The 144,179-nt window shown below is 40.3% G+C and overlaps 2 protein-coding genes and 1 long non-coding RNA gene across 8 annotated transcripts; 1 reads left to right on the top strand and 2 right to left on the bottom strand.

Annotated features, from left to right (window-relative positions):
* Positions 1-47,356: 47,356 nt before the first annotated feature.
* RAB28 (RAB28, member RAS oncogene family) lies at positions 47,357-109,612 on the bottom strand. Of its 6 annotated transcripts, none has more exons than XM_035547326.2 (8): positions 109,238-109,477; positions 102,343-102,439; positions 97,012-97,100; positions 90,224-90,353; positions 58,262-58,365; positions 55,288-55,365; positions 48,958-49,058; positions 47,357-48,039 (listed from the first exon to the last, which is right to left on the bottom strand). In XM_035547326.2, the coding sequence occupies exons 1-7, from the start codon at positions 109,313-109,315 to the stop codon at positions 48,963-48,965; spliced, it is 672 nt and encodes a 223-aa protein (XP_035403219.1). In that variant the 5' UTR covers positions 109,316-109,477; the 3' UTR covers positions 47,357-48,039; positions 48,958-48,962. The 6 variants fall into 6 exon arrangements, with proteins under 6 accessions (XP_035403219.1, XP_050566630.1, XP_035403220.1 ...); XM_050710673.1 differs by lacking the exon at positions 109,238-109,477 and adding an exon at positions 106,471-106,601; XM_035547327.2 differs by lacking the exon at positions 48,958-49,058 and having other exon boundaries at positions 109,238-109,612.
* A 25,663-nt stretch (positions 109,613-135,275) lies between these two features.
* On the bottom strand, positions 135,276-136,424 carry NKX3-2 (NK3 homeobox 2). Its single transcript, XM_035547425.1, is given in 4 exon segments — positions 135,276-135,754; positions 136,013-136,062; positions 136,064-136,110; positions 136,113-136,424. Coding segments are annotated over 4 exon segments (888 nt in total).
* A 397-nt stretch (positions 136,425-136,821) lies between these two features.
* Positions 136,822-140,319, top strand: LOC126913296 (uncharacterized). The gene is made up of 3 exons (XR_007708233.1): positions 136,822-137,260; positions 138,467-138,668; positions 138,820-140,319. It is a non-coding gene; the product is annotated as an uncharacterized LOC126913296 (long non-coding RNA).
* Positions 140,320-144,179: the final 3,860 nt, after the last annotated feature.

The following is a 144,179-nucleotide window of genomic DNA, read 5'->3' as shown; positions in this document are numbered from 1 at the left end:
TTAATAATATTTATATATATATATATATAAATCGTTATTATCCATTTAAAATATTTAATAGAATTGACAAATCTACATAAAGAAGTCTGACATGATAACACAGCCTGTTTGAAAATGAAACTTACTTTTTTATTCATTGGGTGATCTCAGAGTTTGGAACATTGTATTGAATATGTTTTGTTACTCCATAAAAGTTTTCCAACATTTTGAACTCCTTTGCATCCCTAACTGGAACAAAAATTCAGATCAACAAATTTTGTACCAAGCAGTGCACATTAAAATTTCATAATAAAAAGTTTTCTGAAAAAAAGGAATTTGTTATCTTTCAGAAAAGTCAGAAAGATATTTCAATAATCCCAAAACTCTTTTTTAAAAAAGTTTACATTAGGAAATTTAGCTAAACCATGATTTTCTCACAGATAGCTTCTGTTTCCACAAGCTAAATTTTTTTGATATACTGTGTTTCACCCCAAAATTCCTAAGTCTGTCTTGATTTAGTGTATTTAGTGTATGCATACAGTAACAGCATATCAAATTCCATAGGAAATTATTTTCATTTAAAAATTGTCTCCTGCAATTTTAATTCCTGGAGATAGACTCTCATTTGTGCCAAGGGCTGCACAAGCTAAAGATGTTACCTTAAAATGTACATTCAAAGCAGTGAAGAATAAAGGAATTCTTTTGTGTGTGTGCGTGCGCGTGCTTTACTACTATGATTGGCTTTGAGTAATTTGCCCAAAGTGACATATTTTCTCTGTTCTAGAGCCAGATGTTAAAAATAAATAAATAAATAAAAATAGACCTCCCAAATTAAACTTGGATATTTTACTAACCTGCTAAGCTTTCTCTTCCAGTGATAAACAAGAAAAAAAAAAAAAAAAGTGGGTTTCACCCCTGTGAAACCATTTAAAAGATCAAATTTTACATTTTCACTTTTCTTTTTTCTCTTTGCAAAATGCAGCTGAGAACAGTTCATACACCTGTGTTTTCTCATGGACTACTACCCCAGACAGTAATGACCACTCCAGTGAAAAACTACTGTCATCTGACTGTCATCACTATCCTCTAGTTTCTAGCTATTAGCAAGTGTCCCAGGAACTTGCCAAGAGATGCACCAGGTGCCAAAGGTAGAAACACTTGTGTGAAAGACTCACTGATTGCCTACTTGATATTACAGACCCCTTTAAAATGTACATTTCTGGAAAAAAACTCCTGAACTCTTGCTTTCAGGCTGGAAAAAAATGCAACCTGTAAGCCCTCTGAGAGAAAGAGAGAGGCAGCAACAGATAAACAGGGCTAGGGAATTTCAGGATATTTTAAATCTTTTCCTGACCTTTTTTTCCTCAAGAAAGAGCCTTATGTCTGACTACTTTCATGGATACAGATTTAAAAATAGCTGGGTGGCTTCCTGGCTGAGGGAAACAGAAAGATATAATTCAAGTTTATTGGCTGCCTAGCAGACATTACATTCTGTTTTCCTCTGCACATTCACACAAGTAATTGCCTGTACATACACAGCCCTAGATGTGAAAGTTACATTCAAATTCATAACATGCTTGTTCAGTTATTTGGGTGCCTGGTGCCTTCAGGAAGCTGCTGCATATTCCATCAATTAATATCCAGGTCTTCAGATAAAATACTACTGTAAATAATCAGATACTTTACCATTCAAGCAGAGACTGAATTCTCTGGTTTCCATTGCATCAGCATCCATTCATTTCCAAATCAACAAACATTTCCAAACAGCATTTGTAAAGAAAACAGTAGTTCCTCTTGGTTTTTTTATTTCATAATTCCATTACTAGAGGTCTTGGGAAACTGTTGAGTTATGTCTTGTTCAATACTATGCAAAGGAAACTAATGTATCTTCCAAGTGTACTGGAAGAACACAACTGTAGAAAACCCAGAAGAGCAGCCTATCTGAAACAGGCTAGGAAGCTCAAACCTGCACTGCATCACACCCTGTACAATGCTCACACTTGTCCATAAAGGTGATTCTCCTACTGCAACATGTGGCCATGCTGGTGATAGTTGAGGTGTCATGCATAATATATGCAAAATACCACTGAGAGCAGAGCCCAAAGAGTCTTATCCTGTCTCTTCTTGTGTTGTTTAGGTTTATTTACTTGGCTTGAAATTAAACAGATTCTTCATCTCTGCCTCTGTGTTAACTCTTCACTCCCAAGCTATGGCCAAAGACTATTATGCAGAACTGTGTAAGTATCCCTGTTTGTATAAAAACAATGTCACTGCATGTTGTTTATTTTTATAAACATTTAACTGCTAAGAATCACAAGAGAAATCACAAGAAAAAACATCTTCCTCAAACATCCTCAAGTACAAAAACCTCTCATACGAAGGCCTCAGCAAAAAGATGGTAAAGAGTAAAATCTAGATGAGTCACAACACTCACAAGGAAATAGGTTTGATTAAATGTGACCTACTCAATGCTTACAACCCTTACATTCTCAAAGAAGCACTGTAATTAGTAGGAAATAATTCTAAAAGGGAACATCCAGGAAAAAAAAAAAATAAGAATAAAAAATTCTGGGAACAGTGGAGCTTTTTTTGGTTACTAAACATCCTTCTTGAATTTCTGATTTCCCAATTTTAACTCAAACAAAAGCAAGTCTTCACTCAATTTTTGTCATGAATTATTCAAGAAAGATTTTCTGCAATAGACTCTGAGTGTTTTGAGAGACCTTTCACAATCCTTTTTTCCTCTTCTACCTCTGGAGGGAGGCACCTCAAGTAATATCCCAAAGGCAGTGGAAACAAGAAGCTAGGCTGAATGGATTTCACTTCTGACACTACATGCATTGCAGCAGGACTTACAGGGGAAGCATGTGTGAGGTCCCCCATAGCGAGGAAAGAAAATAGAAAATCTCAAACTGGAAGGCTCTATGTGGGCTCTCAGATCTCACATCCCAGTGAACGTGTCCAAGTGACCAAACAAACTCACAGCTAGAAATAGTAACTTAATCTCCTCTTCCAAACACATTTTAGCAACATGTGGAAGCCACTAAGTGGGTCGCAACAGATAAGTGACCGCACAGGACAAAATGAGACTCATCAAAATAGTTGTAACTGCTTGAGGGGAAAAAAAATAAAATAAAAGGAAAAAAAAAAAGGAATAAAGAAAACTGCACACTGAAAGCAAGCATACTAGTGCAGCTCTGGTAGATCTGAGTGTAGCTGAGTTTACCCTACTTATATAAAATGTGATTTGAGAAAGGGTGTGTGATTTCAGCAGGGCCTTCAGATTTACTGAGCATGAAAAGGGTTAATAAGAAACAAGTGGCAGCATTGCATGGAGCTGGTATCAGAGAGCACAGCATCAGCTTTCAGCTGGCAGGGTCAGAGGGGGAGTAAGCCCTTGAATGAGTGATCTACCTGCTTTGTATGAATATGAGTTAGCACGAGAAAGGAGAGAATCAGGTCCACACCTTTCTGAAACCAAATGGCTTTCAATAGAAACACACCACACAAAAATTTACAGAAGTGAAAGGGTGACTCACCACTTGCACATTGAGTTTATTTAAGAAATGCTTGTCTTACTTGCAGGGTTACATTTTAAGTAGGTGGTCTCCCCTTTTTGAATGAATATTTGCTTCCTTTTTTCAAGCAGCTACAGAGCTTATAAAACGTTAGGATTTGTTTCAAAGTCTTGCCATTCTGCACTGTTTAAATAGCACAGCTCAAGAAACCTACACATTTTGAACACATTACCCACCCACATTACTGGCCATTAAATGAGCAGCTGTGTCCCAGTGCTCCGTGCAGACCGGAGGAGCTTGGAGGATCCCAACCCCAGTGTGGGATCTACTGACCCACACCGCTCCTCATCTGGTGCTCTTGCACAGGAGATGAGGCCACTGTTTCGAGCACACCTCATCACCTTGATTTGCTTCATTCTTTGTGCTTTTCACCGGGTGACCTTTTCAGTCACCTGCACATTTTAGTTTAGAGGTCTTTGTTTGTTTTCTGAATAGCTCATATTTGTGGCTCTCAAGCATGTGCCCTTTGACTCTGTCTTCCCAAAGGACAGTCATTTTGGTCATACCTACTTGCTTTTCTAAACCACAAAACAACACTCTGAGTCTCTTGATAAGGCGGTTACTTCTGCTGCTAAGCTCCAGACACACAGCTCTTTACATCTGTTGCTATTGTGTTAATTCTCTTTGGAGATGTTTTACTTCCCAATGCTCATTTCAGTTTGAGCATAACTGAGATAGATTTCTTCCATATTTGGTCAAATCAAAAGGGGTTTTGCTTTTTCCTCTCTTCAGGAATGAGTTCCCTGGGAGAGTTTTACACTGCAGAATGCTACATAAATAATAGATGTCTACTTGTATGATTTGAGGTAAGCGAATAAGGGTCCTGACTGCCACAGGAGATGCCTCTGGGTATTCCAGATGTCCTCCAATAGCAAGGGCACCCCTTTCCAGGGGCACACAAGTCCTTCAAAGCTCCTGTATCATGTCTGCCTGTACCGCACAGCTGTCTCACATGCCCTACAGAATTCAAATAGCATGAGTGCCTGTGTGACAGAACAGATCTGTATTATTTATATCAGGCTTTCAATATGTTGTACAAACTACACAGCCTGAAAAAGATCCCAAAGATCCCTATCCCTATCTACAACGATCCAAAGATCCTTATACCAAAGAGTGGATAGGACAAGACTCTCTAGGTGCGAGACAAAGGAGTAACGTAATGTCATAATTTCTGGGCATACTTATACCTGGCAGACACTGAAGGTGCAAACTGGCCAGGAAATACACAACATTCAGTGATCTGAGACAGAAGACACTGGACTACTGAATGAGGCTGTTTCCTGACAGTGAGTGTTGACCTAAAGGGAAAGGAAACCTGCAAAGTGGCTGGATGGAGATATTTTTTAAGAATTGAGAGGAAAGATGATAGTAATCTGTGACTAAAAGGAGTCTGCAATAAGAGTTTTCAGTTAGAAACCTCTCTGCAACTTATGGATACGTAAGATTTGAAAGAGTCAGCTAGCAAAGGTGGGGGGCTCCATTGTTTTATGTGCTGTGTGTTACATATAAACATACACAAAGAGTGTTTTTTCTTCCTGTCCTTCAAGCTTTTATAAATCAAGAGAAAAGACAAAGAGGTACATATTATAACAATTACAAAACAGGAGGTGGTTACTAAATTTTACATCAAACAAATCTATAGTGAAGTAGGAAATTCAACACAAAAGCCTCAATACCACTACAACAGAGTTCCTAAACCCTAAACAATAATAGCCCACCTCTCTAATACTGTTTTGTACATACACACATAAACATAACATACATCTAAGACGTATGATTAGAAGATTGAGAGACTGTACTCAGTTATGACAGAGTTTCCAACTGAAGATAAGCATTATTTCCAGGTAGCTTGAATCATCACAATTACACTGAAATCAGTAACCCTTGTTAGCAATTATGTGTACAATCTTCAGACATCAAAGTTATGTTCAGGAGTACTAAACTGAATTATATACATTAAAATCTCTTGTACTGTGTCTCACTTTGACTAATTAAGATAAAATAATATTTTTCCATTGAATAATACTCTAGAGAAGCTTAAAATTATTGTTTAAAATTAGTAGGGTTAAGACTGTGACCCATCTCCCTTGATTTTTCAGACAGGCTGACCACCTTTAGCTTGCACTGATTTCAACCAGAGCTGCACTCCTGTAATTTGTATGAAAACTGCACACCCCTGTAAACATCATTGTAGCAAATAAATAAGTACTAAACCAGGGACCTAAAGGGACAGAAAAGAAACATCTGCATATTTCAGTAATCAAAATTTGACCTCCTTTGTATTCAAATTGATATTGCAAGGGAACTCTTGTCAAGCATTTGAAAATAGTTCTATTGGTAGCTGTAGAAAAGCTGTCAGAGGTACCTGGCCTTCTGCTGCTGGGTCACTCTCTTGTGAAAGATTTTTAGCCAGTTCAGCCTCCCACTAATAACAAACAGATGTACTTAATGCTACTGAATGTAAATATTATTCTAACACACTTTTGCCTAGTTTTCCATGAGGCCCTATTTTGAACCGTACATGCTTGTGAATCCCCCTGCCCAAGGGTTCTGCAGGTGGCCTATCTCACAGTGCCATTAGAAAGTTAATTACCTACAAGGGAAGTTTAAACAAGTTGTTCCAAAAGCAGTGGAACTAATAAAGCCCGGTTTCCTACAGATTTGTGGCTTGCATCATTCCCCCCTCCATAGTGCAACAACCCAAGCCCCTTTTCCATATTCCTTTGATAAATTCCCCTCCCTGCAATCCACGCTGCCCCCTATCCCTCCTACATCCATCAGCTTCAGGTCACGCAAGAGGCAGCACACACCCTGCCTGTTTCTGAGCACCGTGTGTGCCGTTTGGCTGGCCAGGATATGCAGGCTTACTGGCTTATGGTCTATATTGAAACTTTTCCTTCCATAGGGGTACTCACGACTTTCCAAGCTCTATTTTTTCACAATAAACAGCAACTGAATAATTCTAAGAAAATAATGGTGTTTTGTTAAAATTGGCCTGAAGGTTTAGAGTTTATTATTCTGAATTTTTTCTCTAATCAAAATCGGAGAACAATTTTACTAAGTTCATTCCCTTATAAATTTAGTCTAAAATATTCCCTGCTCTCAGATCACCTGTGTATATCTTCCCATTAGTTACAATGGTGTTTTCTGTCTTTCTAACTATCTGTAAATCTTTGAGACTTCCAATTACTGCCTCTTCCAGTCCTTCATCTCAAATATAGGTAAGGCTACAGACAAATGCATCCTTACCAAAATGTATAGATTATCATAGAGCACTAAAATGAAGATGAGAATGTTAATCTCTCACTGCCACAGAGAATGAGATCACAGTTGGAACCACTCTCAGATCCTTGAACTCTTAAAGAACCAAAGTGTTTTATTTCCTGTTGATAAGCTTGTCCCACAGCTCTCATGGCATCTTTTCTTCACTAAGCAATGGTCTGAAAGTGCAATTTTTTTATGACTTTCCACCCAGTCCTGCCTTAGGACTGTTTATGAACATCGTAGGTCTGTAAGCTATACAAGGCAGAATTCCTCGCCCCTCGCTCACAGAGAGATTAGACTTTTACAAGAAAGACTTTTCCTAACTGCAAAAAAATAATAATGTACGTCCTAAACTAGCATCTGTGAATGTGGCCCAGCCCATGCAGAGATATTTTTCTATCACCCAGTAACTATAATACACATGTATATTACTATCCCCGAGGTTTCTGGGCCAGTTCTGATTAATCTTTCCCCAGGACAGAGCAGCCTTCCAAGCCATGAATCATTTTGCTTGATTTTGTCTGCACTTTTCCATGTCAGCAGTTTTCCTGCCCCACCGCATGATGACAAGAGCAGCATGCGGCGTTTGTTGACTGCCAAGTGTTACGCTAACTGTCACACCAGTAGGAAAGGCAGTGGAAACAGATCTGCTTTGTTTAAGGATGTGCTGTGATTTCATAGGCATCTCCCTGCTCTCTAGCTCCATCTGCAGAAATACCAAACCACCCTTCCCAAAATAATCCCCATGTCAGATTCCCCGCAGAGTACAGGAACATTTGACACAAAATTGCTTTACCGCAGGTTAGTATGATATAGCCTACAAAAACGTAAGTGGTGACTCCACAGTTACAGCACCCTACTGTAATACCCGTTTTTGCAGGCTGATCCCATCTGAAGAGCATGACCCTGTAACACCAGAAATTCCCCGTGACATACTTGGCCTCCCCAGCACACTTGCATTGCCCTCATTAACGAACACACAGCTGCTAATGCTCGCTCCAATGCCCATCAGCCATATCAGCCTTGCCCTTTGAATCTCTCCCTTGGTTGCCCCCATCTTGATGTGTTGCTGACTCCACAGCAAAGCTACACCCTTTTTCTTTTTTTTTTCTTTTATTTCTGGTGGAGAACGTTAACTACTTTTTCATGACAATAGTCATTAAAGATCTATCATGACTCAAGCCTTCGGTCAGGACTTTGTTTATTCTGCATGAAGGCTTCAATGGAAGTTGTTCCAACTGTATGCATTCATCTTACAGCTGATGAGAGACATAGAGAGAATTTTGTTTTGACCACCCAAAATAAACACTTTCAAGAAAAGAGATACAAAGTAAATAGTAAAGATACCATAAAATATTAAGAGGAAACTTGGAATGTCTGAAGAGATTACATAGTGTCTTCCTATTTGATTAAATTAATTTATTTTCAAACTCTTCTTTAAACTGCAAATTATCAAGTAAACATCTATTTCAGTAATTACTTAAAACAGTTTAAAACAGGTTAATGAAATTGGTAGTGAGAACTATTAGAGGAACAGGAAGTTAAGGCTCAATTTTATCTTAAAACCTGTCCTAGCAGAAATCTCCAATAGGGTGCTGTATGGAAATGTACAGGCAGCAACAAGGGGCAGTAGAGCAGCAAAAAGGCTCTCACCATGCTGGGTGTGGGAGAAGAGGTTTGGGGCAGGCGGCATGCCCCTGACATGAAGATATTACTCCAAATCCCCCAGTGTCCTTGCTCTTCTTCATCTGCTTCTGCCTTCCCCTCCCTCCCCGCCAGGCTCGTGATTCAATGAGCAAAAGAAGCAAAAGTGTTTTTCCTTGCAGAATTTTCCCTTCCTGTGCTCCTCCCCACTTCCTCAAGGAACAAAGAGGGGCCTAGGAGAGGAGGAGGTGGGAAAAGAAATGAACGCCTAGTTGTTCTCTGCAAGGACAGGGATGAAGAAATAAACAACTCACATTACTCACAGGAGGGGGTGAAAGGAAAGCAGAGCCAGTCTGGACGAGCTGGATTTTCCTGGCTCCAGCAAACCCCTCCTGGAGTAATATATTGAGCCACCTCACCCCCTTCATTCCTTTATCTGAAACACACTGTCCACTCTCAAGCAGCCCTTTGCCTTTCCCTGCAGACCTGCTTCGTGTAGGCAGAGAAACAGAGGAACCAAGAAGCCCGGAGGCTTGCCAGAGGAGGAAAACACTACAGGAGTCATAAGGACCTGGGAACTCCAGTGCCATCCAGGAAAGAGAAGGGAATAGCCTAAATAGTTGGAAGAGAGGCGTCCTAGCTGCAAAGTTGCCAGCTTTCTTTTTGACCTGCCACTGAGTTCGTTTTGTGGCTAACACACAGCAGGCTTGTAAGCTGCACAGAGCCTAAGGAAAGTAAAAATAAAGTTTCTATTTACTGCATCAGACTCAAAACTTGAATGGCAGAGCAGCAAACTCACAACACACAGAGAGGGCTGTAATAGTTTCAGTTACTTTAACTGTTTGAATAGTTTTAATCCAAAGCACATTACCAGTATTGAGAGAAAGCTAGCAGGGGCAAACTATGTATTTTACATCCTTGAGTACTTACTGCAACTTAAATTACCTTTTTCAACACTTCCATATTATCAGAAAGACTGCATATAACCACCCATTTCTTTACGCTCTCCAGTAACTATACAAGATAACAAAATGAGATCACAACCAATCACAATTTTACATAACCTCCCAAAATCAAAGAACATACTGTGACTAGTAGAAACTGGAAGACATTGACATCCAACTACTGGATGACTTTGCAGTAGATCTGTAACTGTATTAGGAAGGTAACTTGAAATTTGAAGGTAACCTTTGTGATGAGTGATAGTATTTGAGTTATCTTGGAAGACAGCTTACTCTTCCACTGAAGATACATCATAGGAAAAGGAATTATGGAATTCAGTTTTCATTCAACCTCTTTTTTTTCTTTCTTTTTTTTTTTTTCCTCAAAACAATCCAGAATGAAGAGAAAGTGATCCACAATGTCAGACCTGAAAAGACAGCAGCCTAGCAGTGAAAGGGAACCCAAGCTGAACAGGGACAGCATACTGGCAAAAGTGCTGCATGGCCAGAACACAGCCTGACACAACTGCTCAGGTCACCTTGGCCTCGTAAAGTACCTACAGCACCATCCTCCTGCGTGTAACTTCATTACAGGCCTTCAAAATAGGTATCCCACATCCAGGTCTCAGCAGGGACCAAACAACAGCCAAATGGAACAACTCAACTCTCATTCACCTCTCATTCACTTTCTGCAAACCCAATCTTTGGTACCTGATCCTCCTTATTCAATGTCCGGGGTGACTCCTGGCACCTACCTTGAATTTGAAAATTTGTCTCCTAAAAGCAGAGGCCAGAGGTTAGGCACAGACAATGCACAGGAACACTGAAACTCCTCTCCACCTCTGCTTATCAGTAGATAAATGACTTTGGAGACCAGGTCCATTTTTTCAGACACAAATGATGTATCAAGGACTTCAAAATCCACTGGCCTGCAGTAGGGCTAGGCTAAACACCTGAGACTTCAAAAAACATTCCTTAAGTTCCTAAGTCTCTGGGTTGGCTTCTGTAAATTGTTTCCTACAAAGCATTTTGGAGATGTGCACCAAGTTGAATGAATTTGCATCGGCAGCATGTGTCTCTTTCTCTCCACAGAGGCAGTATAAAGAAAAACCCCACTCTGTTCAAGACCTGCAGATTTCAAACATCCTCCCCTGCACCATCTAATGTCACTGCTAGCTATGTTACGGCATTGACAGAGATCCCACAGGACCTGGCCAACATTCAGATCCCACGCGGAAGCTTTCCACTGGTTGGCCAACATTTACAAGACAGCTCTTTGACCCGGCACAGCCTAACACAACCCACAGCCTAGCAAACATTCAGCCTTTATTATAGGGTCCCTAGTCTTTCATCAAAATATTGGTATGCTCCAGCTAACAAGAGTCCATGCTAAGATCATCAACGATGTACTTTCCAGAAAGAAAATTTCTTGGGAGTCATTTTGCTGACTAGGGCCAGGATGAGGCAACTTGCAGTAGTAAAAAGGAAAAGCTTAAATGTAGCTTCATTGGAGCTGGCCAGTGACTAAAAACTAGAGAATTCACAAATAAAATCCTGGCCCTGCTGAAGGCAATGAGCAAAGTCTCACTGATTTCAGTGAGGTCTGGATTTATCCCAGATGGACTCAGAAAAAATGGTCAAAAAATCACCACAGAGACAGAGCCAGGCATTCACATTCCCGCTTCTGTAAAGAACCAATTTCTCTCAACCCTCAGTGCACAAAAACCACTCCCATATCTAATGTAATTGCTTTTATCTTCAAAAGCATAGTAACTGGTCCAGAAAACGGATCAAGAGGCTTGTTAAATGTTAAACAAGTTACACTTTTCTGTCTCTCCTCTATGTTTCCTCCTGTTTATTTTAAAAGGGAGCTTTTTAATCCAAGAACCTAATTCCCATCCTGCAATGTTTCAAGTGAATGAGTTATGGGCATTACTAGGCCGATAAAATACTTACAGGATTTCTGAATTAGCTTTACCTTTTCTAAAATCATCAATTCTTAAAATAAAGTAAGAGGAATATCCGGTGGAAATGTGTTTTATCAAAAGGAAAAAGAGTGCACCTATATTTAGTCCCATTGAATACAGACAGTTTCAAAGCAGGACTGTAAGTAAAACTCTTAGACAACACTATATAAACACATTATTTAAGCTACATTCTGGATCTGATTAATTATAACAGGAGATCAAATGTTAACAACTTAAGAATCTTCACTCCCATCTACACATATGGAGTACTTTAAAAAGTACTATAATTTCAGAGTAATAAATAAGAGCTCTCACCTAAATTATACAAGCATTATCTATTGGTTTCTTTAAAGGTGAACACACAATACATAGTTTTTATTTCAGGTTTGTTTGATAGAAGTTGCCCATATATAGACTATGAGAGAACCAAAAAGGAAAATTATGTCCTTTGTAAGAACATTTAATTCACATTCCTGTTCTGTTTTCTGTACAGCAGTTATGCTTATGACAGGTATGCATTCCTGCACTACTTACAATGTGTTTTTATATGAAAAAGACATTCATATTCTTTCGTAGCTGAGAACATGTCTTGCATTGCAGTGTTACAGTAATCCTTGGTTTCTTAACAGAATAAAGCAGGCCAACTGCTTCAGTGTGTAAAGTCCAAATTCAATTTGTATCCTTACCATTTTGCTTCCAGTTATTATTCTCAAACACTTGAAAACATCCACTAAGCTCTAAATCTTACAAAAATATATTGAATGTTTATTGCCTGATAACAATTACAGCAATTTTCAGTATAATCAGAATTGCCACATCCTGTAGTCACCAGTTTAACAGAAGGGGAAAAAACATCTCCAGTCCAAACCATAACACAGATAGTCCAAGTTCATTCCAGATGAGAGAGAGCAGAAACACAAGCATGTGATCCCAAGCTACCAATACAGGCTTTTATATGCCACATATCACCTTATATAATTCAAAAATGGAAATGAATATTCTATTTGAGGTTTCTTTTATTTTCCTTTTTCCTCCACTTTCCTAAAAGTAGACATAGTGGGCCAGAGCTTCATTTTGAATTAATAGTGAAAATGATAAACCTCAAGATGGGAGACTTACAAGGAAAGAAAGCCCAGTATTTGGGAGAAATTACAGCTACAGAACTAGAGCTGAATTCTACCTCCACAAGTTTTCATGGTGCAGGATACTCCTGTGAGAAACACATGTACATGAGTCTGGGAATAGACAGCAACCTACCCCTTTTGTGAGGTCTCAGCAGTACTGCGCCCTGAACTGGGTAAATTCAGACTATGAAAGGCAGGGGGAAAGCTTTTATTCTTGCATCAGTGCCATATTTGAATAAGAAGTAGGAAGAATTTGTATTAAGTGTCACCATAACATTATGTTAAATCAAATATAGGCTATCTTTATTATGTTGCTGTATCCACCCTCCATTTACAAATGGACACCAGAAACCAAGCTATGGTTTTACATATTCTAATCACTGGAACAGAAAAAAAAAAAAAAAAAGGAAAAAAAATAAAAAGTATTACTTCGGAATTCAAAATAACCATTCACTTATAACATCCATTGCATGTCTATCCCATTTCACAGCAGGTAAATCAAAGAAAAAAAAATCTCATTTACTTTACTTTAGAAAGCAGCAACTAGGTACAATGTCAAGAGTTATAAACACAAATAGAAGAAAATCTCTCTAAATATTCATTGATCTTCTAAAAGCACTCCACATAGACAACAAAATAGCTGGCCAGTCCAAAATAGGATGAAAAGTGAAGGCGATGAAAAAAGTTTAACAAATAAATAATAGTATACTGGTTAACTTAACTGTTCATTTTGAAATACGTGTTGTTTGACCTGCTAAATATATGGACTTTTCACCTCATAGCTCAACTGTTCAGAAAAAAAACAACTTTGCACTGGAATCAAAACGCACACAGACACACTTTCATTTGGAAAATAGTTAAACAAGGGGAAAAGTATTGTTTTGTTTTGTTTTAATTACAGTACTCAAAGTACCCTTATTCTTTAGATAAGATAATTTGTTTTCCATTCTATTCTGTTGTTCTCTAACAATAAATGGGTAATCAGAATATATCCAACCAGCTGAAATTTTCATTTCCAGAACCATTAAGAGAAGAATCTAGATAGCTGATTGATGTCGGAGCTCAACAGAGCAGTGTCTTGGCTTAACAAACTGCTATCTGTCCTGAAATGAGCCTGAAGGCCTCACCCCTGCACTATGCTCTCTTCCTCTTTTGTACCCTGCCCAAAACCTTTCTGTTGCACATTGACATCATAAGGTGATTACCTCATCTGAAATGTGACTTTTATTTCAGCACCTCCATTAACTTTTATGCTTGCAGAAATGTACTTTTCTCACCCCTTGTGTCCATGGGCATGGTCCATGTTTTCTTTAGATATTAACCCGATGCTTGCACTTGAACATGCAGTCCATAGAATCCTTCAGAAAGAAAGGCAGAAAACATGCTAAAACTCAGGACTTCAGGGGCTCTTGCATGCTTCGTCTTGCTGCTAGGGAAAACAATTTGCTGTAGGTCTGATGTGACACAGTATTATTCTTTAGCCTTAGCCAACTAAGAGCATATAAATATTTCTGCATAGTATCATTTCCTCCTAGATTATGCCTGATATCTAAAATGTAGATCACATGGTTATGATGATTTCTGTAGTAAACAAGTATGAAAGGTTACAATGATGGCAGTAGTATTAACCACTTGAAATAGTATCAGTAAATTTTTCAATATGAACTTTAATATTTTTCAACAGTGTATCATAATGGCATGGCTCTGAATTACCATTTCAAAATCGCAAATGGATACGCCTGTAACTGCTTTTCTGTAAAATTCCAACTGCTTGATTTCCCTAACAAAAAGAGCAAGTAATAAACCCTCCAAAATCTTAGGTAGTGTTTCTAAAAACATCTTTGTTTCTAAGGAGCTTAAGCATGTAACTTTTGAACATGCAATTAAGCAATAATGAAAAATGTTAATACATATATGAAGAGGTAAAGTGTTGGTGTCTAACATGCAAAAAAAAATAAAAATAAAAATAAAAAAACTGAAGAGGAGTCACATTTTTTCTTCTTCATTAAGTGAATTTACAAAGATATCAACTGCTAAAAGACTTGAACTAGCTGGTATTAACCTTATGTAACATGTTCACTCTTCTAATCTTAGTTTGGGATTAACCAGTAACATTAGTCAGAGCAAGGGTGAAACTTGGAGACTGGCTTCTTGGGAGATAAATGGATAGCACTGGCTTATGGAAACAGGTCTGGATTTTTTGCTTATATAAGGGGTCAACCAGACGAAAGCTGTAGCTCTAGGTTAAAGGTACATACATATGAAGCAGGTGCTGCCTTCCTCCTTCTCAGCTAGTACCAGAACATTTCTCACACAGTAGTTTTTTGTCTGGTCGTGGTTTTTGCTGCTGTGATGTTAAAATGACTTGAAGGAGAACCAAGCCCTATTTTTTTACCCTGATGCAGAAATCTCTGTAAGACACCCAGCCCTCCAGGTGCCTGTGTATGTAGTTCATGGAAAGCAAGTAGATATCACTCAGCAGCACTGAGTACAGGGAATGGTGAGATTAAGTGAAATGGCAATTCTCTTCATCATAAGGAACCTCTTGCAGGCCTTGTGAACAGAGATGTTCATGAGCAAGCTCCTGTATGTAAGCAGGGTCAGAAGGAAGGGTGAATTCAGTCACTGCAAACAAATACATGTAGCCCATCACCACTGGCACCTAGAAATGTACAGGTACTCTTGGTGTCATTCAAATGTAGGGCACCAAATGTAACATTAATAACTCTTTTTTTTTCACTTTATTAGGCCTTTGGGCTTTATGAATCACAATCGCCTAATCAGGCCTACTGACCATCAACAGGCCTGAGCTATGCCAGGAGATCAAAATGATTTCATCTTTTCTTTAAGTGGCTTAATCCAAGGAGATTGGGACTGAGTGACTTCCTAGTTATAGGAAGAGATCTTGTTCATTGCCTTCATCCAGTAAGTGATCCTTTTGGGACAGACATGATTGACACAAACTCTGTAAAGGGCTGCAATTGTTAAGGGCTGCTTTTGAGGGGAAGAAACTGCTGAGGAATAGTAGAATCTGCTGGGACATTTGTGTCTCAAATAAATATTTTGCTGTTATACATGGACTGTCATTAACTTCTATATGAATGGAAGTTTCACAAATTAATGGAGGTTCCCCCTCCTTCAAAAAATAAAAATAAACAACCATGGGTGAGCCAGTGTAAAAATTCACATCATAAGCAACAGAGTTCAATGTGTTAAAAACCATTAATCATGCTGAGGTCAACCAGTGCTTTACATATTTCCTCCCCAAACTCTGTCTTGTGGGTGATCTGTGTCCTAACAGGTTTTGTATTGCTGAGTTGTAAAGCGTTCCTGATGAATTGTTTTTGGCACTCAGTCCAAAGCCTTGAAAGCTTGAGTCCTTGAAAATAAAAAGCAGAGCCTTTCTTTAACATTAGTCTTGGACACAACAGTGGAACACAGTCTGCATTGTATGCATAACAGGAGAACAGCCTACGGACTGTTCATATTTTTGGCTGTGACTTTGGGGGGAGTCAGAAGGCTATCAGCAGTGTCATAAAGTAAAGCCATTAGAGAAACAAGCGCGCTGGAAGGGAAGGCTATTAATATTAACTTTATTCCTCCTTCACTCTGTCACAGCGACTGTGTGACTCGTTACGATCCCACCATCAGACAGTGACCCAGTCCATCCTCCCTGCTGTCCTGTTACTCTCCCTGTCTTTCCTTAACCTCTCACTCACATTACTTTCCTCACATTTTTGACTCAAACATGCCTTACTCTCCTACACTGTGTGAAGAAGAAAGACACAAAAAATCCTCTGGCTTCCACCTTTTTATCCTACCTTTTGTACAGTTGCCATGAAAACCTATGTTGAAGTCTTCCCTGCTGACTTCATCCTTCACTCAATCCAGCCTAGCTTCTCCTTTTAAATTACATCCTTCCAGGTACAGCGAAGCATACCTCCTACCTGAATCTAGATGGGCCTGCCCTACCTTCATGGTCTCTCAACTTTCGCATGCTTTTATAAACTCTTTGCTGTGCTTCTCTTCTTTACATCTAATCTTTTACTTTTTGCCTTTTGATTATGCATTCAATGTGTTAATCAGAATCTCTCCTTCCTTTTCATTCCCACTTTCAGCAAATGATCCAAATACTCTATCCTCTACCTGTCTTTTCTACTTGAGCTTCCATATCTATGTAAACTGGCTGTCGTTTCTATCTCCATTTCCTCTCCAGTCTACAGACCCATTACAGAGTTGTTTTCAAGTAAAAAACATGTATTGGATGGCCTTCTTCTCTGTAGGGAACTGTATGTTTAGCATAATCTATCATCTCTATGAAGATTCCACATCCTCCAATTGTTTTTATGAGGAATTTTCACCATGGCCAGGTTACACATCGAGTATATGTCTAAAGTTTTCTTCTTGCTTTCTTCTTACATCATCAAAAGAGTATCTGTTTGTTGATTAATGAACAAGACCTTTCTTCAAGTGCCCATCACTTCATGTCTTTGCTGCTCATATCTTTGTGGTCTGTGCCCTAATTTTCTGCCACTTGTTAAAGAGCCTTTAGTGAAGCCTTACCTCAAAAAACTCCTCTCCTAGAGCTGGTGAAGACTTCAGCATGAAAATTTCAATAAGTCATTTATATGTAAATTCTGTTTTCTGACAAACTGAACTTCAAGAATTATGTATAGCCAATAGGTTTAAGCAGGAAAATACTCTGTCTCCCACCTAGAAATAAGCAAGTTTCAGAGAGAGTGGACAGAAAAAGAACAATTCACTGTTACATTACAACTCCTTCAGGGAACAGAACACAACTACAGTTAAATTTGTGATCCAGAGAAAGTTCTTGAGCAGAATGATTTTATCAGTTTTGCATGATCAAGATGTATCATCAAATGCCCCCTGTCAGGGGAATTTTGATTCTCCAGTTTCTACCACTGCATGTTAGAAGTTACATGTGGCATAATCATTTATTTATGAAGATAAAGAAAACCAACTGTATCAACATTCAAAATCAACAATATTACATTCCATAAATAAGCAACACTATTGGACTGCATAGAAAGACATAGAAACATTGTTTTTGCTCTTGTTCTCTTATCATATAAATTTATTGACTAAGAACTGTTATAGTATTTTTAGGCAATAAATAAAAAGCAATATGTAATTCACTGTCATATAGCGCTGTTATATGGTATACCATACAGGTATACCTCATCTATACACGCATAGACACTATCTCCATCACAATTTATTTTGACCTTCATAAGACCACCCAGGTCTTCCTAAATTACCTATAATCAATAATGTAAAAGGACAACTCTTCTACTGTCAGACAAATAAACAGTTTTCCATTAATAACCCCTTTCTAAATGTCTAAAAATTATAGCACTACTACTCCCTTATGGCTGAGGGTCTATGTGGTTTAACTCTGTATACTAACTTATCATAAAGCTTGCAAGTTGAATTGACAGATCTTTTCTCCACTTATTTTCACCAATGTCAATAGGAATCTATTCATGGATTTCAGCAGAAGCTGGATAAGACACCTATTTTCTGCAATACTCAACTTCATTCATCATTGTTATCTACTATTTATTCTGCACCACTTGAGTAGGGTTGTGATTACAACACAACTAAACTAAACATCCCAAAGAAAGTTAAAAGGCTTATTAAAAAACATAGCTGTTTTAATGAAGTAATAGATGGCAAATAACCATTTATAAAAAGACAAATACCATCCACATAAGAATTAACAAAAACTGTAATGAATAATATTTAATAAAATTCTGCAGTGCCTTCATTGCAGTAGTTTGTTGTTTGCTTTTAAATAAAATGTGTACTTTTAAAAAACAACTATGGATTGTTCACAGTAAGTACAATTTTACCTATGATCATGAAAAAGAGTATTAACGTAGGGCTGTGAGGATCATTTCATTCATTCATATGGTCACTTAGTTATTTCACTTTTTGGTTGGTTATTTGCCCATGTCATGCCATGTCCTTTTTTTGCCAGTAACTTCTCAGAAAGAATTTTCTATTCCATGCTTATAAATAACCAGCACAACAGGACCCCAGTCCTGGATACGAGATTCAGGTGCTTCCAGAAATAATTTAACTTCTATTTATAGTGACTTCAGCATTATTTATGGCCGGCCACAAGAACAGTCACATTTAATTCTGTGTTAGCTAAAATTGTAAACAACATTACTGTCAGCCCCATGTTTTTGTGATAGAAATTCTGGATTGAATGAATGCTTCAAGCATCATAATTTTCTCTCTCATGTATGAGAGAAAATGTTTTTATATATCCTCTCTTGTCAATAAACTCAGTTTACCATTTAATTCTTCATGGAAACCAGTGATCGATGTTCCACCTCAAAATTGCTAAGAAGCACTATGTTAGCCTCTAACCTCAGCTGCCCCAGTATCTGCTGGGGGTAAGTGGATGCAGCAAAAAATTTCTTGGTCCTTCGAGCCTGCCAATGGTCTGATTTAGAGCAGCCCACGTCACATCTGGCTAGCTATGACCCCAGAGGGCTGCCTGCCAGCTGGGATTTGCCAGAACATAGTGTGCTTTGGACATTCCCCTGTTCCCACAGTAACGTTCTTGTCAGGGGCTGTGGGGAATGTGCTAAGCAATGAGAATACCCAGCTGAGGAGATGCGGCAGCTTTCCAAACATCTACACTGCAGAATAAAGGGGCTCAGGCAGACACCCTCTGAAGCTCTTTGCAAGAACAAAACTCCTTATTCCAGCACCAAAAGATCACACCAACATTACACCAGAAAGAAAGAAGGCAAAAATGTTGCCTTCAAAGGCATTTCTATTTTAATTAATAAGACAAGCAGTGTTAAGCTGTGACTGTATTTGGTAGGAGCACTTAAGTTAAATCCAAACAACTAAACTTTGTGCTTACAGGGCTTCTGTCCCGAAGCAGTCCTATCCATCTTTTGCAGGGTTTTACATGTGTGCTTATCACTGTCCATCAGCATCTTTATAAAATTAGTGTATATAAATACAGGAAATATTCTGAAGAAATGAAATATTTTTGTACTTTGTCTTGCTTTGCAGGGTTGAACATCTACTTGGGACAGGCCTGGACCAACACCCAGCAGCGTGTTAAATTATGGCTTTCTCAAAAAGAAACACCTCTGAATGAGAGTTGAAAGTGAGTCTCTAATGACTAAGAGCACTTAAAAATCCCAACGCATTTTAAACAAGGACCCTATCAAATACCTCAGCTCGTTATCTGCTGCTCTTTCACTTCCTGTCCCAAACCACTACCCAGGACTGCTCCATAGCACTTGGCAGTTACTGAATTCCTCCTCCATCGATCACGGTCCTCCAGCCCTGTGCTTCCGAAGCCGTGAATAGTTTTGCAAATCCCTGATGAAATGCGTAAAGCACTTTGGGGGAAGGTTGATAAATGAAAGCTCAGTAGAACTTTTTTGTTTAACGCAAGAGCTTAATGGAGCATGATCGTGGTGGGTGGTGTGCACCTTCGATGGGTGGCGGGGGAAACCAGAGAACAACCTCACTGAGAAAAAGGACGAGACAGAGGCAGTAAACATGAAGCTGTGGACTTCCTGAGAGATGATTTCTTAAATAAGTGTGTTCCAGTATGCAGCATGCATTTTCTATTTCTTTGAAATTGCATCTGCTTCTTATAAGAGTAGGGTGATTATTATATAAGAAAAGCCTATTTGCCTGAGTATGTGGTTACACATTTTCTACTGACTTCACAAATTGTTCAAATTTCAGTATTTGTTGGCTTCATTATAAACCAGTGTTATTACTGGCAGCTACTATAACGTATTAAAAAGATTTTTTTATTGTTACTGTAGTGTGGCATTAAGGATCAGAAACTCATCTAAAAAAAAGTGAAAGTTGAAAGGGCTCAATACTCAATACTATAAAGTACTACTCAAAGCATTGTACATCATTTTTAAATCTTAATAAACTAATTATATTTTGCTCACTGAGACAAGGTGCCAGCAGACCCCCCTGGATGTGTGACTTGTAAGGTCTCATCAGCTGGAATTCTCTGGCTCAAACCAAACACTGCTAATCACTGTTCTGCTTGAGGATATTCACTTCGACCTTTGAGCTTTTGTACGCCTCATATAGGAGTTGCTTTCTGGACTCTTTTAAAAAGAGTTGATTTTTTCCTCCATACATTAATATTTTCTACTGATTTTGATCTCGTATGAACTGAAGAAAAAAAAAAATCACCCATGAACTTAAGGCAGTAAGGAGGAACATGCACAGCACAAGCTGTGAACACACAAGCCAACGAATTAGCATAGGTCAAAACAATAATAAACATGCTTATTTTTGCTAAGTTGCCCACCATTGTGCAAGATGTTTCAGGGTTGCATTCCTGCCACAGTGTCAGAGAGAGAAACCAACAGACTTCCACCGATCACTCATCAAAGCCAGCATGGCACCTGGTACTTAGCACCAGGCAATCCTGTGACATGAACACAGGCTCTTCTGTAGCACGAGAGAGGCAACACAGAGATTCAAGTATTGTTTTCCAAAGAAGCAGGCTTGGAAGTACCCTTCAGATCATCAGATCCAGCTCTGGCTCTCACAAGTATCAACTCAGGTAATTGTTTTTATTCATCTCAAATAATCTGTGGTTTGTTTTGTTTTCATGGGTTTTGTTTCTCCCATTCATTGTGTTAGAAGACTGTTTCAGACGTTCACTGCTCTGAAGGGTGGGAACATTCTCATTTCCAGTCTTGCTGCATTTATGACCAATTTATATCCATCTGTTCTTTATGTTAAGGTTGTTCTTGGTTTTTATTTTCCCTTTCAGTGAAAACTCCAAATAAAACCAGATTTTTTCTCAGTGAAGCCTCTGCTAAGTTATTAGTTCTCTTCCCTACTGTAGCTAATTCAGTCCATCATCATCGTAAGCAGAGACAGGGGGGTGATTTTTAAGAGAGAGATCTCCCAGCCAGACCTATGCCTGGAATCCTCATTGAAACCAAAAGGCTGCCTCTTTTGCCACATGTGGGTGACCAAACTTGAAATAAACTGGAATTAATAGTAGCAGCACCCTTCACAAAGGTCAGGCGATCCATATACAGACACATAAGACTTCTTGAGGAAACTAGAAAATCAGATAAAAATCCATCCCAAAGGAGACATGTTAAACCTCTGCTCACTGCTTGTGTATTTCACTCTGTTCCTTAAACTGAAACACAAAAAAAATGGTTTATGACATCTACAATTATAGATGCAGATAAACATTCCCCTTCACAATACTAAAGTAGAATTGCACAAGCAGATGAAGTTTTAGAGCAGCAGCAGACCCATGCTCACCTTCATACAGGTACACTGAGACCACAAAATATACTCATATGCATTATTAAATAGGAAAACTTCTGGCTGAAAAGAATAAACTTACACCTGAAAGTTATGTGAGCTGTTGATTTTGAAGGAAAAAAAAAAAGTCAATTATTTTTCTGTTTTCTAAGCCAAAGTGCTCAAAGACCATGAGAGTTGTTCCTAACCCAAACGCACCAAGAATGTAAATAGGCTCCCTAGTGTTTCAGTGAGACACCAAATCCGAATAAACTATTTCACTTCTTAGGGTCACCAAGAGCCACCTTGCACCCTGAGGGCTCATCTCCTGTGGTCTGCTCTCAGGCACAAGAAGCTCAAGAAATCAGGTTAAGGTCAGATGTGGTGGGACAAAAGGGCTGAAAGCAAAGTCAACAAGACCAGCAAAGATAAGTGTTCATCTAAATTTACGGGAGCACAGCATGCAGACTATTAAAAAACATACATCCAGCGTGCTAAGTAAATATTCAATACCTATTGAACCAAATTTGAGACAGTGTCTGTAATATTACTTTTTACAGCAGGACCAAACTCTTCATAAATTGCCTCAGCATCAGCTCTGTTCTTGGGTAAGGATGCAAGATACTCACTGACCCCAATTCTTCATAAAACATAGCCAAGACAAAAGATTATCAGTTTCCTATCAGTAACTTACCGCAGTTGTTCAAATGACAGGTTATTTTGACACCTACTGGCCAACCCCGAGTACAGCATTGTTAAATTTCCAGATTGAGACGGTGCCAATAGTAGGCAGATGTTTAAACCAGCTTCAAAAAAATAAAGATCCTTTTCCTGACCCCCTGAACCCCATTCCCTCCTCAGTTGAAGGCAACATACAGTTGGAAACTGGAAAGGCAGGACCGGCTGCCAAAGGTGCTAGGCTAGTCTGACTTTTGGGGTTACCTTAAAATTATTTGAGGGAATAGGGAGAGGAAGGAAGAGAAGTATGGAGACTGGGGAGCAGGATGTTGCTTCAAGAGAGCAGCATCTACATTTGTAAGCACCGGTGTGGCTAATGGCTCAAAAATAGCTCTTAGGCATTGATGCATGAAATCCATTGCCAGGTCCAGGTGTTGAAAAAGGACTTGACTGATAAGAAAAGGCTGGTCAGAACTAAGAGCGCTACCAATGATATAAACAACTGCCAATAGGGAAAAAAAAATAGAGAGAGAGAGAGAGGGAGAGAGAAAAGATTAATCACCACTGGAAGCTAATCAGAACACCATTGCCCCTAACATTGCCCCTAAATACCGTTAGTGGATTATAGTATCAGGGTCCATAGAGAGAGAGGGGTGCTGGTATATTACAAGTCAGTTAAAATACAGCATGAAAGTAAGGTCTAGGAGTATGGGATGAAAAGATTATTGAGCCTTGCTAGGGTTTGACACTGGAAATCAAAAAACGTGGTCATTGTCAACTCTCCTGTCAGGCTGACACAAGTACAGAATCAGTGGTTATGGACACAAAATAATAATCCTGCCCAATTAGTTTTGTCTACAAAATAGAGAAATTGTGAACATCCAGATATGGGAATTATTTGGAGAGAAGAACAGGGTGCATGTATCTTCTTTCCAAGGGCTTCCACACTCCATATTTCCCTGGCCATGCACCCACATGAAGCAGGGATCCCCAAACACAAGGCAAAAGAAAGTTCAGATAAAAAGCCCAGTTGAAAGCAAAATAAATTTTCCAGCCTTCAGCTGTTCCCAGCCAGTCCTTTGGACTTAGCTGAACTGTAGACAACAGTCATCACATACTTTTTGCAAGTAAGGAATATAAGCAACATGTTGCAAGCAAGCAAGAAAGCAAAACATACTTGCAAATTATTTTTACCAAGTAGAATAAGTAGCACCACAATTGCCATATATCGTATTAGGTAGTAAAAAAGGGTTAAGGAAAAAGAGATATAGGGAAAGAGAAATATAGGGGAAAAGACTGTAATGTAAGTGTTGAAAGCTAGTCCTATCGCACCTTAGCAAGCCAGACTTAGACATGCAGCACCTGTTCAGCTGGAAAACTGAAGAAAAAGAAACATTGATCTAAAGAGATGAACAACTTTTCCCAAGCTAAAAAGTTTGTGAAAGTTCTCCAGCTGAACACTGGTATTAAGTGTGCTCAAAGTTTTCAAAAATTTTCTTTATTTCCTCTTTAAAGCTTTTTTTGTTATGGAATGGGTAATGTATTTTCAACTGTTCAGTTAAATGGAAACTGTTCTTCACAGAGAGGGAGACTTCTCCACACCCAGCCCAGTGACTGGCCCGCACAGTCCAGAGAACATTTTGAAACTGATTTCTGCCCTTCCTAGTCCTGTTTCTTTATCCTTTACCACCTTCATATTTGTTTTTCCAGAGGAAGAAGCACTCAATAGGCTTACAATTTCACTGCAATTTTTTTTCTCTGTCTACCTCAGTCTTGGAATGAAACATGAACATGGTAATGTTCAAACTTCAGCTGAACCTCAAAAGCCACAACATCTGAGCGGGCTTGAAGTAAGACGAAAGAGTTCTCCCCTCTATTTAAATGCTTGGGGAAAGGTGTCAACCTGTTTACGGAGATTTGGGAACTGACTTATATTTTCAAACAGCACAGAATGTTATTGCAATAAATTTGTGCAGTATTTGGGATACTGAGAGTGGCTGGGGCTGCACTTGGAGAGCTCATGCAGATGATTGAATTAAAACTTCATTGGATTCTTAGTGAATATAGCCATTTTTTAACAAGTCAAGTAAGCAAGCCTTTGCATCATGGCTATAAAAAGACAAAATGAAGCTGCAGACAAGATACCATGAGTACCATTTCTGCAGCTTGACCTGACCTGACAAAATGTTCCTCTTTCAGCTCTGCATCCCCTTGGGACAGGGAATATCTTCCTGCTTTCCTCTGGGTGAAAACAAACAAACAAAAAACCAAACACGTCCCAGGCCTCCGGTAAGGTGAAGCATTGTGTTAAGAGGAATATGAGCACACACGCATGCAAGAGGAATTACACTGTGAGGATTTAGCCTGCACCTGTAAGCAACAGCCAGCGTAGGCATCAGCAGCGTGAGAGGTGCTTGCTAACTGCAGTCCTGGAGCATGCTTCAGTCCATTTTTGTCTGTATTTGTACTGTGGGAAGACAAGCGCTGGATATGGACATGAGTGTGTTAGGTGTAGCAAGACCCTGAGCAGAAAGGCCCTGCAACAGAAACATTGCAATGAGGTACGGGACAAGAAGGTACAAATGCAGGTGGACAGATGGAACTGGTCGTCCTGGGATGCAGCAGTCTCGGCTTGTCTGGTACCTGCCTCTTTTTGTAGGCTTTGTGGAAAAAGAGATTTTTAAGAAGTGATACTTTAAATTCATCCTCACATAAAGCCAGTGTCAGTCTCTCTTATCCAATAAAGTGAAGAGAAAAATTCTTGAGATCACGCCCTCCAGCCAAGTCATCTGAAGAACTAGAGGCAGCATCCACTGCACCTCAGGCATTAGTAGGGCAGAATCGGTGCTCTTGAAACTTTATACCAACAAATGATGAAGGTAAAAGTCCCTGGTAGCTATTGAGCCTTAGGTCAGATATTCCACAGCTGCACTCCTAAAACAAAAACAACTTTTATCTTAAGCCTCCCACAATACTTCAGGTGCCTTAAGCAAAATTCCCCTCTTATGCACGCACACCGGGTTTCATCTGTTTGCTCTCCTCCCATGGGCAGAGCCGGTGGGATTCCTGCTCGACCAGAGCAGGCAAAACAGCCCAGCAGAGACCTCTGAGACTCCAGAGGGGAAGAAGTTGGATTTTAACAAGGCTGCCCAGGAAGACCAGCATGGATGTCAGCACTGAATCATTCACATCTCTCCAGCATCGCAAACACAAGTATGCCTGTCCAGTCATATACATGAGAGAACAGGAAAAGCTTGTGGAAAAGAACAAACACACACATGTAAATGGCTTGATTGTGCTATCTCACCAAGATTTTATCTGCTCATGCCATCATCAGAAATATATATATATATATATGTATATATATAACTGGGTAAGGAAGGATACTGTCCTGTGTCTTTCAATAGAATACTTTGGATATGTGTTAAGAACAGCATGTAAAAGCACTTAAAATGTAAAAGGCTTTGGGAAAAATCTTCACTTTCAGGGACCAAGGCTCCATGCAGGCACTACAGAGAATAAGCATGGGAATGACAAGGCTGGAGCAACACCAGCATTAGTGCTGCATGCTACCAGCTCTGCAGCTGCACTTGGTATGGGTAGGAAGAGGCCGTGTGCAGAGAAGGGGGAGAAGAGGGAGGCAGTATCTGGCCAACTAAGGTAATTTTGCAGCTATATGGGTTACAGAAATACATGGGTGAAACAAAGGAAGCCCCAGAGCCCATTTTTCCTCCCACTAAACTATCTGGCCTCTGATCTCCAATCATCTGCTCCCACTACAGCTATACTTCTCCTGGCTTATTTGAGGATTTAATTTCAAATTATACATGTGAAAATACAGGGTGAAAGCCCATTTTAAAACCAGTTTGATCACTAGTGTCTGAACTATAATTTTAAAATGCAGTGGCTGTAATGTAGTTATGTTTCTCGTCTGCTATGTGAAGTATAATAAGACACAGAAGCCAGGAACCCACTGTATCAGGCACTGTGCAAACATATCCCTGTACAATTCTTCCTCCATGAGTTTACAATTTCAGTACACAAGGGTTGAACTATGTTAACACTACTGCTACTTCCTTCTTTTTCTAGGCTCTGAAAGACCTAAACATCAAGTTGACTGTATATGTTATAAATATTTTCTAAATATTATTTACCCAAGAGGCAGGATAACAGCTTTGAAAGTATAAGTACAATGTAGAAACACTTAAAACACACCCAACTTTCCCATGCTTCTCCCTTCCAGTCCATTTAACACAAACACCCACTACTGTTTTCTCCTAACGCCCTTATGTTAAGCATTTCCAAGCAAAACAAAGCTCGTCTTTACCTTCGAGGCACCACTTAACAATCATCTCATTTCTTCACCCAGACAGCGGTATCTTCTAGCTGTCCCATCTCATATGTATTTCTGACTGCAGCTTTTTCCACATTACCATAAAGTTAATGGAACATCCAACCAAAAAAGAACAGAATCCCCTTAAAAACACTTTAATTTCCCCCTGCTGTGTATAATTGCTAGCAGGCTTCTGTACTACACTAAATTGCCTTTTCTGCCGCATGCTGTACCCAAAGATGGCAAGTCCTGTAGGGCCTGTAAGTGAAATGGCTTGTCCAATGGGGAACTTGACACATTTCATACCAGAGAAACAGAACTGAAGTTTATGATAAATATGATGCCACCCTCACTTCTGAATTAATTCCATCTTCTTCTGCCTAAAAACATAACTTGAAAACTAATCCTTCCAGTGGGCTTCCCAATGCATATTCTCTTTCCATCTTTAAGCACTGAACTCAATGAGCAGGGGACTGTTTCCATTTTGTGTCTTGCACAGAATTGAGTGGTTCTGTAATTTGTGATGAATGTGTGAAAGAGAACTAGAGAACATACCACCTGAAGTTTCCATTACAGGCTACCGAATAAATTTTTACCATGACATTAAACGTGAATTTCTGCAAACAGACTGGAATAGTTTCTCCTTGGTGACCCACTATCAGACTTTTTGTGACTTAATCTTTTTTTCTTTCAGGAATCTTATTTAGACAGAAGTAAATCTCTGTGGAGATTCTTATTATTTAAGAATTTTTCTTTTGGTAGCCCTGCTAGAGAAGCTATTACAGTCAAAAAATATATAGAAGTTATTATAATAAAAGAATACCTCAGAATCATTTTTCAGCCATACATGCTTTGCTCAGGAAAAGCTTCCTTATTTTAACTACGGGCAGGTTGACCATCACTACCATGAATGCATTCATCTTAATATATTGAATTTTAATGAATCCACTCTGGTGATCAAAAAGATCCAAAATTTTATTTAATGGACATTTAATTGCTGAAGACACTACAATTCTAAAGCTATTCATCATGTTTTAAGTAGTTTATTACATGTAACTAGCCCATTTAAAACTCAAGGAGCTTTGATTTCACTAATATTAATATTTGTCCTAAGTTACTACTAATGATGGATACCAGTGTGAAACGATCCCTTTTCTTTTATATATCTGACCTGCAACCACCCAAGCTGTGAGCCCACTGCAGATGCACCAGAGAATCCATCTTATAGTTGCAGTCATGTCTAGTTTTTCCTCTTTGCTTTACAACTTATCAAAACAGCTGTAGGAGCTCGGAGGGAAATGAGCAATTTAAAATTATTGTGTATTCTAAATAGTTGACTACTCAGCCAAAATAAACTTTGGCCTTCTAGTAGCTTTAAGGCAGTATTGGCACATGTAAAACAAAACATACAACAATACATACCACGATGAGTGCCAGATGTTCCTGGGAGAAAACACACAGCTGTTGGGCTTAGATCACCTGAACTCCTTTAAAAGCCAAAGACACCGGTCACCTTTGTTGAGCTGTCAGATTAGCAGAGGGACAGCAAAGACTGGAAGCAAGGAAGGGTCGTCTCAGTTACACTGAAGAATGCCAATTTATGCCTCATCAGCCAGCTGTCATGTAAAATTCCTTATGATAGACAGGACTAAAAATAACTAATTTGTCTTAAAAGTACTGTTAGGCACATTGAAATAATCTAGTTGTAGTTACTCTTCTATTAGAAGCTGAGGGTTTCTCAAGTTTACTGTAAAAATCCAATTGACTCCAATTCTGCTGTTCTTCTATCCAGAAATAGTGTTGAGCAATTCATCATGGAGAGGTCATTTAGCAAGACTAAATTTCGGCATGCCATGAATTACAAGCAAGTGAACTGCAGACTCCTGAATTCTATATAATAATAAAATAATAGCTCAGAATTATGATTATCCCATATACACAAACATAAGACAAATATCGTGTGAGATGTATCCCTGACATGAAGTTTCAGTAAAGATGAATTTTGCTCAAAAGATGGAGATAGATTACAAAAACTCTTTAGACTATTACAGGTAGAGTTACCCCACTGCTGAAATACAGTCTGGTAAAATTGGTACTTCCCTTAAGAAGACAGGACTGAGTCATTTTGATGAAAACCAGTTGTAACACTAAACACTATGGTCCATTCCCAGTGCTGAAGTAGCATAAAAGCAATAAATACTTTCCCATTTTCTGAGCATCCAAACAGCAGGATCTTGTATTCTTCTAGAAGGATTCAAAAGATACAGGCTTTGGATCAGTTATTTAAATTGTACTAATGTACACAGTCAGAAACACAAGCATACTATTTTTAAATCATAATAACCAACTAAACAATCTATCCTTAAGGCTATTTTTGCTTAGCTGTCATGCCATGCATGTATCCAGATGAGGATACCTAATGACACGTTGTGTCGGCACACATAGTTTCAGCTATTTCTCTGGAATTCGGTCAGGGCTGGTTCCATAAGGGCGTTTACTTGTCCATATCCTAATTTTTATACTAAACCCACTGAAATTTGGAGATTAAATACTTCTAGTGCCTGATACTTAGAAATCAGCTCTGCTGAGCTTCCCCTCACATCTCAAGACAACAGTTTTGTTCTCATTTTCTTGTTAAGTCGAACAGACACGCACACATTTTGAATTAGCTAGCCTGTGTTAATGGTGAATCTAGAGTTTTATAGCAAAATATTTTAAAGGCTTTTTTTTTTTTTCAATAAAGGGGTTTTGGAGGGAAAAAAATATACTAAGAATGTACAATGGATAGGTTTACTTTTCCTGTGCCATGTATAGCTGTAAAAGCATAGCAACAGATTGAATGAACACAGGCACGATGTGCAGGAAACTCTTCACTACCATAAGCAGTCTGACCACAATTACTGGGACTATTCAATTAATACATGAAGAATTCAGGACTGTGCTGATGGTGGCTAATCACTATTCTACATTTTATTCTCTCCTCTTCTCACTACTCATCACTAACTTTTTTTGCTTTGTGCAAAGGATCTATCAGGCCCATCTGCTTTCCACTATCCTAATGAAATGTAACATGTATCTTAAATATTTTGGTTTCTGTAAAAATCTCATGGGTGGTTTCACAGAAGTACCCCCTTCTTATGAAGTCTAATTAATTCAATGCTTCCTTAAATTGTTGCATCAATGGAAGATTTTAATTGTTATAAAAGCACAAAACATTTATTCACGCATCTGGTTAGAATTCCTTTTCTTTGACAAATTTAATCAGTGTAATTATCTATTTGACAGACGCATAGTTAGACAAGGAGAAACCTCACCAAGATGTAATTTACATGCTTCAATTAATCTTTCTAAAAATTTGTACAATCTAGCAGATGGATCAAACTCTATGCGAGTATTTGACCAAAGGCTATAAATCAACAGTGACATGTTTTCTTTTAGGCAGTAGCTTGAGAAATTAATATTGTTTCACAAAGTTAGACAAAGGAATTGTAAATCTTACACTTATAATAGCTCCCTTCCTCATAAAACTATCTACTACATAGAATATTAATGATGTAGCATTCTTAACCATGGCAAAGAAAGGATAGGTTAAATATATATATATACACACACGCACTGTTCTTGTTCAAACATTTTCTTTTATTCATATAAAGAACTTTGTAGCCCTGCGGTACTGAAACATAATTCACACTAACACGGATGAGCAAGTAGTGAAAATCCCTAAAAGGCAGGCACCACCATTACCACGTGATGTCACAGCACTTCCCTTATTTCACTTTTTCCATTAATAAATAAATAAATAAATGTGCAAATACCGCAATATGAAAGCAAAATCCAACCTGGGGAGGTGCTATTATCCTGGGGAAGGCTCCGACAGATGATTTATGCTGTGCAGGAGGGAGGACCATGTCAGTGCTGACCTTATGTAACCTGCGGCAAATGTCACAGCACTGTCCATGGAGGCAGCGCCTGGCAGCACTAGCCAGGGAGTCTGAAGTGCTCCGTGCTCTCCTGAGCTTTGACACCATGATAACCATGGTACTGGGCCTTGGCACATCCAGAGTCAGCTCTCTTACAAGAGTTTGGGTGCATAAGCTGAAAGTCCCTCACTTTAGAACAGCCTGGACCTCCCAGGCAGGAGGACATGTAAACTCACTGCTTCACTGAGAATGAGCATCATATCTATTTAGGCAACCTTTAAAATAAAATCTTATTTCCTAGCGGAGCATGCTACCGTACTGCTGTCACAGTATGCTTTATGACGAGATGCATTTGAGAGAGAAGCAGTACTTCTCACTCTTTCAAGCACCATGAGTGGGAGAAGCCATAGGAAGAAAGTTTGCCTGGCATAAAAATGCAGTCTCGTGGTTGTGACCATCCCGGTTCTGCACTCAGGGAAGTACCAGGCAATTTGAGAGCTAAGGAGCAGGCAGCATGCAGTGCAATCCAGACTGTGCAACACAGAATTGGGTGGGAGCAAGAACTTCATTCAAATCTTTCACTTGCTAGATGCATCTCTCCATCCATCTCCAGGTTGGCAGCATTCTCCTCAGGGCTGATGAGAGGCTCAAGAGGAAACAAAACTGCTCCCAAACATTTTCCAACTTCATTTATCAAAACAATATTTAAAATCTCTGAGGTTTAAAAAAAAAAAAAAAAGGGGGGGGGGGGGGGAAGCGTTATTCCTTTCTGAACCATGAATGAGTGCACTTCAAATGTGTGCTCTTTTCACTTCTATGTGAAAAGCAGAGCTCCAAAGCTGCAAAGTCCTAATGCCCTTGATGTCTTAAAGATTATTGAAAATAAAATAAAAATCAAAATTAATACCAGATGGGAAGGGGCAAGGAGGCCAGAGAAAGTTTAAAAAAATTAACATTCTGTTTTATCTGGAGTTATTTTTGGCATTTCATATTGGTACTTTAATTTTTTACCCTTCAGTCTGCTATGACTAACTAATTCCAAGCTTAACTGGTAGTGACTATCGGCAATTTTGCTCACTTGTCAGATAATCACAGCAGTTAATATTTCCAGATCTTTTATTTCATAGTGCTAGGTTAATACGCCAACATTTATTTGCAAATACTATTCCCTTGTCGATTATTTCTTCTGGTGATTCACTGCACTGGTATTTGCACCCTGCTTGCTCCCTCCTGCCTTGGATCCTGCTCACGCCTGTGTGCACAAACTCTTGCTCACGCGGAGCCAGCCAGTGGGACCATGCACGCACGGATCAAAAGCCATCCCATGCAAACCGTGGATACACATTCTGCATTTACAGGAAAAATAAAGCTGTTATTCTACAGTATAGAAATAACCATTACAAATCCTTAGGCAACTTGGAAACAGAGAACAAGATAGCACATTTTTCAGTCTTAGGCTTTCCATAAGGAAACAAAAAGAATAATGTGCAAAACCAAGGAACGATCATATGGCATGGATCATTTGTAGCAAGCAGTATAAGACGAAAAAAATAACATGGACTAAAATGAATTTTCACAGATTACTTACTGATTGAATGTTAAGAACATGAACACATTCCCCACACAATCCGTTTGCGGTAACTTGAAATAACCTTGAGGGATATACTTTAAGCTAAAAGTGCCCCTTTTTACAATGTTGTTAGTGCAATCTATCTGAAAACTCAATTAAGATGCAAGATAATTTGCTTTAAATTCTACTACGTTGCCTTACAGCCTTGGCTCCACCCCAGAGTAATTATTTATATGTGCGGATTAGGTTCCACGTATATTGAATTCAAAGACGCCATCAGAAGGAACCTTAAGGCTCTGAAGCGAAACACCAAAAAATGAGCAGAAAGTCAGAGTCGGGGTCTCCTGTTCCCCCCTAGCACTCATGCCCATGCATTACGGCACCATCTCCCATCACGCGGCCGCTCGCTTTTTTTCCCGGGCGCCCTCCCTCAGACACGGCACCGAGAAGTGCGGCACATCCTTCTCTTTACTGCGCCCGAATGAAAACCTTGCTGCAAGGGCAGAATTCATTTCCTCCACGGGCTATTTTGTGTTGAGCATCACCATGGCAACCTGCTTGCTTCTGGCCTCTTCGCGGCACCCCCCGTCCCCATCCTCTGTCACCCAGCTCTGCCCCAGCCCCTTTGGCCGGCGCTTGCCTTCCGCGCTTTCTCACGCCCCACTCACCCCATTCCTCATCCAGCCTTGGGCTGAGCCACACCTAGACAGCGAGGTTTCCATCCAAGTTGCAACTCTGGCCAAAAAAACACTTTAGGTTTTTCTCCCGATTTCTTTGAACCCCTGCTGGTGAAATTCCTCTCCCCATTCCTGCAAAGTATTTTTTTTTTTTTTTTTTTTTTTTTTTTTTTTTTATGAACTGAGAGCAGGAACTGGAAGGGGGAACATAACGTGGTAAATCACCGCAGGAGCTGCAGCAGCTCTGCCGACAGTCTTTACAAAAGAAAATACTAATGTCTAGGAAAAGGGAATTTGAACTGATTAAAAAAAAAAAAAAAACATACAGGGTTAAAATCACCACCTGGAAGAGAGAGAGGCACTCGCTTGCAAAGACAACCTCCAAGGACAGGGGTGCCTCGTTTTGCACCACTTCAAGGGCCAGTTCCCAGCAAAGCCTTCTGAGGAAAGAAAGATGATCCTATGGAAGGCAGGCAACGCTAACGGTTGTGGTGAAAGGTGTTGTTTCTGCACATTTTTTTAATTCTTCAAAAAGACAGAGTATATTGCACATTCTGAGTTAACCCTTGCTATCTTTGTAGATTTGAGGTTTTGTAAAAATAACAGTAACATGAAATTACACTTTTTTTTTTCTCCTTTCCCACAAGCTCCAATTTCTCATCTCTACAGTAACTGAAAAAGAATTTTGGAAAATTTCTTACATTAACCTGCATTTTGGTGGTCATATCAGCACACTCCTGCATGTTGAAGAACAACTTGCATTGATGGGCTGGTCAGCCATAAGCATAAGAACAGACGCATTTTTTAAAACCTGTGTTTCTCTGCATCGCCTGCTGCAGGTTCTCCTCACCCAGACACACACAGCTGCCCAGTACAGATGCATCAGTGGTGGGTATATGCCTTGGATCAAATATGCGTCTTCTGCAGTATCTGGATATCAGGAAGAGGTTCTTCACTGAGAGGGTTGTCGCGCACTGGAACAGGCTCTCCAGGGATGTAGTCACAGCACCAAGCCTGTCGGAGTTTAAGAAGTGTTTGGACTGTGCACTTAGTCATATGGTCTGAATTTTTGGGTAGACCTGTGTAGAGCCAGGAGTTGGACTTGATGATCCTTGTGGATCCCTTCCAACTTGGGATATTCTATGATTCCATGATCTCTGCACACCAATTACGTTAGATCCTAAGAAGAAACCAGAGGGGTCTAGGAAACGTTTATTTAAATCTTTACTGTCCTAAAATCAAGCAGTCTGCTCTCTATTGGCTTCTGAAGAGAGGCCTCTCAGACACTCTATCCCCATCAGTTGCTTTAAGCCTTGGAGTCTGAAGAAAATCCTGGCACTGCCTTTACATCCCAGAGTTCACGGTCAGGGCGTGGATGCTCAGCGCAGAGATCGGCGGCCTTCAATCCAAAGGCCGGAGGCCTGTCTGTACTTCTTAGGTCACTGTTGTGCCTTTGAAGCTCCCCTTCCTGCTGTCTCCAGGACACCTGGTATGTCCTTGCACAATCTACAGCTATGCAGCTTCATTTGTAGACCAAATGAGACTACGGGAGCACAGAGGTACTGGTCCTCCGCTGTGCAGTATCTGCACTGGTAGCAAACCCCTGTTAGAGGTGTGAGGCAAAATTAATTTTTCCTTTTATCAAATTCATACAGGCATTCAAAAAATCTCACAGCAACCAGGAGCACTCAGTCTTCATGGGAAGTGCCATGAAGACTTGTAAGATCAGAGACCACAACAGAAACAGTTTTCCTACTTGCAACTTTAAGACCAAATGAAATGCCTCAAGTTAAAAAAAAAAAAAAAATAGCAGCACACTGACAAAAAATAATATGCTTGGGTTTATTTCAGCTTTATCAAATCCCTGTGACTTTTTAGAACATTTATTCAGCTGGCCTGGATAAAAAGTAAGATCTAAAATATTTTGAAGTATCATCAGATGTAAGACTCCCTCATAAATTACAAATTGAAAGGTCAATGACTCTGTGAGTGTAAATGGTAACCAATTAGTAATCTGGGGCAGGAGTCCAACTCCATGAAATCCATCTCCTGACTCAATACAGCCAGTATTAGATTCAGTAGTAAGTACTGTGTAGCTGCATGGATAAACTCTTTGTCCTTTATGCTCTATTATTCATTAAAATTTAGCAACTCTTCCGAAGGCTATACCATCTAGTTTAGTGTAGAAACAACCTGGAATCAAGGAGCCTCTGCTCTTTTACCATAATTAGTTGTACCGCTTGTGGTTTTAACATTTTCTAAAATGGATGCTTTCTAGGTGAAGGACGTAAACCCACCTGATTACGTTTCCAGCTATCTCCTTGGGTTGTCAAGCATTAATGTGGGCTTGAAAGAAAAGAAATGTTGTAATCTTAACACAAAACACTTATCGTATCTGACTAGATGCCACTGTTAAGCACAGAACAGGTTAAGCACAGAAATTTTCCATCAGGAGCACAGAAGCACCTGTGTGTCTAACACGTTCTCTGAATTTAGCAGGGATGGTTCAGGCAATGCCAACAAACTCACAAGTCATGGATCCCAGCCAAGGGCTCCTACATGGAAGATACTTGCAGCACTGCTATTCAGCTTCTGTGCAACGCCACCATCCAGCTTTGCAGTGCAACGCACAAGACCTTCACGCTGAATATATGATGCTGATATCACCATTTTTGCCACACATGAATGCACTTTTCTGAATAGCAGGAGCTTGAGGACAGACTCCCTGTGGTCTCTGTGGGAATCCAGGAGGCCTCACTCGGCCTCCACCTTGAGAGGGTGGATGGAAGCTGTGGTAAACAGAAATGCTTCTCAGTCTTTAGTAGAGTCCAATGAGTAATTTTAATTACCAAAATCAGTGCCACCAAGCATCCCAGATGTAGCAGAACAGTGAGCTGTTGCATTGGCCATAAATCCAACCTACAGAGCTTCCCATTTCCACCTGTACAGTTACACTATCTCTCCCCTTACACTTATCATCCCACATCCACGTTTGGCCCCTGACTCCTGCCTACGATGGCAGCTCTTTGGGGCAAATGTGTTTCTTTCTGCATTTGAACAACACAGCTTCAGGAGTTCCAGATCACAGTCAGAGTTTTTAGCACTTTTTGATAAAGATTACAATTAAATGTATTTCTATGCTTCCCAAAACAAACACACACAAAACAATGGGGAGGGGAATGCTCTTCGGTTTAAATTATTTGACTAAATGTGTGTCATTTACATGGCATAAGCATTTATGCACATAACATACTCCAAAGTAGAAATTATCAAGCTATGCCTAGGTATTGTGGTTTCTATTTGAGAGGGTAACTTCAGCTTTGATGCACGTAGACACAATTACATGAGCTTCAGATGCAAGTTACTATACTGAAGTAAACATACACATTTCTCACACACATTTTTGATCCAGGAGCAGAATTAAACAAGAAAGCTTATAATCAGTATAGAGCTATCACTGGCATGACACTGCACTCCCTTTCTCAAGTCAGTTATTCACTATCAGATGGAAGAAAAAGAGAAAAGCCAGGTATGTTAAGAACAGCAACTGTTCCTTTTATGAAAAGGAAATATATATATATATATATATATATATATATATATATATATGCCAGCAAACCCAGAGAGGAATTTAAAGTATTTCTTTATAACAGACTTTAGATAGACTGAAAGGGCATCCCAGTGCATTTCTCGCTCTTTCCTTTGCTGTTTCAAGAAACCACTGTAGAGATGCAGAAGAGAAGGAATAGGACATTTTATGTTTATCGTAATTATCTTTCTTTACTGAATTAAAAGAAGAAACAAAAAGAAAAAGAAAAAGAAAAAAAAAAAAAACAAGATTTTATAGAACAAAGAAGTGAGAGAGATCAGTTTGTAAAACTTGGAGTAACCCGAGTCCTACTGTCAGATGCTCAGGTATTCAGCGTCCTATTTTTGATATTTCCACCTGTCCAGACATACTCACGAAACAAATATCCCATATACAGAACAAAGCGAAATCTGTCTTTTTGTGCCAGAAGTTCTTTGACAAGCCAGCTGTCTTGGCAAAAGAAGAGGAAATTCTTGAAAATCATTGTCTTCTGTGCCCCTGCCATTAATAGCAACATGCAAGGAACTATAGCAACATGCAAGGAACTGTGAATTGAGTATCTGGGAGCCCAGGAAAGGAAGTGTTTGCAAACTGACTTTCTGCAGGTGAATAGACATCAAGAGGAGGTTATACAGTGGTGAGAAGGTGGTCAATTTTCCTTACAACTTCTGTATGGCCTGAGGAATGCAGGTCATAAAGAACTGCACATATTCTCAAGTTTACAACTCCATGAGAAGCTACCTTCACAGAAATACTGACCAAGGGTATGTCTGTGCCACAGCTCCCTGTTCCCTCAGCTATGTTTAACGATAATGTGTGTTGCTCCCCACTCTGCTCCTGCTTTCTAATAAAAACTGATTCTCTTATGCTCCTCTTCCACAGTTTTTTGGCAGGGTCATTTTTCTAGTCCAGGTTATAACATGGCCAGACAAATAACTGTGCTGCCTTAGATGGTGGAGAGGAAGGAGGATTTGAAATACTATAGGCCAATACTACTGGCAATTTCCAAGCGTTTTGGAGAAATGAGAACAAGACGTGGTTTGACAATTATTCTCCAGCCATGTTCCCATTTCTATACTTATTCCAGCACCATGCAATTGCACCCACCATGTAATTAGAAGTCAATGAGCTCTAAGCAGGCATGTCAAGTCTACACCACAATAGTGTAAGCAACAATGCACCACTGCTCAGCAGCATTCCTCGGAGCTGCTTAATCTACTGTATCAATATAGTCATAGTGTAGAGACAGCTATACTTAATACAATATTTTATACATAATATCAATAATTATTTCCAAGTTTTAGCCACATGATCTAATATGTGCTTTTAGCAGTACTGAAAAACTTGTGTTAAAACAGTAAGAAAAGACAAGTGAGGAGAGAACCATCTATCTAAAACTTTGCTAACACCAACTACCAAGACACATATACATGTGCAAAAGTATGCATGTTTATATATATTTATACACACACATCTGTGTGGGTATAAGCAATATAATGTCCCACTAAAGAGCACAGCAAGAAAAGAGTCAGTCATGCTTAGAAGAAACTGAGGGATATATTCGTAAACTTGCAAAAGTCAAGTTGTGGATGAGGCAGATCCAAGTCCTAATTTTCCACTGAAAAGTGCATATTGGAGGTTTAATGCTTAAATGGGAGATAAGCATAAGGAAAGCGTCAGTTATACATTACCTGCTTGATATAAAGAGCAGAAATAATAGACTCCAAAGAAAATGAACCCTATGTTTGCTCTTAATAAAACGGCAGCTGAAACGGCCACAGTTTGAAACAAAGCCAAAGATTTCAGACCAAATGCTTTAAGAAAACAAAAACAAACAACAACAAAAATCAGACAATATAAGCTAATATTAACATTTCTTCTGCAGTTACATGTCTTCAATAGATCTATGTAGATACATGGCTGCTGTTTAGGAAGACTGAAATTGCCATATATACGAGAGAGCACAACTCTAATGAGTTAGGCATTCTAACAAGGTGGTTTTGTTAAATTCTTGGATTTTACTAGAATAATTAGGGAAAGGGACAAAACAGTAAAAAGACTAGTCTTTCTTTTGGTAATTCAAAAGAATCCCAAGACTGACTTACATGGCTTGCAGTCAAGCAAACCATTCATCCATCCCCAGGCTTTGCCAAAATACCTCAGCGATCACTTGCATAACAGAAATAGACATTTTTAATGTTGTATGACTTGTGTGATGCAAAGAGTCAGCTAACTCCACAGGGATAATTTATACACTTGAACCTATTTTCCACTTGAAATACATCTGGCCCAGTTCTCCACTGTGCGTGTGATTATAGCAGAGTCACAATCAGACTGCGTAGTTGCACAATGAAAGCATTAGCAATAAAACCTAGATAAGATTGCTTGACGCCTCCCATGTCTCAGCAAGATACCAGTCAAGACCATAGCTCCACAGCCACAGTATGTAAGCAAAGGGTATCCCCCATCGTGTCCATGGTAGTCCTGCTGAGTGAAGGGTTATGGTCACCCTGTAGAAAGTCCTGAGATCCAGACAGCTTGAGTGCTGTACAAAGGCACACGGGAAGCACTTGTATTTCCTCCTTGTACACCAGAGATGCTGTCTTGCCAGTTTCTGCTGAAAATGCCTGCCTGCAAAGCCCAGCTCCAAACACACAAAATCTGCCTGCAAAAATAATAAAAAATGGAGGCTTATGTGCACTTACAATAATAATAATTTGATTAGTCACTTTGAAGTATCAAAAAATGGGTACAAAACCAGTTAAAGGACTTCATAATTAAATGCAGAGGCAACAGCACAGTTCTTGTGCTGATCCTGTCTAGCATTTTTCTACCTTTCCACATGGTCAGCTCCACAAATCTGTGTAGGACTTGCATGAAACAGAAGGCTCTGCATGGACCTTGACCACAATCCTCTTTCACATGCGTGATTTACGCCAGTATGGAAATGAACAGATGTGCACAAAAACACCTCCATTTTGAAATTGTTGCATTTTCCTCAGTTCTATCATTCACTCGGAATTCTTCCCTTATTTCTATTTTAATGAAACTCTATTAACAGGGCTAAGTTGTATGAATTCAAACACATTCTTATGGAGTATATGTATATAGCAACAAGAGGAGATGACATTATGTACGATATAACAGCACAGGTATCATGTAAGTACCTATGTTATAGCTGCAAGGAACTGGATTTACTCTGCATGTGAAATGGGAACATTCACCTGGAATTTCCAGACCTACAGAAACAGGCAAAATCAGTACAGTTAACATCTTTATACCGCTATGATTTTCTCACCCAAAGAGGAGAAGACTATGCCTACACCCAGGATGATGCAGAAAAATCCAGCCTGCTGTCATAATTAGAAAACTACAGTAACTTCTACTCCCCTTAAAAAATATCAGTTTGTCCCTTCTCCAAAAAACAGTGGAAGACATTCAGCTGCCGGTTGCTGTGTACAAGTCAAACTAATCACATACAGTTCTGCAACTGCACAACTTGGCTGAGCTTTCCCCAAGCATGACACCACCGCCTGTCATCTCAGTCTCTGCTGCTGGGGACCCAGCTGGCTACCAGGTCCTCTCAGCTGAGGAGATCAGGCTGTTAACTGCATGGCAACAGACTCACATTCTGACTTTCAAATGTCGCCCGTTTAGTCAGAAAGAAAAATTAGTCAAGACAAGAGATTTTAAAAGGAGGAAGCTTAGCAGAACCATAGTGGGGAAAAAAAAAATAGGGAGCTCTCTCTTAAGACTCTTGATTGCACTCAAGCTTGCTTGCCATAAATGCATATTGTACTTTTAATTTGAGAATGTGTAATCTGCCAAGAATAGGCAAATTTGCATCCCTGAATTTCTGGGTGATAAAACCAGGAAAGATGTTAAACTGAAGGACATCTATTTCCTTTCTTACATCAGTGTGTGATTCCTGGGGGGGGATATGATTAGTTTTCTTGTAGTTTATGCTAGGTTGTGAGCTCACTCTCTGTTATAAATGGGTTGTCTGTATAATTGTTACCAATTACATGCAAATTGCTGCTAAACGGCACAGACAGCCCATTTGTGCCAAATGTTGGTTTACACTTTGCTCTCTTTCCAAGACAGTGGGGAGATAAAAAAGCAATTGGATTGATGAGTGGGATGTCAAAATTTCTCTCCAGTTTCCATTATGCAGTTAAACATTGCCTCACCATTCTTTGACAAACACTGGAATATATCCAGAAATCACACTTCATTTTTTTTTCCAAAATGGTGATCAAATACCTCTCCAAATCTGAGCAACAAGTACCAGCTCTTGTTTATCCTCCATGTCAGATCTGCAGACGCTACAAATATGTTTTGCTGCACTACAGGTCTGGCATTCAGATTTCAGTGTGACTTGCCTACACCAAGCCTCTCCAGATTCTTTTCTCTGGTTCTGGTTCATTATGGATCTGAAGAACAGTTGTTCCAAAAATGGCAACTCACCCAATGACAAGTAAATGCTCTGATCACACAGATGAACCACATTTCAGTATCTCACTTTTTTTTTCTCTCTCTCTCCACATTCTCTGTCATTCTTGCTAGGAAAAGGCATCAGAAAGGCAAATGAATATCTGAAAAACACCTTTTTCTTTTTTCTTTTTTTTTTTCTTTTGAACTTGGGAGTGGCTTTAGGTTATACCCTTCACAATGGATAGTAAATTTCAGAAACAACACTGAAATTCCTGAATGAACTTTAGCCTCAAAGGCATTTACTTCAATGAAGCCAGAATTTCTGTGTCAGCAAAGTATGCCAGAATGTATTTAACTTCAAGTGTGTACTTAAATCTTGTAGACTTCAAGGGAACTTAAATATGCGCTTAATTTTGAGCATATGCTTAAGTGCTTTTGGTGAATAGTATTGAACCACAGCATTTAGGTCTCTGTAAAGGAGAGAATGCTTTCCAAAGCAACATTTACTTCTCAGGGCACGGTGTGTGTCTTTTAAATCCTCCTTTGATGTTTCCTGGTCTACTTTGTTTTTAAAAGCTCACCAGAAATCAAAAAGGATTAGTAGGTCATGATCTCGCAAGCTACCTGGTATGGATCAGCCCAGGAAAGGACAGAAATGGAGTTTAGCTGGCAAAGAAAAAATGTTTGCCTGGAGCACTTTGCAGGATCCATTTTTTCTGAGGCAGAAACTAGCTAACATCAGTTTGGTATCTTATTTGGCATTTATAATCATTCTAGGACATATTTTAAAATAAGAAAAGTAGAAAGCAGAATATGGGAAATTCAGCAGGTCATAACTAGCACAGCTGGCTATTAATAAATATCACACACTTTCACCTATGCCAGTGACACCTCATACAACATAAGTAGTTTGGTCCACTCATCCTTAAAAAAAAGTCCTGAACAAACGTATACTTACCACTTTTTTTTTTTTTTTTTTAACAGGGACTTAAATCCATATCTTTATAAAAATGCTGATTGCCAATATGATTTTAGGGAGTAGATGTAGAGAAAGTCCTGAAAGTGAAATTAAAAAAAGATCTGGATTCCTAGCTATTTCCCCTAGAATTCAGTGCTCTAAATGTGGTATCTGAGCAAACACGAGCTCTTGACCTCAAATCTATATTCTTCTCAGAGGTTTGTCCACCAGAATAAGGAACTCAGTGTAGTGGTTAAATACAAAACAAACCTGAAATTGGTACCTTCTTAGGTTTGGTTCTGACCAACCTTTGAAACAAGATTGCTTTCAGTCAATTGGTTATTTCAGCACTTGACATCACCCCCACATAAAACAAGGCAAATGGCCAATTAGCTAACTGGAAATTTTCCAGTTCAAAAGCCCCGTCGCTGCCAAAATGAACGAAGATGAAGTGGAGTAGAAAAAAGTTTAAATTGGCTGAACAGTCAGCTCTCTATGGGAAGCTGAAAATAGAAATCACAGTTCGTGGAACTCAGGAGCTTCACTATCTTCTATTTGGGGAAGATCAAACTTCGGCATTTGCAAGTTAAACAGGGATCCCCAAGGCTTCTTGAGAGTACATTATAAAAAGAGGTTTTATATAGAACCTGTGTATTTTGTAAATAAAGCTGTAGCACATTAAATTCTAATCACATTCTATTCATAGTGTCTGAAATCAGAGTATAAATTTGCTTCCTACAGATAATTATCTGGACTGGTGTTTTAATCTCATATGTATGCCATTACCCCTGCACAAACACAGATATGTTTTGGCTGCTTCTTCTCAGCAGCATTCAGCTATTTTGACATTTTAAGTGGTTATGAGTTGTTTTTAAATAAAGACAGCCTAAAGAAATCGGATGATATGTTAAGCAGTAGTACTTGAACTGAGAAGAAGAAGACTGTAAGTCCAACATTGTAGAAGAAAATCTTTGCTTGGGAAATAATGCTAAAATTCCAGAAGAAAGAAGACAGTAGTTAATCATGTCAGTTTTGCAAATACAATTTCTGTAAAAGTCATTGCTGCTTTAAGTACATCTGTAGCACAACCATCATACAAACTCTTCAACTACCATCAGGAATGAATGCAAGTATTCTGAGTGAGAAAAATCCTCTCACAAAAAAATTCCCATTACTGTAGAATTGTTAATTATGTTAAGGAACAGCAATTTAGTCTTTGGTCAAAGATAAAAGAGAAACAGAACAGCACAGTTCCAGTCACATATACCAAGATGTATTTCAAAAGAGTTAAAGACACCAAGTTACAAGCGGTTTTATTTTGTCACCAGTTAACTACAGCTGTTGTGCCAGCTCACAGCCATGATCCAACCACAGCAAAGATACATATCGACCAAGCTTCAGTGCCACCTGCTGCTCTTGTCCACTGACCTAAATCTTGGGTCTCAGATCAACACACAAATCACAAAATCATAGAATGGTCTGGGTTGGAAGGGACCTTACCTTATAGATCACCCAGTTCCAACCCCCTGCCATGGGCAGGGACACCTCCCACCAGACCAGGTTGCCCAAAGCCCCATCCAGCCTGGCCTTGAACACCTCCAGGGATGGGGCATCCACAGCTTCTCTGGGCAACCTGTTCCAGTGATGAAATAGGGGCCCCTCCTAAACAGTACTCCATACTACAACTACTATGAAAAGGTCATGATCATCTTGAAACAAAAATTACAAAGCTCCTTCATGAAAACGCAGCCATTTTCCTAACATAGGGTAGATGTAAAAAGGAAAAACACAGACTGACTTATTTAAATCACTGTATCATCAAAAAGGCAAAAGAATTGCCAACTTTAAATATCACTATACTCTTTTTCATTATAAAATTATTACAAAACTTTGTCTACTAGGTTCATCATGAGTTGAATTTGCCAGCACTTACTATGACAATCAAATTAGCTCTGCATTTCAAAGAAACGACCTGATCCAAAAGCCCTTTACTTTCATTGAAATGAAACCCAAACAGTGCTTTATGAAACAGATTCTTAAGGTAAATAGATGCCTAATGATGCAAATAGATAGCACTAACAATTTTCAAACTCTCAAAAGACCACACTTTGTGTAATTTTGACCTTGTGTGTTTCCTTTAAAGCTAAAAAAAAAAAAAAAGTTATTTGGTTAAAAAGAAATTCATGTATTTTCATAGCTTTTATGAACTGTCAGAAGAACAATATATTGAGAGAGGAGATCCAGGACTCATCAGAGGTTCTGGCACTCACTGCAGTTGGTCATAAGGGAAAATAACTTCATGAAAAAGACCACATTTGGTCCCACCAAATTTTAGAACCACAAAAGAAAAAAGTTGCCTGTGTAAAACAACATTTCAAATACATGTTTCAGAAGCACTGGTAGTTGAACATACCATCAGCTAGAACATAGCTGCTGGTATCCAGGACAGCACGTGCGACTGACTGCAGTGGCGAGCTGAACTCAAACACAATTTTTAGCTGCAGAGCTGTTACTTCAGTGATTACTTACAACAGCTCTGAGCAGGCAGATCACTTCATCAGTGTACATCTGTGTAAGATCAGGGCCTAAACAAGTTTCTTCCCTTCATCTGGCCTCAGCTTCAGGAAAGAACATGCTTGCCCCCCCGCCCCCCAATGTCAATGGACATTAAGCATATGTCGCCTCACTTCAGGAGAGTGCTGCATTATTTAACCTCATTACTGTTTGTTGAATTGCTCTCAACCCGTTCTCACCTTGCAAGAAACTTTTAAGTTCATTGATGTGGTACACGCTTAAATTCAGCTGCATGAGCACCCTGGGGATCTACAACATCACCTGCAGAAGGAGATGATACAAGGTGCTGGCTCGCCTGCTTCCCCACTACACACCTCTCCAACTCAGCTGGTTCCTCCCTATCATTCAGCCTCCAGATAGCCCTTGCTTTGTCTGCAGAACAGGCTACTCCCTCTCTCCACGTTGCTTAATCCTCCAGAATTATCTCTGACCTCTCTGCTCAGCTTGGTGGAGCATAGGCCATACAGATGGCAAAGGCACCCGTGAATCTCCAGCAACAGCTGCTGCGATACTTCAAAGGCAGCTACCACCGCCAAGGATTTAGGCTGCAGCTGGAATCCGAAGGCTCAGGGTGGGGTCCCCAGGGCTGAGCAAAAAAGAGCAAAGCTCATTTGTAAGGATTAAAATGTGGACAGGTAATGGATCTAAATGGGGTGGCTAAGGTAGGGAAAGGCAGGGAGAGTGGAAGTGAGTATACAACACAGAAATTTTGAGGAGGTTAAGAGGGGCAGCATGAGGAGGGGCTGGGGGCATAGAAGACAAGAGATTCATGGTTAGCGTAAATAATACACATGCATGTTAGGGAGGAAGAATGAGAATGGCTTGCAAATGTAAACAAAATACATTCAGAGGAGGTAGGACTGAAACATAAAAAATGGTGAAGAGATAAATGGAAAAAAAAACACAAAAGGAAGTAAAAGTCAAAGACTGATAGAAAAACACACGTTGAGAATAAAAGATCACAAAGGGACAGAAATAAAATCCATCTGTAAAATAGCCTAGACTAGGAAATGTCATAGCTTTCACAGTGCAGGGTTACCCTAAATGTAAAAGCAGAAGTTTTTGATTATTCAGGTAATAAGGGGCTTTGCTTAACCAGTTATGAAAAAATATTCTCTTGTGAAAAAGGGAGATAACAAAAACGTTTTAAGAGAAACAAACTTTTTTTTTTAATTTAATCAAACTTGCTGAGGGCTTGTCATGTTGACTTTCTGCACCTCAGAGTTGGATGCCTCAGTTTACATTGCAAAAAAGCCTCAGTAGACCTGTATGACTATGAATCCTCCCATCATCTGAACCTGCATGCCAAAAGCATACAGGGAGCAAACAACTTCCATAGCATTCGCTTGTCTTGGTCCTGCACACAGAACCTGCTTAACGTCAACACCAACAGAGTGAACAGAGTGTAAGACAATTGCCAGTTAAGTACCTGAACATCTTTGACAGGCTTTCAATACAAACTGATAGGCATCTTATTTCTACCATTTTTAACATAGCTTTATTAAAAGTCCTGATTTTAGCTTACTATAAAATGTGGGGAAAAGTTCTTGAAATGCCAAAAATACTCACGTTTTAAGACCATATTACACATTACTTGGGAAGCAGGACTATGAAGTTGACTCACGTGCCAGAGAAAGATCCAGGGAGATCTCAGAGAGGTTCTCATGAATATCTGAGCATATGGGCAGTCTTCAGGACACAAACACAAAAAAATCCGAGGGTTCAAAAAAAACTTACCACGTGCTTTGGAGAACATAAACTTGTAAACTCATTGGCTACTTCAGAATAAATATTTGAGGCAGATGTTCTCGTCTGGTGGCAAGTGGAAAATAGTTCACCGTTCAGTTGCATTTAACTGTAAGGTAAATGCTATACAGTGGGACATGAGCTCCATGGAACAGAAGCAAGAACACAGACCGTAATCCGGAAACAAATAATCTATTGAAAATTCACACCTACGTCTAGTGTACAATTTCCCAGTAACACAGATTGTTTCAGAAAACTTCCCGCATTTGAATGCTAAAATATCACAACACAAAGTCATTATCATGAAGTTATAGAGCTAGCTATGCATCAAGCTGTATACTGGACAGTTTAAAAATGGATTTAGCTTTTCAATTAACTTTGAGTATACCAAAATGATAACAAATAGCGTATTCTTGCCATTTGTAATTTTTTTTAACATATTTGTTCCAACTATTAGTCCCTTTCTTGAACAGCTCAACAAGAATATTTTCTTGAAGGACCTTTTCATTTTTTCCACTTGCAATATACAAGTTTCCTTTGCTCAACCTCATTAATTTTCTAAATCTCATAATGTTTTGTCATACTTTGTAAGAAAACACATTCTAGAGTTAAAGCAGGAAAAGCTTTCTAGCTTGGAATTAGGTTGATTTTTTTTTTCTTTTGATTTTTTTTTTCTCACCTTACCTTTATATTTAGATGTGGCAGGAGAGAACTGCATGTCTAAAAGAGACTGCTAGAAAAAGAACAGAGTAGAAATGTGATGATCACGGAGGAGCCAGCTTTTATTTGTTTTTTACTCTGAACTAGAAAGAAAAGAGTACCAGTCCAAAAGTAAGTCATTCAGTTAGTTATTAAAAATGACTGATCCTAATTGATCTATCAACAGTTTCTAATGCATGCTGAATATATCACTCAACATTTACAGCCCAAACTGCCTACTGAGGTTCATCCATATTCATGAAGACATATGAGCCTATCTGCTGCTGCAAGAAGTAATGCTGATGTGGTAATAAAAATACACAAAACATTAGCATTTTCCAGAGCATCCATGAAGACAACTTGAGACTTCGGAAAAGTAACTATTTTTATATTACAGCTTTATTTCAAGCACTGCTTCTTCCTGGATACAATTTATACATTTCGCACTATGTAGATATATTTATGGAGTACTTTCCAAATAATCCTGATGAAATATATTAGTGTCTAAAATTATTCCAGCAATAGCTTTTCCAAGTAACAGTTTGCTGAATGTTAGTTTAGATCACAGGAGCAAAAAAATTAAAAAAAAAAAAGAAAAAAAAAAGAAAAAAACACTGGCAAAATACCCTTCCATAGCGATGCTTTTAAAACTATTTCAAATGCAGGACTCCTTCATCCATTTGTATTTCAGTATCAGTCAAATAGGTAGGAGAAAACTTATAAACACAGTTATACTGTTTTATTGAAATATAATTTAAAAGAATATAGATCTCAATTTTTCAAAGTGTGTGGTCTAACATTTCATTTCAGCCGGTCAAAAAAATGCCTGCTGTTTCTCAACGTACAATGGTACAACATGTTTTTGAATTGCACTGTAGCGATGGTCACTGTTAAAAGTTCCTGGCAATCCCAGAGCCTGTGTCAAGGTAGGAGGACAGTCAAAGGTATCAAACCAAAGGAAAATAATATGGTCATTGAACTGCACACATTGAGCTTCTAGGAGGATTAACGGTTCTTGTCACAGGCTCCTGACTGTAGTTGACAATATCTGCCTTCACCACCCTCTGTCACAAAAGAAAACACAGCAATAATCAGAAACAAAATGCAATATTGATGCTGGCAAAGCATTCAAGAGATATTTTACTATGAAACATAAGAGAAAAAAAAAGCAATCAGGCAAAACAGTCATAGTTCGGTTCTCTTCAGTACCTTATAGAAAGTCTTATCAGGTACCAGGTCTCAGTCTAAATACCAGTCTATTCATACTAAGTAGAAGGAAGGTTGGTTTTCATAACAATTTTACAGGACTAATACAAAACAGAACTCCTTTGCAAAAGCAATGAATACAGTTATTCTTCCATGAGAATTGTTTTGTATGTAAATAATAGCCGTTTACAAAGACTATAGTATGCATTCTTTAAGAATAACTCCCCTAATTATAACTGGAGATTGTAGGCAAGTTTGTCTTTCACTCTTTGCTATAAGCACTTTCAGAGGAAATACTGACAGAATGCAATGCAAATTTCACATACAACCATACTTCAAAAAAAAAGCTTCAACAGGCATGTAGACTAAAGATTAACATAAAAAGAACTTCTGCATACTATAAATATTTATTTTCTATTATAAATCCAACAGATGTTACCCATTCTATTTACAAAGCATTTGACAGGACTGTCGGTCTCTGCTGCTTGAGGAGAGAGAAACGAGATTCCAATTTTGTGTCCATTTCCATTTGAGGCAGCAGCATAACATTTTGAACATACAGCACTGAAAGCCCTTCCTAATACTATTGTGAATTATTACAGATTTTCTATGAACTAACCAGTTATTAGAAATACCACATAATTGCATACTGTTTCAAATTAATACACTATTATTATTACTGCTTACAGATATATGTTTTTCTAATAGAACTTACTGTAAATCTTACTTCATGTAAAAGCAAAGCAGCTTGAAAAAAACAAGTTTTACATCAATACCTGAACTACTGCATTGAGCAGACTTTGCTCTGGCAGTTGGAAGTGTTGTGATGTTGGTTATCTTCTTCAGGATATTTCACTAGTTCTGCCCTGACAACATGCTGTTGTTAATCATGTATCAACACAATGAATAGAGGTGAAGGAGAAGGCAAAAAGAAAAGAGAAGGAAAAAAATGGAAAGACTGATCAGTAGCTGAAAAGGAAGAATGAATGACATAAAATGACAATGCAAAAGCAAAAACAAAATGCATTTATTTTCAGGTCAAATGCTGAACAAGAGCAACGTGTTTAGCTGAAAGCATCACTAACAGCATCTGAGCTGGTTCTCAAGCTTCTTCAAGGACATGCAACTTTCAAAGCACCAAAGTGAAATATTCATACATGCAATCAACGTAAGGTGTTAAAGGAGGGGAAGGGACCGAATAGAAGGCAAAGCAATACAGTGGAAGGAAAGATGACAATGGCCTCTTCTTTTAAGCATAAGGTACATAAATTTTTTACAGTAGTCAGCTTCCTATCAGCAACTGTAACAAGTCTACTAGAGGTATGCATGAATCTTTTCCATTACATAGCTATTACATTATAACTAAATATTAATCAAAAAACAGTGACAATTTAAAAACCTCACATCAAAGTGCTGCAAGCTTTGATTTTTACTTCATTCAAAAACATAAAAAAGTCATTTTTCCCCTTGAAGGCAAACAAAACTGTTAAGAGCTTTTTATTAACACAGTGTTTATACAAAGGGGAGAAAAACTCATACTATAACTTGAGCAAAAAAGCTACAGAGGTGGTCTGCTATGAAAGATATGCTAAACCAATTTAATTCTTTTTTCTTAAAATACTTTGATTTTTACACAGCATGTTTTCAAGGTTAGGATAAATGAAATTATGTTATTATTTTGAAGGAAACAATACATAAAATGGATTATATGAACATATAAGCAGTACATGTTAAAGATTACCACTGTACATAAAACCTGTATGTCAAACAAGTAATAGTAATTAGATAGCCTGGTAAAGGATCTGGATTTATTAGCTGCTGATGTACTCTTCTTGAGTTTAATTGATCACGTTGGTATTATCTTATCTAGTAGACAACGCTCATGATTTACTAGACTTCTGGCCTGATGTTATCAAGGGAAAGGTTGCCAAATCCCATGTAAGGCAGTAGTAGGAGTTTTAGCATTAAACAGTGTTATCTGACCTCACAGGACCTAGTTTCTTCATACCAATCTTTTGACTGGAGCTGAGAAAAAAATCTTGCAATCAGTAGGCAATTAATTGTTCCTCAAAACATTGGTCTAAATCCCATCGTGTAAACAGAGCTAGGTTAGTGACCCCTGTTTAGGCACATTGTAGCAAGAAGCTGACTAACATAAATGACGTGGATTTTCTCAAGGAATTTCACCTAAATAAGAGTTTAAAAAAAAAAAAAAAAAAAACAACACTGAAGCATTTATTTTAACTCCACAGTAATTAAAAACCTCTTTGTATCCGTATCTATAGAAGGCATATCATTGCCAAGGTTCAAACCACTGTCAGTAATGAGAAAGAAACTTACTTGGTGCAGGTGCTCTGAATTCCCAATCTGACTTATCTGCCAAACGTTTTATTGTACAAAGCTGGCACACGCACACCCTCATTTGCTGAGCTGGCATGTAGTTAAAGAGAAAACTACACATCACTTACAAAAATGCTACCTCTTGCCAATGCCAAGGAACAAAGCTGTACCCCATGCAGTTTTTATACTATGGTTGAAAGTAAAAAATATAGAAAGAAAAACATTTGATTAGTAAAGGAGCTATTTCCTCAAATTTCATCAGACCCCTGTGATTTAAAAGACAGGAATTTGAGGACTGAAAATAAGTCAGAATCTGCAATTTTCTTACTTTGGAACTGTTCCATTTCAAAAACACGTTCCAGTCACACACAAACAGTAATCTATTCCTTTGTTTCACCACAGTTTTGACCAAATAAAGGTTTGATTAACAGTCATCTCAGCATGTGAACAGACAAGATTTAGTAGCTCTAGCTGAGATAGCTTAAAAACTTACCACCCCCAAATGTCTGTTCTAGTCCTCTGCTGGAGATCACTGCTGCCAAAGGAGAGCTGGTGGAATGTAACGTGTACTTGCACCTCATCCGCTTCAGCACAAAGTCTGGCAACTTCACTTAAAAATAACTTTCATCAGCAGTTTAAGCTAAGCTGCTGAACTTCACCCTGATGTAGCCAAGGCACATGATCGCCTTCCATTTTGTGATTCTGCTGTGGGAGCGATAAATTCCAGCAAAAGGGCAGTAACAAATAGCTTTGGTCGCATTTACATGTTAAACTGCTGCAGCCATTTTCTATAACAATGCATGGTAAATACTTCAATTGCTACGGTTTGTTCTTGCACTTACTTAACAGTTTAGCAGTTAATTTGAAGAGGACCAAGAACCCCATCCACTTTTCACAAGAATTTCTGCATTCTGCGAGTTATCAAAGCTCAGAAGACATGAGTCAACCCCCCCAAATTCACACCAGTTTCAATAATGTGTTTAGGATGCCTATTATTTCCAACCAAGTGACTCACTTCTAGGGTCCTCTTATTGACTGCGACAATTAGATTTGGTTTCTAAACAAAGGAAACAGCATCTTCAGCCATAGAATCACAAGTGCTAGAAATAATTTTTAAAGAATACTCTCAATATTAGACAATCAGTAATAATGAATAAATACATAACAGATTGTAACTAGCATATAGCATTCCACCGTTCGTGTTTTACTCAAATTCAGTGTTTCATTTTATACTTTGTCACCTCCTAGACTGAATTAAGACATCTGATGTTCTCTGACAAACATACTCAAGCAGACACCTTCTTATTTTTCAAAATGAAGAAACCTCACATTACACAAAATACTGAAAATTCAAAGATATAATCCAGGTAGGAAACAGTGCACTTTTGTAAAACTAAAATGTGTTCTACTCTTTGATCAAAGATGAAATCCAATTCATTACTCACGTATTTACTGAGATAAGGATAAGTCACACTTATTTTTGTGTTTTGTTTTGTTCCTTTATAGCATCTACCCATCTATCTACTTTTATAGTACAATAGGTAGAATATTAAACTCCCAGAAATTTTTAGGAGCATGACCATATAGCCATTCTACAATTTAAGGAAGCCTAATGCCCACTTGAGAGAAATTTAAAAACAAACATCCCCCCTTACACACGCACACTATAGAATCTGTACCTATCATACAAAAACATTTGTAGTAAACCAGTACCCAAGTAATGGTAATATCATTTAACATCACCTCCTCCCAGCCAAAAGACCAGCTCCATGCTTTTGGACAACAGCATCCACACATTACTTCAGTTAGGCTTTTCCACTGCAGACTAATAAATTTCTCTCAAGAAACATCCTTCTATTTCTCTCTCTGAAGCTGTGAAGGTTAACGTTTTCCCTCCACAATTTTAAGCAGACTTTTTCTTTCCTTTCTTAGGAAGTGACCAGAGTATTTGGTTCCATACAACAATGAACCTTAAAATAAAACTAACAGATGAACTCTCAAATACAATTATCATTGGTTTCTCATTGACTTAATTATGAACAATTCCTATTGCCCACTCAAAATAGCACTCTCAAAGAGAGCAAACATTATACTGTTAACAACAAATTATTGCTTATTTAGAATATGTTGATACTATGGTTGATTAGAAGAAGCTTTCAAAGTCAGAATGTTTCTTTACACCCTTCAGCTACATGCAGCATATCACCATACAGTGACTTCTGCTGTACCTGAATGATGAGACAATAAAGTTTCTTTTCTATCCACTTCCATTTACAGGCTTTGTTTCTTCTTTTGTTGGTGGTTTTGCTGTTTATGTTCGGATTTATTTATTTTTTAATTCTGACAGCTTGGATTCACATAACAGTAACGTGTGGGCCACAGTGAGTATTTATATTATGCACATTGTTTAGAGGCTATTGCTACTGTAAATTGCTTAATATCAACTTTGTCCTACCCTCATATTGTATGTTCCATTGATCTGGTCAACATAATTAAAAATTGTGATTATTATACCAAGGTAGGAAGAAGCCAGTATCAGTTACCTTAAAAAGAACCTATAAACAGACACTTTCTCTAGAAAGCTACAATATTCTGTATAACCTCGTACCTCATCTTCTCTTTATAATTGAAGGCATTTTCATACCTATCTACAAGTTTACACCTGAGTTATGAGGACACAACAGCACAGAGAGATCTGAGTCTACTGTTCCAATGCAAGCTAAACAGCCAAAGAAAAATTAAAGAACTATTTATGTGATACATTATTTATATAGTAACCATTATTGGGTTCAGAACAATAGAAAGATGGTGACTTAGTAGTAAAAGAATATTGAAAAGACACACTCCATATTTCTCTACTTATAAATCATAGCTTTTTGAAGCTTTTTTGCTTTACTTGTTAGATGTGCACTCTAAGTATATTTTGCCATTTTACTGTTTGCCATACAGTTTTCTTGACCACTTCCACAATGATTGTAAACACTGCCATGGTGAAACACTTTCAGAAATTACATATTTATTGTATATTTCAAAAAGCAGGAGACCAACCTGTATACACAAGAATTGTTTTGTGCTGTCTTTTGTTTGTTTGTTTGTTAAGTAAACTTGACTTTTTTTTGGAGTACTTTTTTAATATTAACAGCAACTAGCAATTCCAGGATACTATGCCAGCAGCTCAGCCACCCTTTAGTTTAACAAATAAATTTGAAATAAGTGTATTGTAATCTTAAATGTCCTTATATACTAAAGGTTGCCTCAGTAGTATAATCTTTGTCTGAGGTTTCTGAAACTGGTTTTATGTAAAATCCTTTTGGTTTAAACCTATGCACATAGAGTCTTCCTGGCAGCAAAATTATTTTTAGAAGCAGGAACTAGGAAGAGGGAGGTGGTAAGGAAAAAGGAGTTATAGTGGAAAATGTCTTGCTTGCTTGCTCATTTGAACAATTAATACATTTTTGAACACTCTCTGATATTAAATAAATGGCTTAAACTCTATTAAATGCAGCTAATCAAATTAGAGTTCAAATTAAAAAAAAACTGAAAACATCTTTTCCCCACTAAATTAAAAGGTTATAAAACTGCCCTCATTAGAGCTATTTTGCATACAACAATTACATGAAATATTCTTTAAAGAAAAAAACTGTTACAGTTCAAAGCAGGACATGCAACAGGGTTTTGACATGTGTGCACAGTAAAATCACTGTATTCACATCCCTAACTCACTACTAACCAATATAAGAGAATGAGGGGCATCCTTTTTAACGACCTTCCCACCTATTTTGGGGAAGCACTGTCCTCTCTCTCAGCCCTTTCATACAGCAGAGGAGATGGTAGAAAATCCCCAACTCACTGCAAAGAACAAAACACAAAGTCCAAGGGAAGAAAACTACACAACTCCCTTAGGGGGAGATTATTTGGGACTGGTATGGTGAGAAAAATAATTTCATATGGCAGGGAGCCACAATATCTATCCAAACATGTCATTCCACAGGTATGTATGCAGTTCAGAATGGGTATACTGAACCAGAACAGGATTCATTTCTCATCTGCAGATCAGAAATAAAATGTGAAATAGTGCTCTTACAAAAATGAACATTCTTTCCCTGAGGCAAGCAGTCACTACTGAGGAAAGTATCCTTATCCTGTATTATATAGGCACACAATGAAGACAAAAATCTGAGATTAACCAACCAAAGGATTTGACATAGTTAATTCCTGACTCTGTGATTGACAAATAATATTTTTTTCCTGTATTTCTACACTGAACATTGATTTAGAAGATTTCCATTCACAATTTATGCCTTCTATCATTTAAGCTTGTAGTATTCTAAAATGAAATTTAATATGTAAAGGAATTAAAAAGGAAGAGCATTATCATAAAAACTGTATCTGACATCAGTGTACAGTAGTTCATGTATATAGAAGAGTATCTTCCATGCTACCTGTATATGCAAACATGTAGAGACATTTTAATTTCTAAGAAACTTTTATGTACTATTTTTAAACAAACAGATCTAAAACTTTTTTATTATTATTATTTTTTGAACATACATTGTCTTACTTCAGCAAGTTTATCAAGATGGATAAATAAAGAATGATAATGTTTTTAAAAGGCTGTTGTAAAAGTAAATAATTGTCTCTAAAACAATGGCTGTAGTTTGCTTTATAGGACAGTTAATTTGCAATGTGATTTGTGTTTTGTTTTGTCTTTTTTTTCTAAACACTAAGCAAAATATTAAGGAAAAACATGTATTTGTGGAAATCACCTGTGATTGTTCCATTTCTGCTTTGTTTAATTTGATGCCAAGGATGTCAGCAGCAATTCTCTGAAAACACAGGAAGACCTACGGGAAAAAAAAAATTAAATCGCATTTAAATGATTAAAAACAGACATCCTCAAAGTTCTTTCAAATATATCAAACCATTCTTGAACTGTAAACAATGAGATATACAAAATTATGACCTGTGCAAAGCAGATCTGAAAATAACCTCATCTGGTACTTTCAATTTTGTTTAAAAATTGGAGAAAATAATTCAACAATGGTATGAGGAATGAACAGTATGCTAGATTGTTAGGCAACACTTCTACTCTGCCTCCAGAGACCTAAGTTTAAACAAGCTTTTACACAACCCACCTCTCAAATACCACTCTCAGTGCTATAAAATATGAATAAGGGTATTCACTAATGTTTAGCACAAAAACATTTTACCAGTGTATTATGCAACAGAGATGTAGATTTCTGAAATTAAGAACAACAGAACTGTACATCAATATCACCAAAATCTCTGCTGCACACGTTTTTAAAACATTATGAACACGAAAGCCAAGCATACATTTGTTCAAGAGCCTTACAAAACATTAAATGTGTTATACTGAACAGAAGTATTTAGGAAATAAGCAAAATGCTGTATGGCATGAAACAGCCTAGCAGAGTTAGACTTCAAACATGGTTTGACAGATAACATTGGGAGGCAAGGCTATCTTAAATAACTCCTTTACTTCATCTCAATACAGTCCACCAATCTTACTGTTTAGGCAGCTGCATTTTAAATCACATTAAAGAACACAACAGATATTAAACAGGAACACCTTACGATTGTACTGCTGCTGAACTCGCTGCATTGTTAAGCTACTATCTACGTGGCTGTGCCATGGTGCACACAATCTAACCCACCAGCATACCTTGCTTTTCATCGTACAGACACCACCCCGAAAAGGTAAGGCCTGTGTAAGTGCTTACACTCCTTTTTAATGAAAAGTCAAATAAAAATACCATTCATGCAGTCTTTTCTTACAGCTCAGATGGAAATTGGTAGCACATAAGTGGCACAACCAACAAGCCAAAGTAGCTTCCAAAAATCATTTTTCTTTCTCTGCCCTCCTTGGTCTAGTATTGGTCTATTTTACTAGCATCCACACAGCAAGGAAGGCAACCTGAAGCAGGCAGACCTTCTCCAGAGACCTACTTTAACCCGCACCAGGCTCTCAGGTGTACTAAACTAGATCACCTACCATGAGGATGTTTTGTTCACAAAAACATGAAGCATGAGTTCAGCCCTTTAGGTAGGCAGTTTGATGGACAGTGAGATGGTTAAGCTGCAGCAAGTCTTTCATGAAGATCAATTCTCCTCTGAGGAGACATTTAGGTTTTTCTAAGTATATAAAATTATCTTCTACAAATGAGTTTGTTGGAAAGATCTGAGGTAAACCAAATAAATCACTTCATCTACCTTAACTGAGTATGTAAGACTCTCTAGTCTCTATCCACAGTAGCAACAGACGGCCTCTTCTCAAATCACTGGCAAATCACCCTGTCTTTTCCACACAACTACCCAAGTATATTAACTAGGAAGATTTTGAAAGGCCAGTGTGCAGTAGTAGGTAGAAAGAGTTAATTCAAATCTATACCAAAACTCAAAATGAACTACTGTAAACTATAGCTCATACCTTCTTTTGTTAGTAGCCATTTAAACAGAAACTTCTGGTTAATGTTTTCTAGGTATATTCTGATTTACTTTTGTTTTTAAACAGCAAGTTAAAAAGTATAATCAGTATATATAGTGGGATGCTGCTGCAATTCATGAATCAATTAAAAAGACATAATAAAGATTCCTTCATAATTTATAATGTTAACTATATCAATCTTATAAAAAATGCTGGTTTTCCTACTACCAGTTCCCACCAAACAGTTGTCTCCTTGAGAAATAAATAGATTTTATCATATGCAAGCTTCACTGCATAAAGTATCATAAAATTTTTCTTCTTCTTCTAGCATAAAAAGCCATTTTCACATTTAAACAAAAAAATATGCCAAAGATTTAACACAAATTCTAAGGAGAATCAGGATTCACTGCACTTGTATCAGCAGTATAACACAATAATTAACTTATAAAATTTGGCAATCCATTGTAGAAGTAAATGATCTTTCATCAAAGATCTTAAAACAATCAGTGAGTCCACATGTGTTACAGAACTGTACTTCCATATAATTGAACATGGTCTTACCGTTCAATAACATTAAAATAAAGCAAATTATGTTGTCATAAATAACATTACTGAGACAGATACAGATTTTTTTTTTTCATGGGAATGACGAAGTCATTGGGCATATGACAGAAATCAAGCAAAACAATACAACGTGGTTTAATCTGACTGATACAGTTAACTGAAAGAGAACCTTTTCTTACATACACTTCCAACTAAAACAAATATGCCAGTTAGGTCAGAGTCAAATGATTGTTCAAAAATGCACTCTGCAAAGCATTACAAATACCAGAATGTTCAAATTTCAATGGACCCACAGAGAGAATGACTCCTGGCTCAGGACCCATATTAAAAACTGTGATCATAACAGGATCCTGTGACTTTATTGACTATTAAAAGCTTCTGTATTGATGCTCTAGAGATGGAACTTCACCTGGAACTAAGGTATATGTTTAGCTAAAGGCTGACAGCAGAGATCCAGCAGGTCTCATTTCTCATTCTGACGTACAAGCCAGACCATTTCCATATTAAGATCTATACCTCAAACCACAAATCAGATGAGAAGCCACTGTAAAGAACATACACACTCATAAAAAGATCTATTTTCATGCAAGCAGGCTGGCAAAAAGGACCTGCAGTAGCCAGAGTTCTTCAGTGTTCGATATGTGAAGTATAATCAAACTGGTACATCATATTTCAGAATAACAGCTTTCTAAAAAATAAAAAACTACAAGGACTTTATTTTTCATACTTACAGAATCTCCTGTCTTGGCCGACACGAAATGGCTACTAAAATTGTTTTCCTGACAAAATCGTTGGTGCTTGTCAACTTTCACTGTGCGCATATGCTCCAAATCAACTAAAAGCAAGTGGAAAAAAAGATAAATTACTATAGTAGAGGCCATTTATTTAGTTACCTGTCTTAGAAAATACATTCACTGGAAATACATCAAATGTAATCTTTTTCTTTGCAGATGTATGCAAAGGTACATTTCTTTTTATAATCTTACGCCAGAAAACAATAATAATAAATAAAAATGAAACCACAATTAAAATTGTGCAATCAAATGCAATGAATTCATATCTGAACTAAAGGACAAACTTATTTCTGGATTCACACAAGCAATTTGTAAAAACTTTCCTGCTAACTACATGGAAAAAAAAAAGACTGAATTAAATTGTGTGCATTCTATTTGCACGCATGATGTATGCTGGATATCCATTGTAATTTAAAGACTCTTCTAAAATAGAGTTCACAAAGTACAGCTGAATCTACATATTTTTTCTAAGTTAAAAAATGTAAAAGAGTTGTAAAGAATTTTATTGCAGAAAACGGTAGAGCAAAAACATTCACTGTAATAAAAAAAGAACTGAATAAAAACATTGATGTGCTTATTTACTTGTACATGAAGTTTTCAATACCACAAAGGTATGGTTCCAAAAATTACGAATAGTAAAATGCGTATTTCAAGAGTCTCACACATTTTCATTTTTATCATTTTATAACCATTGGAAGCAGGGTAAAGCTTTCAAATGGTATTTTCTGTTGAAAAGCCCTAGTTGCTTACAACGTAACATGGAACTCAAGTCTCGCACAGGTTTTATTGTGTACATTCCAGTTTCGCCAAATCTGATCCTAAGGCAACTGGAAACTATATTGAACAGTTTCTCTTTTTATTGCATTACAGTTCCTATAAGGGTGTTGACTCAATGCCGTCAAATTATAAGGCAAATATATTCAGAAGGATTTAAGGACAACCAGGCTCTTTGAGTCAATACAGGAAAAAAAAACTTAAACTGATTTCCTGAGGAAGGGACCCAACTGACTTGTAAAAACTTGTAAATTTGCAAATCTAGTAAGCCTGCATAATAGTGTCATTTGATTATCAGCTGAAAAAATGCTCTCATACTACATAAAAGGCTTTATTTTAAAATGATATTGGAGGTCTTTAATTTGTAGGCTCTGGAGATTTTCTCTTGGAGATTTTTAGTCTAACAGGGGATTCCTATACCCCATTTATACTGCTTACTTTGGTTAATGCGGAGTTTTTGCCACATATTACTGTTCCTTGCACATCAGTAAGGCCTTGTTTACAAGAACAGGCCTAAAATCATCCAGTTACCACAGGCATTAATTTGTGAAGGACTAAAATACTAAGCTATTAACACGAACGTTTGTAGTACAGTATTTCATAATACTAAATGTAGGTTATACAGTTTCACAAAAAATAGGAAGAACAAATACATTTATTAAGCTAAATCTCAAAGTCGATAAAAAAACTCATGCAGTCTGTGTAACAGCTACTTAACTTTTTTCCTTTAAGAATAACTACTGGGAGAGAGCCTCTGTTGAAATGCTTTTTGAAAACAAAACAAAAAAAAAGCACAGCATGCTGTCTAAACCATGTCATTGTTAACTATTAATTTTACTCTTTATATATTATGCTAAGTGGAGCCTGGAAAGCACAACAGTAAGATTAATCTTTTGGGGAAAAACAATCAATAAATATTTTCTTTATATTTATTTGAAGAACCTTAACCCCACCTCCAAATTTCACATCATTGTATTTCTTCAACTATATCACAACTCCAAAAACCCACACACAATTACAATTTAAAGACAACCATTGATCATATTTACATGGACCATGGCATACTTATGTGAGTTTGTGCTTACAGACTTACAAGTTACAATCTCTTCCCCAAGAAGGAAAGAATACAGACCAGAGGAACACAGGAGCATGCAGAAATGTAAATGAATTTTCAAGAAGAAAATGCCTCTGCCATTTAGGAAATCATATCCCCAAATGCTTCCTATTTGCTATTCAAGCAAATATCAAAAATAATATATTGTCAGTGGAGCATATATTTTACTAAAGCAGAGAAATTAAAGCACATATGATCCCAGAATCTAACAGACTAGAAGTGAAAATCAAAGTGAAATTGCATTTCTGAATTTTGTGCAATTTTCAGTCCCTCTCCCCACTTAGGAGTATTTCAGCTCATGCCTTCTGAATTATGAGCAGTCTGCTGTGAACTGTACAGTTAGTGTTATGCTAGATAACTGCCAGGTAACTGTCCATGTGCAGACTCTCAGCCCACAGTAAATGCAAGGCAATTCATGTTACATTAGCCCTCAATGAAAGAGGGCACAGTTTTAGTACAAGAAAAGGGTTTCAAGCGTTAATAAATATTTAACTATAAAAAGTTGCTGTTTGCAGTCAATGAAGGACGACTATGCTAACTCAAATTACGTTGCATTGCCACAGGCTAAGGGCATAATCATAGAGAGTCACTGAAGATCAGCTAAAATGAAGTGAATAATTACCCTCCAGTCCTTTTCTTTTTTCTTTTGTTTTGATTTTTTGAACATCTGACATTGGTCAGCTAAACAGGCAGAACTCCTGGTTACCAGGAGATAACTCTTGTCCAGCTTTTTTTTTTTTAGACATCACAGTAAAAGACTGTAGGAGGGATCTGGATAAGAAAAATGATCTTCTGAATAGATGTTTGTAAGGAATGTAGGAACTTCATAGGAAAAAAAGAAAAACAGCTGGCCAATATGGGCTGGTATGATGAGCCAGTTAACAGCAGGAACGGGTATCTTTGGGATGAAGGATGACAACGAGGATGCACTTAAGCCATGAAAAGTTTAATGGCAAAGACAAATAACTTTTGGATAGAAAGAAGAGAATTATATACATAAATACTGTTTGATTTTACAAACCAGGAAAATGATCTTGCAGAATATTCTAAATGACTAGATAACATTGCATTTGCCAAAATGAAGGAATTTCAGCAATTACAATGCAAAAGAAGAACGTTTTAACTGTGATAGTTATCATAGGCCGTATCTAACGAAGGTCACGAAGAAAGAATGTGCAAGATTTGGACACGGATTGAACACAAACATTTAGAGAAAGGCCAAGAGAAAAGTTTACTTGCCAGATGGTTCAATCATTCTCCTCATCTGAAGTGAACGAGGGAGAAGACAATAGCAAGAGGAAATTAATAGCTCCATTTTTACCAAGTAGAATTTAAGTTTATGGCTAGAAATCCACAATGAGATATCAAAAGGAGACACAAGGATTTTGTTTGAAAAGGGAAAAGAGATTTATCTGTTCACAAACATCGCAATCCTAAAATACATACATGTTACAAACAGGTACTCTAGTTAAAACACTTGCATACAAACTGTGTTATTAATAAATAATGGTTTCTGTCCATAAAAAGCTAAAAAAGATGGGTAAATTTTAAAGAATATAGCAAGAATATTTCTTTTATCTATCATCTTTAAAACTCTAAAGTTTCAAAGTAAAGCAATAGTTAAAATCTAATAGGAGTACAAGAACATTCCTCGGCTATAAAGGGACCACTTAGCACATTTGCATTAAATGGAGTACTTTTAAATCAAACAGAGTAATAGACCACAATAAAATTGAAAGAAATTGAAAGCAGGAGAAGCAGAGTAATATTACAACCAACAGGAGTGAGAGAAAGGTCCCAGTATTGTTTCCCTGACTGGCCAGATGAGGACAGAAAGAGGGGCTCACAGAATCACAGAATGGCTGCGGTTGGAAGGGAACTTGAAGATTCACGTAGTTCCAACCCCCCTGCCATAGGCAGGGACGCCACCCACTAGATCAGTTTGCTCAGGGCCTCACCTAACCTGGTCTTGGTCTCATCAGCCCCCAAAGTCATATTGAAGTCCTCTTCTAAGAACAACACAGGTTGCTGCCATTTGGTCATTCTTTATTCTTGAAATACACACTAAAAGTCGGTGTGACAACTACAGAAATACTGTTGTTCCCAGATGCGCTCCAAAAATTATCTCCACTGTCTTATTTTTCCTCTTGTGCAACTCTGTTTCTAACTAGTCAAGAACCTAACTTTTTGTTTCTCAGGGATCAAACTAAACATTTACCTTCAAATTATCTGGTGTGAAGAGTCACTTCAAGCAAAGCTTGCAGATAATTGCTGCTCCTTAAGTAACATATCTATAAATATAGTATGCACAGATATCCCATAAAGATAATGGCACAACAGAAGTAGATTGGGAACTTCATAAATTCAGCTAGATAAATGCGGAACTCAGATGAAACTAGAATAGATCAGAGTCTGCTGCAGAATTAGATGAGACTTGCTGTAAGACTTGCTTCTCATGAACTCTGCAGAGTTCAGTTCTGATCTGTAGGTGAGACCAAACAGAGTTCTAGTGAAGTGAACAAAGAAAAGAGAACCAAGGGGAGAGGTCTGGATCTCCCACAGAAGTCCCAGAGATATTCCCTCCAAGACATTCCTGAAGAAAAGCAGGTAAGAAGAAAATTGCAGAATCAATATAAGGAAAATGATGTAAACATCATCACTGTCACTTCTTGAAAAGTAAATGACAATTCAAAGAAGACAAGAATAAAAGAGTAGGTTTAAGTCAGAACTGGGGAAAATTGATTAGGTCCTTTCTTCAGGTGACAGGTAAACAACTTTTTCATCATCCTTCTAATTGCTGATATACATCGCTGAGAGACAATGTTAACTTAAAACAGAAAAGGAAACAGAGTAGATGTATATTTTAAATGACTGTCTGCAAGGCTAGACATATACAACATTTGAAAAAATTCTGAGCAAATACTTGAGAAAATATAAGTTGGTCTACTGTAAGACAAATTCTTATATAACTTCACACAAGTAATTTAGGAGTAAGCCCCAGACATCTGATTTTATTGGTTAGCAGCAAGGAAATACAAAGACACTAGGAAGTGCTAGCTAACACACAAATGAGTGTCTTACGATCTCCACCACACATAGCCATTCAATAGCAATTCAGTCTTGATTAATTCTGCTATTTTTACTTGAGACTCTGAAACTACTAAAGGTAAACAAATTAATGTCAAATGTGTTTCTGTTACACTATTTTTATTATACGTATAGACCACTCTAAGATAACAGAGGCTTGCAACAAGCCACTTCACACCACTGTGCAGGAGCAAGAGATCATCCTTGTGGGTCCCTTCCAGCTCAGGATATTCTGTGGTTCTATGATTTCCATCCACCTTATACGTGGAAAACCAATAGTCAAGCAGTATAAATACTAGTTTAGTTCACTGAAATGAACTACCACAAACATAATTAGCTCACCAGAAGTAATAAAGTAATGCTTCAAGTAATAAAGTGTGATATCAAATCCCAGAGCTGTATTGTCTAAAATTATGGTATTAATAAAATATGTATAACAATTTACAGAGTAATACAACTGGGAAAAACAGGAATCCAGTAAACATTTTACAATATGCATCATTAACCAGTGAAATGATGAATGTTCTTGTTTCCTCATCTTTCAAAACACAAATAATAATAGTTTATTTTGATTTAAATATTGTCACCAAAGCAAATAACTGCACATACTTTAAAAAGACACCAGAACATCATTTATGCAGAATCTAAAGGCTACTACTTCTGCTATTTATCTCCCTTTCCCAGAGGACTGCCAGTGTCTTCTTTCATAACATCATTGACGAAGAGCTCCATGTAAAACTAGAAGCTTCCTTTAAGTCAGAAAACACACATTTTTTCAAGAATCTTTCTTTCAGGTAAGTCTGGAAGAAACACAAACATATAACTTGTACAGGTACTTCCAGACAGCTGAAAAAAATAGTGACAGTACTTGTTCAGAGTGCCATAAACAGCTGAGTGGCATGCATAATGCATGTTAAGCAAGTCTGAATGTTTAATAGTCTGTTGGCATTTCTCCTGGACCCTGAGATTATACTTGCAAACTATAAGGCACTATACAGTCATTTCAGTTGATAATACCAGTGATAACTAACCTTGCTAAACCATGTGTATGAAAAGAAACATTAGAGTTCAGAGTACTTCAGTTAAAAAAGACACCTCTCCACCCAAATCTGACAGTCTTTCACTTTCAAAGCTTGCAAGTGTAATACCTATGAGGGAATCTGTTATAAAGGGCTGGTTCTCCAGTTTAAGCTGAACTTATTTATTGATAATTACAGTATTTAACATTAAAATTTGTATTAACACTTACATAAATTTACAACTATCTTGATCCATAATTATCATGCATAACTTTTATATTTTAGTATAATTAAGGGTGGTTTGAAAGTTATGAGTAAACATCTATATTAATCTATGGTAGTGCACAAAAATATATTCTTTTATAGTGTGCTGTGAAAAACGAAATATAAATCTTTCTGCAAAGTATTTGCAGCTGTTCACACAAGGTATACAATTACATAATGTTTAAATAATGAGCTATCACGATTAGCCCACACAGACATGACAAGTAAAATGCTTTAATAATTTATTAATTTGATTTACATGTGCTTAAAATTATGTACATATTTTCCCTTCTAAAAATACTCCAGGGTCATAAAAAAAAAAGGGGGGGCTGTATATGACATTTTTTTTCATCCTGTTTCTGTTAAAATTTCAGACTGATTTCTTAAGAACAAACCTAGCCTGAGCACCTGAAGCCCTGACAGCCCAGTGCAGACAGCAGTGCTACACGGTATTGTCTTCACGCAGCATGCATGGCTGATGCAGAGCATGAAGGCTCTGCTTTGCCTCTACCTAAGTAAAAGTGCCTGAAAAAGGGAATATAAAGGGGCTTTCTCTGAGATGTACACTATTCAATAAAGCAGAAATCCCTACACATGCTGGGAGCAGGGCAGTGGGCTCTGCAGACCCCTCAGCAGGGCCCAGCCTGGTCGGCCCCACAGCACCAGCCACCAAGAGCCCTCCAGGCCTCGTCTGCACTAGACGATACCACCCAGATTTTCTTCCAGCCCTGCCATCGCTCCGAAGAAAATAGCAAAAAAAAGCAACAAAAAAAAAAACTTCCCCAGCTTTTTATTGCACAGCTTGCAAGTAACCTTCTCACTAAAAGATGCAGCTATTTAATTAAGCCCTAATTTTTCAAGAGAATTTGAATGGGTTACTTGGAACTTCAAGCAAGTGCACTTTCGTTTTCTAATTAGACATAAAGGCTTTTTCTGTGTAAATAATTATCTGCTATAATAATTATCTGATATTATTACTAATTATAACTAATTAATCTCTGACATAATACTATAAGACTAACCAGAATCATGCAGAAATAATAATCAATTGCAACAAATTGCAATGAGTCTGCAGTATTATCAGACTTTGTACATTACCTAGCTTTTTAAAAATCAGTTTTGATTTGGTACTTTTAAATTAATATAGCAGCTAATTTTCAAAAATCGAAATGCCAGAGTGCAACTGCAACATTTTGTAGTTTTTTTTTTTTTTTTTTAATACTTTCCATCTTTTTCTCACACTAAAATTGTATAGCTGCCAAGAAAAGAAAACTCCTTTATGGAAGTCCTGAAAACTATGCCTCTAGTCTGATTTAAGGAAGCTCAACGAAATATAAATATAGTTCCAGTACAGATTTTCTCAGTAATTTTTTTAGGTTATCAAGAAAACATCTAGAGTGTTGATCTGGTTATACTCATGTCAGACAAACTACGTGTCACATTAACTACCTCCAGGAAGTTATTCCAAACACAAAATAAACTGTTTATGCCCCTTCTCAGATAGATAGCATGACAGATTGTTATTAGTTGAAGACAGATGAAATACATTAATTTGATTGCAAGCATGTGTTTACTTTCTCACTGTCATGTACACTCTACTGCTGATGCTTCCCTATGAGGATGTAGTAACAAATCAAATGTTGTATTAGAAGACTTGCTAAGGCAGAATAATAATAGCTGGTGCTGTACTTTAATACTTAAAAAACTATACTTAACATTTCCAGCTACAACAGGAAATCACTGGTTTCAGAAAGAAAAAAAATGGATAGCTTAAAAACTCTTGTGATTTACACAAAGCATTGTAACACTTCCTCCTCTAAAAAAAATCAGAATTATCAGCAAACATGTATGTCAACCTTATAAATGTCAAATCTATGATCTGAGCTCTTTCTGATCCAAGACATGAATTTCTACAGAAACAATATAAAAAAATGTATGCTTAATACGGGAAATATAAGGTGTGCAATCCCCAGGTCTCTTCAGTTAAAAGCAGAAAGGCATCTTGTCCATGAAGTGAGGTTTGCCTGCTTTCAGGCATACCTCTCTTATGGGCCTGCATTTATTTGTACAGAGCTTATGTGGAATTCTCTTTCCTCTCAAAGAACGACATATAAAAAAACACAAAATTTGTGATGAGCTTATGTGATAAAGGTAAATGAATAAAATCAGGTTGGTCCTAATAGTTCTTTCTAATGTAGGAAATAACAAGAAAGAAAGCCAGAAGCAGGCCTTTCCACCTCAGCGCACCCAGTGCAGCTGACAACTGAGGACACCGTGGGACAAGATTCTCACCTAATAACAAGCGTGTATAACATTTGGTAGCTGACAGGTCATTTTTAAGAAGATAAGTTAACCTTTGCAAATACAAACAGCAGGCATCTTTTCATACCAAAGTAAAATTTATTGTGAAGGGGAAAAAATACACCAAAGTTTCTTTTCAAAACTAAGCTGATGATCGGCTGACACAGCTTGAAGAGACAGTTAAAGAGAATACATATTTTTTTTCTCAGACAATTCCCATTTTTATTTTTCAATACATTCTTGGCAGAAATTTTTGCAACCATTTATCATTTGAACAGACTACGATTACACTAATAGTTACAATCCAATGTCCACTGTTAGGCACCTATACTCCTTATCCCTACCCCTAGTGAAGATGTTTTTGGAAGCAAGTATTCAAAAGAGATATTATTAAACAAATATAGCAATTGAGCTACCTTGTAGTATTAGCTTGGGATTAAAATAATACTAGAACGACTCTCCTATTTATTTATTTTTCTTTTAGAAGGGTATCATAAAGACACATAAAGCAAGAGGAGGATGAAGTGCATCTCCCTGTCCTGCAACTCCAGTGAAACTAAGTGCACTGAAGATATATCTGTATTGCAGACTGTGACATAACAAAGAGATGACCAAGTAAGTGCATTAAACTGGTCACAAAGGGTGTAGACGCGGCAGCCCAGATGAACTTACCATGTACCTCTGTTTACTGTCTGCAGTGTACATAGCTAAACAAGCAGGCCCTTAGGGTAAGTTTAAGACATCAAGTGCGGGTGTGTATGAAAGAACATGAAACGTTTTTTCTGGATAGTGTTATGGAGTGAACAGCCTAGTGTGAGCAAACTGATGCCACTCTCTCTCATAAGCATCATCTCACAGGGCTTTAACCTTCTTTATTTTCACACCTTTGGTTAATTAGTTTTTACTTTCCACAATGAAATGTGTGCTAAGATTATAAACTACTCCAGGAAAAAAAAACATTTGTTCACTGTTGCTTTTTATCTAGACAGTCAGATTCTTACACAGCCCTTATCACCATCATTTAGAAGCGCTCTGCAATTACTAACAGATCATTTGCTGACTAATTCTTTTCCAAGTAAATTAGGCAAAGACTATCTGTATTTTTACAAATGAAAAATGAAACATGTACGAAAAGATAAATTTGAAGCCTTGCCTAAGATCACATGAAGTTTCACTGAACCATGATTTTACCGCTCTATGCACTAAATCATCTTTCATCTTCTTTAATGCTTGTGGCTGGGTCTCCTAATCCTTGTGCCAATAAGGACTTTGATAGCAATTAGTTCTTCTTCCTTATTAAGTTAAAGCTGCTAATTTGGACTCAAACATCTTTATAAATAGCTATTTCCAGGAGATAAAAAGAAATGAGAGTGGCCAGACCAGAAGAACACCTCCAGCTGGATTTTCCTTGCTGTATTAATTCGACCATAGAAATCACTGGGCAGGCACAATGGCCAGCATGGCACACAAACACAGTCGGGAAAGACTTATTTACTGAACAATGCCAAGAAAGCAAAACAAAACAAATCAACCTATACTCACGCAAACCATAATCCAGGATGCCCAGCATCAACACATCATACAGGGACTGGAATTCCAGTCCCCTCCGGCCAACTCTAACACACTGGCACTAGACAATGAAAAGGCTAGTGGAATTAGATATAATACCATAATAGCATTAGGGTGACCATCTCAGGGACATAGCAATTCTGTTAATTAAGTACTGAAGCTCTACTGAAATACAGCACAAAAATCTGTAGTAATTATTTTGTATTTCTAAAACTCCAGCTGCAGCATTTCTTCTCACATACTTAAAAGTTTCTACAAATAATAAATGCAATATTTCACTTTTTGTATCCAGCATCCTTCATAACGACATAACTAAGTATAAACACTGAAAAAAAAGCTGTAAATGGTATTTCATTTTCTAATTGCCGGTGTTTCAGCAATACTTTGAAAGAAAAAGTTATGCCATTTAGAATCTACATTTTCTCTCAGAAATACAGAACAACGTATGAGAAGTACAGAATACTTGATTCATACTCTTGTAAGAAAACTTTTAACACTGATGACTGCAATATGCATTTTTAAATGTTCATAAGAACTCCTCTGTGCAAATGAATTTCTATGAGCCTAACTTCAAAAACATATGCTGCTCTTTAGATTACACATTAACATTTTTGGAAGTAGTTTTCAAATTTTCCCACACTGAACTTTAATAACTGACCAACACTCTGAAACAAAAGTTACTGACAGAAAAACAACAACTGTTTTTATTCAGCATGAACTTTTTTAATCAGAATTACTGAAACAACATTAGAAACTGCTTATATTGATAAGAGTTGAACTACTAATGACAAATTGCTAGATTTCAATAGCTTTCTTCACAAAATAATTTCCCTCCTTGTAATATTAGATCTGCTTTTTAGGACACAGATTAAAACAAAGTGTTTAAAAATGTGGATTTTTCATTAATTCAAGTGGAGATGTTCTTGATCTTGGTTTAATTTAACAATTTCATAAACTCAATAGAGTGTAAAAGGAATGTATTACAGTACTATGATCACTGAAATTCAAAGCTCAGTGATTTTTTAATGTGGTCTTTAATACCTTAGTGAAGACATTAAGTTGTAATGTAGCAAACATTCAGAAGATGGTGCTAGTCCAATACATCTGCAAGCCACAGATGGATCAGCTTCTCTTCATCTCTCAAATATTTTAACTAATTTTGATGTATCTACTACCTCATGGCTGAATTTATCAATAGCAGGAAAAGGTATAATTACCTTTAGTTAAATGCTAAGAATGCTACTAAATAATTTCATCATTCAGAAATTCACAAAGATTTAGTGGATTGACAACCAACAAATATAAATTTCATTATAATTTTGTCAGCTCAGGGTCTTGGGATCTTTCTGAAGACTTCTGTGTTTCTTAGATCCCACCTGCAGTCACTCACTCCCATCCATCTTCTACAGGCAACAAGAGTTTCTGGCCACAGTTTCAAGATAAACCAATGTCAGCACCAAAGCTCAAAAAATATCACTGTCCTGTCTCACTCCTGGTTGTTCATTCCCACCCTCATGCCACAATGCACTTACTCTCTTCTCACCAGCTTACGAGGCCACACAGCTTGTATGAGCTTATGAAGCTCAAAGGGCTGATCCATGTCAAAAATAGCCATTTCTTTTTTGCTATCTTCTGTTTAACCCAGATCAAGTCACCCATCTGATTTCCTGTGGGGTACCAGTGCTAACTTCAAGCTGTAAACCAGCTTTATCACAAAACCAACCACCATGGAACTAGAGCCTTCAGGAACTCTGATGGGTTGAATTCCTGTCAGCACTCAAAAGAGCAGGCAAGTTAATAAAGTCAGTCTCACTACTGAATACAGAAAATTAAATCTTTCATGTTATTAAAAGTAGATATCTCCTTATTAAGAGATTAGATGCAGTTTGTGATTACATGGTTCTTTGTGGGTTTTTTGTTTGTTTTGTTTTTTATTACACTGAAGTGTTTGGCACATTTGCAGTTGTGCCTATATTCAAGCATTCTACAGCATCTTGTAAGCAAGGTACAGTTGTACAGGTCATTTCTTCCAAAATAGGAAGTCCAGACATACTACAACATCAAGGTAAACCCTTTATCCTTACATAGCACTTCCTGGAACAGTTTTCTCAACAGAATGGGTGGGAACAAATCTCAGAGTAATATATTTTATGAAGACATGGAAATGAACCATTAATAAGATACTTCTTCCTATAAAAAGCATTTACCTAATAAATAACACTTCCTCACAGGAGCCACTCCAGCACTCTTAATGGCCGCTGCTGCATCCATCTATACAGACTGTTTCTCCAGGTGTATTTCTGTTCATTTCAGGCCAAACAGACACATTAAAAAACTTGTGTGGTGCTTTCATCCAATACTCTGAATTGCTTGCTCCTAACAGAGCCAACCCAGGTCACCTCCAGGGCCCTTCCATGCCTGATTCCATCGTTGCTTCCAGAAGATGTAATAATGGGTTGGAGACACTTACTGCTTCTCCTACATACCCCTCTGGGAGCTCTCCCACAACAAAAATTATAAATGAACATGAAATCATTCACTAGGATATAAAAACAAGCCTTTAATGTTCAAAGATCAGTCCAAGTCAGTATTATTGTTATTATAATAAAACTCCAGCATTAAGCAATTTAAAACATCACTTCAGTTCTTCTTCCAAACTTTTTCCAATGTAGATGCAAGATTGGCACGTATCTGAGTGAAATTACTCAGTTACTAAGCAATTTATTACTGCTTAACTGTTCCATGTGTATCAAATCCTCCTTGACAGCAGCCCAGTTTTTCTTCCATTTGGAAGCTTTTGTAACTAATTATTAACAAGCCAACCTGTTTTCAACCGGCAGTGAAAAATTTTATAAGAAAGATTTTATAAGAAAAAAGTAAAACTGCTTAGTAAAGAAACATAATATACTTTAACTATAAAATGAGAAAATAATATCAAACATATTCAGATTGTTGATAGTAAATTTATGAGCTATTTGTTAAATCAATCTGTGGCAATTCAAAGGCTACAAAGAACTGAATTCAGACTATCTATATTTCAACAATAGGATCAGGCAGTAGAAATAGGTCTGTACAAATCTTTCACATTATTCTCACATATTTTAATATACTAATATTAATTAATACATATTTTAATATACTAATATCACATTTTAATATACTAAGCAGTCACCCAGGCAAATAATAATAATAATAATAACAATAATAATTTCACTCAATACATCTACTAATAAGGGATTCATGATGGTATGTGAAAAGCTGTTCTCATCTCCAGGTAGAATGAGCATATAGCTTGTTTCTTCTTGACAAATTTCTATCATGACATGAACACTTCGGTCCAAAAATTCATCAACTTAATTGAAAACTATAATTGATTCAGAAGCTGAAGAAAAAATGTAAAAAATCTTCTGCCATATTTGTATCTACTATTTCTCTAAGCAAACTAAAAACATCAATTAGTTGATAAACTAAGAGTACACTTACATAGCAACTTTACAGTATTAACCAGTCCCAGATGAGCAAGGGGAACCAACTCATCAGGCTAGTTACAGGGGACTGAACAAAAACCCAAACTTTGTCTAAGACTTAAAAAGCTATGTATGTAATACATAAAGAATCCAAAGACATAAGAAAAATACTTTGTAAATTATTTAATTGTTATAGATTTAACAAAGCAGCCTCTATACTCTTTTTCTGAACTACCTCGGCCACCTGGCTGTGCAGAGCAATCCTATTCCCTCAGACTCTGCTAGTTTCCCACAAAAAAAACTACTTCAAGAAATGTTCAGTAGCTAGCTTGTTCATGCTAGCTTGAAATTAGGGTTAGAAAAGTGGTCATTTCTTCAGCAGTTTAAGCTAATTGCAAGTCAAATGGATGGTCCTGGCTTTCCCTCTGCTGCTGGCCAAGCACTTCCAAATCTTCTCATGCGACAGCACCACCACAGCACGAGATAAATCCGTAAGTTCATTCAAATAAGAGCTCCTCCCTTTGTTCTGTTCAGTTTAGGTTGGATCAATGAACTGAACTCTCTGTGCAGTACTACCATGCCTACAGTTGACAAAAGCAAAACTGGGTTAAATCGGTTGTGAAATCACCTTCTCAGAGTCTGAGTGTTGTGGAGACACTGAGACCAGTTGAATTTCACACATGTATGCACTTTTTTTTTTTTTTTTTTTTAACTTTTTTTTTCCTAAATCATTCTAAAAGCAAAGAGGATTTTAAGAGTTTCTGCCTCATTCAATTTCTATTGAAGTTAGAAAAAAGCAATCAGCTGCATCTGACTTACAGGGGAATTTAGATGCTGTAAGCATGTTTTTCCAGATCATTTTGGTCAGTCACAACCTCAGAAAGTTCAGCAAACCCACTCTACTTTTTATAAGTAGGAGGCCTCAATAATAAGCCACACTTCCTTTGCTAGGTTTGAAAAGGAAAGGGAGAATGCATCAAGAAGTTAACAACATCTTGGGGTATGCAACCCTAACATATTATCTATGAAAATTTTAGCACAGTCCTGATATCATCTTATTTTCTTTATGACTTAATACACTCATCTTTTAAAATATATTAAGAGGGCATAATTTCCATGGCTGAAATTTTCAGAATTAGGGTGGCAAAGAAGCTTTGGCTTTAGCTAATGGTTAGACATCCATTTAGGCTACAATTGAACATACTTCCATCAAAAACACTTCTATAAAAATGTATTAAACAACACATTAGGTTTCTAGATCTTTTCAGTGAAACAAACATTTTTAACACGTTATAGACAAGAAGCGGGGTATTCAGAAGAGTTTGAGTAACTACCACAGCTGAATGTGTTCAGAGCAGATACTGTAAAGAACTTGAGAACGTAATATTAATCACTAGTGAAATATACAGTTCCTCTCTCTAGCCCACAAACTTCTTAATTATTTCATCCAAAAACTGTTGTATTTAACAATTAAGACCATTGAACATCAGCCAGAACCCAGATTCACTTATCTCAATTGTTCCCACTAACCAGCCACAAAGTAATACATATAAATTCAGCTACACAATGTAAGGCACTGAATGGCAAAACAGTGAGTGGGTTGGCTTTGTTGGCTGTTTTGGTTATTTTGGAGGTACAGGGGAAGGCTGGAGGGGCTGGAGAGCAGGAGTTGTAACTGCTCAAGGTCAGGAATATATACATGATTTTCTTTATATCTGATATTTGAAGGTCTGGTATTTCCCAGTCAGTAACCTGCCTCATGGAGCAGTCAGTAACAGATATTTAGAAAGCCACATAAGCAAATAATAAGCTAATACAGTGACTGTTCCTTGATATACACCATCAGCCTGATACTACATCTCTGACCTGCTACGAATACAGCTGAAATATTTACTAGCCACTGGTGGTTCAGCCCTTCCCAAATCTTTGCAGTCCCTTTCTGAACCCACGTGCATGGCTTTTACAACAGCCAGTGATTTGGCTTTCACAGTTTAATTACTTACCATGTGAGAAAACAATTTAATCTGTTTAAGGCTTGCTGTTTAACAAAATTTCAAAAACTAAGGAAATCTCATGACAAGATGCTAAATAATTGTTCTTTAGTCTCTTCTCCACATCATTCACAGTTTTATACATGTATTTGTCTCTTTTTCTAATGATAAGGAATCCAACTATTTCATCTCTCTTCATACAAAAGCTGTTCCATTCCGCTGATTGTTGTTGCTCTCCTATATGCACTGTGAAGGCTGGGATCATCTTAACTTTTCCCAATTCTTGAGAATAATTCTGCAATGTATACACAAAATTCTAATTCCAATATAGGCTGAGTCCTACAGGAGCTTTGCAATACAGCACGAGGGATACTCACTGTCACATGAAGAAATGACTAACCTGGCATTTTGTTTGTTGTATTCATCTCTTCTTTCCCTTTCAGAAAAGATGGTGGGAAGTTTTTATGGAATTCTGACTAAACAATGCAAAAATGAGACAGCCAAGAAGTTGGAAATGATTAACAATCTTTTTGATTCTTGCTTGCTAACAATGATGTGAAGACAAAATAATTTCATAGAGTTAACACTGCTACCCAATACTTCTTCACTAGCTGCTCAAGCAAAGAATGCACTGGCATACCGCAAAGACAGCCATGTCAAACGAAAGCCATGCTGAGCCTTCAAACACAAAACATTAGGCTGCACACTGCAGGCTACACTCTTGGGAACAAAGGTGATACTGAAGGCATAGCATGAGCAACACAGCAGCTACCAGTATAACAAAGCAACACATACCAAGCCATTTTACTGACAGCACCAGTCAGCACAGGCCATAATCCGCTGAGATTAAAAGAAAACAGACACCTCAATAACCTCAATAAAAAAACTGCAGCTTTGCAGAGATTTGAAAAGCATTTATTATCATTCTGCTGCCCCATGTTAAAGTCAAGAGACTTAATTAGAAAGTGTGGCTCAGCGGACCTCTCACCTCGGTGGCTCAGCATGAGTTACCACCAGCTTGTTCTGTCACACTCACGCTTCGCATCCATATTCCACACATAGCCCAGGCCGGTTCCACAGCCAAAAATCTGTCAGGCTTACAAAATGCATGAAGACGATTCCACAGCCAGAAGCATGCTCTGCACGAGTACCAGTGCATAGAGACATGGGAAGCTTGAGCTAAACCAATTTATTCTCCCCCTGCCATGCTGCACCGTGGGGGGACAGGGCAGACCTGTCTCGGAGGCGCTGCACTGAATACACCTCGCTTATAGAACAGACTATCACGAATACACCTCGCTTATAGAACAGACTATCGCAGGCCCAGAGAGAACTTCTCATACTAATTCCAGAGATACATATATAAATGTATTAGGTCGCAGGGTATTTCACACTGTAGCCCCTCACCACCAGTAAAGCCAAAGCGTTTTTGGAGGAAATCTATCTGATTTTTTGCCTCTGAAAGTTGCGGACCGGATAAAGAACTTTCTAAGTCTTTCCTCTTTCTTTTAAATAGTCGGCATCTGATTAAGTTCCTTGCATGTTTCTATCCAGCAGATTAACCAAATTTGGTAACTCAGACTCAGAATAGAAATTCTATAATTACTTTAAAATGCTGCGGTCGTGAACAGGGCTATAATACCTGTAAAATACAGTACAAGTGAAGTATTACCCTCCTATGCCTAGACTTGGAACTCTGGAATTTCAGTGTACAAGGTCCCTCACTAGAATCAGATGGAGACAGATGTACCCACACAGTGGGTGGGCGCTGGTGTACATCAGCCCTTCCAACCTCTCTAATGAGCAATTTCCCCAGATTCAAAGCAAATTTTCATAAAAAGTTAAAGAGAAATGGCAAGTTGCCTCCTATTACCACTGGCCTAACTGCTTGGGCTGCTGCTTCTATAAAACACAGGTTGGATTTTTTTTTTTTTTTCAAAGAAAATTATTGTTAAAACCATTTGGCTGAAAGTGAAGAGCTATTGAAAGGTACAATCAGACTGGCAGCTTGCTCTTAAAATTCCCCCCACCACTTTTACAAGTATCGTTTTGCTTGTGGCTTTTAACAGCTGTTCACACACGCCTAAGCTAGATGTGAACTTTTATTTTCCCAAAACTAAACGGGAAGCTTTAAACAGCATCTGATTTAATTTTTTTTTAATTAAAAGCATAGGTTAAAAGGACCGTGGAAATGGATGATGCAGCTGTGCTGATGCCAGGGAAAAGAATTCCAGAACAAGAAGTGAGGCAGAGTAAACACACAAAGTAAGTTTCACAAAACTAAGTGCACACCACACTTACGAGATTTTGTTAGCTAATGGAAAGTTAACCCTATGTTTCTTCAGAAATATTTTCAAAAATTAAATCATCATATTTTGCAAATATAATAGAATTTGGCTATCTGCTCTGCTCTTCCCTCGGAGCAATCCTAAAATTGATTCCAGAATGAAGTGGGTTCACAGGTTCCAATATTACTCCCAAATACATCTTATGTGACACACAACTCAGCACTAGCTCACTAATATTGCCATATATTTACTGTTTTGGCTCTCAAAGGAATTTGACTTCCCGTGTACTTACATCTGTTCTTGGAATAATTAAACATTTTTAATCAGATTTGCAAACGTACTGGGATACTGAAAGATGCAAGCAGGCATGCCTAGAGGGACATTTTAAAGCACCAAAGCAACTACTGGGCAACCAGGCAATGGTTTAACTACATTTGAAAATCCCATCAGACAGCTATCTACATTTTTGAGCACTGGCAAACTCATGAAAGTTTAGTATTACTTACTAAATAGCACTATAGACCTTTTTTTAAAGGAGAATAAAAATGTCAAGCTACATATTTCTACATATACACATTACACATAGTTCTACATATACACATTAAGTTCAAAAGCACACAATGACGATAAAATAATTCTACATATCTTCACAGTATTTAAAGGGTCTTTTCTACTCAAACATTTAGGAAAAACATAAACATATTTTTAAGGCAGAAAACTCATAGGATTATGAAGGAAATGCCACATTAATTCCCATGGATTATATACACTGTAGACCATAGCAGCTCCAGAAGAAATCTTTTCCAGTGCAGTGGTACATATACTATTTAAACCAGAAAACCTTAACAGTGCATCTATCAAGTTTACTCAGCCAGAGAAGCTGCTAGAATTTTTAGATGTCTAATATACTAAAGAAGTATGCAAAACAACCTGTACTTCTCAAAAACAGATACTATCAAAAAGAACAAAAACCTGGTGTCCACACCTGGTGATGAAGCGCCAATCTATGAATGAAAAAGAAAAGCAACAATATTAAGAGCACTCCCTTTGCACCAAGTACAAGGGACTAGGTGTAGAGAGAATGGAAAGGACAAAGTAGCGTAGGAAGAGTGAGAAGTAATCCAGCCCAGACAGCAGTGCCTAGTAGAGGGAGGCAAGTGGAAAATTTTAGTGATCTCTGTTCCTTCCCATGTCCACCCACATACAAGAGGCTCAAGGATGAGACATAAAGCATTCACAACAAATTTGACCAGCTGACCTAATCAAAACCAGGAATCCAGAGTATTCTAGTCAGGTCAATAAACACACTACAACTCGGACCCCTGCCTAAGGGACATAACTTGATACCGTCTTTGATGATACGAAGCCTTGATTTCTATTGGGTTAGTCCCTTGCTGAAACCAAGACACAATTTGAAAATGAAACAAAGGTCACGTGAAATGCTTTATACAGGTGCATATAAATTACATTTGTGCACTTCAACATATCAAACCCAACAAACAGAAGTTCACTACAGGGAAACATGCTGATAAAGCAAATAGAGCATTAATGTTGCTGAACCTTCTCTGAATGAAGGCATGCTTTGAGAACTGAGATTAATATACTGTACACCCCTGACAGACAAAATGATTCACAGTGAACCAACTAACAAAACATGTTTCATATTAGACAGACCCAAAAAAAAAAAATTTCCTGTGTTTTTCATAACTATGAAGTGGTTATAAAAGTAACTTTAAGTAAAGTAACTTTTTGTTTAGTTGTCTAATAGTGCTCCCCTCAGCCCTACAAATACATATAAATCAATTATTATAGCATCAGTTAATAAAAAGGCAAAAGGAGCTATCAATGACCAATAAAGATTTGGCAGAAATACAGTTCCTTAATATTCCATAAGTTAGCTTAAAAAAAGAAAAAAATGGCCAAATGTTCTGAGAAATGGATATGCCCAATAAATAGGACCACAGGGATGTATTCACATTATAAAATGCTCAAAAGTGGATGGCATGGAAACAGAAAATGCCTCGTTCCCATACGATATTTCTTTGTCCAAAGGATACCAGAAATACTCTATTTTCCCTGCTGTAAACTAGAAGTGTTCTCCTCAGGTTAAACAACTATAATATATATCCAACCTAATAAACAAAGGCATAATGTGGTGAAACTAATCAAGTTCAAATGAAAAGAAAATGGTTTTACTGCACATTTGCTCAGTAGTTTCTTTGCGCCTCAGTTTCCTAAGCTCTGACTTTGTAAGGAGACTGACTTTGTCTCCTTATGGCAGCAGTGCTTGGGATGTTAGCAGATGCTGCACTGGGTGAGAATAAAACCGACAACATTTCACAATGATCTATTCTAGTTCAATCTAAATACCAGACATGAAGCAAGAACTAGAGCACAAAATATTATCACCTGTGCTGCACGGGTCAAACTTGATCATAAAAAGGAGCTTATAGCTAAAATCTCTGAAATGAATCTTAGTCACACTGATGTCAAAGGCAAAACAGCATTACTGCTGGAACAGCAGTACTGTGGAACAAAACATTCAGTTTTGAATGCGTTATTTTTCAGTTCCCTCTCAAAGCAAAATCAAGAACATCCTAAAGCTTATCCCCACACAGCTGTCAATATGACAAAAATGAACTCAGTGGAAATATCACAATCAACAAAATTATTAAAATTATTAAAGTTATTACAATACTCATTATCGGATAATTTATTTCAAAATTAGAAGATGAGGGGTGTTAGCAGTTATTTCTGGTGACTATTAAAATGTCCGAAGATATGAAATATATTAGAGCAAAACAGCTAATTTGTAAGTACATTTCAATGCTGTAAGTACATTTCAAGAACATCATGACCACGTACAAGATGTTTTTTTCTGGCCATTTTGCTCTCTAGTGGCCTGCCTGCATTATTCATTGCCACACTTTAAGTCTAAATATATGAAGGAAACTTTGGTGTTCGTTCACTGCTTTTGAAGTCTGTAAGACCACTTGGAACAAGCTAGGAGAACTGTATGCCGTGGGACTGTGACGTTGCTGTAGTCCTTACTCTTTCACAAATAGTAATTACTCCAGCAAGTGCATAAAGCAGACAGGCCCAGTTACATAAGGCTCAGTGCAAGTTTTTATGAACTGCAGAAAAGCATGATTAGTATGGGGGGGGGGGGGGGGGGGGGGAAACATGTTTCACACTTTTATTGTAAAGAACATGAGAATCTTACAGAAACTGCCAGAACAGATGTTCATAAATTGGGCCCTTAATCTACAGCACTTTCCAGGTTTTAAGCTATATCCACTGGTCTGTAGAACATATTCCTCTCTTTTTAATATAATTCTTCTGTTTAGTTTTTTTAATAAATAAGTTTATGACTTTAGTAGTGTTGCCAGCTGTTCAATTTTGATTTACTGTCAGAGTCTGCTTTAATATATAGTGGCTTTTGTGGCTTACCCATATAGATTACATTTTAAGCTTCAAGATATCACTATAAAGCAGCTGGAAAAAGTACTGGCTGTGCTCAGAAACCAGCATTATTGCTCTAGTGATCAACCACTTAAACATGCAACTACACCAGTAACTATTCTCTAAAAACCCTTTGGATACACCATTCCCAAAATTAAACTGCAAAACTTACTGTGTACGAAGAAGAGCTCTTAATGTACGTTCTTTAAAAAGCCAGTTCAAGAAAATTAATAATTATCAATTTTGCAGTGTATTAGCTGGCAATGCAGAGATTTCTACAATGATCATTCTTTATTCTTCCATTATATTGTTTCCATTACTTGTACTTTGTAGCTTGGGACAACTTAAGAAGTAAAAAGCCTTCACTTTAAAAACACCTCCCAAACAAACAAACAAAACAACTGCAAGTTCAAATGTCATTAATTACAGACATTTTCAGTAATTGCTCTTTATAGACATCAGTAGTGTTGTAGAAAGCTAGTTACTATAGCATAAAAAAAAATAACAGAGTAAAGAAAACAATAAATAACTTCTAGGAAAACCCAGAACTTTTCTACAGCCTGTACTTGTATTGCATACTTTATAACTCCTTATATAGTGCTTTCTAGAAAGTGTCTTTACAACATGATGAGTAGTTACCGAATATTCCTCTTAAAGAGCTGTTGATACCCTTCATTCAAAATATTTTTTAAGCTCACAGAATTGCAATATAGCCAGACAAGGCTTTTTTTTTGCCCCTATTATGTGCAAGTACAGGTTATATTATTAAAATAAACTACCCCAACAGCATTCTTAGAATTGAACAGTGGATCAAAATAAAAAAAAACTGTCAATACTCTACAACTGGACAAGTCCAGAATCGTTAGCCAGAACTACTAGTTGGTGTTTTTTCTTTAACTGAAAACTGCTTTTTCTGCTCAAAAATGTTCCTTTTCCCAAACAAAACTAACTTCCTAAAAAAAATCCAACCAGGAGAACCGTTTGTTTCAGAAATATCTCTATGGTGCTCAATCTGAGGGGTCTTTGTCTTGCACTGTCGTTTTCTCCTAAGTCTGGATTTGCCAATCAGACAGTATTTGTAACACATTACTCTGACAAAGTCCTACCATACCTAAAACGATGTGATACATCATTCATGGAAGACAAAGAGAAAACAAAAACAAACCAAAACAAAAACAAAAACAGCCCTTATAACCACAGCATAAGGAGCCCAGCCTGTAGGAGAACAGGAAGAAAAGCATGAGCATCCCACTTCCCATGATATAGCAATGGCATCTTCAGATCAAAATACTTAAAGATTTTCCGTAATGGTTTTGAAGAGTGTTCAGTAGACTCCAGAATGCCACAATTTTCTATGTGGACATCAGAACATAAACATTTTTAGGAACAGTCCTACTTAACAGCCTGACCAACAACTCTTACACCCTGCTTTTCTCCTTTGCATGACTACACCACATGAATTTTCATACAAACTTCTCCTGTAAATGTATAAACATTCAGCTACTGAGGGTCTCTCTTCTCTTCTTTCAATAGTATCAAAGGTGCACTATCAGTACAATCTTAACCTTTTTCCAGCCTTCATTCTAAATTAACTTATCCACCACAAAAATGTTTAAGATTTCAGAACCAGGCATTTTAAAGTTGCCCTCAATATACATAATGATTTTCCAAAATAATTTTCCTAGTACTTTCCAAAAGCAAGCCTTTCTTAAGAGAGTTTACTATTCTGTGTGTTCCACTAGGCTATTTAGCCTACACCTTTTCTGAATTTGTGTTTGTCCAGCATCTGAGAAAAAAAAAAGAGCAATAAGCCTGATGACAGTGTTCAAATGATTTTTTATCCTATAAATGTAGGAATGCTTAAGCATAGGTTCTTTAGTCTCAGAAAAAGATAATGTTATTTCTCTTATATATATATTTTTTTTTCAAAATATTGATTCTATCATCACATACAACTACAGTATTATCACACAAAATTAAGTAAACCTATTGGATGATATTTAATGAAAAAGAAACAACACATGGTATGTATAAAAAAAAAGTAATCCACAAGAATATTACAATCTATGAGCCAGTCATGAAAATACCAAAGAAAACTTGGAGCAGCCCAAATAAAGTCACTAGAATTGCTCCACGTTTATATCTACATAACCAACTGCAATTTTTATCTTACAGCCAACGATTCCCCACACTGAACAAAAGAATGCAGAAAATGTGGTATGGCTCATTTTACACTGTTAAAAAAAATTAAGCATTAAAAATACCGATCTGGATGAGATGGGATCTCACAGCAAATTATTTTGCAAAAGATCAACATAGCAAGATAATCCTACAGTATTATCTTAACTTTAATCTCTGTAAGAACTTCCAAGTTTTCTAAAGTATTTTCAGGACATTGTGTCAGAATTGTATTTTGCATACTACAAACTGCTGTTAATCATATTAATGGAGGTTATCCGTTATGACTGTCCTCCAAATTAACAAAGCCTATCTAATAGGCTCTAATCCTATCTAATAGGCTCTAATTGGATCTGAAATAATTACTGGTTACTTCCAATAAAAATCTTAAATTTTTAGGGTTTGTTGAACTAAAAGAGAAAGTTTAACTCTTCCTTGCTGGTTAGGAAGAAACTTCCCTTCCATACTTTCTGCCTGTACAGAGTAGTAAACATATTCAGTTACTGCATACGTTTCAGTTGAAGTTGTAGTGTACCCATAAATACTGTGCAACTGTTACTATATTTTATTAGTCTAACTCTAAAACCGTGAGTCATTACAAAAAAAGATTAGTTTTATCTAGGTTTTAAATTGAAAATAACGCTACAATAGCACTTGTCTCTTTTCCCCACTTTGTCCAAAATCAGAGTACTAATGTCCTATTCACACCTGAACATTGGTTATCCTCTATCATCAGCTTACTTCAATAATAATATATGAGAATATATTTCCACAGTAGCTAATGGAGACATTCCTACAAATCAATGTGCTGCAGTGATACAGAAATAAAAGCCTATTTCACTGTAATGATGCTTCCAGACTTCCCTCAAGTCAGGTGGTTACTTGCAGTTAATGATCTGTGACATACCACACAAGTAGTCCTAAAAAGACTTATTATCCACTGCATGTGCAACAATATTTGCTTTATGGATGGCTAAATGAATGAAGACATTCAATGTAACTGTAAAAGTAAAATCAAAAGAAAACTTACAAGTAACATGTTTTCTTTGAGTAAAAGAGCTGTGAACATTTTCCATTAATACTTAACCTTTTGCTGGAGCAGTGCAACCACATATAATGCTTGAATCCATAAAGCCCAAGAGCTGTTCAGGGTTAACACTGATTAACTGCCCCCAATCAGAAGCTATAACTTTTAAAAATTTCAGAGAGCTTCACTCCACTAGTGAAATTAAACTGCATTTACAGCATGTGGCAAAGATGGGAGCACGAACACTTGCAAAGAAAATAAATTCTGTCCTATCTTAAAAACAGGTATTTTTTTTCAATCCAATAAAATAGATAAGAAATTTGTTTTTTTTTTAATCGCATATTTTATCCTGCACTGACTTCCGTTAACATAATAACAGAAAAGAATAGCAAAATAACTTATAATAAGCTAAAATGCAACAGCACAATATCTCCCATGACTCTCAAGACTGTGCAGACATTCACACATTTTCTGTTTATAATTTTTTTCATTTACTAGACTCAGCTTTTGTCCACCATATGTCCACCGTAGATTAACTATTCCCTTAGGTACAATTAAGGGCTTTCCATTTGTTGTAAGAAGACCTAAGTATGAAGGACGCAGCCAGAAAAAACATTTCTACCTAAACCAAAAACAGAAGCACATTCAGCCTGGACTATGGTTTATGCAGCATCTTTTTTATTAGACGTGTGTCTACATTGCTAAATAAACTACAGACAAAATCCATGGAAACAGTAAGAGATCTCTCAGCATTTCGTTTGTGTATTATTGTAAAAATAGGATACATATACTGTTCTAACCTTTGTATTTAAACGGTTTACTTCTATTTCCATTTTTCAATGACATCTTTAAAGATTTTTCTGAATTTAAGCATAACTGTTAGTGAATGAGAATATATTATTTACTGGCACTTCTGTCACATTAGCATTTGAGTTCCAACCACACTAATAATATTCTACCAGGTCTTTGAAATTGATCTCAGTTCTTGGTTGGTCTTAGCAGGCAAAACTTATGTGAGCAAATGAAAAAAAGTGACAAGCGGACTCAGGATTAAGTGCGGGAAGGAGAAGAAACCAAGTTACCCACACTCACTGAAGTAAGAAAGCGTAACATAAGGACAGTCTATTGGCTGGACTAGTTCATAACTACCCTCCTTTTTTGTTAAAGCACCATAAAATTAGAATGAGGAAATATCATTTTCAGCAAGCAGTTTCCACAGTATCTAATCTGCCCTGATTCAAATGAACACAAATTTGTTGACTTTCATAGTATTATACCTGTTTATATCAGAGCCCAGTGGAGGGCCACAAAGGGCCACTGGAACAGGCTGCCCACGGAGGCTGTGGAGTCTACTTCTCAGCAGGTCCCTTCCAACCCCTACAATTCTGTGATTTAATTTGTGGCCAGATGCAACATTTATCACAACAGATCTGGGCCAGAATACAGGATGTATGTATGTCCAGATCCTTGTGACATAACCTGTCAGCTGGTTTCCCTTCTCAGGCAATGGAATACTAAGTAAATCTACAGAACAGCAATAAACCTTCCCCACACACTCCTTTCCTTTTGTTCTGTACAAATTTCTGTGAGCTTAGTTACCTTCTAAGGAATCACACTTGGGGCTTCTATCCCTGTGTGACATATATCACTGTTAAGTATTGCCCACATAGCAATGTAACAGAGAAAATTAAATAGACCATTTTGGCACTGAAGGCAGCCAGCTCCACTACTATTACACCAAGCATGATTTAGGATCAAAATCTTGCAAGACAGATGTTTTCTCAGACAAGCAATGCAACTTTATCACTCCGGAATTTGTATGTTTTCACCTTGCTCCCATCTCTAAAGTAATACGGAATACATTCAGACACTGTGTTGGAAATTTATCATTATGGCGAATAAAAGACCATTTTCACCTGTGGTTTTCCCATTCATTAATTTAAGTTTCTTGATAAAAATAATTTTTAAAGAGTTAACTGACCACTGAAAGAAACAAATACATAAGACTGTGATTTTCTACTAATCTTACAAGTTAGTCGAGACAAACATTCTATACATATTTTAAAACAGGGTAGCATTCTACATTTATTCAAATGAGTTGGTAAATTGACCGTAGCATAGGACAAGGTTTTCTTTTTAAGGGAGTCTCTGCATGTAAGTAGTTTACCCTCCAATCCCAGGAGCACATATGGGACCTGCTGTCAGACATACAGGAACTTTAGTTTAATCAGGCATAAGACTCAAAAGAACAGGGGTCTTTGCATTTGCTGTTCAACACTTGTCTTAATTACAGGTGAAGGACCTAACAAGTGCAAGCCCACAGGAAACAAGAACAGAAAACAGCTGGGGGAGGTGAGAAGGGACAAGAGAATAAATGTGTAGAGCTGAACTTTAATATGCCAGACCCAAAAAGAGTATTAATGAAGTAGTGTTCTCAGTACAACTGGGGAGTCTAAGTGGCTAAGGCAGTAACCGAGTCCAAATGCAGGCTGGGTATGTCCTGTTACCAGCCAGACTCACATTAGTACACAGTACGCCAAATGTTCATTGGGATCAGGGCTGGAAAATGTTTCTTTCTGCACTCAGATAAGATAGGTAAAAAGATTTTACATTGTATGTAAATGCAAGTTAAAGAGTACACTAAAATGTAACCTTTCAACTTCCCAGTGTAACAGCATATCACTTCCTGTTCAGAGATAGCACTCCAAGATCAATTAATCATGGCTAAGACGAACAAATGGTCAACATTCTTAATTAGTGTTGATGCATTCTCCTCTGTGCCCTCATCTGTCATGAAGACTGTTTAAAAATCTGAGTTATTAGTCTTTATTGAGGAGTGGATCTGGTTAATATCTCTAGGGATAGAAATCATTCATCCATCCACTATACAACGGTACCTGATAATTCCTAGTCCCTATATAAGCTACAGATAACCACCGCCCTAAGACCATCTAGGTAGCTATAAATCAAAATGAGTGTAGCTCCCATGCAACCTGGGTTAATTTTTGTTTACAATATATCCACTGAAAAAGTTGGTAGGACACTTGAGGACTCTGCTTGTAGATTAGTGCAGAGGAAAATATATATAGTAGTAGTCAAGGTAGAAAGGAAAGAAACACATCAGTCACGCATAACACCATAAAACCTCTCTAACTCACACTAACAGCTAGAACATCCACTGTGAATTACTGAACTCTAAATCAATCCTAAGTTTAAGCAAAGATCTTAAGTGAAAAAATACACTTCATTCACTTGATGACCACAGCTTCATTTATACTACACAATATAACTCAAAAGTATTTCACGGTAACATGTCTATAAACGTTACTGCACTGAAGCTCAAAGGTATTTGTTAATCTTCACAGTAAGGCTCAAACCTTTATATCTGGTGCAATTGAAGTTGTACATAGCAACATAGAAATAAGCATAGTTCAAATATACGTTATATTAAATAAAATAAAACTACTGCAAAGTAAGTTACAAAGGAAGTTAAATTTAAGATTCCACACTAACCATAAACTTTAGGATTATTATGATCTTACAATTTATAACTAACATAAAAAAGAAATTCAACTTTACACTTTACAATTCTATTTGTTGTTTATCAAATGCACAAATCACAGAATCACAGAATTGTAGGGGTTGGGAGGGACCTCAAGAGATCATCAAGTCCAACCCCTCTGCCAAAGCAGGTTCCCTAGAGCAGGTTGCCCAGGCAGGCATCCAGACGGGCCTTGAATATCTCCAGAGAAGGAGACTCCACAACCTCCCTGGGCAGCCTGTTCCAGTGCTCTGTCACCCTCACCGTGAAGAAGTTCTTTCACGTGTTGGTGCGGAACTTCCTGTGCTCCATTTTGTGGCCATTGCCCCTTGTTCTGTCCCCACAGACCACTGAAAAGAGGTTGGCCAAACTCCTCTGTCTCCCACATTTCAGGTGTTTATAAGCATTGATAAGGTCCCCTCTCAGTCTTCTTTTCTGAAGGCTGAACAGACCCAGGTCTCTCAGCCTTTCCTCACAGGGGAGATGCTCCAGGCCCCGTATCATCTTGGTGTCCCTCCGCTGCACTCTATCTATCCAGATCTCTGTCTTTTTTGTACTGGGGAGCCCAGAACTGGACACAGTACTCCAGGTGAGGCCTGGCCAGGGCAGAGTAGAGGGGGAGGATCACCTCCCTTGACATGCTGGCCATGCTTCTTTTAATGCACACCAGGATGCCGTTGGCCTTCTTGGCCACCAGGGCACACTGCTGGCTCATGGCCAACCTGTTGTCCACCAGGACCCCCAGGTCCTTCTCCGCAGAGCTGCTCTCCAGCAGGTCATACCCCAGCCTGTACTGATACATGTGGTTGTTCCTTCCCAAGTGCAGGACTCTACAAAATTCTTATTGAGGTATCTGAATGCTGGCCCAACTTTTCAAATGCCAAGCAATTATCTTCATTCGTTCTTAGCAATATTTTTAAAACTTTTATCAGAAAGATAGAATTAGAATAGTGTTAGATTGACTGTTAGAAACATAACCCCCATTCCTAAAAAGAAAAAAAAGGAAGACCCGTGGAACTACAGGCCAGTCAATCTCACCTCTGTGCCTGGCAAGACCATGGAGCAGATCCTCCTGGAAACTATGCTAAGGCACATGGAAAATAGGGAGGTGATTGGTGACAGCCAACATGGCTTCACTAAGGGCAGATCATGCCTCACAAATGGGTGATATTCTATGACAGGGCTACAGGGTTGGTGGATAAGGGAAAAGCAACTGACACCATCTACCTGGACTTATACAAAGCATTAGACACTGTCCCACACGACATCTTTGTCTTCTAATCGGAGAGAGCCGGATTTAATAGATGGACCACTTGGTTGATAAGGAATTGGCTGGATGGTCACACTCAAAAGAGTTGAGGTCAACAGCTCAATGCCCAGGGGGAGATCAGCAATGAGTGGCATTCTGCTGGGGTTGGTATTGGGACCTGCTTTATTTAACATCTTTGTCGGTGACATGGACAGTGGGATTGAGCGCACCCTCAGCAAGTTTGCCAATGACACCAAGGCCAGGCTGGATGGGGCTTTGAATGACCTGGTCTAGTGGGAGGTGTCCCTGCCCACGGCAACAGGGTTGGAACTGGGTGATCTTTACAGTCCCTTCCAACCCAAGCCATTCTGTGATTCTCTGAATCACTTGCCTGAGGGTGTGAATATAGCTGGATATTTTTCTAAAACACACAAATAGCTCCAAAAAACAAGTACAGTTCTGAGACAAACTACTGACTGAAATTATTTGTTCTTTACAATGTACAAGGTCAAATAAGTTCATTAGTTCATCAAATGGCTTTTACTGACTTCAAACCTATTGCTCTTATGTTATGCATAGATCTCTTATAATTTACTGAGTAAAGCTGAGCTATTCTGAACACAGTGATTCCATCTGAAGAACTTGTTATCAGTAGCTTTATCCTTTCATAATATACAAGAATCAATACCATACTTCTATATAAACACTTACCTTGTTTGTTATTTCTGTATCATCAGTAACCTCTCACAGGCCATTGAAGTATTGAGAGGGAAGCCCTCCTAGATATTCTTCTGTTTTACCAAATTCATAAAAGTAACGCAGTTCTAAAAGCTGAACTTTTTATCATGCTGAAATAAAATTAAAAGCATGACAACTGTAAAAGTATCTCCTGCCTGCCTTCTTTTGAGAGATACCAAGGGGTTCAATGTGTGCAAAAACAACAAGCATCCTTAGGACCACACGAAAGCATTAGCTTGCTTTTTTTCTTTATATACAGTTTCTGATGAAAAGCAAGGTAGCAAGTACACTATTCCTTCAGCTGCCATCATCATGAAATGAAAACCATTTCCCTAGTCAGCATCAGTCTTTATCTGGAAACTCACCAACAAAACCGTATTTTGTTTGCAGACGCTCCCCAGGAAATATTTGGATTTTAAAGAATCATAGGCATATATATGAGAAAAAAATATATACTAAAGGTATAATTACAAAACAAAGTCCTCTAATTGCAAATGAAAAACAGAGTTTGATCTACTACCTCTGTGCTGTCATTCTAGCAAAAGAATTTTACTTATCCTATGTTACAAAGTATCCTACTGCAAATACCTCTTACGATTTACAGAACTCCAGTTAGCAAGTACAGTTCTGGGACAAAATATAAGTCAGTGAAAAGTGTTTTTCATAAGAATTTCAACAGAATCTGTATTATTGATTCTGGTCTGCTGCAGGACAACACTGTCTATGTTATACTTTTAGAAGTATTATCTGTATATTGTAACTCTAAGAGCTTCTCTGTTTTCTTCACAGTCTCACAATGAAGATCATAAAATGTTATAGCATCGTAGTAGCAACACTACATTAATGCTTCTGAATGAAAGTGTTGTCTCTACATTGTATTAAAATTATTTTAAACAATACTACCTTTCTGGATGAGAGTGTGGTTTTTTTTTCCAGATTTGTTCTTGATGTGGACATTGTGACATGGATGCAAAGGAATCGGAAAGTCAAAAGAAAGAGTCTGTTGTATGTTGTTCAAATAAATATATTTAAATTGTTAAAAATGGGTACCTGCTTCTACCACTTGACTTTGTTTATAAAATTGTTTTATGTTGCTCTTATCTTCGATAGAAAAAGGGTAATAGAACAAGGATCAAGACCTCAGATACGCTAATAATAATATTTCTGAAAATTTCTTAATTGGAAATGGGGGAATTTGTTATCCAGCTAATTAGGACACTAATGAGGCGATGGTTATTTAAAGGGGCATATTTTAGTTGTCAGAAGAAAAGGATTATATCATACTTACATGATCAAAAAGGATCAAAAAGAGGACAAGTTTAAAAAAAAATCCCACAGAACAACAGGAAATAAGTAAATTCGTGCAAAATCAGAGAGAGCATGTAAGAAGGCCTAATTAACAACTCAACTATTGTGTCTAGTTACTTTAAGTAACAGATTAAGAGCTTAATATACCAGCCTCTTGACCTACAGAACCATGAAATGTATCTGTTATTAGAGCCGGGAACGCTTCTCAGGTCTGCATTCTAGATGCATGCCACAGCTATATCCTGAAGCCCTATCAAACTCAAACACTGGTGAGACATCTCTCCATTCCTGTGTGCTGCTCTCCAAGTAAAGAAAACACAGGCAGATAGGCTGCAACAAGTTCCTCAACCTAACTGCCCAGAACCCTGAGGTACACCCAAATATGACATCTGTACACGGCAATAATGCACAAGACAGTATTATTTAGTTTCATTTTACTAATGATATATGCCCTGTGACATTTCTTCACTAGAGAGCAACATCCAGAGTATTCCAATTAATATTTAAATATGAGTAACTTACTTTTATTTCCAACCAAGGCCACAAGTGGCTGTGTTTCTGATTCTTCAGTCACTTTTTTTACCACATTATACCAGTCCTCTAAATTTTCAAAGCTCTGGCAGTTGGTAATATCATAAACCAAAAGAATACCCTAAAGAAAAAGATACATTTAAAATGCTACAAGTTGTAAAAATATTTTAATATGGCAAAATCTGCATTAGTCTTATTTATTATTATAATAAGATAGGGCATTTACAATTAATGGCATCTTATCTTCTCAGGAATTAAACAAGAGTCAGTGTAAGCCACTGTAATAAACCAATTTTACTACAGTACTTCTTCTGCATTCTGTGTGTTCCAAATTCAGACACTAGCTGAACTACAAAGGGAGAAAAATATGGCAATTCAGGAAAGATTACAATTAGTTATATTAGAAATATGTCAAATTGCATATGCATTATGAAAAAGCCAAAAAGCATTTCATACTAATAGTAAGAGAAAAATCACACTGGAGAAGGACTTTTATTTTAGCTAATCTTATTTGTAGTTTACTGTTCCCTTTCTGAGAAAAAAAGAAAAAACAGCTTAATCATACATTTCTGCACATTGCCCAACTTGTTGCATCTCTGCTTTCCTTTGGGAAGAAAGTCAAGCTCCCTTCCTTTACTGCTGTAGAAGGCAAGCAAGAAGTACTGACAATCTTTTTAATTTTCAAAGGACAAATTAAAAATGGTCAGAAGTCAAGAAGAGGGTAGTTCCATGTATTTCAGAGGCTGTGGACCAGGCTGCAGGTAATGAATAGTCAAAACAGGCATTCCTAAAAATCTTGTATACGAGGAATAACGTTAGAATTAGATTCTGTTGTGCTTGTTTTCATGGAGTTCACATCACCTGCAACTGAGCACTGTTTCTCATATTAAAATTTAATGAATATTTTTTCAAAATAATAATAATTAATAAATACAATTCATACAAATACATACAGATTTTTCAAGTCAAGCCTTTCAGAGGCTTGTCTGGGCCCAGCTTTACTTGATAGTTTCATAAGGACTGCCTTAGATCACAAAATATAACGTACACGTTAAATTAATTTCACAGACTATACAAACTGGTAAAGACTACAAGAGCATTTTGAAGACAGTTTAGATTATAAAATGAGAAACAATCTAAAAATAATAGGACGCAATTCAATAAGTACTATGACAAGTTCAAAGGAAGCAATAATCAGCTGCACGAGGATAGGAAACATCTGGCTTTGTAGCAGGTTCTATAGAAAAGGATCAAGGAGTTACAGTAGATCACAGTTGAATATAAATCAAGCTTATTTTTTTAATGAAAAAGGCAAATATCACGCTGGCACAAAACACTTCAGGTGAAGTATTGCATCCAACTCTGGTCCTGGTCACGATGTCAAGAAAAGGATAGGCTAGAAGATAACTAACAGTATCAGAGGTTTAGAAAACATGACAAACATCAGAAAGTTGAAAAAAATGGAATGCTTCAATAAACACAAGACTGATGAAAGGCATGATGATGCTGGTAAAAGTTTGAAGAGAAGATATCAGTAGTTCTCTTTTTATATGCTTTTATGCATAGTCTGCAGACACCACTGAATTCAGAGGACCAGCCAACATACTTAAGGGTAGGGCTACATTCTGCACGTGGACACGCTCAAGAAATGGGCAAACAAGAACCTTTCAACATTCAGCAAGGACAAATGCAAAGTCCTGCAGCTGAGGAGGAATAAACAGTGCAGGCTGGGAGCAACTGAAAGTGACCTTCAGGTCTTGGTAGACAGCAAACCAAATAGGAGCCAGCGATGATCCCTGGTAGCAAGGATGGCCAACAGGATTCTGGGCTGCATTAGCAGGAGCACAGCCACTAGACTGAGGGACATGTTAATAGCACCACGTGTCAAATCACATCTAAACTCCAGTCTTAGGTACCACAAGACATCAGTCAGCTGGAGTAAGTTCAGTGGAAGGTCATGAGATGACCAGAAGCTGGAGCGTTTGTCCTATCAGGAAAAGCTGAGGGAACAAAACTTGTTCACTATGCAGAAGAGATGGCTTTGCAGGGACCTAAAAGCAGCCTTCCCAGACCCAGGAGGAGGCTGTCAAGAAGATGGAATCACAATAGCGTGTGGCAAGAGCATGAAAAACAATGGGTAAAAGTTGAAATGAGAGATTCTAACTATAGACAAGGAAAAGATTTTCAGTATGAGGAGAACCAAGCAGTGGAATAGGTTGTACAAAGAGGTTGTGAAGTCTCCATCCCAGAGATTTCTAGAAGGAACTGGAGTAATTTAATCTCATCTCACAGCTGACCCTACTTTGAGCAGAAGGTTGACTAGAGACCTGATGAGACCCCTTCCAGCCTGAACCTTCTTATGATTCTGTGATCAGTAAAACACGCAGCAATCCCCCTTTTCCTGCAATGCCGTCAACTCCTTGGCAAACTGAGTTCTTGTGACTTATATTGGTATGTCTACTATTACTTCTGAAGAACAGCTTTCACTAGTTTCTCTAAGAAAGTTAAGAATTGTGACACCCATTTTTTCCCTATCTTTCTCCCTTTATTTCACCAATAAATCTAATATTAAACATCCGCTTCCCTCGTCCAACTTTTCTACAATTTATCCCTTAGTATCTTGTCTCAGTAACTCCTGAACATTTTTCTAACTATCCAAATGACTTCGCATGTATATATGTCTTTCATAATATAAGCCTTGTTTTAGAAAAGATATACCAGTGTTATTAAACACTTGGTGGAAAAGAAATTCGAGCTGAAGGACAGGTATTGTAAAGGCAAAAAAAAAAGTTGAAAGCTGTAAATGAGAAAATGCACACAGCGCATTTCTTTCACCAGCAGTCAAGTCCTCTTCTCGCCACCTTGCAAAAATCTAAAGCACCTTCAACACTGACAAGTTAAGCACTTAATGTTGGCTGTTTCTACTAATTCTTCATCAAAATGCTACACTGCTACAGATTATCAAGTGTAGCCAATTCCTTCAGAAGAAAGGGCATTCACTGTCGATTTACCGTGAAAGATATTATTGAACGAAGTTTGGAACTAGCTTCCTTTTTTTTTCCACCTTTCTCCATGACCTAACAATGCCATGAAAGCATATTCTTTTCTCAACTACTCTCTTTTTAAACCTTGTGAATATTTGTTGTACTTGACAGATACAATATCTCAGAGAGAGGAAAAAAAGCACCACAGCATCCAGATCATAAAGAGCACTTCCTGCCTAAGTTCTGTCAAAAAAGCACTTTGTAAGCAACTTAATGTGATGTGAATAAAGGACTAGCCATAACTCCACAGCTAAGATTTCTTTTCTTTTTTTTTTTTATTTAAGATAGAAAACCCATCATTGCTTTCCCCCAAAATGCATTATTTTCCACCCACTTACAGCATATGGACTACTATGGAATGAGTAGACAGCATAAAGCCTGCTATTTCCCTATTATGCATGAGGAATTGAGATGGAAAATTAACACTGGCTTTTTATTATTATTATTATTTTAAATAATTAGCACATTTCACTGCCATGAAAAAGGTTTGAAACATATGGAGGACAACATGCCGAGAACAGTATACTAATTCTCTAGTCTCCAGCAATGTGGCAAATAGTCCCTGCTTGCATAATTGCAGTTCAGTAATAGAGACATTTTGCTTACATTAGTGCATATGTGAGTGCTTTTTGTTTCAGAATTATAGAATATGCTCAAAAAATAGGCCACTGGAAACTTAGAATATTGCAGAAATGATTTGCTAGTCCCTAGAGAAGGTAGAGTCTGCAGTGCTTTTACTACTATTAACAAGCCAATTTATGAGGTAGCATATGCCAGCTTTTAAAGATACTTTAAACTAGATACATGGATAGGGTCAGCAATTACAGCTGAGAGATAGGAGTGGTTCTGAAATATTTACTACACAAACAGCAGCAGTGCTATTATACAACAGAACTGCAATTATGGAAGTGTCATAACAGTATGAATATATTGACTGGTTGAATACTGGACAATCACCATTTGAAAGGTGTCAAGTTTATTGCGATAAATCTTGGACATCAAAGAAAGCTACAGAGAGCAGTAACTAAAAACACTTGTTTTGGTCTTCAGGCTTATCCTCAGCTGCCCTCCTCTTATGAGGAATTTCAGTATGAATTAACTAAATTTTCCTTTTATTTTTTAACATTCATGAAGTGTTAGAGCAAAACTGTAATTTTTTTTCTAATATTAACTTTAGTAGAGTAACCTCATTATACCTTGCAAATCTACAGAAATGTTATTTTCACATTTTCACCTGTGCCAGTGCTTGGTCACCCTCAGTATTTCCTGATGTTCAGATGGTACTGTGTTCGTTTGTGACCACTGTCTGTCACTGGATACCACTGAAAGGAGCTTGGCTGTCTTCTTAGCCCCCCTTCTTTCATGTATTTATACACACTGATGAGCCTTCTCTGCTCCAAACTGAACAGTCACAGCTCTCTCTACCTTTCCTCACGTGTGATGCTCCAATACATTAAGCAGCTTGGTGGTCCTTCGCTGGACACTCTCCAGAGCCAGCTGGCTCTCTAGCAGTCGATTCCCAGCCTGTACTGTTGCCCAAGGTTACTCTGTGCCAGGTGCAGCACTTTTCATTTGCCTTCACTGAACTTCACAACATTTCTGTTGACCCATTCCTTTTGTTTGTCATAGTCTCTTGCAGTATCAGCCCTCACCTCCAGCACAGTGACCCCTCCTCCCCTGTTTGGAATCATTTGCAAACTTACAAACAATGTTTTGTTCCATTGTTCACAGGATTAATAAGACATGAAATAGTATCAACCCCTAAGGAATGCAACCCATAACCAGACACCAGAAAGACACAGAGCTGTGGACCACCTCCCTTTAAGTCCAGCTGTCTGTTCAGTTTTTCAGTCACCTTACGGTCCATCCATCTGATCTGCATCTATACATTTTGTCTGTATGAGTACCAGGAGAAATTACATCAAAGGTCTTGTTGAAGTCAAGGTAAACAACATCCACTGCTCTCCTCTCCACAGAGCTGGTCATCTCACCACAGCAGGCAATTGAATTGGTTGGGCAAAATTTACCCTTGATAATTCCATGCTAGCTCTTCCTAATTACTTTCTTGCTGCTTTGCCATCCATTCACGTGAATTTTTCTATGTACACAGAAGGAATTTGCCTTCTAAGTATTCCTACTTGTTCTACTTCATCTTTCCCCTTTTTCTTCTACAAAGCTACAGATGCTCAACATGAAAAAAGCTTCTGCCTGGAAATAAACTGCAAGCAGAATTTCAGAATTATTCATGGTGTTTCATGAATAGCTGAAAAATAAAGATCAGTTTTATCTGTCTTTCAAAGATGCTGTTACAAAACTAATAGAAAAGTGTCTTGAAAGTCAGCTCCAATGATAAGAAGCCTGTTACAGAAATTGTTCACCAATATCAGGAGTGAGAACGGCCATTAGTTCCTTAAAAAAATAGATTTGCAATGATGTGGAGGGGGTTTAATAGAAAAGAAATGAAGAAGAGATTGGATGTAGGGTTTTTTGTTGTTAATATGCTCAGAATGGCTAAGAGTCATATTATTCTGACTTTAGACTTACTGATATCAACTTTTTCACCTACTTTGGGGTACTGGCATTAATTTTTGATGTACTATCAAGGAACAAGGGATAAGGAACTCCTGAGTTTATCACCAAATGCAGTGCAGGAAAAAGGTTAACAGCCTTTTATTTCATTCACTGAGTTCACTTTGGGCATATGGCAACAATTTGTGATTAATCAAATTCTCTCTGTCATGGAAGCCAGTTTCTCCTGTTGCTTGGTATATCTTTCGCAGGGCAGCAAAGTGTTTTTTTTATTAAAAATAAGAAAAACTTATAAAACAGAAGCAACAGCTAAAAACACATATTTGTTTTTGAAAGTGACAAAATGTTAAGTTTATCTTTATCCAATCAGTAATTCCTAATCTTTTTAAGATTAGCCATTCCTGTGCTGCACTTATCAGCACAAAGGTTCTATCCAAATCAAGTTTTAGGATTCCATACTTCATAAATTATTGCAGGAAAAAAATACATTTATTTTCTGATAAATGTAATATCATATAATGAAACATATCGAGCTTATTGTTCTCATTACAAACTCCAAATTAAATAACAGAGTACATTTTAGGATTAATCATTTTAAAAAGTCTGGCATACAGTGCATCCTCCTAAATCAGCTCATAACTCAAGATACTATTATAGCATTTAGCCCTCACCTAAACCTACCACTCACTTTATATCGCTTAGTTAACCTAAAAATAAAATAAATTTTCATTGGATTGGAGTTCTGCAAAAACATTTAGCTACCTGGTTGCCTCCTTTTGTTTGCCCTCCTATAACCTCAGTTGCACGTACGAGTTTAATGGTGTAGGATTGCTCTTAATTTCCTCCTTCTACTTCTTCCCCCCAGGAGGCATCTGCTCTAAAAGCAGCCACTATATCTACCATGTGGATATCCAAATAACCCTTACTATTTAGTGTGATTGCTTTTCTTAACTCAAGACAAAAAGCATGGAAACATACATCTGTTCTTGAGTCGTTCAGATCTACAAATGCACACCGTTCCTTTCCTTTTTAAATCAACACCAAAAAAATGTATATTTATATCAATTAAGTTTAGATTCAAGAAAGATTCAACATTTCTGAGATCTCGAAAACAATATTCTCAAAATTATGGATATCTTGCAGCATAAAGTTTTAATTAATTCTATATAATTACTACAGATATGATTATCATCATTTATACTGTACCTGAGCTCCATAAATATATTTATCCAGCATCTTGCCTCCTATTGTTTGCCCCCCGACATCCCACACTTGAAGAGTAACATTCAAATTTCCTGGAAAAGAAAATTATATAGATATTGTGTAACCTGGAAAATTGAGATAGAAATAAATTAAAGATATATTATCATGGCAGGTAATACACCATAGCATATCAACACCAATAGCTTTTTATGAGTATAGCACAAATAGTAACCAAATTTAAAGATAAAGATGACTATCACTTGGGAAAAAAAGTCACTTGTGTCCAGGTAGTTCATTACAATGCCATAAAACCATAGCTAAATATTAACATCCCAATATAGGAAACTCGCAGAAAAGAATTAAAATTGCACGAAGATTCCTAACTAGAAATTATACAACATACTTTAGTAAAGAAATGCATAGAACTTTGCAGAGAAAGCAAGTTCTATAGAGCAGCACTTGGAAATGAAAGTTAATGCAATTAATATCAACCTAACCACATTAGGTAATACTGTGTCCCCTTTCTCTTCCACCTCCAAAATTTGAGAGGAAAATTTAGAAGTGTGAAAAATGCACAGAGTAATTGTATTTTAGTAATGATGCTCTTAGTAGTACTACAAAGAATTATATAGTTGACAGATTAAAGTAGAGATACCAATACAAGTCTACACTGAGGATGCAGACTATGATTATTTCCTCCATCCACCACCCCAAAGCAGGCAACTAAGCCGAATGTGATTTACATAATTTCATCTTCCAAGAATCTACACCAAGAACAGATCTTCCTTTCTACTCTAAACAGTCTTCAGAATCGATATTAAAACTATGTTGAAACTGTTAACGGGCTTTCAAAACAGTTTCAAGAAAAAATTCACTGTAAATGCAGAATATTTAATATTCTACAAGTCATACATATCCTGCAAACCCACAGACTAAACATGGGCACACAGAAATCTGTCATGACATGCTTACAGATTTTAAAGTATAATCTGACTCATTTTGCAGTGAGAACTGCAAAACTGTACTGATTACTTGGAAGTACGAAACTAATGCAGTAAGATCTGTTTTTTTTTTCTAATCTCCATAAAACCACATTAATAACAATCCTATGTACTCAAAAACAATTGTAACTCCCTATGAATTTTATTCCTAAATATATAGATAGCCAGAAATTTCCCATCACAGAATTTGAGTTGAGTGAAAAGGGTATTTGGGGCTCTTAAGGTATGCTTTTAATTCAGTTATTTTGTGTTATTAACAACCTTATTTTATATAAGGTGACCTGTTCAGCCATCAGTTTAAAACAAACCACCTTGCACATTAGTTATGCAAGTTAATGCGCTTCATGGAAATATATCCCAGCACTCAGTGACTATAAAGAACAAATTAGAACTATATAGCTGAATATATGCTACTTGTGGTATTAAATATACTACATTTTTATGATGCATCTTGCTTTTATCTGGTTAAAAGCACAGATTTCTCAAACCGGTAACTTGGTCTCAAACATGCAGGGATGAACATGGGACAATCTGGTCAGAGTACTTTTAAGCTGCATTAAGTTTTACCAAACATTAAGATAAAGAAATTCCAAATGGATCTTAGGAAATACATAAAACACTCCAGTCCAGTAAAGGCAACCTTTTACAGAGTAAGAAGTTTGTTTCTTTTGACAGTGCATCTACTGCAATTTATTGATTGATTCTTTTTAAAGCTTAGAGCAGGAGTGACTGCAGACAACGCAGGTAAGTCTTCCACAGAGCACCTGCCATGGATAAGCAGGTCTTATCAGCTGGCCCACAGCCTGAAGTGACCACGCATCCTCAGTGGGTAAACAAATTAAACATGCTCAAGAAGTCCACAATGCTGAAGTATTCTACCCAAATCTGGTTGCATGTACTCTACTGGAACTTCAGCACATCATTCATACCAGCTATTTAGAAAAAAAGCTTTAGAAACATTACCACTTTCAAACCCAACAACTTCCGGATGCCTAATTTTGTGTTCAAATGCTTTAAATCTAACTTCATTCTCTCCCCCAAGAGTAGCAACCATGCACAGCAAACTGGGCTTAGTACCTGGATACGGAGATTATCTGGGAAACTTTATTACAGGACGTTAAATTAAATGGTCTGCCAGTAACTCCTCTACTTAAAAATCTACTATTATTTACTTTCCTTTACTAACAACGGAAAAAAGACTGGAGAAAAAAAGTCTGGAATGTTCATTTGCATGAAATGGTTCTTTATTAAGACCTCGCTAACTACTGAAATTCATGTTGATTGTCCCTTGTGCAATGTTTTACTTTCCCCTTTTTAAAAAACAGGTCCTGTAGTATTTGTTTGGTGCTCAGATTGATTTTGGGGGAGAAAGAAGGAGGTTAAAATTATTTTGACAGAAGGAAAAGTACCAGATCATTTGCCTAGCAAATATTCAATTAATAATTATGAGAACAACAGATGAAATTTTCTGCAAAAAGTTTGAAATCTTATGTTTTTTGTTTGTTTTTAATATATATTAAAAAGGAATATACAAACTGGAGAGAACAGGAACAATATAAAGAGAACCTAACAAGGCATAAATTAAGACAGCTCTTAGAAAAAAAGTTAACACACAAAAATAACTGAAGAATCCCAGAACAATAATAATACACTGAACAAGAAAACGATAACACTTCTTTACTCCGTTCAAGCACAAAGATAAAATAGCTGAGGCAACACAGTGCAGGTTTCCAGATCATTTTTGGTATGAACTAAAGCCACTGGGCTGATTCAACAGCGACCCTCCAGAGGTACACTTGGTGCATTGGTTAACCTTACTCAAAGTGCTGCACAGTCAAGATGGAGCTAAAAACACAAGTCTGCCCACTTCTTGCACTGACGACTTAAAAAATCCTTTTCAGGGAAGAATCTTGTTTACTGGACTGCACCCACAACCCTCCTAAAAGTTTTTGACTATGGCTCTTAAGGGTCTCTATCAGCAGAACCTCAGATTAACACATATGCTATTTAAGCACTAAAAATCTGCACCGTGGTTGCATCCAGACTATACAACATACTGCGTCACCAAATATACTGAAATTGATTTGTATTTGAGAAAAATACTTCAAATGAACTGCATGAAAAGAATTTTTCAGCACCTGAATAATACATCATATTGTACACAATTAATCAAAGATCAATTTAAATCATTATTCAAGTAAATAGTAATCAAATAAATAGTAGTCAAATTACTATTTGTATTAACTCATATTGTTTTACCAAGTATTTTCCTTTTTCACTGTAAGACTGCATCAGTTACTAAAAGAACTGGAGATAAATAGACCTTTTATTAAAAATCATAATACCAGTACTTTATTTTACAAGTTAAAATGGACTTCTAACGCATCGTTATGTAAACTTCTGTGCAATTCTAGAAATCAGTAATTTTAACTTCTGAAGTGTTTGCTTATATTTAAAAGAGAAAAACACATTTCAAACACTGTAATATAGTTAATTGTTAACTATCCTACTAAATAAGAGAAATCAGGGCTCTTTTACCTACAGATATACAGATTATAAGTCCCGTGCAGTGGTATGAATTAACGTTACATGTAAACATAGCAGCTCTGCAAACCCAGAACTAATCAAGAAATTAGAAAAATCCATTTACTTAAGTAATGCTTTCCATACCAGTATTTAGAAATATTACTTCCCCCCTTATTTTCCTCTCACTCCCCCCACCAGTCCAGGTTACCTATAAAACACACAAATTTATATCTCCCTAAGTACATTCATAGGCATAGGCAAAAACTGAACGACAACCTATAGAAAAATGCTTTTTCCTAAATATGAAAACATTCCGTGTCTGTTAGTATTTTGTTACTGATAAACAAGGAAAATGGATGCAAAGACTTTGTTGTCTTATTTGCATCTACATTCTGATTTTATTAAATAAATTAGAACAAAGTAAATTATGAATGGGTTAACAGTTGACAATTTTCTAATTTTTCTACTCAACAAGAATATTTAGAATCCCAGTAATGTACTAATAGCTTCTGTATGCTTCGCAGCTGGAAAAAAAATTTGCAAAATACAAGTTCTCAGCATTCACACTGCGTGATTTGTGTACACATTCCATTTGCAAGTACTGCTGTAAGCAATCTGCATACTGGTATTTTTAAAGGAATGAGCAGGACAATAAAAAAAGCATTCTGTTGATGATATGGAGAAATAAGCACTGAAGTTTGGTACTATATTGCTCAGCAGATACTGAAGAAGTACAGCAAAGTGGCCAAACCAAAACGGTGCTTACAGGAATATTCTGACTAGATTACTCTGTTTATGCAGAGTAAGATATAATCACAAAATTATTGGCAATATAATTTTTAACACAGTAAGTGCAGGGATCTTGTATTTTCTTATGACGTCAGGTTACAGTTGAAATATTAAATATCTGGGTTTGCTTCTTCCACCAACCCGCAAGGAAAAAACACAGAATTTGCATCAACTTTATCAAATCGCACTACAACTTTAACCATTAAACATATTTTTTCCAACTTTTATTTCAGAAAACAGGAAGAATTGCTTATACTGAAAAAACTTCCATGCTTGGAAACTGAGCAACAGAGCAATCAGTGAAAAGCCTTATTTTAAACCTTCAATTGTTCAGAAACAAGCTTCTAGCAGCAACTATTCTTTTTTAATTATTTCTTTGCATTTTCCATGCAGTGTGCTGCAACTGGCATCTAAATAGCTTCTTTGCCGTCGTGAAGTGAAACATCTTGAATGCTCAAACTGTATTTTTATGAGTGCCGAGGGACCCTAAATTTTAGTGGTCTATTAAATGCCAGCAATTTCATGCTGCCTTGCATAAAACAGCATTCACATATTAGAGCACTGCGATTCCATAGCTGCATTATGCTTCTCACACACAAGCCAAATACAAGTTGTGTATTTCATTAAAAATATTATAATAATAAACTATTTCTTTCAAAACACATATACATTTTCAATGAATATATTTAAAGTTCTACTTAATTGTTTTATAGTGCACTATTCACATGAACAGAGAGTACACTCAAGCAGAGATAATAAAAATCATGAATACAGATAGCATAGCATTCCTTTTACTTGAATGCAGTGCTTAACTTAAATACTTAAAGATATGTTGCAAATACATAACCCTTTGTCACCTGGCAAGAACATACTAAGTAAATTTTCTCTAAATAGTCTATTTTACTTTGCCATAAAAAGCACTGTACTAAGCTTATTTACTATACATTACTTTGAAGACTCTTTCTGCCAGTCTTACTGCATCTCAACCTTTCAGCATTAAGAACCTTTATTCTCTTACCTGGCAATATTATCCTTTTCAAGAAGAAATCCAGTCCTATGGTTTGTTTGTACTGTTTTCCAAAAGTTTCTTGGGCAAAACGTGTGGCTAAGGATGTCTAAAAAAGAACAAGATCACATTAAGTTGTCATTTTAAACAGCAAAACACTTGATATTAAACCACGAGTACAAAACACAGTTAAGAAGTTTTAAATCAATGCATGCTGCCAGTGTTCATGAATTTATATTGATAAGCATTCCAGCCAGCTTCAACTTAGTAACAGCAGGTGGCAATGGCTACTAATTTATGCAAAAATCAGCAAGGCGCATATTTCCTTTGCACTTCAAAGACACTGTGATATTCATATCACAAAATAGTACACAAAATTGAGTAAGGTGCCAACAGCAAGCTCAGCTTGACGCAAATCTAAGTGACAATATCCATACCTGCACAGCTCACTGTTTTTAATAAGTGTTCATTTCCCAAACAAGGGTCCATCCCTGCTGCAGAACACCACGATCCCAGACCAACTTTCTGTGAGGGAAGGGATATCTGCACAGTGCAGAGTCCCAGAGGGGCTCCAAAGCGTGGCAGGATTCCTGCCCCTGGACATCAAAGCTTCCGGATCAGCAACTACATGCTGTCTAAGATAGGAAGAGAGACTGCGCACATTTTTACAGAGAAACTACTAAACTCAGGTTAAGAATGCATATTTACAGAACCGTTCCTCTACAGAGAGCTCTGGAATCTTATTTCTTCAATTTATGTTATGTGGATTTATTAAATACACTGTTGGTATCAGGTTTTGCTACCTACTGCTGAAAGGATACCCAATTTTCATAAAGTAACAAAGCAGGGCATTTCTATTCCTTCACTAGCAATTTAAGACTTCTAGACAGACAGAAGCCCCATAATCTAGCATTAAAAAAAGGAGAGAAATGCAATTACAAAGAATACACGAGTTCATGATGTGGAAAAAGAAATAAAATACTGTATTAAACGTGAATGCCAGGTAGCTAACATATATCCTACATCCAGCTGTGGCACGTGCTTAGAAATTTCTTGTTGGTGTGACATCTGAAATTATAAAAACAAACTAATTGCAGAAAAAGATAAAAAAATATGCATTTGCATGTATGGGAGGGAAGCCTAAGAGCCTCACAAAAGCCCTGGAACAATAATAAAAAATAGTCATAAAAAATAAACAAATAAGCAAGAAGGATTTTTCTCCAGATTTCAGTTCATCAACGCCTGAAGAAGGGATTCACGTGAAGCGTTATTAGAAATTGCTGTTACAGCACATTTAGTTAAAAATGCAATAGCAAAATAGCACCAACAGTTCTAAAAATAATGAGAATAGGCAAGTTCTGTTAATAGAACTGTTATAACAAAGATCTAAATTATACTAGTAATGTGTCAAGCACACACAGGAAGAAAAGGTAACTTACTCTTTTTCTGCATGAAAACATGACCACAAGAGCTCCAGCATTAAAGCTCTAGTGTGAAAAGACAAACATCTATTCAACTATACAATTACCTGTGAAGTAAATAACAGATGATATACTGTTTTCTTGGTTTTAATCACATTAAATATGACAGTCATAGGAATATACATAAGTGGTATTTTGGGATCAGAATATACATTTAGGAAGTAATCCAAAAAATCACTTAAAGACTATGGCAGCATTTTCATTTACTTCACTGAACTCAAGCCCAGAGAGAATTAAAAATAAATAAGTAAATGGGAAAAAAATAAAAAGGCGAGTAAACTAGAAATAGCACAAGTATGCTTATATATTTATATCACTGTGGAAAGGATAAAGACCACAGAGGATGAATCGTGAGAAGATTCTTCTGCCTACAGCTATGTAACAGTATTACCAACTTCACGCACAAATTAAATTCAATACAAACTTAGACTGTAACACTAAAAATAAACATTATCAAAAGTCTTAATAGATGGACTTCTAGATTACAAGACATTTTTAATCTGTTCAGACATTAAAGATATAGGTAAGAATAAGAACACTGCAGAAATAAATACACTGTGGAGTCTTCCTCAATTTTTCCCTTTCATAAAAGGAAACCAGTACCAAAGCACAGATGAAAATATCATCTGGCTCTATCATAACGTGCTGTATTCTCCAACATGCTAATTTAGATCCCCATTGTATAAGCAACCACTCCCTTCTTGTTTTAAGGGCTCGGTAAATATTAGCTTTATCACTCTGTGACACTCAATATTCCCTGAGGGCTTCTAAGGGTGTTAGTAAAAATAAACAACATCCATTCAATTAACAGCCAGCCCATAAGAGCGGCAAGTAATCAACAGCATGGCAAAGTTCTCTTAAATAGTTTTCTTCTACTGTGCTCTCAAATGCAAAGGAATTTATAGCAGAAAAATCATTGACTAACTCCTTTTTAATTTTTTTTTTTCTAATGAATGTTAGTGCTCACGGAAGGCGTTGGGTTACCAGACTGGAATTCTCTATTCATTCACAGAAAAACCATTTATCCACAAAACGAGCAACAGTTCAAACTCCTCCACACCAGCCAACAGAGGAGTTATCTCAATGTATATCCAGGTACCTCTACAATGCAAATACTCCCCTCAGTCCTAAAATTGTTCTCTACCATGCTTCTCACGAAAGACTCTGCATAACAGCTTTGCCTGTAAAGATATGATGGGTATGATCTGTGTAAAAATACAATGGAAGTTAAATAATGGTTCAGCAGAACTGTAGCTTTAAATAGAATTAAAATGATCAGAACACTTAAAAAAAAAAGAAGATTTGGTTCATCAGAGGGTAGCATGCTGTCAAGAAGGCCTCGTTCCTTGACATCTCAACTGCGACAACCAAGCCATCACCTCTCACAGCAGACTTGCCATGAGACCCGGTTTGGCAGGCTCGCACATTTCTCTTAATAACCTTCAAACAATCTTCACGTGCTGTTGTGAACAGCAAAACACTAGTGAATCTTACAAACACCCCTCTCAGATAAAAGTTCTCTGGGTTCTAACCCACAGCAATCAAGGCACGCTAAAAAAAATAATTACAAATATTTAAAAAAAATACACTTTTGTAAGTGTGAAATCCAATGGGCTTTTTGGGAGGTTCTTCTGGAAATAAACCGAGACACAATTAAACTTTGCAGGTGAGGCGAGAATTTCTTATTTGTATTTTTCAGTGCAAATCAGCTAACTCTATAAATTGTGCCGACACGCCGTTCCTAAATACCTACATACTGAGAAACAGAAAAAGAAAAAACATTGGCTCGTCTGCTACTATTTCATCAAATAGAACAAGTAATGATAGGCAGCTCCGACTACTCACCCTGCCAAAGGCAATTCTTTGAGTAAATTCCTATAGAAGAACACTTTCAGAAAGCGGAGCCAGAGGACAGTATCATAGTTGTGAGAAATTAAAACCAAAGCCAAAATTCAGCAGGATGCAAGCACAGAGTCCTGGAGCCACAAATCTCCATTCACATACCAACTTCACCAACCAATTGAGAAAACCCACTTTCCATCAGCAACATCCATCTATTCCTTCCCTCCCTCCCTTCTCAAACACCCAGGTCTACTTCTCCAAGCGCGGCAATGTACACATACCATCCCTACTGGCAAGAAGCTTAAGACATGCGAAGTGAAAAAGTTAGGCCAACTAACGAAATGCTTCAACTAGCACAAAAACTCATAGTTGTCCAACACAGAGAAATTCTGACAGAACAGCCTCGCTTTGCGGGGTGAGAGGCAGGAAGTATTTTGAGGAATACTAACAGAGGAAGCAGTTCTGTCATCTAAAGGTGAAGCCTTTCCGCTCCTAACTACTGATGAAACTTTGCTCGCTTAAGTAGAGAATACCAAAACTTTCGCAAATTAGACATTCAGCTACTAAGATAGGCCAGTGTGCACAGGAGACCTGATGCAGTTTTCTATTTGCAAGACTGAACAGTGGCTACTTCTGGTCAACATTTACCAAGTTTTTGAGCCCAAGCATGACAATTTGATCCAGAATTAGCAGAACACTTTAAAAAATACATAAATAAAGATGCTATCCCACCAAATCCTCAAGGGAGTAGAACAACCCTCTGTATTCCAGCCTGTGCTTCAACTCCTGCAAGTTCCCACACCGAGTTGAGCATTACCTGCTTCTTTATCATCATCCACTGCTGGAAGACAGAAGGTGTCTCTGCTAACGCCCTTCGGTTTCCAGTTGCAAGGGACAGCAGGAAGACAGAACCTTGGCTGCTTTCCTCCTCCCACACACCTGGTTTTCAGGACCTCCTTGACCATGAATAGCTCCCAGAGGCACAAAACTGTAAAAATTGCTAACATTGTAAAAAATTTGAACTAGAACTGTTTTTATTTAACAGTTCTAGTTCAAATCAGCACCACTATATACTCCAATATCACACCAATCCGTGTACATCAAGAGTTGAAATATCTAGACGACCACATTCCAACCCCCCACACCCCAATTCATACTTGTACTGCTGGTTTATTTTAATGGAAAATCATTTGGGCTTGGGAAGAGTGGGTTGATTTAAAACCTATATCAACAACCTAATGCATCTATGTTCCTTCTTGTCATCGAAATCGAGGAACTGATTGCTATTAATAATTGATGGATTTTTTATCAAATTATCCCCACCTCCAGTTTCAGATCAGCCTTCAGGTTGATTTTGGTTTTCTGGTTTGTGTAGGTTACCATTCTCTTACTGACCAATCTTGCCTTCCTAATTTTTGTTTTCAACAACTTACCATTTCCTTACTCTCTCCATTTTATTCTAACGCTTTTTCAGATTCTACTCTCACACCCCTCTCATTCCTTCTTCCTTTTCTAATCTTATCTCCTTCGAGCTTGCTCCAGCCATGCTTACTCCTTGCATTACAACTCCCAAAGTATCCCACCACTCACTAAAACCACACACACACAAAAAAAAAAAAAAAAAGAATAGAAAGAAGCACAACATCCCTCCCTTGCCTCACAGACAGGAATTCCTAGCTAGTGGAAACATAAACATTACCCTTAGCGTAGAACTGATACTGATTTGTTTTAAAACTGCCATCAGCATGTCCACAGAACGTGAATCACATTGCTTCTACACGATGTGTGATACCAGAGGAGGAAAAAGAATGCAAGTTTTCACCTTCAGCTCACTGATGCACAAAAACATCTTTTTTTTTTTTGCTGGAGAACTGAAGATCAGCCAGCCCCAGGGGACCAAGAGTGAATAAGTAAAATAACTTTGTTTAAAGGCAGGGGGGAACAACCAATAGGAAAAGGTCAAATTTGAAAATCTCACACTAAACACATGAGATGTGATATTTCAAAGACATATTACATTATTTCCTACACTTCTCCTGTCCAATGGTCCCAGTGACAAAGGAAGAGAAAAATCAGTGTTTTGCACAGTAAATGTGAAGCTAAGTACGTACGGCATACAGACCAGCTGTAACACAGACATGAGAGGTAAGACAGAGTTGAAAACATATAGACATATACACATGCTTCAACAACTGAACCAAATAAGTAGGCAATGAAGGAGAGGAACCTCAACAATTTAGTCTTCTGAGGTACTTGAAATGGCACTATGCACATTTACCCTTCCATTCCAAGACCAAATCACTTCTTTATTTTACAATATCTTACAATAAATATATTATTGCAGTGTTTGCTGCTAGGCCATCAGGATGAGTGGAAGAAGCCTCTATTACAGCATCATCTAGGGGGGACAGGAGGAAAAGCAGCCCACCACAATTTAGCTGCTGCTCATGGAAAATAGGCTGCACTTGAAGTACAGGATTCCTAGAGCCAGCAGGAGACTCAATGAATGGCAGCTCCTGAGTGAGAGGTAGGAACCAGCAGGAATACACATCAAAACTCAAGAATGCTTGAAAATCCATGTTTGGCGAGAGGTCTTGCCACGTGGTGCTGAACAGGAGTAGTGAAAGGATTCCTCAGTTTCAATGGAAAACTCCTGGGGAAAGCTACCAGTGAAACAGCACTCCGGCTGTCAATCCTGGGCATTTATTATGCTCTCTTCACACAGTCACTTGGAATTGTACCTACTGACTCACACGAGCACACACACGAGCACAACACGACTTCAGGCTAGGTTTAGAATCAGTAAAGACAACATTTCTTTTGTTTCTTCACAAGGCTCTGCATGAGTGAAAACATGTGCATGGTTTTGCTAAGGGCTTCTTTCTATTAATGGCAGGCAGTTCGTTTAAACCACCTCTGTGAATAGTTCTACTTTACATCTGACCTGTGAGGAAGACCTCCTGCCCCTTTTCATTAGGAGAAGTTAATGACAGAGGTACGACTGTATTTTTCAAATACACAAGTTAATGACAGAGGTACACTTGTCTAATACACAATCAAAGGAATATTTGTGGGTGCAACTCACAAAGGGATTTAGGCTACGTATTACAATAGATATGACCACAGGCACCTTGCAAACATCACAAGATGTTTCCATACACTCAGAAAGTGTTTGTAAAGATGCTTATATCGACTAGGGGAAACAAAATAAAAACAAAACTCACAAACACTCTAAAACAGCCCAGAGGTGCCTTTCCAAACCCTGAAACAGTAACTGGAATAGCTGCAAAACGCTCCGTACCCCTGTGCAGGTGTTTAGCTCCGGAACCACCCTGCACAGAGCCACCAGCGGCCTGTCCCCGCTCGTCGCTGCGGCCGAACACCGGATTCGCGGGCCGGGCCTCGAGCCCTCGGCCCCCGCGCCCTCGGCCCCCGCAGCCTGCCGGAAACCCCCAGGCCACCTCAGCGCCCTTCCAGCAGCTCCACCAGGGCGACCACCCGAAGGGGTCACGCCGCCCGATGTCGCGACAGCGCTAGGCGATAGGGAAGGCCGGGAAGAGCCCGGGGCGCTGGCCAGCACTGACCTTGCCGCAGGTGCCGTCCCCCAGCACCACAAGCTTGAGCTGACGGTCCGGGCCCTCCTCCTCCTCCGAGTCCGACATGGCCCCCGGCCCCGGCGGGGAGGGCGGGCGGCAGGCGCGGGGCGCAGCGGCTGAAGGGCAACGAAGCTGGCGGCGGCGCGGTCACGGAGCCGCCATCTTCCCTCGGCGCCCCCGCCGTAGCTAAGGGCCGCGCTGGGCGAAACCAACGGGACAACGGAGGGGAGGGGGGAGAGGGGATCCCGACAGCGAGCCCCGCAGCCGCACTTGGGAGCAGCCGCGGCTCGCTCCCTTTCCGCCCCCCCGCGGCGGGTGCGCGAGTGGTTCGGCCCAGCGCCGAGTGACGCCCGGCGCTGTAACTAAGCAACGAGGGGCGGGGGCGGGGCCACAGACAGCCACGCCTCGGGGGCGGGGATAACGGGCCGCTCTGGCCCCGCCTCCCGCCCCGCCCCGCCCCTGCCTCCTCAGAGGCCTGCCCGCCGCCCGAGGCCGTAGCGGGAGCGCGGGGACCGGAGCCGGGAGCCGGGCTGCGCTGCTGGCTGCCCGCCCGCTGCCGCCATTTGGCGTGGGAGCTCCCCGCGCCCGGTCCGAGGGATCTCGGGTCGGTAGTTCATCGGATGTCACGAAGTTCTGCACTCAGAATTAATTCCTGGTCCGAGTGATCGTCACGTATCGCGAAGTTCTGCGCCCATATAATTAATTCCTGGTCTGAGTGATCATCACGTCACAAAGTTATGCACTCAGATAATTATACTTCTTTCCCACTGCCATAATTCCTACACAATTCAAAACTTTTCCTTGGCTTTTTTTTTTCTTAATGTATAAGGAACGACAGATGTCCAAGAAAGTTAGTTGAGAAGCGCTGGATTAAGGCAAACTCAGTTTATAACCTACCAGCGCAATTTCAACCATCTTGCACCCAACCAGCAGCTCACTAAGTCCAAATCATTGACCATTTTACTTCATGTCGCTTGTCCCACTGGGATGGCCACCTCATGTCCTGCCGAGTCCTCGCATACCTTGTTAGCCTACAGGCCTCCAGTGAAAGGCATCTTCTGACCGGTCACTGTAAGACTTACAAAAGGAAAATAAAAAATGAGCAAGTCCCCAGGAGAGTCCCTCTGGAAGCACAAAATACATGGTCTGTGAGCCTTCTTAACAGAAAGTAATGTATTTTGACAATGGAGCTATGTTTTCATTCTAGCTCGATCATCTTGAATGGCTAAGGCTCTTTGTTGTGTTGTTTGGTTGGGCTTTCACACAGCAACAAGATAGTTAAATATATATTAAAAAATGTTGTACTAGCATAGAAAACAAATACGATAGCAAGCATCACACCTAGGCCAGCCTATTTTCCTCAAGTTGCAGTTCAGCCGTTCTTGACAGCTGTTTCTCTAACCTCCAAAAGCCACCAGAAAGAGACATCACAGTTTCCTTAGGCTATCTACTCGGAACTTTTTTTATCCCTATAGATAAGCAGTAGTAAAACCTTACCCCAACCAAATTTTCAACCATTATTTTATTATGCACAATGGCCAATGGTTTATATCCTTCTCTTTACAGCAATCTTTCACATATCTGAAAACTGTTAGTATGTTTTCAGTCTTTTTTTCTGTAGACTAAACAACTCCTCTTCTTTCAGTCTTTCCCTGTGTTGTCTTTTCTAGACTTCTGATTATTCTTGTTTTTTTCCTTTGGCCCCTCTCCATTTTCCTCAAGTGTTGTGCCAAAAACTGGACACAGTACTTTGGTTGAGGCCTTATACGTGCTGAGTAGAGTGGAAGTATTACTTCATGTGTCTTACATACAAGACTCCTGTTTATATATCCCAGTATGATGTTTGCTTTCTTCACGGTATGACATTGCTGACTCATACTGTTTCTGATTTACTGAAAAAAAAAAAAAGAAAAGAAAAAAAAAAGCACACCACAACCTCTGAATCCTCTCCTGTTATCAGAATTTCATACACTTAAGGTTTTATTCCTATTTAATTGTGGTGCTTTCTACATGTCCCCATGGAATTTCATCCTATATTTCAGGTTACTTATAAAATTTGTCAATATAATGTTATTCATTGTACTGTCCTCCAAATGCATGCTACATCTCCCAACTTGGTTTTACATGTAAATTTAAGAATCGTATTGCTTTATTCCAAAGTCATAAAACATGTGATAATGCCAGATCACCACACTCCCCTACTTGACATATCCTTCCAGTATGACAAGTGATAACAATTCTTTGCACAGGCTTTAAGCAAGTTGAACAGAAGAGACAACATAAGCTGTATAAAGTATAGATGTACTTTAACAAGCTATGAATATTTAAAACAACTTTGTGTAACATCTGAATAGAAATAATTCCTGTTTCAATCCCTTTCAGGTTTTGTGCTTGGAATGTATGCCAGAAGTTTCCAATCTTACAAGTATACAGTTTTACTGAATCCTCAGCGGGATCAAGGTTTCTTATGCAAAAAAAAAAAAAAAAAAATTTACTCGTATTCATGCATCTGCAGAATTGAGGCTAAATGTTTTCCCAGTGACATTCTTAAAAAAAAAAAAAAAAAAAAGAGAGAGAGAGAGAGAGAGAGAGAGAGAGTAATTTCTAATGGAAAACCAGACAGACACACATCTATGTCACTTTCTCTCTATACTTGAAAACAAATTAAGCGTGTTACTCATCAACTATTTTCCACTTCAAATCATCTTTTGGCCTAATTATACTGCAAGTTATCCTAAGTAGGAACTTCAGCAAGATCAGCACCAGGGCCCAGCTGAATGGCAGCTCTCAGGAGAAAGAGCAATGGGGACAACAAATGTGGAATTTTCCTTGAAGACTTCTGACACAGAGCTGTTGTACACTTACCATTAGGCATTTAAAAGTTCCACATCTCTCATCAGGGCAGACACATGCTTCAGTAAACCACTGGAAATATTGATGGAACCATCCACAACCCTGCTGATTCTGCCTCAGTCACCTTAAAAAAGAACAGAACGGATGAATTCAAAGCTTCCCGATTAAGTTACCTAAAACTCATGAACAAAAAGGGCGTTTTTTTCCTCATTCCTCCAGAAGAGATGTTTATATCAGTGCTCTCATAGCACGGGTTAGCAAGTGAAAACACAGCCAGGCTCCTCATCCTTCATTACATTTTTTTCCACCAGGAGCTCAGCTTTAAATTTTTCCTCACAAAGGTCCATAGCTCTGTCGGGGGAAACTTTTCCACACAGGTCCCACGACCTTACAGCAGCCCCAACCCTTGGAGAACTCACATTTGGGAGATAAGGGCTCCCAGCCCAGAAGGGAAGGAGCTGGGCCATGTGGGAAGATGGCCACCCTGTGCTGACAGGGCACCTGCCAGGAGGCAGGGGTGGCATAGCAGCCATTGGGCGCACGTGCTGCTCCCCTCAGGGTGCAGGGGCGGAGGCTGAGGAGAAGGCATGAGGGAGGCAGGTTGTTAAACCCCAGAGAAATAACAATTCCCCACTGCTTTTTCATTTCTGAGAGAAGATAATTAAGATAATTTAGCGTGGTTTGGGGCCACAAGTGCAAAAGCAGGACAGTCAGAGACGAAGGTGTTCTAGGCTCCATGTATTCTCACTTGAAATACGACAAAGAAACATCTATGTTATAATACGTATCCCCAAACTTAATTTTATTCCTACAGTACATTCATTTGTCCTCTAGAAAATCATCTGAACTTATTAAAAGTTAGCTTCATCACCCAAGTGAGTGAACAATACAGAACTATTTTGTCATGTCCTTAAAATTGTCTTAAGGCTGCATAACGGATCTGCTTAAATAAATGTTTATATATTAAAGCATTATTTTGCAAATAAAAAGAAAAACTTGTTATGGGTAAAAAATTGATGTTTGTTATTGACCACCAGGAAAGGTGAATGCAAACTACCTCAGGAGACAGCGGGGTAACATAAGCAGACAACTCAACTCCCAAAGCCTCCTTGCAGTTGTTAAGTGCATCGAAAACAGTGAGGTGCCAAAATCCTTTATGGCCATAGGAAAACCAGTGTATGAGGTTAAAGCTGCCTGGTGCAGTTAAAGCTTTAATTGAAAACAGAAATACCAAACAGCATTATTTACCATTATTTTGATTTATACTACCACAACAGAGAGGACAATCAGGGTACAAGTCTTTATATATCTTATTTGTCAATGTTCAGTAAGCACATTAGCACTGTGCTGTGGTTATTTTACGGAGTGATACACGTTGTTGGTTCCAGCAGGCCCTCTAGGGAGAAGTTCAAATGTTTTTGTCATTGCAATCTTAACTAGTTTGTTATTTGCTAAGTGTCAACAAATTTTGTAGATGAAAAGAAGCTAGTCTTGGATTGTCTGATACTTTAAAGATAAAGGAAGTATATTATGAACTCTGTTGAAAAGCCCTGGAATTAACAAACTGAACACACTGCAGTCACTTTTTTTTTTCAGCAGTTTTAGAATACTAAGAAAAAAAATCTCGAGCAGTGCCTCAGAATAGAACTTTCATGTAAAAATGCCTGGAACACCCAATGACATGGAAAATAAATATATAGTGTTTAGCAGATATTCAGTCAGTATTTTCATATTTACTCTTCTGTTATTCATTATACTCTCTACTTTACATTATACTTTATATTATTCCTTTATGAAGAAATTCCCCTGATGGTCCTGAGAATATTTTGAATGATAAGTTATATGGAAGCAATTTGCAAATCCCCATATTTCATTTAGGTTCTAAATATGAAACTAATTGTAACCTCATCCTCTGTCACGTCTTGGCCTCTTACTTGGCTTTAACATTTTCTACTGAATTAAATCAACTTCTTCAGTATATGAAACCAAACAGTATATAGAGTTTCCTATGTCTATACTTCAGATAAAGGGAGGGAATTTCAATTCCCTAACCTGATGGTTCTTGATCAGTGGAGCCTTAGTGTTTTGAAACACCTTGCAGAAGTCCCTGAGAGGTTGCTGAGAAGAGTAAACCAAATGTCAGAAGGCTTAAATTTAGTCAACATAGGTTTCCACTTTCAACTGAGACTTTCAAGAGTCCATAAGGCTTTGTTTGTTTATTTTTATTGCTGCTGCTGCAAACTAAAATCACTACTTCCATAGGAAATATCCATAGTAAGAATCAATCATTTGCGTCATCCTTCCCTGTGTCAGACCTGTGGACATTTCTCACATTCTGGTAATAGTTGTGAATCAAGCTCCATGAGCTAGAAATCTGGACTGATGGAAAAAGGAACGGCATGTGTGAGATTCTGCAACCTTTCTGCCACCCTTGTCAAGAATTCAGGGTCTTTAGCTAGCAAGTCATTGATGCTGTCGTCTTCAGATCTTGATGGAAATAACACATTTCTCAGTTTGATTGTGTGGGAACTGTGGCCTCTGTTACCAGTACAAGCCCCTCCTTTAACTTTTGTTCTGCTGTTTCTTATTGTGCTTGCACACACACACATTTCCTAACATACTTCATTCAGACCAGTTCTTCTGTTTCAAGTCCTTTGCAGTTGAGATCCACAGATCCTCCTAATCTTCAAGATGGAAATTCCTGTTACATCTGTTTGAATGAGGAATGTGTCCTTCTTGAAAAGTGAACATGTTGCAGAAATAGGTGGTATGTGCATCAATAAAAAATAAGTAACAGATCTATTATTATGCTGATCTTGTCACCCTGCTCCAGACCAGACTAGAAAGCAGTTGTTAGTTTTCATTGCAGTAGAGATTTCCAAATAAAAACACAACAAACAAACAACAGCAACAAATGGTTTCTTCTTCATCGGTATCATCTCTAATGTCTTTACCAGATCATCTTTCTTCTGTGCTGTTTGATTATTGTGCCTTGAGTCAGGCTGAATGATGAACACAGCTGACTAGACTGGCAACTGAACGGAAATGGCAAATAATCATTTGCTTTTAATACATGTGAAAAAACAGTTCCTACTCAAGTTGGAAATCCTTGCTTTTGGAAGGGCATTCTTCCATCTTGCTTTCTCCTAAGCCAAGGTTGTTTAAGGAATAACTGCTTTAAGTGTTTGTTGATTACAGTGATGTAAATGTCTCTGGCCCAGACGCTGCAGTGAACAAGACTTTCCACACAGGAATATGGTTAAACTGAAGGCCGCAACTTTTATGAACTACATTGCATAATAAAACAGGGAAGAACCGCTAGCCAGCTGTTCCCCACAAAATAGCCAGTAAAACAGGACCAGTGAGGTTCACCAGGCACAAGAGTATGGAGGCCAAGCTAAATGTTTAAGAGAAGGCTAACCTCATCTTCCTTCCCACAAAAGTGAACAAGGCATTTGGTCCTAAATAGCACATCTCCTTCTACCCAGTCTGTGCTGATGAGAGAAGAGTAAATTAAATAGTATGGTGTTGTTTTTTTTTTTTTCTTTTTTTTCTTTGTGTAAGGTGCTAAATTTTCCCTGCACTGTGAAAAGGGAAATAGCTAAATAACACCTGGCCAGTACTTAAGACACCAACAGTAATTCTGGCCGCAGCTAACCCGAAAAACCCACATTGGAAACTTTCTCTCCAGTTGTGTGAACTCACAAACAAGTTCTCTGGTCTTTCCATTAGCCAAATTTGCTACTAAAGCCACACCACATTTTCACTGTGGTAAACATTTTTTCTTGCTGTTGAAGGAAAGCACGCTAGCCAACTCAGAGTAGAAAATTCAGCTAAAGCCAGGGTAAATTACAACAACAGCTAGGGAAACAAAAGAGGTCAGAAAGACCTTCAGAACAATAATTTATCCTAGAGGAGAGGCAACTTGCATTCACACAAAGTAGGTCTAACTGCTACTGAAAGAGTCATGCAAATTTGAAATTTCTTGCCTGAACACCAGGGATCAAGAGGAACTTCTGTTCCTTGTCTATAGACCACAGTGCTTGTTCGAATAACAGGGAAAGCTGTCTTTCTCACAGTGTTGGCCTGATGACAGCCTAGTGAAAGGCCATGCCATGAAAGTTTTCTTCCTTTTACAGCAATTAAGGAAAATAATTCTTGGCCTATTTTATAGCATCTAAGAAGCCAGGATTGGAAGAAAACACCTGAGTCATCAGTAATCCTCTTGTAGAATCAGAAGAATCAAAAGGGCAAAACCAAGAAAAACTCATGGGCTGAGATAAAGACAGTACAGTAAGTGAAGCAGAACTGCACACGCAAGCAAAGCAAAATTAGGGATTCCTTCACTACTGCCCATCAGCAGGCAGATATTTAGCTACGTCATGGAAGGCAGAGCCTCAACACATGTAACAGTTACATGGGAAGACAAATGCCATAATCCTGAACATTCTCCCTTCCTCCTCCTTTCCTCCAGCTCTTATTGCTGAACATCATACAGTAAGGAATATCCCGTTAGTCAGCTGGAGTCACCTGGCCTGGCTGTGTCCCCTCCCAGCCTATTGCTTACCCTCAAAGTACTCGGTAGGTTGGCAGAATGGGAAAAAGAAAAGGCCTTGAAGTTATACAAATGCTGTTAAACATCAGGGTGTTATCAATGCTGTTTTAGTCAACAATCCAAAACATAGCACCCTACTGGCTGCTATGAAGAAAATTAACTCCATCCCAGTCAGACTCAGTACACTCCAAAACTAGTGCCTGCAAATTAAACCATAAGCTAAATTCATCGATCAGAGCTTTCTGTCGTTATGTTTGGTGCTTAAACTGTCTTGTAGCTTCCTGTCTGATGCTTTATTCATCCTGTAGCTTCAGCAGTCTTGTACTCTTTAATCTTTAATTTTATCAGTCTAATCAAAACACCGCCCTTCAGTCTTTTTTTTTATTTCCAGTCTAGTTTCCCTTCAGTGTCCCCTATCCTTTGATCATCTTAACAGTTCCCTGCACTTGTTCTAGTCCAATTTACCAGTCCCTCTGAGTAAGTACGTTAGAGGGTCAGATAACATCTTAGCAGTCTTTTGTCCAACTCCCTTCTCTCTGTCTTAAGTCTCTCTGCAGATAAATGCTAGGATTGCATTTGTTTGTTTTTTTTTTTTTTCAAAGATAAATCACAGGGGTGACAGATAGTTCCAATAGATCTAGCAGCCAATTTACCCTTATTTAATTGTTAGCTATGATGTGTTATCTTCTCCTGAAGATTCAGTTGCTAGTTTCCAAGTGCAGCCGTTTATATATGGCTGAATCTTATCCCACAGTCAATCAGTTCTTTTGGCCCAATATCTTGAGACACTGCTATAGCTTTTGAACATCCTCTTATCAATTAGTCAGACTAATCCTTCTTTTTGTGGTCACCTCATCATGAAATGCAAGATTGCAGCTGAAGCTTAGAGCTCCTTGAGGTAGCCCAACCCTTCCAACATGATACTTCTTTCAGTAATACCATAATCATTTTCCCTTTAGCTAGTCCACCCATCTTACAGATAATTTACTGATTTCCACCTTTCTAACTTGATGAGTAGCTGCCCTGTCTTTATCAAAGTCCACATAGATGATACCTACTATATACCTCTTGTCTAAAAAATCTTTCAGCAAAGAAAACTGTCACGTCAATCTGACACAATCTACCTGAAATAAACCTGTGTTGCAATGTATCCTATTTTCTACTTGCCTGGGGGTCCTTATTAATTATTCTTTTCTCACACTGCACTTTATGCCAAGAGAGGTCCCTTGGAAGTACATCAGTAAATGCTTTTATATAGTCTATCCATCTGTGAAGATATGATCTACTCGTGAACAATTCACAAGAAGAAAAATTCAGTTTTCTGAAGAAGTTATTAATTGCAAACAATTGTTAAAATGTCCATGATAGTGAATTTATCCTTTTCAACATTTTTATGGTTGGCCTCTCCAACAATTACCATTCTTTATTGATATCTGTCCCAAGAACTGCACATACATGAGCTGAATGAATCTTGACCTGGGAAATTCACTACCATCCCTTTTCTGCCAAGCCTAACTGACCTGCTAAAAGTCCTACATGATGTCAGCGTCAAAGGCAAGATTAGAGCGCAGGGCCTCCTACCTTGACCTCTCCAGAAATACATTTATCTCCGTCACTAAACTGCAGGTGTTACAGTCATGACTGCTCTATCTAAACAGGCAATTCTGTGTTCACTACAGCACATGCCAACCATGCTTTCAGTGTGCTCTAAACTAATTGGTTCCCTAGACTCTTAGGCTTTCTTTTACTAGTCTCTGAATAGCACAGAAAAAAAATAGCCTGGGTTATGATCTGCTTGGAAAAACCTGAACCTCTGTTCCAGCAGCTTTTTTTTAGAAAGAGATCTCTGCAGTCTTTCATGATGTTCGTTATGCTCATGGTTATGCATCTGCAGAGCTCTTCAGGAAGACCCCATACTGTATGGGAAAAATCAGTCCAATTACACAGAGACTCGGATGTGAAGAGATGAAAGCCTGTTGCTCCTCTCATTCACAGCTCCACCTGCTTGTCTATAAATATCTTAACTGGAAGGTACTGGTGATCCAGTACAGTCATCCATCCTGTTGAATAAAACTGCCTCGTTGTTTCCTGGTTCTGCTGTGGCAAATTCCTGTGTTCAAATTTTGACTGTGGCAAATTCCTGTTTCTTTCTTTATGCCTATCTTGTAAGTTGCAATTTTTATGGAACAAATATGAGCCAATGGCTTTGGTTGTGTAAATCACCTAGTGGACTGAAATCCTCATCCCTGACAAGGAGTTTTGGGCTGCCTTAACTATACAACCAATGTAGTCAGTCAGTTGTATACCTCAGTCTGATTTTGTAATATATATATAAGTAATTATTTAGTCTAATTACTTAGCTGGATGCACAATTTTCTGTGACACCTTCATGGAGACATAGGTTTGCACTGACTGCAGACAACCGAGCTTGATTTTCTTGACTAGACAATTATTCCAGTCCAAAATGAGTTTGAAATGTGTTTAAAGTGTCATTTATTAGCCTCCCACTCACGCTATGTGTTGCTGCTGGTGACTACACGAGACGATGGGCCTGATGTTACGTCCACAAACCATCCAGCCACTCATCCGCCAAGCCATGTCAGCGCAACCTGTCAGCAAACAGAGGCAAAGATGACTGCGATATTAAATACCCCCGTGTGCTTTGCCAGAAAAGTGATACCCATTTCAATAACCAAATGTAGCAAGTCTTAATCAGCTCTGAAATGTCTGTTGTGCCCAAGAGGCATTCTTGTCACCAACCAGTGACAGAGGGCTCTGACACATCGGAGCGCAAACAGCTACAGCAGTTCAAGATGTTATCATCCGCACTCCCTCCGTTTTTTTCTACCACACCTCTGCCCGCGGTTACTACCACCACGGGAGGTTTGGGAAAAATGAATGTGTACCCATACTTCAGTCACACCTCAGCCTCCTGTGAGCAGTGAGGCTGGGCACATATCCATCCCTTCTGCCATCTTGGCTACCCAGCAAGCCAGGCAGCTGAAGTCCTGGCTGGGCAGCTGGGGAGGACGGTCAAATTCAGCAGCTGGCCTGTCATAGCTCTAGTAAACATACTGTCTTGGATATTATTGGTGTTATTTAACACAGTAAAGCTTGCAGTTCAGAGATAATGTATCTCAGCTGGAATGACAAGGGGCTAGAGTTTCAGAGACTTTCTGTCCATCTTTCTTATTGCACACAACAAACTAAAATGAGAATGAACTGCTAATAATACCTAAGTGAGTCTGACCAGCAAAATAATGTCTGGGATAACTGATTTTCAAAACTCTCTTCTGGTATGTTACCAAAACTCATGACTTACCCAAAATGCTTTCATTCAGTGCTAGTCTATGTGCTCCCAAACTAATTTCCTCCTCATATCTTTGAGGCCTCTTAATTTACCACTGCCAAAACTATAGGTGTTCTTGACAGAGCTGGATTAGCTTTATGATGTGATTATCTCAAATCTATGTCAGCCAAACTGTTAGCAGCCAGAGGAGTATAGAAAATGGTCAGTGAGTAAGAGATCGTAAGGGGAAGCACACCAGGAAAAATTAAAAGCAAAGACTATGACAGAATTTACATAACTAGTTCTGTACTCAAGTAGACCGCAGTTAAGGTTTTGAGGATATGCAGGTGCTACTAATAAGATATTAGGTGTTCTTTTCAATGTCTTGAGGCTTTCATCACATATCCCTGTAGAATCTAATAGTTGTTGACTGTAATAGAATAATCTAATAGAATCTAAACCTGTTGGTTTTGCTAAGTTATTTCTCAGGGGAAATTCTTGCTGATTGATAAATAAATAAATACATGAATAAATTTTCAGCTTGTCAATATATTAAATAAAAAATTTGTACAGTGTGTTGCAAGTGAAATACTATGAAATACAATGAAAATTAAATACTGTGAAAAAATACACATCTAGAGTGCTAAGAGAACCAAGATTCAGACATACAATTAGATGTGTTAAGTCTTTAATTTTTCTCACCGTGCAACACAATTTGAAATGTTTGTTGTGATTTACTATGGTTACTTTTACCTAGAGTAACCATTTTTATAAAAAAAAAATGATATTTGTCTTGATAGTGTTCCCTTACTTGGACAAACACACTCACTCCCAAGCTGCACACACAGACGTGCATTTTATATGTGACTGTTGGAGCACATCAAGCGAAGTGGCTGGATTTTAGATTCTCACTGGCAATCATAAACCTGTTGGAGGCTGTGCAATTCTGTCACTTTGCTTTGGTGCTTCAGTGGCAGCTGTAATCTTCTGAAAAAAAAAATTGCTCTCATAAATGTCTGAGCTGTTTGGCCGAGTTCCTGAGATCCTTTCCCTACACAAAACTGCCTCCTCCTCAAGCTCTGTTAATGCATTAAAGTGTTACCAGAGGTCTCCACTGATCTCACTGTGTCACGCAAGAACTTTGCCCAAATATTTCCTGGTGGATTTTAGCATTAATTGATACATGTTGGTGTGTTTTCGTTTGTCCTGAATCATTCAATGACTGTCTGAACTGCAAAACAAGGATCCTTGAGCCAGACTCTTGCCATGCACATGCCAAGCAGTTTTGTGAGATCAAAGGAGAAAATCTGGCTGGTCTGAAGGATGATATCACGGCTAACCCTGTTTTATTTTCTGCCTAGTGAGAATGAAGAGAAGAAAGCTTTATACAACATACAATGTAAACACAACAGCGGGCATGAGCCTGTCAGCCTATCACTGACATGAGACATGCATACCTGGATTCTGACAAGGATGTTTTGTGAGCAAATGCAATAATGAGGCTTTTAAAAGCAGGCGTTTGAGAATAGTGACTGGTACAGAGCTGTGCTCGTACAAGTTGTGATTTAAAAGGCTGGAGGCCTCAAGGTGAGCCACTAAAATTCAAAATGACAGAAACTTAGAAATATTTATTGCTCTGCGTTTAAAAAAATTTACATTTACAAGCTGTCAGTTTGAAATGCTGAATAACTCATAGGTTAGAATACCGAACACCAGTTCTGTTTGCGCCTGAAGTTCATTACTTCCTATTTACAATGTTCCTCAGAAACTCAGAATAATCTTTCAATCCAAGGCCTTTTGTTATCTCCGTTAATTCAGATTTGGCCCCAAAAAGAACTGGTTTGCAAGAAAGAAGGTCAAGGAAAGACGTGTACCTTGTCTGTAAAAAAAAATAATATTAATAATAATTAAAAGCTCCCTGCCTGCTTGTTTAATGTGCTAACATGAGAACATTAGGGCCAATGTACCATCTACTGCTTGGTTGCTCCAGCTGCCTGGAGTTTTTGTTAATTTACGGACTCGGTTACGTAGGCTCTTAAATCCAGTAGATTGGTGGGTGGTAAGGTAGATGGTTAATGAAGAAACATAGAGTAGGAAACTCCTTTAATGCCTGTTTTATATGCATCTTGGGCAACATTTTTAGGAGAACAAGGATCAAAGATTGTAACATTAAGAAACTCTCAAGACGGAAATAAATGTACATGGTTTAAGACACCCCTAAAAATTATGAGATGGCTAATATCCCCATGATTCTGTGGTCTGTTCTAAAACAAAAATATTAAGCCTAATGTTTGGCTCTGTATAATAAAAACAGATTATCTAATGGTTTCCAGTGGGAAATATGAGAAAGACTGTTCATAAAACCTCCAAATAGTTATGAATTATAAAGACTTCCTCATTTTCAGTATAAACTGAGACCCCAATAGAAGCTATTAGATATTTATTCACATGCCCTCAAAGGGACTGCACGTGGACATTTTTAATTAACATTATTTGCAACGCCTTCAAGTTGTTCGTTATTAATCTGACGTGTTTTGAAGTCCTTACCAGAAAGTTTTCATCACTTACTCTAATTACACCATTCTTATGTGACTTTAATACTTTTAAAAGGATACAGTGATTTGCAATCTATACTTATTTTAATTAAAAAAGAAAACTCTGTTTAAGTAATCTAGGTCATAGCATACTAAAAGAAAAGAAAAGAAAAGAAAAGAAAAGAAAAGAAAAGAAAAGAAAAGAAAAGAAAAGAAAAGAAAAGAAAAGAAAAGAAAAGAAAAGAAAAGAAAAGAAAAGAAAAGAAAAGAGAAGAGAAGAGAAGAAAGAAGAGAAGAGAAGAGAAGAGAAGAGAAGAGAAGAGAAGAGAAGAGAAGAGAAGAGAAGAGAAGAGAAAAGAGAAGAGAAGAGAAGAGAAGAGAAGAGAAGAGAAGAGAAGAGAAGAGAAGAGAAGAGAAAAGAAAAGAAAAGAAAAGAAAAGAAAAGAAAAGAAAAGAAAAGAAAAGAAAAGAAAAGAAAAGAAAAAAGAAAAGAAAAGAAAAGAAAAGAAAGTCAGGAAACATTAAGTAAACTTTGGTTCATTCTCGTTAACATGCTACTAGGCCTTCTCTGTAAGGAGAAATATATATATATAGAGAGAGATAACTTAAAAGTAAAGACACAATTTGACAAGCTTTCTGCATTTCCAGATATGTCTCTGTTGTCCCCATTTCACCCATCCCTTTTCAGCTCCCCCAAATGTTTTGGTGTTTCCTACTGGGCATAAAACAAGCGTATCACCCTTGGTTCACCTCAACTGTCTTCCCTGTCCAGATGTTTCTGCCAATCCATGGTAAATTCCCCTTTCCACGTGTACAGCAGGGCAGTTCTCTTCAGCATGAGTGTTAAGAGTGATGATAAAGCGAGGGTACCATCTTCCTTGTCTTGCCTTGTTTGAGATTTTTTCCTTTGCTTGTCTCTTATGCAGCTATACCCACTGAAGTCACACACCAGAACTGCATGGTTAGCAGAGTAGTGAGTCTGCAGAGACCTGTTGGAGGTTACAGCGGTGGTAGCAAAGACAGAAAATGTGCGGGAAGGTATTGCCATGACCCTCATGTTCTTGTCTACAAAGGGCAAATCAACTTTCCTGGTTTCTTCCCGGGGGATGGTGAACATGGCTGGAAGAAAAGTGCCACTGGAGAGACCTGGGAGTTCAGCAAAAGCCTGAGTCTAACCATGATAGACACAGAAATACCTGCTCATCCTTCCAGACCCAACAGGCTCAAAGTATGCTTAAACCTTCCCTCTTTGGCTAGCAGCTAACATATTGGAATTCAGTGTCTTAAATAAAACCGGCACTTGGCATTTCCTTCTGAGAGCACGTATCAGACTGTCTGCAGACTCAGCTATGCTTTTTCTTTGCAAGTACACCTTTTCGTTGAAACAGTGACAAAGACTCTGGTTTTGTAAATAATAGGTTAAACTCTAGGACACAAGATGGCAGTGTCAGACGCAATGTGCCAGGGCAGCAGGGGACTGCAGGCTGGTTCAGCTGCATCTCCTGGGAGGGGGAGCAGGAGCGGGCAGCACGGAGGACTTGGTGCTCTCCTTGATACCCCTGTGGAAATCTTCCTAGGAAGTTAAGAGACATCTTTGTTCCCCGAATACCTAGAAAATACCCTGCAGAAGGGATGAAGAAACAGTATTTGCTGCAGAACTGGTCTTGCTTCCTTGCAGATATCTGGGATCTCTACGTTTTAAGACAGTCTGTTGAATGTAAAATAATATATGCCTTCCAAATTTATCAGGGAAAACTGACCACTGGAATTTTGCTTTTCTTTTCCCTGGGCTTATCTTAGCAGAGAACAGAATCTAGGGTGGATTTTTTTATTATTATTTATTTTATTTTTCAAAATACTTACCTCTCAGCGTAGCTGGCTAGAGTGACACGTAGTAAGAACCCAATCTTTGTCAAAGGAATACAGGAAAGTTTATTTATTAATTCTTAAATGCTATGGTTTTGTCTTCTTGCTTGCTTTTGGAAGCTCACTACAACTAACGTGTAGATGGGGGTGGTGAAAGAGCAAGCATGATTTAAACCTGTGGCCAAAGCTCCAGCTCAGACCTGGCATAAATGAACCTTTCTGGAGTCCAGACACCTGGTAAGGTCTCGATAGGGATGGAGACTTTAAAGACCCTTTAACCACACCAGTATGTCCAAACCCAACTATGGCAATTAACACTCCCTGTTCTGCTGAGTTTGGGGCTTCTTACTGGGGTGAAGAAAGTTAGCCAACATGAACTTGTAAAATATATGTTGTAAGAGCTTAAGTATAAGAGCATTTGCTGCTGCAGAAGTCTGTCTGGGGCTGGAGGTCCTGTTCTGACCCACATACCCCAAAGCCAGGTAAGCACCCAGTGGTTGGTGCTACCGGAGGGATACAGAGGCAGGGCCCTGTCCTACAAAACTGTAGTGATTAGGGTGGAGGCAGTGCTCGGTCACTGGTGGTGGGAGCAGGTGGGGTGATCAGGCAGTGCTGCTGGCACCAGGGACCAGAGCAGTGAGTCCTATGAGACCAGTCTTCCAGGGATCCCTGGTGAGACTCATGCTGTAGCAGTTTGATCCCATGCCATGCCATGCCGTGCAATCCCATCCTGTCTCACATCACAGGAATGGTTCAGAAATGGGGGGATTCATGACTGTCCCAGAGAAAGACTGACCCTGCACTGCTCCATGCCTCAACCTCTCTTCCCACCTCAGTTCCATGGCCTGGCCAGACCCCATCCTAAGGCAGTGCACTTGAATGAGGACTGATTTTTGCACTGATGCTGCTCTACCAAGGTGCCATGTACTGCTCAAGCTTATGAACTTCTCCAGTTGACCTAAAACCAGGAAGATCCACTGGGAGCAAGAGGAGGAAGGACAAGAAGCTGGCTGAGGAGCCAGGTGGTGCAAGCACTGGTGGGGACCCTCCAGAAAAAAAGGGCTGGGGGTTAAAGTACCCAGGGCAGCAGGTAGCAAAGGGACGGGAGGGAGGGGACACAATGCTTCCTGCATTCGGTATGGGGACAAGGATACAGGGCAGGGATCCTGCTCGAGCACTCCCTGGCTGCCCCATTGCCTTGCCATGGGATGTGCTTCGGGGCAGCCTTCCCTCACGGAGGACGGTCACTCGGCACCTGATATTTAACTTGTAAAAAGTGTGAGAGATGCATTTAGTTCTTGGGGAAATGGCAATACACCACAACCACGCCGTGGATGTTTAATTAGAAGCCAGCCCCTCCTCACCCACATACCTCTCTGTGAACCAAGAAAACTCAGGCAGGCGACCCACGCTAGTGCTAAATTTGAAATGCATAGAAAAAGAGAAAATCTCCAGCTTTCTTCATTAAAAAGACACTGGTGGCCAAAACACTATAGTGCCTGGCTCTCCGGGCTTGCTCTTGGTGGGGCCGTTTCGCTGGAGTCACCTCGGGGGTGCCAACTTCAGGTGGGACTTGCGAGAATCTGTCAAAATTCAGCACTTTCCGGTCGCTGACAGTTCCTTGTGACCGCCCCGAGCTGTCACCCGACGGCAGCCCTTCCTCTGCCCGCTGGCTGCACGCCCCCGGCCCTGCCGCTCCCTTCGGCCCCCGCCGCCCCACCGAGGCTCCAGGCAGCAGCGCTGCCGTCGGGGTGTGCCTTGCAGCAAACAGGGGAAAAAAAGGAAAAAAAGAAAACGAAGAAGGAAAAAAAAGAAAAAGAAAAAGAGAAAAAGAGAAAAAGAAAAAGAAAAAGAAAAAGAAAAAGAAAAAGAAAAAGAAAAAGAAAAGGAAAAGGAAAAGGAAAAAGAAAAAGAAAAAGAAAAAGAAGAAAAAGAAAAAAAAAGAAAAAGAAAAAGAAAAGAAAAAGAAAAAGAAAAAGAAAAAGAAAAAGAAAAAGAAAAAGAAAAAGAAAAAGAAAAAGAAAAGGAAAAGAAAAAGGAAAAAGAAAAAGAAAAAGAAAAAGAAGAAAAAGAAAAAAAAAGAAAAAGAAAAAGAAAAAGAAAAAGAAAAAGAAAAAGAAAAAGAAAAAGAAAAAGAAAAAGAAAAAGAAAAAGAAAAGAAAAAGGGAAAAGGGGAAAAGGAAAAAGGAAAAAGGAAAAAAGAAAAAGAAAAAAGGAAAAAGGAAAAAAAAGAAAAGGAGAAGGGAGAGAAAAAGAAAAAAAAGAAAAAAATAAAAGAAAGAGAAAAAGGAAAAAGGAAAGAAAAAAGAAGAAAAAGAAAAAGAAAAAAAGGAAAAAAGAAAAGACGAAAGAAGAAGGAGAGAAGAAAAAAGATAAAAGGAATAAGAAAAAAAAAAGGAAAAAATGAAAAAGTGAAAAGGAAAAAGGAAAAGAAAGAAAAAGAAAAAGAGAAAGAAGAAAAAGAAAAAGAAAAAGAAAAAGAAAAAGAAAAAGAAAAAGAAAAAGAAAAAGAAAAAGAAAAAGAAAAAGAAAAAGAAAAAGGAAATAGGAAAAAAAATGAAAAGGAAAATGAGAAAAAAAAGGAAAAAAGAAAAGGGAAAAAGAAGAGAAAAAAGAAAAACAAACAAAACAAAAAAGAAAGAATAAAAAGAAGCAAGAAAAAAAGAGAAAAAGAAGAAAGAAAGAAAAAAAGAAAAGGGCAATTAAAGCGGAGCTGTCGGGTTCACGTGGGTTCGAAGTTTTTGCGAGTCGGGGAAACGAGGGAAACGGGGAAGGGGAGAGGCGAGTCTGCGGGTGTTTTTGTAGGGTCGCTTAGGGGATGCCCCACGAGGCGGCGGGCGATCCCGCGGCGTCTCGGGCGTGTCACGAGCGGGCGGCCCTGGCTCGGGTCTGCCCCAAACACGCGTGGCTCTGCCTGGCCCCGGCTCTGGGTAGGCCTCGGGCTGCCTCCGAGAGCATTTTGCGGCGAGGCAGAGCACGGCAGCATCAGCATCCGTCCTCCTTTGCTCCTCGCTGCCCTGCCTGGCGGCTGCGCCGGAGATACCCACAGGCAGTTATCCCTGCCCAAGGGGATTTTTCCACCGTCAGGGCGGCAGAAATATTTGGGGCACACAAAGACGGCGGCGAGGGGGTCTTCTCGCCCTGCAGCGCTTGGCAAGGAGGCGTTCGTGAAAAATAAAGGAATAGATTAAAAAGTCACCCGGGGTGCAGAGGGGCTGGGGCCGTCGGGAGCATCGCATTTCCAGGGCACGGGGCGGCGGTACGGGGATGCTCTTAACGAAAAGTGGCTCCGGGCCCCTTCGTTTGACCGCTGATCCTCCCCCCGAGCCCGTTCTTCTCTCCCCGTGCGCATCCTCACGTCAAGGAGAGCCAGGAAAACCAGCCCGCGGAGGCGCCTCGGGTTTGGAGGTTTTCCAGCCGGGTTTTCTCCGACGTTCGTCCCGTAAAGAGGCAGCCGGAGGGGCTCGGGATCGGGAGGGGGCCGAGGGGGAGGCCGTGGAGGCCGTGGAGGCCGGAGGCCGGCCCTCCCTCGAGGAGAGGGGCTCGGTGCAAACGGCATCGGGGCCTCGCCGCCGAGCGTTTCAGCCACATATGGTGGGTGGATTTAGGTGTCAAAAGCCGGCGAATTAGAAATGGTAATTGTCCGTCATTATGGGTGAAACGCGATCTATCACAACAACTGGAACATGTCTGGGCGCTAGCAAAAATAATTTGAATGATTAGCGATCATTATGGATGTCAAGCCGCGTCCATTAAGTTGTATGGAGAAATTACCCTTGACGTGCGAAATCAAGCTCCAAGCGCACAGGCCTGGCATTGAGGGCACCCTCCCCGCCGGCCGAGGGAGGCCGGCAGCACCTCGGGGAGCCCGTGGGTGCTGCTGGCACCCCCCGGAGGGCAGAGGTTGTGGGGTGCTGCTGGGGGATGCCATCCACGAGGGGGACCCGTCTGAGCCCCCTGCTCCAGCACGAAGGGACGGCCGGCACCACGCTCCCTCCGAGCCCCCCGGTGCCCTCCTGGCCAAGGGGCTTCTGGCACACGGGATCCTTCCCGAGGCGAGACCAATTCGCGAGCAATTTGCGCTTTGCGAGGCTTGCGTATTTTTTTTTTCCGAGAGAAAATGTCGTTTCTTTCCTTTTAAAGTTCCCCCCTTACGGCGAGGGCTGGAGATTGAATTGTGGTTTTTTTTTTTTTTTTTCTTTTTTCTCTGCGCCTTCTCCCTTCGCTTCTAATCCTTCTTCGGCGAAATCAGTTGTTCGCACAGGCGAAGCGGGTATTTCAGCGTCTTTGGGAGGCGTTGCTGGTAAAACCATGCCAAGGTGATCCCCGACAGCCTGACACGGCCATCCACGCACAGCTCCCCGGGTTCCGCGAACGAGAGGGAGAGAGGAAAAGCGCCTTGGGAGAGAGGAAAAGCGTCCTTTCCTTCCAGGCATCATTTGGGTTTTTTAAATCCGATAAATTAGACAGATTTGTAAGAAATTAAAGCAACCTCGGAGACCCTTGACAAAACGACAGCCCGCAGCCCTGCAGAGCGGTGCCTGTAAGCAGCGGAGGAGCGCCGATATTCCCTTCTCGGTGCGCTCGCTGGGAAAACGCAGTGCGGCCGCAGAAATTCCCCGTTTGTGATCATTATTTGTTCCTAACCGAATAAATGGAGCTGCGAATGGACACTTTATTATTATTATTACTATTTTTTAGTTACCCGAGGCACAGTATTTGTTTGCTCTGATCGCCTTGGGCACCGCAGCCTCGGTAAATCCGTTCGCGGCAGCCGCCCGAGAGCCAAAGGGCCCCGTTCCCCCTGCCCCGGCACCAGCCCTGCCCCGGCCGCCTTCCCCAGAGACCCCAAGAGGCAAATCCCAAGCACGGCAGCGTTTGCCCGTCGCTGTCCCAAGCCGAAGAGCCCGGCACGCAGCTCGCCATCAACACCCGGTGCTGCCGGCGGCGAGCGGAGCCGCCTCCCCTCCCTCCCTCCTCTCCCAGCCTTACCCCGGCTTTATTCTTACGGGTTGCAAATCTGTATTATTCCCACCCAAGCCAAAAATAATATTAGTCCTCTCCACGCGCATTTCATCCCTAATTATCACTCGAGTCCTTTGCGACACAAAGACTTTCCCCGGCTGCTCGGAGCGCGGATCCACGGGCAGAGCGTTTGGGTTTTGCCCCTGCCCCGGAGAAAAGCCTGGGGCTGGGGGGTCCCGCTACAGGGCGGCTGCAGCGAGGAGCTGAGCACCGACGGCGAGCGGGGTCGTCAAACAGCCACCTCCCTCCGGAGCAGAAAGGCAGGGCTCGCCTCTGAACCAGTTGGTTTTTTTTTTGTTTCCTTTCTTTTTTTTTCCTTTCCCTTTTTTTTTTTTTTTTTTTTTTTTCTTCCCGAGCCATCATCGCTAGCAGGATTTGCTTTCCCCACAGAGCAATCGAGGAAACAAAGCCGCAACCCGCGCCGCCCAGCAGCCGCCTGCTGCCCCGTGGGCTCTCGCCCCAATATAATCCCAAATAACTCCCCCCAAACCCCCCGCCGCCCCTCTGCCCTTGCCCACCCGAGCCCCCGTTCGCCCACTGCTGCCGTCCGGCCCCGAGAAGCTGCAGATCAGGCACTTGTGCGTTTTCCCAGCCTTGCCACGGTTTTTCAGCTCGGGGCTTGTGTCGCAGGAGAGCCCTGTTCCCCGTTCTCTGGACTTTCTCGCTCGGGGGGGGGGGAGCACCGGGCTGCTCTGCAGTCGGCCGTGTAAGAAAAAGCTGCGTGGAGCCTTCCGAGCCCCCGCCTTGGGTTCTTTTTAAAATAAATAGGAGCAATAATAATAGTTAAAATAAATGTTTGAATTATCCACGAGCCCTGGTACATAGATTTATATTTTATCACCAGCGGTGTCCCTAACCGGCGGGGATTTTGGGGAGTCCAAACGCCGGCCTCTTTTGCTACCGAGCCTCACTTGAGGCTAAAAGCCACGGGCGCACCTGAGAGCCCAAGGGATGCAAAAGCCGCAGCTCCGCAGCCCCAGCTCTTATTTCCAAGGAGCCCCCCGCCAGTGGCACTGCTCGCCAGGATCCCTTTTGGGACCAGCCGTGGGGTCACACCTCTCCAACCCTCCGGCGAGGAGGCTGGGATGCTTCTTCCCCAGCCTCCCCACGGGCTCCGGGCAGCCGAGCGCTCCCAGGTCCAGGACTAAAGCTCCCCTGGGCTTTCTACTCGGGCCCTAGGGTCCCGGCCGAGCCCTGGGCAGGGTGGGAGGGGGCAGCCCTGGTCCCCCACCCGCCCTGCCCCGGAATGGTGCCGGATGGCGCCGGGCACCGCCACTGTCGCCCCCCGGCCGTGCCCTCCCGCTCGGCCCCGCGGCCTCCTCCCGGCAGCTCCAGGCTCCTTCCTATTTTGTAAAAAAGAAAGACCATAAACGCCAGTACTTAAAATAAAACTAAATAAAGGAATAAATAAAAAGAGCAAATCCCACCTGCGGGGGACATTCCGCCCCCTCCTCGCCAAAGCACCGGCAGCCGTCGGGGGGAAATGCGGCACCCGGGGTGCGCAGGGCCCTGCAGACATCTCCAGCCGGGCCGGGGGGGTCCGGGCAGAGCCCCCTCGCCCACCGACCTCTCTGCTCGCCCCCGGGGATGGGGAGAACCCTGCCGAGGCTGGAGAGCGCTGCCCCGGCGCGGTGCGGTGCGGGGTCCCGGAGCCGTGCGACTCGGCAGGGGACGCGCTGCCTTTGCTCCCTGGCTGCTGGTGCTGCTCCCCCTGCAACGGGCAACGGCAGGGCACAGCCCGCATTTCGTTTTTGGGCGACTTTCGGACAGGAGAAAAGGACTCGTCAAGGCTGACAGCGGTGGCAGCCCCGGGGATGGGACGAGGAAGAAGCGCCCCGGATTTGTGGCATCACCTCGGCCAAAACCAAGCTCCCCGCTGCCACCACCACTGCCACCACCGCTGCCACCACCTCGGGGCTCCCCTGGCCGCAGGGCTCCGGCTTTGTACCCTCCAAGCTCCTTCCAAGGGCTCGGCTCTGCCCTGCGTCGGGGCTCCCGCTCTGCCCCCGTCGGGGCCGCCCCGGTGCCCGGCGCCCCCTCTCCCTTCTCGGGCAGGGTCCCCAGCGCTGCCCGGCCTCCTCGGACACCTCCAGCCCCGTCTCACGGAGCCGCTTGATCCCGGCACCTTCGCAGCTGCAGACGGTGGCGAAGGGTCCCTCCCGGCCGGGCACCCCGCCACCCTCAACGGCAGGCGTGCGGCCTCCCTCGGGGCTCCTCTCTCCCCACCGACGGGAGAAGCAGAGCGGAACGGGGCCTGCAAAGCCCCTCTCCGGCTGGGGACAGGCCCTTAACCCCCGGGCCACCTTTGCCCTCCGCTACCGGTTGCCGCCGGGAGGCCGGGCAGGTGTCGCGCCGTCGGGAGCAGGCAGCGGGCACGGCGGGCATCCCAGCACCCGAGCCCGGAGCCTCCTTCTTCTCCGCCGATTTCTACCTGACAAGCGCGTGTGAGAAGGGAAACCTACGTGGTTTCCTGTTTTATTGCCCTGCGAGCGAGCAGGAGGGATCTAAATATAGGCAGCCTTCTGGTCGCAGGGCTGGTCTCTGCGCCTGTGCGAGTGTTGCATACACAAACACGAGCGCCTGTGGAGACATATGCAAAGATATACACAATTTACATTATATTTCAACAATCGAATTTCTCGTAGCTGCGGTAGTTTCTCTCTCTCCCTATTGCGACTGTTTTTTTCCTTCTTTCTGACCGTAGCCTGCCGGTGGCCGGATGGAAAAGCGTTCCCACGGCTCCTGCACCGATCCGGGCTCGGGGAGAGAGGCCGAGCCATACCGATGGCGAGGTTATTGTCGTGGTGCAGCAGTGGATGTGCTGTAGAGCCGAGTATGTGGTCGGGGAGGATGGAGAGAGCACGCTAGAGCCCGGGTTTTGCTGTGAACTGAACCGTCGAAAATCCGGACTAATTCCTTTGGCCTTGGTGCAGTTACGCGCGGTTTACTGGGGATTTTGTCATTAAGAAAAGACAAAAAGACTCGGAGCGATTGCTTTATATTTCAAAGTGTGAAATTATCGGTAGAAGCAGGAATAGAAAAGCCTCCAAAGTGCCGTAAAATTCCATTAAATTACCAGTTAAAAACCCCCGATGTAAAACACTGACGTTCCTCCAATACCAGATTTTGCCAACGCCAAACGATTGCAGCAGCGAAACTGAAATATTCGATATCGAACCTCGTCCTAGCATCCCGGGTAACTTCGCCCGGATCACCCTGTTCAGCGATTTCTGTCTCGAACAAAACGCATCTCAATTTTACACGATTCTAAGAAAAATGCGTTGCGGCTTTGCCCCGCGGCTGTTACCCGGTGGCACAACGCGAAGGGCCCCGGGGAAGCTCTCCTGACCGACGCTTTCTTTTCACATCAGGCGATTCCCTGCAGCGCTCCATCCGTCAGCAAGCACGGAGAAAAATAACAAAACCCGGTCACCTACGGGAAAGGCTTCGAAATAATCCCCCCTCTCCATCCCGGAGCCCGAGAGGGGCAGTGAGCAGCTTCTCCGAAAGCCCCCCCTGGTCGCGATAGAAATTTCGTGTCCCCCCCCGGCCCCTCCGCTCTTGCAAATTGTCCCCTCGGAGCCATCCCTGCTCCAGCCACCTACAGCTTTCGTTTTCCCAGGAGGGAAAGGCGGTGGGAAAGGCGGGAGGAGACGGTTAAAAATAAAAAGAAAAAGAAAAATAAATAAAAGGGAAAGAAGGAAGGAAAAAATATATTTCAGGATCGGGGCTAATAAATGTCGTTCCTCCCGCATCCGCCAAGATTTTCGCCATAAGCCACCTTTCCCTCGGCTCCAACCCGCCCGGCGGGGCACAGCTAAAACCCGAACTCAGAGCAGAGCCCTCCGTGCCACCGACACCGACAGCTTTAGGAGCGACCCGCTCTCCCCCGGCCCCTCTGCCCCTGCCCACGCCGCGGGGAGCCTGGCTGGGAGAGAGCCGCAGCCCGCAGCGCTGCTCTCGGAGCGAAATTACAACTGGGGGGCGGGGGGGGGGCGAGGGGGCTGCTGAGGAAGCTGCCCGGAGGCCTCCTGGGGCTGCTCGGAGGACTCGAGGCTCGGCAGCCTCGCGGTGGGGCTGCAAATCCGCCCGGGGCCGCTCGCTGCGGGGAGCCGGGGGGGGGGGGGGGCGGTGGGTGTGTGCCCGGGAGAGGGGCGAGGCAAAATCGGATGGAAAAACGAGGGGCTGCGCATCCCTGCCCGGCCCGGCCCGGCCCCCCGGGGGGGAGCTGCCCTTCGCAGGACGCTCACTGTAGAGCCGGCCCCGGGGGCTCCTCTCCAAAGCTGGAGGCTGCCCCAAGCGGCTGTCGCGGCCGCGCGGCCTCAGGCCGCCGGGACGAGCCCGGCTGCAGGCTCCAGCAGGGAGGGAATAACCCGCAGACCCGGGGGAATAATAATAACGCTCACCATCCGCTTCCCTCAGGAGCAGCCCGGGTTTTCGAGGGATGCGGGCGAGCCCCTCGCACGGGAAAACCGACGTGGTGGTCCCGGGGTCCTCGCACCGCGCCGCATCCTCCCCGTGAGCCGCTGGGGAGCCTCCTCTCCGGGAGCTGGGGGGGCTCTGGGGGCTCTGCTCCGTCCCGGACAGACCGAACAGCATCGTGCCCTGCACGGCCGAGCCCCCGGAGGGGAACAGGAGCCGCTGCCGGTGCCCTTGGAGCAGGGCACGGAGGGAAAGGAGCAGAACTGGGAGGGAAAAAGCCACCGGGGAAATCCGTGCCAGCCCTCAGAAACGACACACGCGGCAGAGCGAGGTGTTAAACTAAAGTTTATAAATTAAAAAAAAAAAAAAAAAAAAAGTACAGCGGGTAGCTTACAAACATTCACAATTCATTTGAAGTAAATACTCTAGTTGAGTGCACAGTGCCATTAAAAGAGAAAGGGAGGAAAAAAAATTAAAGAAAAAAAAAAGCGACGAGTTACCTTGAATGAAAGAAAGTGTAATTACATTGCTGAGCAGATCGGAAATCCCCGCCCCTGAAGGAGAGGGCTGCAGAAGAAGTGTGAAAGGCACTGATGGTATTAAAATTTCCCGTTACATCGATTTTTGTTTTTTTTTTTTTTTTTTAAAGCCTGACTAGAAATATTCACATTGAATATAAAAATAATAATAACAACAACTTTAATACAACTGGAAAGTGCGAAAAATCCGTAACTCCTCCCTCCCCGAACACGGAAAGATCTCAGGAAAACAAAAAAAAAAAAAAAGAAAAAAAAGAAGTCTGGAGTTGCGATATAAGTCTCACCCTTTTGTGACATATTTATCCTTTGCCAGGGATCATGGAGTACAGGAATAACATGGGCAACAAGAGCAGGGGGGATCTGAAAGAGGCTTCCTTACATTCAGCACCATACAAGGCACACTCAGTTTGCAACGAGCTGGAAGATCAAGGACTCAAACAGACGTCAAAAATAAGCTTCCTTACAATCCACCGAGGGAGTCCTTGATCTCCTCTTTGGAGCTGCATTTGGTTTCGCGGCGTTTTGTTGTTGGTGGTGTGTTTTTTTTCCTTTCCTTTTTTCTCTCTCTCTCTCTTTCTCTCTCCCACACAAGATCGAGTCTCTACCGATCCGAAGCGAAATCAAACAAACAAAAAACAAAAAAGTCTACACCAAATACACTGACAACATGGATACCATGAACTAGTCGTGCCGAATTGCAAGAGTCCTCGGCTGCCGGGGCGGGGATGGGGTGAGGGGGTGGCTGAGAAGTCCTACGCTGGGAGAGGAGCGGGTGAGGGACCGTCCAAATAATATTAATAATAAAAATAACAATAAAATAATAATAAATACTGTCCGAGGCACCGAGAGCTGCGGCTGGGGCTCTGGATGGGGAGCGGGGTGGGGGGGTGGGAGACGGGCTGGGCTCCCTGGGGTGCTGCGGGGGGCGCACGCTGGGTGCCCCTCACTGGGTGCCGGCGGCTGCGGCGCAGGTGGACAGTGCCCAGCCAGGCAGGCAGTAGTAGGGGTAGTAGTAGGAGGGCTGGAGGGAGAGCAGCGAGGGCGGCCGCAGCACCTCGCCGGGGTGGTACTGTCTCTGGTCGTCTCGCACCAGCACCTTGACGGCCACCTTCTTGGCGGCGGGCGCGGCGGCCAGCAGGTCTGCGGCCATCTGCCGCCTCTTGGTCTTGTAGCGCCGGTTCTGGAACCAGATCTTCACCTGCGTCTCGGTGAGCTTCAGCGAGGCGGCCAGGTCGGCCCGCTCGGGCCCCGACAGGTAGCGCTGGTGGTTGAAGCGCCGCTCCAGCTCGAAGACCTGCGCGTGGGAGAAGGCGGCCCGGGAGCGCTTCTTGCGCGGCTTCGGCGCCGCCGCCGCCTCGTCCTCCGCCGGCAGCAGCTTCCCGCACTTGCCCGCTCCGTCCTCCTCCTCCGGGGGGCTGCGATCTGCGGGCAGGGCGACAGCACGGCGGTCACGGCGGGCAGCCACCGGGACGCCCCCTTCCCCGGTCCCCCGCGCCCCGGGAGCTCCGGCCCGACGGCACCGGGGGCCCGACGGCACCGGGGGGTTTTCGGCCTTCTGGGCTCCTCTCCGACCCTTTCCCCCCCATCCCTCCGGTCCGGGCCCTCGACACAAGAGCCCCGCGGCCGCCTCCCACCCGCGACCCACCGGAGAGCGACCCCTCCTCCCGCCCCGTCCCGTACCTGAGACGGCCGCCGACATCTCGCTGTCACTGAGCCCGGCGTTGTCCCGCTCCGCCGCCTCCGGGGGCTGAGCCTCCGCCGCCGCCGGCCTCCCCCCGCCGCCCGCCGCCTCGGCGGGGCGGCCGCTGCCCCCGGCGCCCTCCTCCTCGGAGCGCCGCTCGCCCTCGGGCTCCTCGCTCAGCGCCGAGTCCGAGTCCCAGCCCGCCGGCGTCCGCGGGGCGGCAGCGGCCGGGCGGGCGGCACCGGCCCCGACACCGGCGGGGAGCGGCGGGCCCTCGGCTGCCCCGCAGAGCCTCCATCCCCCGGCCGGCCCCGGCGGCCGCCCCGCCGCGTGTCGGGCGCGCTCCTCCTTCTTGTTGAGGATGGCCTGGATGGAGAAAGGCGTCAGGGCGTTGCCGCCGCGCACGGCCATGGCCCGGCGGGGCGACAGCGAGCAGCGACGGCGCCGCGCCTTCAGCTGGGCGACCGCATCGCCGCCGCCGGCCGCTCCGGTGCCGCTGCCGGTGCCGGGCCTTGGTGCGCCGCCGGGAGGCCGGGCAGCAGCGGGGGCAGCAGCGGGGGCAGCCTCTCTGCGCCGCTACCGGCCCGCCCGCCCATAGGGACGGGGCCGCCGGGGCCGCCGCCGCCGCGCTCCGCCGCGGGTCCCTGGCGGCGCGGGCGCTGCCTCCGCCCCGCTCTGTCCCGCCCCCGCCCGCCCTCTGCTTTTTTCTCCCGCCGGCGCCGCCGGCCCTCGCCGCCGCGCGACGGCGCCGGCCCCGCGCCTTCCCATTGGGCGGCGGGCGCGCAGGCGGCGCGCCGATTGGCTCCCCGCCGCGGGGAGACGCGCGCCCCGGGGGTTAACCCCTTGCGGCCCGCGGCGGGGCGTGGGGGGGGGGGTGTGTGCAGCGGGACGGGGCCGCGCCGTCGGGGGGATGCTGCTGGACGGGAGGACGGCACCCGGGTTTTTTGGGGCACGGGGGAACGGAGCAGAGCGCGTCCACACGGCGCCCCCGGGCTCGGCTTCGCCCCTCGAAGGGCACCCACGCGCCCTTGACCTGCTCCTGCCCGGCCGGGCGCCCACCTCCAGCATCCTCCTGCCCCGCCGGAATCGGTTCGCAACGACTTTGGCGAGAGAGAAATGTTTTCCCACACCGTCCTTAGCGGACAAAATAAATGAAGACAATAGATAACCCCGCCTCGATACGCAGCGCCTCGCCGGAGGTGGTCTTCACCTGGCTCAAGGAGAAGAGGGCTCATCCTTCCGTGCCGGTAACCCTGGGGGGTTCCCTTCTTTTTCCCGTTTTCCCACCCAGGTATTTCCCCTGGAAGCTGCCGGCTCTGCCGTCCGTGCCACGATGCAGCCGGGAAACATCCGAGGGGATTTTTTAAGAGATGGAGGGAAATAAGAGGGGAGCCGCGAGCGATCCTCTTAGGAGGAGATGTGTAGGAGGGTGCCCTGCGCGGGGAGTTTAAGGGGTGCTGGAGAGCCGAGGGATGAAATTTGGGGTGTCAGAGGGGACGTGTGAGTGCGGGGGGGGGGGGGGGGAGAACAAGGGGAAGGGCAGGCGGGGCAGGGCCGGGGGGGAGGTTTTGGGGCGCGGAGGGGACGGGGAGCAGCGAGGTGCGCTCCTTCGTCCAGGCTCCGCTCAGGTGTGTCGGCTCAGAGCAGGGGCAGAGCCGCTGTGGGGCTCGGGGAGCGGCGAGGAGGAGGAGGAGGAGGAGGAAGAGCTAGCTTGCAGCCCCCCGAGTCCCTGCTTTGCGGGGCTTCGCCTCCAAGCTTTTGGAAATACCTGCGGTTAGCTCACAATGCCCGCGATTCTTCGCTGATTTACCGAGCCTCCCTCCCTGCCGTCCCTTTTTTTTTTTTATCTTTCTATTTTTATTTTTTATTTTTTACTCTTTATCCCCACCACCACCTCCCTCCTCCTCCCCGGGCTATCTCTGCGCCCTCTTCCCGGCGAAAAAAAAAAAAAAAAAAAAAAAAAAAAAAGAAGGACATTTCGGGGGAGGAAACGCCTGGGGAGCGAGCAGCGGCGGGGGGAGGCCGGCGGGGGGCTGCGGAGCCCGGGGGCCAGCTGGGTGGTCCCGCCGAGCCCCCCCCCTCCCCCGACCCTCCGGGGAGAGGGGCAGCAGGACGGACGGACGGACAGCCTGCCGGGGGGATGCACAGCCAGCGCGGCTGCGGCGGAGGGGAATCCGAGCATGAAGCCTCCCCTCTCTGCCCCATCCCTACCTCTCCCCGGGGGGGGACCCTCTTTGGAGACCCCCCCCGGGATTCAGCCGACGCCCTGCAGGGGACCCGGCTCCCCGCCCGCCTTCCGCAGCGCCCGGGGCCGCCTGCGGGCGGGCTGCCCCATCTAGAGGCGTCCCGGCCGCACTGCCCGCCGCCGCTGCCCCTGCCCTCGGCCCTTTTTACTATTTATTATTATTATTTATTATTATTAATGCAATCAGCTGGGCCATCTTTCTTTTCAGGTGCGATGCAACTCGCTCGCTGAAGCACTGTCAGGATGTCCTGATGCTTCAGGAAAGAGTCGACGGCACACACGCAGAGGAAAAAGACGGCTGCAAAACCTCTCTCAAGGGCACAAACCCTATATATAATGTATAAAAAAAGGTCTCCCGGGTGGGAGTACCTCCCACGGGGAAAAGGCGATGCTCCAGCTTTTCCTCCAGGGTAGGATTTGCTCCTGCCGGGCAGACCCGCTTCTATCCCGGCCACCCGCCCCAAAACCCTTCCTCAGTTTCATGGCCCGGGGCTGCCCCGCACTTGGGACACAGTACCTTTGCTGTATTTATTCAGATGTGATATTTTTTTTCCTCCCCAGACTCGTCCCTGTTTTGCCTCCCGACGTGCTTACAGAAATACGGAGCCTCCTGCCGGGTCTCGCAGGGGCTCGGGTGGAAGATGGCAATGGCACAAACGGGGATTCCTCCTGCAAGGGGGTTTCACCCCCCTCCGACTCTGCTGCTGGCGGGGAAGATGTGGTTCGTGGCTTTTACCTCGGCCGTGCCTCTCCCTGGCTGCGCACCAAACGAATGTAAAGGTGCCCTGGTTAGCTCGCTGGTTTTGCAGGAAAATCTCAGGTCGTCTGCTTTTGAACGGGTTTCGACCCTATTTCTTAAACAGTAACAGCCTATTTCCAGGCAGATGTAACCGCAGCTGTAACTGCGTGCCTCTGAGACAAGCCCCAGGCAGGATTCGTCCATACGTGCCTGGGGGACCTCACGTAAACCTCTGCTGCGACACTCAGCCCCCAAATCGCTTTGTAAATTGACGTCGGGAGCCCGCTGAGGTGTCGAGAGTGAGATGTTTATGGACTGCAGGGACAGAAGGACATGACACCTACAATTCAGAGGGGAAAAAAGTAATGATTTTTGGAACCCAACCGAATATTAAGCCCGGAGAATGTGCAAATATAACGCTGACAGCGAGGGGTTTGATTTTACCGACTTGACAAACTCTTAGCAAATTAGCTCAGCGGGTTTTAATAGCTGGCAGGCGATCCCCTTCTTCTCCCATACTCCTTTTATGGGGAAAAGCCCGTGTCCTTTAGGGCTGGGAGGCTGCGATGCGAGCATTCCTGTAGCCGCTTACAACCGAACGGGGAGAAACTGGGGGCTGGCGGGTCGTGTGCGCGGGGTGACACGGTCCGGCCCACTGTTATCGCTCGGAGCTGCTGTTCCTGGGAAAACCGACCCAGATCCCCTTCCTGCTGCTTCACCGTTAGGATAAAAAGCCAGGGTTTGGCACGCCCGGCACCGAGCAAGGAAGCAAAGCTGCCAGCGTTTCGCTGTCAGCACCGCGTGGCAGCATTTCTCCCGAGCTGTCCCTCCTTGCAAGACCCCCAGGAGGAAAAAACCGTACGGATTACCTAATCCTTGAGCTCCCAAGAAAGAAAGAAGATGCTTTGTCGATGCCCAGCGCCGTGCCAGGAGGCCACCTCCAGCTGCACACACCGGGAGCCCCAGCTCACAGCTGTCTGCAGGCAAGACCATCTCCTGAAGTCAGTCCTCTCCTTGACTCTTTCCTTATTTTTACGCCGATTTTCCTACTACTCAAGTAAATGGTTATATATTCCTCGTCTTCTGACGTAGTTAAATGCAGCCCGGGCAGGATTAAATAGATTTACTAATAAAAAACAAGCCGTCGTATCCAAATGACCAGATGTGTCTTGTAGGCATTAATTAAAGCTTTTGAATTTTTCTGGGAAATAAATGTTGTGATTTTTTGTTTCTGTATTTAGCTTCTCATCTGTTTTAATAAAGTTAAATTCAATATGTATATTCAAATTATATTATATTCAATAAAAGTGGAATTTATTTGCACTTTCTGATAGAAAAATAGAAGCAGAACGACATGCCGAAGTCACGCGTGAGTCACCATCCAGTATCTGGTCCATCTATTTGTTTTGACTTTTTGCCTACTATTTGCTGGAGCGTTTTAATGAATATTTGCTAAAACACACTAGATGCATTTGCGGTGTGCAAGTCTTTAGGCTTTTAAGGACACTTAAAGTACAAATTAGTCATTTGATGTTTATTGGGTGCAACATCACGTGAAGTTCAGGTTCCCTTTATTATTGCTCCTCAATCTATAAGTAAGTAATAATTCATTCTATTTTTTTTTTTTTAATTTTGAAGTAGCTGAATTCACTTTTCACATACGATGGACTAACTTGGTAACTAACTTGCTGAGGCAAATTTTAAACAATCGATTTTCTGCTACGTAAATCAAGCAAACCTGCACGCCTCTCAAGATATGGAACTGTTTACAATTACAAGGTGATTACAGATCTTTGTCTAAGAGTCATGTCTTTATTGGTAGCAAGTCAATAGTCATTTTATACTATTTTTTCTATCCCTTTATTATTCATCACCTCTAAAAGTTAATATCTGAGACGGTTTGGGGCTTATACACTATAAATTTATACAAAACACCAATTACCCCAAAAAATTGAATTTAAGATAAACGATTCCCTCTTTTCACACCGTTTTCACTCAATTGGAAGCCTAAATTATGGAGACAGAGAACCTTTTTTTAAATTATTATTTTTTTATTTATTCCTTGGGCAGATTCCTGCGTGCAGAGCTGGCTGTCTCAGACTCAGGAGCCTGGATTCCGATAGGGAACTTGGGTGCCCAAACATTACTTGCTGCAGAGATGAGAATCATGGTCCTGCTGTCCTGTTTTTGACCCAGGCCCATGCAGTTACCTTCCAGAATTAATTCCTTTCACTTCTGGAGAGAGGGGTACAATCTCCTATTAAGAGCATCTTTTGTAAACACCGATCTCTGTCAAACTGAGGCAAAGGGAGGAGCCCTGGTGAGTTCTGACACTTTATGCTGCCGTGGCCTGGTGCTCCCCTTGGTGCCTGATGCCCTTGGACCACCTCACCTTGCAGGAGGATTTGGGCAGGCAGGCTGTGCTGTTCCTACCCCTGGGCAAGCATCTGCAGCCCCCAACCCCAGGATGAGCACCCGCAGCACCTCTGGGAGTGCACCCATTCCTTCTCCGAGCAGAGCCTGAAGCCAGGCAGTTCAGACCAAACATATCACCATGCAGTGTGTCAACTCTCCAAAGGGATCCTAGCCTGTCTGAGGGCTTTTGACACCTCTGGCTGAAAGCAGGACACCCAGCTCGACACACCGTGCGGCAGGGGGACAAGGGCAGCTCACTCATGATGTGATCCACACCCCATAACCCGCCGTGGAGCAGCAAGGCCAAGCTGTTGGAGCACAGAGACCTTGGATCCAGTGTTTTGTTCATGAAGTTAGGGCAATTAGCAGCTCCACCACGGGAGTTGTTTCCACTGGCAATCATTTTGTATGAACAGTGACCGTACATTTCATTTAAACACAGCTTTTACATTAAATCATGATTTTTTTTGGCTGGCTCAGTGATAATACAAATACTTACATAGACTTCACAAATGAATTAATGGCCCTGGTTTGTTCAGGTCATATGCAAATTTAATTGGCCGCCAGAAAATTAGCGAACATGACACGAATTGTCTGCAGGCAGTACAGTTATTGTCCGTATTTTCCGCGTGCATCTTAGAGAACAGAGACTTTGAACATGTCTATTATGGATGACTGCAAATATGCATGCTTCCTTGTCCTTATGAAGCTCATTTTCCCCTCTCAGAATTCCTTGCTCCATTTGTTTTTTAGAGCTTTCTCAACTAAAATTAGAGATTTTGGGCTTCAAGGTGTCTCCTGCTGGGTGTTATTATGGTGTTGAGTGACTATAGCCTGAGTGGGTCCTCAGGGTGTTACTGCCATGGGAGTAACAGTTTCTATAATTTATTAGCCAGGGACATTTGGGGCTAACAGAAGAAAAAAAACGCTAAGACATGACAAAGAATTAAAAATGTGCAATATGACAAAAGCAGTTCGCACCCAATTCATTACATGAATGAGAGTAAATGAAAAAGTTGAAGTCCCCAGCACTACGGGGGGGGCTGTGCCTAAGTGGGACCAGACATGTGGGTAGACAAAATGTCAGCTGTGAATCCCTTGGAAAACCAAGAAAGCCCTTTTATTTATCCAGGAGGTTTTTCATAACAAAAGGACACAGAAATCTGCCTGAGAATGAAGCAGGGAAGGCAGAGGAGTGCTGGCTGGAAGGACATTTTGGTAATACTTTCAAGATGGAAAGCTGTGATTTCCTGCACTATGGATGAGGTTATTTTTGGCAGGAGGAGTGAGAGCTTTCTGCTCTCCCTGCTTGGGAAAGAGGGCAGTATGTGGTGTGGCATTCTGGTTCTTTATAGCGTTGTCTGTTTTTTATGAGAGCTGATTAAAAAACCCACGCTTTTCTCTACACGCTCTCGCTGTTCCAACCCCACATAAGACCATCATAGATTGCTGCCTGTAGGAAGCGTTAAAACCCTGTCTTCAGCCAAAAATGCTGCTATCATCTGTCCTTTCATATCTCTGGAGGACTTCTGATGAGTTTGTGTTTCTTTCACACAGTATATATACTTTGTGCAACACTTCTGTGTCAGAGGGACTCTGACCAGAGAAGGGTAATGCAGGGGCAATGCATTCACTCACTCCCAATGCTCTTTTGCGTCAGATGTGCTTCGTTTGCCGGAAATGCATCTCCTAACAAAACAAAGTGTTGTGCTTCATAGCTCCAAAAAAGACCACTGCGATAGAGTCTTCTGCAAAATACACAACATCCTTGCAGTCTAATCTCTTTGTACTGTCACCATGATGATTGCTCCTCTTTGTGAGGAGGAATGATATGAACACTATTAGTTGTGCCCATGGTGATGTTCATACCTCTGACTTTGCCCGTAGTTATCATGGAGGGGACAGAAACCATCCGGAGGCAAAGGATCTTCACATACAACACCATATCACTCACAGGATTTAATTCAGCTCTTTCAGTGGCCCCTCCAGTGGTAGCTGTAAGAAATGTCTGTGGCCATGAGGTGTGCTGACTTTGAAGCCCTGGGATCTGATGGCAGATGCTGGGACAGTGGCAGCAGGCCTGGAGAGGAGACTTGACAGACTGGGGGGGCTACAGCAGCAGCTGGCATGGAAGAGTTTTCAACTTCCAGCCCTAAATGCCTTGTTCTTGGGTCTGCATTTGGCCAGGTGCACTGCTATGTCTCCTAGAGCTCCTTTCTCATTCATGGTGGCTTCTGAGAAGCAGGCCTGGGCAGGTCATGTAACTGCTTTGGTACAAGGTAACAGGTGCTTTTACGTAGAGCATATTAAATATCAGAACACCTGGACAGGAAGATAATGAGGCAGCAAGATCCTTTTGGTGAGGAGAAGACAAGACTGTTAGCTGTGGAGCTGAAAAGTAGCCTTCCATCCACAGCCAGTGTCATGACAGGAATGTGTGTGTGTTTTCGTTTCAGCAGCTGTAGTGCTCTGGGCAGGGTGTGTAGTAGTGGCTTTTGTGGTGAACATCACAGCCCCGTGCTCTTGTATTTTCAAAAAGTGGTATTCTGAGCCCCATGACAAGACCAGCTTATGAAAATACTGTCCTAAGCTAGCTTTGATACTGTGTGCACCTTATCACTTGTCCTAACACTCGGACCCCAACTGACATACAGAAATCCCCCATGCATTTCCTCCAAGATTCAGAGGGAGTGTTTGATGGTTTCCTTCAAGAACGGGCTGTAGTCTTCCCTCTTGCCTTTCCACCTGCTGGCTCCACTGGTGCTGG

This window comes from Cygnus atratus, chromosome 4 (genome assembly GCF_013377495.2).
Source record: "Cygnus atratus isolate AKBS03 ecotype Queensland, Australia chromosome 4, CAtr_DNAZoo_HiC_assembly, whole genome shotgun sequence".
NCBI classification, from domain to species: domain Eukaryota; kingdom Metazoa; phylum Chordata; class Aves; order Anseriformes; family Anatidae; genus Cygnus; species Cygnus atratus.
The sequence above is the reverse complement of the archived record's forward strand: the minus strand, read 5'-3'. Positions and strand labels throughout refer to the sequence as shown.

Excerpts from the sequence above, each read along its gene's own strand:
- RAB28 (XM_035547326.2), bottom strand. The coding sequence starts at position 109,315 with ATGTCGGACTCGGAGGAGGAGGAGGGCCCGGACCGTCAGCTCAAGCTT. Across the intron at positions 58,366-90,223 it reads GGCCTTGGTTGGAAATAAAA|TTGATTTGGAGCATATGCGC; the intron begins GTAAGTTACTCA and ends ACTTGCTTTTAG. Across the intron at positions 49,059-55,287 it reads CAGAAATGGAACAATCACAG|CATGTTGTCAGGGCAGAACT; the intron begins GTGATTTCCACA and ends GATTAACAACAG.